This window comes from Prionailurus viverrinus, chromosome A3, assembly GCF_022837055.1.
Source record: "Prionailurus viverrinus isolate Anna chromosome A3, UM_Priviv_1.0, whole genome shotgun sequence".
In the NCBI taxonomy this organism is placed as follows: Eukaryota; Metazoa; Chordata; class Mammalia; order Carnivora; family Felidae; genus Prionailurus; species Prionailurus viverrinus.
In genome coordinates this window covers 12,041,786-12,151,519 of record NC_062563.1, presented here as the reverse complement: position 1 = coordinate 12,151,519, position 109,734 = coordinate 12,041,786, and the positions used below count along the sequence as shown (strand labels likewise).

General features: G+C 45.8%; 1 protein-coding gene across 3 annotated transcripts; it reads right to left on the bottom strand.

The window, feature by feature from the left end:
- Positions 1 to 15,016: 15,016 nt before the first annotated feature.
- On the bottom strand, positions 15,017 to 88,110 carry B4GALT5 (beta-1,4-galactosyltransferase 5). 3 transcript variants are annotated; one of them, XM_047853316.1, is made up of 9 exons: positions 87,857 to 88,110; positions 32,104 to 32,238; positions 22,375 to 22,488; positions 21,633 to 21,757; positions 20,527 to 20,643; positions 19,749 to 19,936; positions 18,913 to 19,035; positions 16,599 to 16,700; positions 15,017 to 15,647 (listed from the first exon to the last, which is right to left on the bottom strand). In XM_047853316.1, exons 1-9 carry the CDS (start codon positions 87,969 to 87,971, stop codon positions 15,500 to 15,502), a joined length of 1,167 nt encoding a protein of 388 aa, XP_047709272.1. In that variant the 5' UTR covers positions 87,972 to 88,110; the 3' UTR covers positions 15,017 to 15,499. The 3 variants fall into 3 exon arrangements, with proteins under 3 accessions (XP_047709272.1, XP_047709271.1, XP_047709273.1); XM_047853315.1 differs by lacking the exon at positions 15,017 to 15,647 and having other exon boundaries at positions 15,654 to 16,700; XM_047853317.1 differs by lacking the exons at positions 15,017 to 15,647; positions 87,857 to 88,110 and adding an exon at positions 54,028 to 54,109 and having other exon boundaries at positions 15,654 to 16,700.
- Positions 88,111 to 109,734: the final 21,624 nt, after the last annotated feature.

Sequence of the window (109,734 nt, the reverse complement as noted above, 5' to 3'; positions counted from 1 at the left end):
TTTTTGCTACAGTGACTCACTGCCGTGTCTCCAGTGCCAGGACTGTGCCTGGCACACAACAGGGCCTTCATTTGGTTGGGTGAATAAATTCCCTTCTTCCCTTTTGGCCCCATCTAGTCCGTTATCAACAAGGCAGCTTAAGGGAGGCTGTGGAAACCCACCGCAGATCATGTTCCGTGGAACTCTTCTCAGAGTAAAAGGCAATGTTCTCCCTATGGCCTGTAAAGCCCAGCATGATCTGCCCTCCCTCCCCCACCAATCTTATCTTCCTGACTTCATCTCCCACCATCCTTCGCTCAGTCTCTCTGTGCCAGACACGCTGGCCTCCTTGCTGTACCTCACACACATTGGCATAGTCCTGCCTCAGGACCTTTGCACTTGCTGTTCCCTCTGTCTGGAAATCTCTTTCTGCCAGATATTGGCATGGCTCCTCCCTTCCATCCAGGTCTCTGCTCAAATGTCACTGCCTCAGAGAGACCCCCAGCCCAGGCACTGGTTATTTTTACAACACGTATCACTAGCAGAAAGGATTTTATTGGGATATTAACTTCTTTATTGTCAGTTTTCACCCCACAAAAGACAAACACCTTCCCTCTTGGAGCTCATATTATAGTGAGCCAGATGGTCAGGAAGGGCCTCTTTGAAATGGTGACGTTTGAATTGTGACTTGAAGAATGAGAAGGGACTGGTCATGGGAGACTGAGGAAAGTCTCTTGGAAGGAGGAATGGCAAGAGCAAAAACCCTGGGGCTGCTCAACCCTCAGAGCCTGCCTCAGAGCAGGCTCTATCTAGGCGGGCCCTGCTCTTTTGGGTGGTGGTTTCCCAGGCCAGGCCCACTTTCTGGCTTGAAAGCCCTTAAGTCATCAGGAAGCCGTATGCCGTGGACAGGGGCTGGGCCAGACCTGCCCGCACAGAGGCTTATGGACAGCCAGACAGGAAGGGCCCGAGGTGGCCCGAGCGGTGGCTCCTTCTTGCCAGCTCCCAGGATGCTCTGGCTGGAACAACGGAAAGCCTGGAGCTTCTCGGTAGATTTGTGTTTCCCAGAGTAAGGGAGAGAAACACAGGTGGCCTGGTCCCTTGGACACACAGGGCAGGTGTGCAAGGGCTCTGAGTTCCCACGGCACCGTTCTAGGTCCAGCCCTGCCCTTCGCTAGCTGGGTGACCTTGGCCACGCCCTCTCACTCTCTGGGCTTCAGTTCCCCCCTCCCCAAAATGGGGTGATAAACAGGCCCGGCACTACCAGGATGGTGGAGGTCGCATGGGGGAGCAGCAGGAACCAGACATGAGCCGGGAGGTGCTTGACAGCAGGGGGTCCGCTGCGGTGGCCCTTGTGGGGTAGGCTCCCGTGGTTCTAAGCATTAAGACCAGAGGGGAGCAGGACTCGGGTTTCTGGTTTGGACCAACCTGGGTCTGGCTCAGGTTTCCTGCTTTCTGGCTGAAGGCAGGTATGATCTCCCCGGCCATGCCTCAGTTTCCCCATCTGTAAGGCAGGGATAACAAGAGCCTTACACGGGACAATGACTAAGGCAGCCAGACTGAAGGCCCCCTCTGGTGACAGAGAACAGAGAAAGCATCAGGGCCCACCGGAGACGGGAGGAGAGCGCCGATGTGCGCAGGGCCTGGAGGCAGGTGGGCGACCCCTGCACATGCATGTGAACAGATGTACAAGCTCGACCGCAGGTCAGGGTGGTTGAGCACGTCTCAGGCTCGGGGAGCCGCAAGAGCTGAGACCCTGGGAACAGAAAGCCACACGGCAGCGGCCGAGGCCACGGGCACCTTGAGAAGTCCTGCTAGAAAAGTCGGCAGGCCCCAGAAAGGGGAGCGCAGACACCCCGAAATCAGGAGTGTGGCCATGGGGAGCTGTGGGAGGTTGGGGAACTGAGAGCCAGACCGTTGTGCCCTTGAGAGCTGGCACGGAGAGGAGGGAGACCACACTTCACAGCTTCGTCTCCAGCGCCCAGCTAGGGGCCTGAGGGACAGCTGGTGCCCGGGGAGATGGTTTGGGATGAATACGAGAGTTAATGGGGGAGGGGGAAAGCTGAGCCTTCCCTGGCCCTTCTCCACCCGCATCGCCCGGGGTTCCTTGAAGGACTTAGCGGTAGTTTTTCAAAAGCTATAGTAGCTGCTGTTTGTAGAGCTTGGTTTACTGTGTATCTCCTATGTGCTAGGTACTGGCGAGAGCCAAGAACTAAGCAGACCTAGTCCCAGCACTGGTGGAGCTCACGGTTCAGTGACAGGTAAACCGACCAGTAGGATGCCTTCAGGTAGAGTGCTCAGTGCTTGGGAAGAAGCAGGGTGGGCGTGTGAGGGAGCGAGGAGAGAGTTGAGGACACAGCCGCAGGAATAGCTGAGGGAAAGGCATCTCAGGCAGAGGGACCGGCACAGGCAAATGTCCTGAGGTGGGAATGGGCTCAGTCAGTGAGACGGAGGAGCAGCGAGGAGGCCAGGGAGGCTCGGCAGAGAAAACCAGAGGAGAGGAGCCTCGTAGGGTGACGAGATAGGAGGGCACCTCTGCAAGGTTTTGCACAGGGGAGTGAATGGCTTGATCTTATCTGCACTTTAAATCCTCCTTTCTAAGGGTTCCCCATTTTACAGATGAGAAAACTGAGGCTCCAGAGTTTTCCTGATTTACCTAAGGTCCCACAGCTACTAAGAGGCAGAGCCAGGGTGCAACCCCAGCCTATTTGTGTCTGGGGTCTGCAGGGATGAAAGGAATTAAAAGATGCCTGCTGTGCCCACAGGGCTCCTGAGTCATGGGTCTGGGCCTGGGGCTCGCCTCTAGCAGCCAGGAACTGCCCCGGGAGGTGTCCCTCACAACGCGCCAGGGATCTGTCAGGTGCTTCCACACCCTTTCTACTCTCCGGGCAGTTCCTGTCGCTGACACCAGGGCTGAATGCCTTGAAGGAGACTGAGTGACGAGCCGCTACCCCATCTGCCCCCCCCCCGGCTTTTGCCATGTGGCCTTGAGCGAGCACCCCACCCTCTCTGGGCCTGCCCTGTGCCTGCTGCCTGGCCCCACCCCAGTGCACCATGCCCCTCCCTTTGCACCTCGAGTCCCGGCCGATTGCTGATACTGGGTCCAGGCTGAGGGCAGAAGGGCGGGGCAGATAAATGCAGGCAGTGGAAGGCGCCCCGGCCCCACAAGCCCAGATGCCTCTGAGAGCGGCCGAGGCTCAGGCCCCCCCCCCCCCCCCCCCCCGATGACAAGACCCAGGAAGCGAGAGACTCCTGGCCGCCCCGTTCCTCCATTCGGTCCCACGTCAGGTTTCTGACCCACTTCTCACTCTACCACCCTCCTCAGCGTCCTCCAACCAGGTTTCCACCCTCTGTGCCACCAAATGGCTCTTGATGTCACAATTCTTGCTGCCAGGTCCAAACGTGGCACCCTGTGCTCAAGACATTCTTGCTCTGCTCTGTCTTTGGACCTCCTCCCATGTCCTTGGTGACCTCCCCCATTCCGCTGCTCTAAGTAAACGTGCGTGCGTGCGAGAGATGACTCTAAGATTCCCATCAGCATCCCGATCTCTCTCCTGGATTCTGGACTTGAAACATCCTAAAAAGACATCTTAATTTCCCCCCATCCCACCCTGAGCCTCCAGTCTTTGTTTTTCTTTTGCTTCTGTCCAGCTCTGTTGCCACCACCCTGGCCCAAGCCACCACCATGCTTGCCTACGGCCCCCTTGCTGGGTTCTCTGCCGCCGGATTTGCTCCCCACAGCAGCCAAGACATGCCATTCCCCCACTGAAACTTTGCAGTGGCCTCTGGCTGCTCTCCCCAAAGCTCCAAAGTTCCGCCTTTTCCTCCTCCCCTCTCTTTCAGCCATACTGGCTTCCTGGCTTCCTTTCATTTTCTCCAACAAGCCAGATTCTTTCCTGCCTCAGGGCCTTTGCATTTACCCTTCCTCATCCTGTAACTCTCTTCACTTTTCTTGCCATAACCGCCTCATTTCTTTTATAAACCTCAGCTGAATCATTAGCTCCCCAGAGGTGTCCTCCCTGACCATCTAACCAAAGGAGCCTTACCCTGTTCCTGGTCACTGTCAATGCCATCACCCTGTTCATTTCCTTCATAGCTTTTAGCGTGTCTGGAACCCGCTTATATACTTCTATATTGTCTATCTACCCCTCCTCCCCAGACTGTTTGAACTGTCTTGTTCACTGCCAGAGGTGGAAACCAGGAGTACAGCACAGTATCTGGCACATAGTACATGCTCATTAAATATCTGTTGGATGTAGGGGCACCTGGGTGGCGCAGTCGGTTAAGTGTCCGACTTCAGCCAGGTCATGATCTCGCGGTCTGTGAGTTCGAGCCCTGCGTCAGGCTCTGGGCTGATGGCTCAGAGCCTGGAGCCTGTTTCCGATTCTGTGTCTCCCTCTCTGCCCCTCCCCCGTTCATGCTCTGTCTCTCTCTGTCCCCAAAAAAATAAATAAACGTTGAAAAAAAAATTTTTTTTTAATTAAAAAAATAAATAAATATCTGTTGGATGCAAGGATGGCTACATGGATGGATATATATGCAACCAAGTAAGTGAACCTCAACTACACCTTTATTCATGCCACTCTCCCACTCAAGAACATTCTTTGGCTCCTTACTGTCTATAGAATGAACAACAGATTCTTTGTGCATTCAACACTTTCTGAATTGTTTCCAGATAGGATGGTTACTGCACCCTCAGAAGATAAATGATCCATTCATACTTAACCATTAGGAAGTGGATCAGTTAGCTCAGAAGATAAACGATTCATCCATACTAAGCCCTTAGGGAGTGGATCACTTAGCTCAGAAGGTAAACTATTCATTTATACTAAGCCCTTAGGGAGTGGATCACTTAGTTCAGAAGATAAACAATTCATGCATACTAAGCCATTAGGGAGTGGATCACTTAGCTCAGAAGGTAAACTATTCATCTATACTAAGCCCTTAGGAAGTGGATCACTTAGCTCAGAAGATAAACAATTCATCCATACTAAGCCCTTAGGGAGTGGATCAGTTAGCTCAGAAGATAAACAATTCATTCATACTAGGCCCTTAGGAAGTGGATCAGTTAGCTCAGAAGATAAATGATTCATCCATACTAAGCCCTTAGGAAGTGGATCACTTAGCTCAGAAGATAAATGATTCACCCATACTAAGCCCTTAGGGAGTTGATCAGTTAGCTCAGAAGATAAACGATTCATTTATACTAGGCCATTAGGGAGTGGATCAGTTAGCTCAGAAGATAAACGATTCATTCATACTAAGCCCTTAGGCAGTGGATCAGTTAGCTCAGAAGATAAACGATTCATCCATACTAAGCCCTTAGGAAGTGGATCACTTAGCTCAGAAGATAAACGATTCATTTATACTAAGCCCTTAGGGAGTGGATCAGTTAGCCCAGAAGATAAACAATTCATGCATACTAAGCCATTAGGGAGTGGATCTGCCTTCCCCACCTGGCCAGGAGCCATTTGAGAGCAGGGTCTTAGTACTCTGCATCTCCGTATCTCAGCATGTAGCCCCTGGCCAGCAACATCAGAAGTCTGACGAATAAACACAAGAATCAGTGAGTGAGTGAGTGAGTGAGTGAGTGAGTGAGTGAGTGAGTGAAAGAACCCATAGTGACCCTAGAAGCCAGCAAGTAGGAAGGCTCAGAAACAGAAGCTTCAGACCCAGACAGATGACCTTTTCAAATTTAGAATATGGGAGTAGTTTCGCCGTTTCAGGTGACTGCTCCTGGTCAGGGTTTCAAAGTGTATAAAGCTGGAAAGTGTGGTGACAGGGAAACTTTGAAGCCTGCCAGAAATGAGGCAGGCAGTGTCTCCTCACTCTCTCGGGAGGGGATGATTTGACTAACAACTCCAATTATAAGACCCCGGTGGCGCTGGTTCAGAAAAACACACTGCAGCACCGGGAGCAGAGGTTCTTGAGGCTTCTGGAAGGTCTTGTGGACTCGCTTTCTGTCTTTGCATGCCTCTAAGCCTTTCAGACTCAATTCTTTGGTCCCCGGGTGGGGCGGGAGCAGCGCTGTGATGGGGGGCAGGCAGCTGGGTGACCGCGGGTGCGGCCTGGCCTCCTCTGAGTCACCAGCTCTGGAGAATGGACCTGCCCCACAGGGCGGCTTTGTCCTTTTTTATTGCTCTTTGGCTCAGTCCCTATCTTTGGCTGGGTTCACTGGAAGGCAGACTCAGAGACAGGTTTGCACGCAGGCCTTGTTTGTCAGGCCCTTTGCACCTGCTGTTCCCTCTGCCTGACACTCCTTCAGATCTCCCATGGCTGATTCCACACCCTTCAATCTGCCATGTCCCCTCCCTACAGCCCTGAGCTGCCCCGGACGTCACCGCTGACCACCAGGAGAAGGAGGACCCCATCCCCCAGACCTGCTTTGAGGCTCCTGGTGTGGGACAGACACAAAGGCTCCCCATAACCTGGCACCCATAATACCGCAGCCATACATAGTCTGTTCCCCTAATGACCGTGATCGCTGAGTAATGATTCATATTTACCATCATGTGCGAATTTGCTGTGAGGACAAACTCTTAAGGTCAGTTTATGCCACGTATGCAATGAATTCTGCTTGTTGCAGGCAGAAAATTGCCGGGGAGGGTATGAACCGTGCGGCTCCCTTATGAGCACAGCCTTCCGCCCTTTTCTCTCACCCCTAAAGGCGGGCCTTTCCTCTCTGCCACCTGGCCCTGCCCCTCCACTCCCCACTACTGCTGGCCAGGCACCGACAGAAGCGGTGTGCTTTATTTCCAGAACACTGGTGGGTGGCTTAGGGAAGTAGCCAAATAGGAAAGAGGTCCCTGCTTTGCGGAGAGCCTAGAGGTAGGAGGAGGGGAGGTCGGGGAGTAAATCTCTTGCTCTTAATTCTAGAAAGAGCAGGGATGTGGAAAGATGTTTGATAGCCAGGGGCGCCTGGGTGGCTCAGTCAGTTAAGCATCCGACTTCAGCTCAGGTCACGATCTCACGGTTCACGAGTTTGAGCCCCGTATTGGGCTCTATGTGGACAGCTCAGAGCCTGGAACCTGCTTCCGATTCTGTGTCTCCCTCTCTCTGCCCCTCCCCCACTCACACTTTGCCTCTGTCTCTCTCTCTCTTAAAAATAAACAAACATTAACAACAACAACAAAAACATGGCCGATAGCCAGATTCTACCTTCTACAACCAGAGCTCCACAGCCTGGAGAAGTTCCTTCACTTCTCCGTTTCCTTCGCTGTTAGAGAAAGAGAAATTAGACAAAACCAGGGGTGGCCCATAGCTTTCGTAAGAAGGACAAATTGAAAAGTCTAGGAATCTGGGTAGATGGCCATGCCATCCCATCCCCCCCCTCCTACACATACCTCCTGTCTCTCTTTCGGTTTCTCTCTCATTCAACACATTTTTTTAGAGTTTATTTATTTAATTCGAGAGAGTGTGTGTGTGCAAGCGTGAGCAGGGGAGGGGCAGAGAGAGAGGGAGAGAGAGGATCTCAAGCAGGCTCCAGCACGCAGCCCGATGTGGGGCTTGAGCCCACGAACCGAGAGGTCATGCATGACCTGAGCCGAGATCAAGAGTCTGAGGCCTAACCGACTGAGCCATGCAGGCGCCCCATTCTACAGATATTTTCACCCCATGTACTGGCACACGGAGCTGTGGGTGGCGGGGAGTGCAGCTTCTCTGTCGTCCAGAAGTTTACAGCGTCGAGGGGGAAGGCAGCTAATAAACCAGTGAACAACCAAATGAACAAGGAACTTCTTCTAATGATGTGGTGTGAAGAAAAACTAGCCAGGACTGGGACGGTCAGCTGTTTCAGACTGGGTGTTCCGGGAAGACATCTATCATTTCTGAAATCAAAGAAGTGCTCCCAGCAGAGGGAGAAGCACGGGGGAACCCCCTGGAGGCTCCTGTCCCAGCGTCAGCTCTAAATGCATTCCAATTCTTTCCTCTTTCCCTGCCACCCTGCACACGAAGCGTCGGGCTCACGTACAAAATTTAATACTTTGTACAGGAAATGAATCAGTTAGGCAAGGAACTGGCACAAGAAACTGTCAAGGGCCAGAGGGTAAACATTTTATGTTTAAACGTTTGTTTATTTTTGCAGAGGGAAAAAGTGGGAGAGGAGCAAAGAGAGAGAGAAGGGGACAGAGGATCTGAAGTGGGCTCCGTGCTGACAGCAGGGAGCCCGATGCAGGGCTTGAACCCACGAACAGCAAGATCGCGACCTGAGTGAAGTCAGACACTTAACCGATAGAGCCACCCAGGCGCCCCAATAGTGACTATTTTAGGTATGGGGGCCATACGTAGTCTGTCACAACTGCTCTGTTCTGCCGCCCTCCCTTGAGGTAGCCACGGACAACTCGTAAACAGACGGGCACGGCTGTGTTTCAGTCAAAAGTTTATTCACAAAGACAGGCAGCCGGCTGGCCATAGTTTGCTAACCCCTGAGTTAGGCTAAAAATATACAGAAAAGTGAGCGGCGAAGGAGGGATCACAGAACAAGGAAGGAGTCCAGGGAAAATAAACCCAACGATGTGCACTGGCTGGTTCATCACCGCGTAACACGCAATAGCGGTACCGTGGAAGGAAACTGAACCACCTGGCAAGAGAAGAAAGACAATTGAGGCTCGGGCAACGCAAGGGAAAAGGGAGTGGCAGAGAAGAGTGACAGGTTACACAGAAACACGGAAAATCCAGGCTGACGGGGGAAGAAAGGTCACACCACAGGAAGGACGTGCCCATTAGAACATCGAACTGTAGCTTCTTTGATCCTGGCACGTGGCTGAAGAGAGAGCTACTGGAGATTTAGGGCAATGAGAGACATGACTTCTGTGGTGTCTGCCCGAACCAATGACCAAAACCAGCGTTGAGGCAAAATAGATTTTTTAAAAATGTACCACTTAAGGGGCGCCTGGCTGGCTCAGTCGGTTAAGCATCCGACTTCGGCCCATGTCATGATGTCACAGTTCGTGGGTTAGAGCCCCGCATCGGGCTCTGTACTGATGGCTCAGAGCCTGCAGCCTGCTTCGGATTCTGTGTCTGCCTCTCTCTCTGCCCCTCCCCTGCTTGCACTCTATTTCTCTCTCCCTCTCAAAATAAACATAAAAAAAAAAAAAATGGAGGGCGCCTGGGTGGCTCAGTCGGTTGAGCGTCCAACTTCGGTTCAGATCACGATCTCACGGTTGGTGAGTTCAAGCCCCGCACCGGGCTCTGGGCTGATGGCTCCAAGCCTGGAGCCTGCTTCGGATTCTGTGTCTCCCTCTCTCTCTGCCCCTCCCCCACTTGCGCTCTGTTTAAAAAATAAACATTAAAAAAATAGTAGGAGGATAAAAAAACAAAAGTTATTACAAGACAATTTATGTTGTTTTTCTAAGCATACATGTCTTTACCTCCCCATACATACGTGTAGGCAGACAGGCATCAATATAGACACCAGCCAAACTGCTACCATTCAAGGGGGAGAGATTTAATACTTTTTCAGTGAGCACATACTCATGTATTACTTTTATTAATAAAAATATTTAGGGGCGCCTGGGTGGCTCAGTCGGCTAAGCGTCGGACTTTAGCTCAGGTCATGATCTCACGGTTCATGGGTTCAAGCCCCACATCGGGCTCTGTGCTGACAGCTCGGAGCCTGGAGCCTGGAGCCTGGAGCCTGCCTCTGATTCTGTGTCTCCCTCTCTCTCTGCCTCTTCCCTGCTTGCACTCTCTCTCTCTCAAAAATAAATTTAAAAACATTAAAAAATTAAAAAAATATATATACGAACCGTGTCTTAAACAAAAGCTATTAAGAGCACATATACAAAAAAGAAGTCGGACCAGAAGTAGCATAGGGGTTCAGAGCATTTACCTTGGGGCAAAAATGACCCCGTGTTCAAATCCCGGCTGTCTTCGGGTGCTAGTTTTGGGACCTCAAGTGAGCAGTGGCTTTGGTTCTTCTGTTCCCCAGCACTAGGACAGCCAAGGGATTTTGCTCTCCCCAGGGTCATTTGGCAATGTCTGGTGACAATTTTGGTTGTCACAACTGGGGAGGACGGGGTGCTGCTACTGGCCGGTAGAGGGTAGAGGCCAAGGGTGCAGCTAAATTCTCTGCAGTGCACAGAGCACAGCCACGGCCACCCCCCACACCGTTCCCTGTACAAAGAAGGATCCCGCCCCAAATGTTAAGAGCCGGGGGTTGAGAAACCTTGCTCTAGAAAGAGGGACAGTCTCCCCTACAGGGCTGAGGACTAATTGTGTACAATGTGCTGCATTAGCACAGCCCCTGGCACAGGACAAGCATCAATAAATGGGAACTACCATTTTTAGGACTGTACTTCCCCCAAATTAAAAAAAAATCACGAGTGGGGAGGAAGTGTAGTCACCAGGAATCAACTCTGCCTAATTCCAATTCTGGTGACTCACTGAAAAGGAACCTTTTTTTTTTGAACAGCTGTAAGGATCTTCACAGGGTGTTGGTGTCTGCCACGTAGAAAAGACTAGGAAGGGGTCCTAATTCCTCTTGGGTTTTGTTGAGTCTCCCCCCTCCCCCCCCCAGCAGCCCAGGTACATTCCTGCTAAATTAGCCCTTGTGCCTCGGATACTCAGCTCTCTTTCTCCGGTCGGCGTCTCCCTGCGGTTCGAAAACATACTCAGGTTTCTCTTGTTGGAAAACCAAAATAAAACCCTCCTCGAGCGTCACACGCTTCCCTCAGCTACCAGCCTTCTCTTTTCACCCCTTCACATGGGATCCGAGAGACGCCTGCACCCACTGCCGCCTCGCCTTTCTCGGCCCACCCGCTGCGGGACGGCCATCGCCGGCCTCCTCCTTGCTCCCCATGAGTTTCAGGCCTCATCGTGCATCAGGTCTCTGTTGACCACTCGCCCTCATACATCTCTTGCCTTGACCTTCCCATCCAGCCCGCTGCTGGCTCCTCCAACCAGCCTGTCTGCCCCGCTCGCTCACCTTCTTCTTCTCAACCGGTATAAATGGAGCTCTTCGACGCTTGGGCCCGCTCCTGCTCGACTCAGCACCGAACCAGCGGGCTCCACTCCTAGACCCGCACTCAACTCCCACACGGGAGACTCCTGATCCATCCTGGTCCCCACTGCGCTTTGCAGTCCCCAGGCTGGAACACATACAACTGCTTGTTGGCCATTTCGGCCTGGGGGGTCTCAAAACCCCCCCGAACTCAACATGCTCACAACTGATCTTGTGGTCTTTCCCGTGAACCTGGTCCAGTTCCAGTGCCCTCGCCCCAGGGAATGGCCTTGCCGTCTACCCAAGTGGGGACGCCGGAGGCCAGGTCACGTTGCCCCAGCTGCCCCCCAGCCCCTCTCCTCCATACTGTCCCCGCGTGACTGTGTGCACTTACCCGAACCCCCTCCTTCTCCTTTGCTTCTCTACAGCACCCATTTTCCCTGCAGCCAGAACCATCTAACACAATTACTACTGAGGGATGCCTGGGCAGCTCAGTTAAGCATCTGGCTTCAGCCCAGGGCATGATCTCATGGTTCTTGAGGTCCAGCCCGGCCTCGAGCTCCACACTGGCAGCACGGAGCCCGCTGGAGATTCTCACTCTTTCCTCTCTCCCTGCCCCTCCCCCGCTCATGCTTTCTCTCGCTCTCAAACTTTAAAGAAACAAGATAAAATAAAACTAATGACATCACACACAGCTCTATCTGCTGGGAACCCTTGAGGCCATTGCTCTAAGGATAAAACCCAATCTCCTTACCTCGAGGCCCCGAAAGGCATTCTGGCTTCATCCACCTTCCAGCCTAGCAGTCCCCAGGGCAGCCCTTTACCGTCTGCACCAGCCTGATGCTTTTCTGTTCCTGCAGTTTACTGGGTGACCCCACTTGTCTCCTCTCAGCTCATCAACATCCCCTCGGGAACGCCTTCCACACCTGTGCTCACGTCCTTTGTAACACTCGTGTGGTTTTTAATTTCACTCATTTCAATCATACCCTCCATGGGGGGGGTGGGGGGGGCGTGTGAGGCAAGAGGACAGTAAGCTTTAGGAGGCCACTGACCCTGTCCTTTTTGCTAATCATTGTATTCCTAGCACCTGGGCACGGAACTTTATACTCCATAAAGATCAGTGAGTGGTAAACACTCAACAAATAGAAGCTATGATTACAATCTCCAAGCGGAACCAGGCAGGACTGGCCCCAGAGGACCTTCGATTTGGACTCCATCAACTTTCATCCTCTCCGTGCCCAGGTGTCTTGCTCGACTCGATGGGCATCACCTGGGCCAATTCTGGAAAGACATTGTGGGAGGATGCCTGGGCAGCACAGTGGGGTTCGGTGCTTTTGCTCCAACGGCTGAGTTTCTCACTCACTGGTCTGGTCTCGGGGGTCGGGCGGGCAGGTTTTCTCTCGGGAGTACCCAGAGGTCGGCGGGGCAGCGTGTGGAAGTCAAGCTGCTTGAAGGAGCACACAGGAGCTGAGCTCCCATGAGGAAAGGAGACGAAAGGCCCCCGAGGAGCCAAACGGTTCTAGGTAAAGACAGATGACCACCAAGGTTTGGTTCTTGAATATGTATTTTTTACTGAAAAAATCATTCATAAATTAACATACAAAAATGTACAAACACATGAGTAAATAATGTAATGACAAAGGACTATTTTTGTGAAAAGTGTTTTTAAAACATCTTTAGATTTCAGTGCAAAAATGTACCCCTGGCACCTCTTAAAACATAAGAGCAAGCTCAAAAAAAAAAAAAAATGTAGTGATGGAAGGATGCTAGCTAGCTACGTTCAATGCCATCGTCAATGGTGAGTGGACACAATCAGTACATGTGGCTGTTGCTCAGCTATTAATGTCTGTGGTAAAGGAGCTGCAACAAAACAGTCCCTGTAATGTCAAAAGAAATATTTTTGCAATAACTCCTCCCCCCCAGAAAAACCGCGTGAAACGAGAAACCTTTCCCTGCACGCAGCAATCAAAGACGAGACTGATTTAAGGGGTCGCCCATCAGTAGCCTTAAAGAATTTCAGCTGCCAAAATACCCACAAGGTCACATTTGGTTCTTATTGTTCTTTTTTTTTTTTTTTCTTTTTTTTAACATGAGACTCTTACACCATTAACAGCTCACGGGCCTGGTCGTATATTTTGCCTTTTATATTCCCGCACGACACTCCCAACTTGGTGGGTAAATGACTCAGCAGCACGCGGTAAAGCGATTTCACGCGATTTCACACTAAGAGAACAAACTCACATGTGATCGCAAAGATAGTTTCAGTGACCTTACTTCAAGCAGTGAAAAGAGACCTTTCCTCTTGTCCTCAAATCAGCATTTTCTTTTTAAAATCAGGTGTTTCACCTCTTGCCAACATTTTGTTCTCGGTGGCAAAGATGTTCATGAAAAGCTTCGACCGAGACCATTTTACGACACTGCTGGGTACACGCACATCATCCTTAACCAAGGATCGGTGTATCCCAGCAAATTCTTCCAAATGACATCATATAGTTGTGTCCCACTGAAAGCGGCTCACGGCCTTCAGTGACGAAGGAGGACAGGAGAAGGACCAGAAGCGTCAAGGCCAGCACACAGGCCTGGGGGGAGGGGAGGGCGGAGAAATCTTTATTGCTCTATGCACCAGACTTCAAAAAGGAAAACCAAGTGAGCTCCTGGGTGTAATGTTCCCCCGTGAAGGTCTTTCAAAGCATGAGATGCTCAACATTCTTTTAAAACCTAGGCTACAACTTACCAGCATTTTCAAGGGCAACAACCTGCCTTCTCATATGAGCTGATAAGAGCTTTGTAATGCTATTTTCTATATATACCATTCTATTCTTCAAAAGAACAAAAAAGCAAGAACAAAGAACAAGGCCCGGCCAATCACTCCCACAGCTTGTGGGGGTCATAAGTCCATGGAACCAACACATGCAACGGAGAAAACCCCCAACCCGCACGCGAATACACAAATATACCCCCTACACACACATTCATGTAAACCATGAAAATTAAGGAAGTTGAAGGCAAACAAGGCAATTAAAAAAAATATGAAGTACTTTTCAGGAAGTACTCCTAATCACGATATATAAATATGTTTTATGGAAAAGGAGAGGAAAAAGACTGGCATTTGTCGGCGTCCTGCAGAAGCCAACAGGAACTATAACTTGAGGGATTTGGCTCAGGGAAAAACAGAGAGGCACAACTTCGAGGGCAATTTGGAATCTAACTTCAAGAAGTGCATGGGGTGTGAACACAGCGCATGGGCTTGGGTCCTTGCATCCTGGAGCTTTATTAGTCTGCTTTGCAAAGCTCTGATCGGGGCTAACCAGGACCCTAGCTAACCCACGGCACACAAGTGTCACCTGCTCCCCAGCTGAATTCTTCATTCCATCGCTCATTATTTCTATGTACTAGGTTCATAATGTTGACAAACAATCTTTCCAGAAACCCAAACAGGGAAATATTCAGAGGAATCACTGAAGCTAGTTAGTAATTTAGGCACAGATTTCAGGAATTGTGGCCAAGTTCCACAAGAGCAAAAACAAAAAAACAAAAACAAAGAAAAAAAAAAAGAGGAGAAAAGAGGCAGAAAACCCCTCCACCCCACCCCACCCCCACCTCTCTCAGTGATGAAAGGATAAACACTAGAGTCCAGAAATCCAGGGGCGTGTGCACAGGGAGGCCCCCGAGGGCTCCTGTCTAGCAGGTGGCTGGATGAGGGCGTGCGTGCCCAACTCGGGAGAGCGCGTCCACAGCAAAAGTCAAGAGCAAAGACTTTCGGAAGAGGAGGATGGGAGGGGGCAGGAGTTAGCGACCAGTGACAGACTGGACCGGCTCGTTCTGTAGGTGACATGCCCTGCATCCTCTCCCTTCCAAAGTGACAGCAATTTGGGAGGGGACATTCTTCCACTTCCCCTGCGTTTTTAACGGAGTTCCTGCATTTGCCAACCAAATAAGTGAGCTAATGTAGAAATCCTCGGTTCGAATTGGAGCCAGCTATAAAATTAAATTTAAAAAAGGCATTTTACATGGCTTATTTACAATTATACTTCTTCAAGAAGTGATTGTTATATGTCTATTTATCTTCCCCAATCCCTGCCCCCCACCCTCAATCCCCACCCAAAGCAGGTAATTTATTTATCTATTTTTTTCCTTTAAAAAAATGAAACCGAAGAGAACACCAGAGATGGAGAAGAATGGTGGGTGGAGTTTCATTTGCGCTGCCCTGGGGGTGGGGCTGCCTCTTTGCTCCAAAGGCCATTCGGAGGAACGGGCTCGGCGGTGGGACCGTGGTGGATCTCGGTTCCGGGTGTAGAGATCCTGGCTGAGACTGGACGCTGGGGCAGGAGACCGGGGGAGCAGAGCAGCAGGACAGACGTCGTCTTGTGAAAATAGAAAGCCAGTCCTCATGAAGGGAGTTCCCAAGCCACAGTGAAGGCGTTTTGTGCGTGGACACTGTTCACATTTTTCTTCCCCCCTCGAACCCTGTGATCCTTCATCAGACACTGTATTTCTACTCTCTTCCTGTGTGGAGCCCCCAGACATCACACCAGGCTGCCTTCTGGGTGGCGGCGGGTAAAGCACATGCATCCTCTCCGCCTCTCAGTACTCGCTCACCTGAGCCAGCTCGGGTGTCAGGTTGACAGTAATGTTTTTATACAAGGCGTCGTATGTGATGTTTGCAAAGTAGTTCAAGTTGTTGAGGCCGTCCAGCCCTTGCCGTTCTTTGGACTTCCTCAGCAGAGCATACCTGTTGAAGCAGAGAACAGAGGGGTGGCTCCGAGTGAGGGGCTCACGTCCTCCTGGCAGGGGATGGGGCGGGGCAGACACGGGAGGGGACACAACTCAGGGCAGCAACGCTGCGTCCCCTGGCGGGTGACTGGCCCACCCGTGCAGCCGCTCCAGGCCAGATGTTATCATGGGAAACACCTCCTACTTCACGCCAGGTGCTTTCCTTATGACATCATTTCAGTTAACGTACCTGCCCCGTAGCAAATGAAGAAGCCAGGGCTCATGATGTTAAGTGACTTGCCGAAGGTAAGGGCAGGGGGCAGGGGAGTGGCAGGTAAGATACTAAAAATCCATCAGATGAGAAGGTCAGGGTCGGCATTCGGTGCCTTCCTACTCCCATGACAACAGAATGCATGCAGTCAGAACTGATGGTCTGGAGAACAGGCCTCCTCCCAGTTAACGAGACAAAAAGCTACTCCTGGGAAGGCAGAGATGTCCCTCCATCTATATGCCCCAATCGGTCCAGTATGGAAGCTCCTTATCAGAAGCAAAGGTGGTAAGAAAGCAAGTACAAACGGAATTTCAGGGGCCACCCTTCCGGAACCAGAGCTCGCAGGACGGGCGCCAGTCTGCTTTGTGGTGTGGGTGTAGGTTACACAGAGACCTTCAACAGGAGTGGATTTTTCTCCAACTCCCTGAAGACTACAGAAGAGACCATGAAGCTTAAGCCGCCAAGTGACCGATTTCCTTAAAAGATCTATGATCAAGTTTTGCACCGATAATCTGATTTCACACAAGCGCCTGCCTCACGGGTAAATGAACATCTCTCCAGGAACTATTCAACAGCCACCAGAACCGGACCTTAGAGAGGAGGTGGGGAGGAAGACAAGGGGTTGCCACATGCTCTGGGACATCTGCAAATGCAAAGTACAGAGGGTATTTGTGAGAAGGATAAACACATTGCACCAACCTTCCAAGAAACTGGACTTCTCCTCGATGGTGATGAGGAATAGATTTGTATTTCCCGGTGTCGCCTTCTGGCCGGCTCACGGAGTAGCCTGCGTTCTGTACTCTGTCCGAGACAAAGAGAATGGGCTTTTAGACCAAACGATCTAGCAGTGCAGGTGTCCACATCTATGCCGAGGCTGAGAAATCCCAAGGCGAACAACAGAACTTCTGCACCTAAATATTCAATTGCTTACCCTCTGGGCAAGTGCATGGTTGCAGACAAGAGATCTACAATACAAAAAAAGTTCTGAGAAAGAAAAGAAACAAAACTCTCGAGAGTGAGGTGTGCCGCCAGGTCCCCAGGGACAGGTACATCGGTGAGCGTCCCCCAGGGGGTGAGTGCACACGCCCTCTCGGCCGACTTATTCGGATCCTATCAAAAATATTTTTCTCACTGGTGGACAAAACACTTTTCCTTTCCACCACCTGCTATAACACAAGTCAGGAAAGTCAGAGTTGCACTGTGCTTTCCTGGTTGTGAACTTAATTACTCTGCCCAACTCCCCCATCACCACGGAGGTGAACTCATTTGTAGGACATCCTCTGATCTAGATGTAAAACTTCACAACACTATGGGGACAGCAGCATTTAAGGAGGTATTCGGTTATTTATCCTTAGTATGAAAAAGATAGGATTTTGCAAGCTGGGTTTACTGGAAACTTGATGGGACTGTAAGAAACTATGAACACACGGAGGCAGACTTTGGAGAGCTATGTAAAATTTACGGTTGTCTTCATATGTCAACACTGCGGGAGAATATTATTTCAACATCCTCCTCTTGACTCCAAATTACACTCTCCTTTTGATACAGGAAAGTGTGTTCTTACTCTGAGTTGATAAATACATATAGGATGCCTACTGTGTGCCTGGAATTGGGCAGCACACTGGGGGGAAACCAGACCCAGATCCTGCACCCAAGGGGGTTCCTGCTGACCTGGGGACAGTGCCAGCGGAGAATTGACAGATGTCCTGATTTGGAGTTTGACTGGACTCAAGGACCAGTCAAACAGTAGGTTTGTGGCAAAGCCGTTCATCCTCACCGGGTTCCTAAGAAACCCAAATTAATTAAAAGGATGAGATGCCATTTTTATCTCTCAGACTGAGAAAGAATTGTCTGGAGCTCCCCTATCCGGTATAGCAGCCCCGGGCCACACGCGGCTGCTGAAGGGCCGAAATGTAGCAAAATGTAAAAGGTTGTTTATAGCCAATGTTGGCCGTGATGGAACGGTGATGCACCATGGCTTGGACTCTTTCTGCAATCTCTTCTGGAAGAAAATCCTGGCGATTACTATCCAAATTCAAAAGAGCAACTTACTTGACTCTGCCGTTCCACAAGAAGGAATTTAAGCTACAGAAATATCTGCACACGTGAACAAGGATATTCAAAACTGCGAACAACAATGTTCATCGACAGGAGAGGATTAAAATAAATTCTCGTGTATCCACGTAAAGGAATACCATGCCGTTGTTAAAATTAAGGAAGTGGCTCTCTCTGTATTAGCGTGGTTGGAGAAGGGATGGGCCTGGGTTATTTACGTAGGAACAGAAAAAAGTGGGGTCAGAAACAGCCTGTTCGAAATCGCTACTTCCTAGGAATGAAATAGGATAGCGGTGGGGGATTAAGAATTACGCTCTGGTTTATGCACCTTTGTATTATGTGAATTTTTTGCCGGCAAGTATTACTCTGTAATTAAAAAGCAACACGTAGCTTTCTTTTTTAAAGCCAATTTAGAAAGTAAACAGATACAAGGTAGAAATTCTTTTGCTTATTTGTTCCTTACTAGGTTACTATTCACTCACTCTGTAAAAAGACTGGTTGACGCTACTCAAATACAGCATCGTTCACCCAAACTTGTACAACACAAGCCTTATCTGATGGTACGGATAAATGCGTGTACACATCACTAATACGTGACCTCTGGTTTGGGGAGGTTTCAGTGAAATGTGCTAGGAGTGTAAAATAAATACCAGATTTCAAAGATAGAAGGGGAAAAAAAGATGAATGTGGAGGATCTTGTCAACATTTTATACTGACTGTGTGTTGGACGGATATCATTTTTGATATATTACGATAAATACACTGTTAACATGTTTTATTAATAAAATACGGTGAAATTAATTTCCCGTCTTTTTCTTTTTTAGCCTTTTTACACGTGGCTGCTAGAACACTTCACATTACCTCCGTGGCTTGCACCCTAACCCTCCTGCGTGGCGCCTGACTGGGGGAGCCTAAGGCAGTGTTTCTAGAAGGCACCGGAAACTGGAAAAGGGGGTACCTGTTCCACAAGTCATCATCTTCTCCGCCCCAACCCCAGAAAGCGTTTGGGAAGCCATTGATCTTCCGGAACTGCTCCACCGTTAAGCCGCTCACTCCACCAAAGAACTCGGTGTAAGGAAGCCTGGAAGGGGACGTACAGCTTCAGTCATCTGTGCGTCCAGGGGTGGTTTGTCCCCAGGACTGGCTGCCATCTCACCGGAGAACCGCACAACGTGAAACAGCGCTCCCCGCACTGCTGTCCTGACCCATCTGCAACCGTTTCCCTGTGCTGAGGCACGTCGCCCTCCGTAGCTAACTGCATCCTTCTCTAATTGTCTTTTTCGTAACAGCTTTATTGACACATAACTGGCGTTCCATACAATTCACGCATTTAAAGTACACAACTTCGTCGTTTTTGGGATATTCACGGAGTCGTGCCACCACGGCCCCAATCCATTCTAACACCTTTCATCGCCCCAAAAAAGAAGCCTTGTACCCATCAGTGGCCACTCTCCGTTCCCCCTCCTCCCCTCCACCCTAACCATCACTGTCCTTTCTGTGTCTGCGGCTTTGCCGAATTCTGGGCAAGTCACGGAAATGCGATCAGGCCGACACCTGGCCTCTGGTGAGTAGCTCCTGCCTCGCACCAATGCTTTCAGGGTTCACCCACCGGCCAGCGTGTCAGGACTCCCTTCCTGTTTGCTGCCTAACAGCGTACCGTGCTGTGGCCGTGCTCCATTTTGTTCACCCCTTCGCCAGCCGATGCGCGCTGGGTGGAGCTAACTGGCTTTGGCCACCTTTGCATCTCTCGGCATCCTTTCAGATTGGACCTCTTCCCGGGGACGTGATACTCACAGGTACATATACTTGTCCAGCTTGGTTGCGAAGTGTCTCGGCATCTGCCCGCATCCATAGTAGTTCCGATCGCTTTCTGGAATGTGATCCACATCATGAAAAATAAGACAGTCCCAGTCCAGATCCTTCATTGCTTCTTGAAAGCCGACGTTGAAAAGCATGGCTCGATTAAAAGGCTGGGTGCCGACCTAAAAGAAGCAGAACTTTATTTTTCTTTTGCTCCCGGAGCGAACTCTTTGCTGTCCCAGCCCTGCCTAAAGGAGCGCTGACTGAACCCGACGGGGAGGGACCCCTGGGGGCCGGGCCAGCACGCTCATCACTGCCTCACAAGCCACTTGACATCTCACCCCGATCTCCTTAGAAATAAGAGGGGTGGTGACTCTCTCCCAAGACTGTCCTAAAGGCAGGCATTCGACCCTTAACAGCATTTGGAAGCCCCATAAAGGGAGGAAAGAACAATACAGCCACTTCTACTCACGGCTCCTTATCCTTATCTTAAGGGGAGTTTCCTGGGTCTGGAGACTGAAGACACCACCCAAGGCAGCTCTGACTCAACCCCCAACAAGGAGCCTTTGTCGAAGGGCACACACAGGTCCACCCTGGACTCGGGTCTGCCCGTCTCGGGTAACACCTCAAACCCAAACTGCTCTCTCTGCCCTCCCTTTCACCTCTGGGTGGCTCGATCGTCAGATTTCCGTTTCCCTGGCTCTGCACTCCAAAGGTGGACTCTGAACTGCTGCCTCGGAACAGAGAGAAGAGGGAAGGAAGGGCCACTCGCCTGTTCAACCACATAAAACGCAAACCACAGGCGCTGGCGCTGGAGCATGGGAATCAGGTGTCTGAGCAGGACTGGGAGGTGCTCGTGGCGGTTCCGGAAAGGGATGAGGATCGCCACCTGGAGAGGGTCACACGAGAGAAGCCGCCCCGTGAGTCCCCCCGACTTCTGCTCTGTGGCACGAGGCTGCTGCAGAATCGGGGGACCGGCTCTTGGGCTATTCTGGAAGGCTGCCTTGTCCGCAGCCTCTGCTGAAGGAGCGGCTATGTTGGCAGGTGGACCCTCGGAAGTGAGGGGACTCTGTCCTCACACACACCATGCTGTGTACATAGTGCACCTGCTGAGTGAGTTCTTTCTAGGCCACAACCCAGAGGAAGACGTTCATCCTCCACCAAGACCCGTCCCACAAACACGTCCATGGATACAGAGGCATACAACTAAAACACGCTCCACAAAACAGTACTTCCTCTTAGAGCGTGCAGCGCACTCTGAGATAGATAGATATACATCTATCTCATCTCTTAATGCTGGTCATACGCCCAGTGATGGGCTGGAAATGCCCATCTATTCCAGATCTGCCTTGTTCCTTGCAGGACCGGCACAGAAACAGCACTTGAACAAATACTTGTTGAAACACTGGACTTAGGCCGGTGTCATGAGCCAGATCCACACACGGATGCCTCCTAACTACAGTCATGCAGAGAAACAACCAGAAATTCTCAGTGTCAGGCTGCAGAACTCCGCTCTTGGTCGCACTAAGCTCAGAGTAACGATGCCAAATGAGGCACATGCAGCCCCGGATTTGTGAAGATGGCTTTTGCTAACATGGCGCAAGAGACCTACCAACCCTCCTCCTTGCTTAGCCAAGACGCCTATAAAGAAGACCAAAGGGTCCCGCTCAGCCATGCGGACGACACACACTTCCGGGGCTGTAGCCTGTCCTTAGGGAAACCCACGCCTCCAAAGCGTTTCCATGAACTGCAGATACTTTGCATCGGGCAGTAGGGTGCAAAGCACAGATTATCACGGTCCGTGAATCCCACGGCAACCTGGGATGATGGCCAAGTCCAGGTGGGCCTCCTAGTACCTGGTCTGACTTCACAGCCTACCTTCCATCGAGGCATGCAATCCGAAGGCTTCCAGTGACCTCCGAGCTTGATGGCTGGGTCTTTGGAGAAGATTTCATGGATGTCGTCCATTGCGATTTCACTCATGTTTATGTCTATTGGGCCCTCTGGACAGAGAAAGGGGTGGGGGGGAAGAAAAAGAATTAAGAGGCCAGAAAATGACAGAAGTCTCCCCCCATGTCCAGGGTTTCACTCTCTAGGGAGGTTCAATGCTTTTTCAGCTGACTGCCGTCTTTCACAGTGCTGGGAGGCCCTTCCTCTGCTTTGCAACCCCCTGTATTTCACTTCATCACTATTACTGGGCAAAGCAGTAAGTCAAGAAGTTAAGACTTTAGAGCTTTGGCTCTGCCAATGGAGTGGAAAGAAATTGAGACTGAGTGAATGGCAGCTGAACGTCTCAAAGAGGAAGGAGGAAAGTGGCTGTGCTTGAAGTCTCTCTGAGGGCTCCCGAGGCGAGCACCCACGCACGGCCCCACCACCGATCGGTGACCCCAAGTGATCATGCCCAAACTCAAAACGTCCATCTTCTGCTCAGGTCATGATCTCTCGGTTCGTGAGTTCACGCCCCACATCGTCCAATCCTCTGCAGCCCCCTCTCTCTGCCCCTCCCCCACTTGCACTCTCTCAAAAATAAAACATTAGGGGGAAAAAAAAAACCTCTCATTCTTATTTTAATCAGATAAAAAGACCCGTCAGTCTGCAAAGCCAGGGTGGCTCTACTCACTCATGGAAGGGAGCCTCTCAGGGCAGGTATGGTTTGCAAAGTAGGTGAAGTCTTCGGGAAGAAATGTTGTGGTTTGTAGGAAGGTTTCGCTGTGGTTCAAGTCAAGAGGATAATCTAGAGAGGTAAGAAAAAAAGGCACATGTCCTCAATTCTGCAATTCTCAGAGGCCTACCAGAGAAGTATTTTTCTTAGACAGCATTTTCTTGTTTTGCAGAATTGGGACTCTGGGCTAGCTGTTTACCGCAGCTAAAAATGTGAACACGTCAATAAACAGGTTAACAGACGATCTTCTGCCAACCGGTGTTTCTATTCTTATTGTCACTACAGTTTTATGTGCACCTCAGTGTCCAAAGAATTCTAGAACATAATTTAAAAACAAACAAACAAACAAAAAGAAATGAAACAGTGTCCCCCTCCCATGTCTTATTCTCTACAGGAACTATTTTCACTTCTTTCAGACAACTACTGTGGTATTCACTTCCACTGACAGCTGTTCCAGGAGCTTCTGTTTTAGGTCTCTGGGTTTTGCTCTCTTCCCTCCCTGCCCCCACGACACACACACTCTTTCACCCTCCCATCGCCCAACATATATGATCACTGTGGTTCACAAAATCCTTAGTATTTACACGGAAGGATTTATTCCTCAGATACTATTTGTAGCTGAGAAATGTGGAAGGTTAGGATTCCTTTTCTTTTCCTGCATAATTTTTTCCTGGACTGTTTCTGTTTGCTTAGTTGTTTTTTTTTTTTTTTTAAGTTTATTTATTTCGAGAGAGGGACAGAGAGAGCAAGTGAGTGGGGGAGGGGCAGAAAGAGAGAGAGAGAGAGAGAGAGAGAGAATCCCAAGCAGGCTCCGCACTGTCAGCACAGAGCTGGACTTGGGGCTCGCACTCACAAAGGCACTGTCAGCACGGAGGCCAGTGTGGGGCTCGAACTCATGAACCGTGAGATCATGACCTGAGCCAGAGTCGGACACCCAACCAACCGAGCCGCCAGGTGCCCGTCTGCTTAGTTTCATGTGGTGTCGAGACTAAGCCGACACCGTGCCCTTTGCCACCACATTCCGGCTTAAGACATTCACAAGCCTCACGTCCTCCCTCAACTCTGTCATCCCAAAGAGGTCCTGCGCCTTCCGGCCAGTCTGGACTGGCTCCCCGCTGTGCCCGCTGTGCAGATGCCGCCTGGGGTCTCCCCTCCCCTCTCAGCAGGTGTGAAACCTCACTTTTCCTCGGCTCGATTTCTCCCTCTTTCTCGCTGGAACACATCTCCGTCTGGCTTCCTAAGCAGGGGAATGGAAGTACATCTGTTTCTCGTATCTCTCCCTTGATCCATAGGCGGGCCGGGCTTACAGAATTCCGGGCTGGACACAATCCTCCCAGACAACTGGGCAGGTGCTCGACTCCACGCCTCCTGCTGAACCTGGAGCCGTTCCAATTCCGGGTCCCTGGAAAGGTGACCGGGAATTGCTTTCCCAGAGTGTGATGAACTTCCTCTGGGGTCAGGAAATGTTACATTTCTATTTTGGGGTCTATTCTCACCCGCTGTGTTGACCATTTGGTGGACCTTTACCGTGTAGAAATTCATGTCCTCCTGTTCTAGAATTTGGGGGCAGGAATAGTAGTATTTTTTTTTTTTTAACGTTTATTTATTTTTGAGAGAGAGAGAGACAGAGCATGAACGGGGGAGGGGCAGAGAGAGGGAGAGACACAGAATCGGAAACAGGCTCCAGGCTCCGAGCCGTCAGCCCAGAGCCCGACGCGGGGCTGGAACTCGCGGACCGCGAGATCGTGACCTGAGCTGAAGTCGGACGCTTAACCGACTGCGCCACCCAGGCGCACCCCCCCGCCCCGCCCCCCCTTTAATGTTTATTTATTTACTTAAAGAGCACGTGTGAGTGGGGGAGGGACAGAGAGAAGGAGAGAGAGAATTCCAAGCAGGCTCTGCCCTGTCAGATCAGAGCCTGATGCAGGGCTTGAACCCATGACCTGTGACATCAAGACCTGAGCTGAAATCAGGAGTTGGACGCTTAACCGACTGAGCCCCCCGGGTGTCACCATCTTGCCACTTTTCTGCCGCCTAAAAGGTTTCCTCGTTTTACCCAACCCTTCTTTTTAATTATCATTCCTGCTAGTTTTTATTTTAACAGTCCTTTTTACTTCTGAATGTCCGTTTCTTACAATATACTTCTTTTCATGTTTGCAATCCCTTTCCCCACACCCTGGAGAACGTATGTGATGGGTGTTCTGAGTTTTCTTCTCCCACCATGGCCTGTTTTCTCCTGATTTGCTGCTGCTTGTCCGTTTTGATTCCTAACACAGTCTCCCTTGGTTATCCGCTAGTATTTCAGAGGGCACCAACCAGCTACCTGGCAGGGCTTGGACTGAGCTTCTGAGTTGCAGAATGTTCTGGCAAGAAGTCTGGTTTGGAAGCCTCCAGCGTCAGTTCCTTAGGGGCTTTCTTCTTGGTCCAGATTCCCCAGAGAACTCTATTCTTTTATAAAGATTTTTTTTAAAGCAACCTCTGTATCCAACATGGGGCTCGAACTCACAACCCTGAGATCAAGCGTTGCACGCACTTACCAACTGAGCCAGCCAGGTGTCCCTAGAGCACTCTGCTAACCTCCTGGCAGAATGGCGCAGTCCCTGCCACAGGCACACTGGGACTGAGGAGGAGAATAGGGCACCTAAGCCAAGCCAGGTGCCCTCAAGTTGGGGGCCCTCTGTCTTACCACCTCTGAGGGTTATCAAGTCTCTAGTTCTTTGCCAGGATAGGGGAGAATCTGGGTTTCTGACTGCTTTTTAAATAGCTTTCAATCTATCTTTACCTAGGCTGCCACTTTTAGTCTTATCTGCAAAAGTACTTAATATTGCTAATTCCTGAGCTTCTGGGGGATTCTGGGGTCGTTATCGGCTTTCCCTGCAGCCGCATTATCAGTCAGTTTTCTTGGGTCTTTTGAGCCCTTTATCACTGGTCTGTCTGCTTTCCAACCTCCAAAATTTTTTGCTGTGGTCTCCCTTCTTATTCTCCTCATTCTTCAGGGTTTATGCCATTCAACACACACACACACACACACACACACACACACACACACACACACGCACTCTTTACTGTCATTTTAGTGAGGCTTTAGGAGTGTGGAGTTGATGCCTCTTTCCTGGGGATCTGTATGAAGGGGGCCCTCCAACTTCTTCTTATTTTTTTTTACAGAAAAAGAAACCGTGTCTACACAACTGGTACAAGGAGACCTGGCCAGTGCATGGCTAACTCTGGCTTAGTGATCTTTCCATTACACTGTACTATTTTTTCAGAGTATTAAAATCTCTCTTACCGATCCTCGGGGATTCATGCAGCTTCTACGAAATTAAAACTTCCTACTCAAACTCACTTTTGTACCCGAGAATTATACAATCTTCAACTCATATGTTTTTTAAAAACACTGTGAGATGGTTTCCAAGAATCAAACAGTGAGTAAGTACAGGGAATCCTTTTATACAGGCACAGGGCTATGTACTCCATAAGCGCTCACAGGACACAACTCAGTGAGCGGTGACTTGAAGAGAATTAAATTTCTTAATAGGGGAGGAAAGGAACAAAATGCTTTCTGTCCTTTTCACTAGCAGCTTTCCTGAAAAACACCAAGCCTGCATCACATCGCCAAGAACAAAGCCAGCACGAACCCTAAAGGCAAAATCACATTTACAACAGAAATGAGTTCAAAAGTCCTCAGCTCATACATGTACACCTGTCCTAAACTGATCCTTTTTGAAAGTATTAACATTTCAAAAAGCTCTGTCAAGCACCTCCAATACTAATCATTACTCTGGATAATCCTGAGTTTACTTCTTAATCATGTATATATATGTAGATATATACATGTGTGTGTGTGTGTGTTTAAATCTATAAACGATTCTCTTTAAGAAAAGTTTTCACGTGTACTAGGAAATGTGTATTTTGTGATATGTACATGTGCAGAGGGAGAAGCTTCTTCGAAACAGCATCACAGTAATTACATTTGCCTCTCTGAAGGAGAAGAAATTCCCAGGGGCAACATAATAGCATTTTCATAAGCAAATAATAGTAATAAAACACACACACAGAAGAGAATAATAATTCTGGGCAATGACAGAACCAAGCTTTAGAACTACAGCCTAAACAGGAAAGAAGAAGGAAAAAGATAAAACTTCCCATGACGTAGGAGAAGAGACAAGACACTTTCTAACCCTAATGATGCTACAAAGCCCCTTCTACTCTCTTCAAACACTAATGGACCCAGGAGCAACGAGCATGAAACGAACAAGACCAAACCAACATCACTCGTTTCTTCCCTTCTGATTACTGTATTAGTAAACTATTTTTTTTAACCCCCACAAATAAACAACTCCTAAGTAGAAGTAACCTTGCCCTACACCGTGAGGAGAAAAAAGGCCCACAAAAACCTTCATTTCCTCATTTCTAACTTTAAATTTTTTACATAAACATTTAAGTAAAATTTGCTTTCTCACCGGTAGAAACCTTTCAAAGAAGTGGAAGAGGCTGAGGAAATTAGCTGCTCGTGACCTGGTGAAACTATGTAGTTACTGTGGGTGCCCAGTCCTCCTCTCCAGCTGCCCAGAAACGGGTGCTTCCAAATGACAGCTTCTTCCTCTTTCTCTCTTTTTTTGAAGACTTTATTTTTAAGTGACCTCTACACCCAACGTGGGGCTGGAACTCACAACCCCGAGATGAAGGGTCGCGCGGTGCTGACTGGGCCAGCCAGAGCCCCTTCCTCTTCCTCTTCCTCTCTGCTGAATGAGGGAGGGAGCAGCTGGGCGGGAAAGCAAGCCGGCTGACTTTCTCTGGCCGAGGCTTTGTGTTTTAAGTCGAATCTGTTTTAAATCGGGACATATTCTTCCAGCAAAGGAGATAGAAAGGCAAAGAAGGTACTGTTTTTGCATTTATAAGACGGGAAAACAGCAGATAGCCCTCGTACCTACAAATTCAGACGGCCTGCTTACTCAACTTTGCTTTCCACCAGGGCTTCGGCAGCCACGCCTGCACATTAGAATCATCTACGAAGCTTGTAAAAACCCTAATAACACACAGGCTATTTCCCAGACTGATGAAGTAAGAACCTCTGGGGGAGGGGTGCAGGCACTGGTCACCCCTGGGAGTTTCCAGTGTGCACTCAGGTCGGCATGGCTACCCCAGTGTTTAGGAGGGGCAAACATCTGCCTTCTCCCTTATCTTGCCAAATCCAGTTGAGCTGGGACTGGGAAACGCTGACCAAGAGATTCCAGGAAGAACCACCACTTTCCCCTTCCATTTGAGAAAAGACCAAACACTTCCCTCTCTGCTTGAAAAATGTGGAAATGTGTATATACTAGAAAGATGTCATCAGAACAAATATCTGTAAAATACAAAGAATTAGCATTTTTCACGAGTTAACAGGCCTAAGGATGACCTTGCACCTGCTGGGTGAGTAGACACAAGGAAGACCATGGACTGAGCACCCAAAAACCAGACAGAAAGAGGGGCGCCTGGGTGGCTTAGTCGGTTAAGCGTCTGACTCTTGATTTCAGCTCAGGTCATTATCTCGTGGTTCATGAGTTCGAGCCCTGCATCAGGCTCCATGCTGACAGTGTGGAGCCTGCTTGCGATTCTCTCTCTCGTTCTCTCTCTGCCCCTCCCCTGCTCGCATGAGCGCGTGCACTCTCTCTCTCAAAATAAACAAACTTAAAAAAATTTTCTTTTCATAAAAATTAAAGAAAAACAACCACCAGAGATAAAGAGGTTAAGAATATCTAGCTCACTGAATCTATTACACAGTGCCCTGGCAATGACTTTATTCACTTTATTTGCCTATGGCAACAGACCTGTTTCCAAGGATGTGGACAAGAGAACATTTTTCTGAGCACATGACTATGAAGGGGTTGGGGCTGTAAGTGTGGGAAGGTTTGTGTGCATGTGCGGACACACGTGTGTACAGAGGCAAGAAATCTCCCTCTGGGTGAAAGTTACTAAGTAGAATGGCACCTGCAAACTCATATTTAAGGATGACAAAGGCCCGGTCCCCCAACCACTCGCCTCATTTATAAAACTAAGTGGGTGGGGACGCCCTGGCTGACTCAGTCAGAGGAGTGTGTGACTCTTGATCTCAGAGTCATGGGTTTAAGCCCCCATATCGGGCATAGAGATCACTAAAAAAGTAATAAATAAACTTAAAAAAAATCTTAAGTGGCTAGAAGAGATGAACCCAGATGACTCATTCGGATGTCAATGTTCTTTGAGCATCTCCCCTACTGCTCACAGTAAATTCTGCAGGATTCCTGAGGTCACACACACACATGGCACCGAGAAGCCTCCTCTCCAGGTTATTATTTTTTTTTTTTTTTGTAACTTTTTTTTTTTTTTTTTTTTTTTTTGAGACAGAGAGAGACAGAGCATGAACAGGGGAGGGTCAGCGAGAGGGAGACACAGAATCTGAAACAGGCTCCAGGCTCTGAGCTGTCAGCACAGAGCGCGACGCGGGGCTCGAACTCACGGACCGCGAGATCATGACCTGAGCCGAAGTCGGCCGCTTAACCGACTGAGCCACCCAGGCGCCCCTGACAAGTGCATTCTTATTGGACAATCACCACTTTGGCTTTCAAGGATAAAGCCAGCATTATTTAAATGCCACACTAAGCCTTTTAGCTACACTTGGCCTAATGAAAGTCTTTGAAGATGGGCATGGGCCCCAGCACTGTGTCCAGGGTGGGGCAGTGGAGCTCGTGGGCCACCTCCGTTCTGCTACCCTTGTCAAGCCCGTGGTGGGAGTGGTCGGGTCAGAAATGACAGTCACCCACTATCTCAGCAGGATCAGGTCGAGAGTGCCCTCTCTGCCTGGCACTGCTTTGAAATGAATAAAAATGGTGGGTTTTCACTGGATACCTTTCCAATGAAATGATATTTCCTCCTTAATACTCACTCCCCAAGGATGTGCCAGGAACATGGAAGCCAATTAAGATGGTAATCTCAGAATTAGGTTACAACACTTAAAATGTTTTCTTGTTAAATCTATTCACTCACACACTCAAAAACCACTTCCCGAGGGCCTTCTGTGTGCTAGGCGGTGTGCAACGTGCTGGGGCTACCAGACCAGAGAGGCCGCGAAGGCTGCCGGCATCCGGAGGTCAGCAAGCCCTACCCCACAGCCACACCGAGCCCTGTATTTTACATTCTCATCCCTAAAGTGGGAACACGGCAGTCGCCTTACTGAGTTCCTATGACGAGTCCATGAGGCAGTGCAAGTGAAGTGTCGAGCGCATAGTAACACAGCCCCTGACAGCTAAAGACTTCCAATCTTTAAGGGAAACAGACACCATGGACACAAAATGGGTGATTATTCCCACCAGAGGGATGCTGGGAAGAATTATTTTGGTCTATGACAATTTGAAAATAAACACACACAAAGTCAAATCACAATGGGTCCCTGGATTCGTCTTCCAAGGGCACAACTTGGTTTTCAAGGACAATCACCCCTAGGGTGATTAGTGAGATCCTGTGCTTGTAGGGAGGGCAGCTGCCTGTGGCCCTCTATCTTCTGAGAGAGAACAGACTAACTCACCAAATGCCCGGATGGACGTCCCGGTATCATCTAACTTTGGAGAGGCATGGAGGGAGACTTGGACTGGATAAATGTCATGACAGCACAAATGTTCCTTTTTTCCTGACTGATTCATCAGGGGGAAGGCTGATGAGTAGTCAAAGGACTCCCTAGTTTCATCACACAACGAAAAGCAGGTTTGGGGCAGGGTTCGGGCAAAGTCACCTGAACAAGTCACTCCAACGCTTCCAAGATTATTTGTGCTACCTGTGCAAAATGGAAGTAACATAAAATCCTGTCCACCTGACAGGACCATGCTTGAGTCAAGGGTGATGATGTGTGAGCAGATTATTTGCAAAATCTAATGTCATACACGATGAATTAGGAAAGTGTGCTCAGCCTTCTCTCATGCCTTTAGAAACTGTACGGATTCCTCTTCCAGATCTGGTTCAGGGCTCAGGCCAATTGTTTAATGAAACCGCAATTTGGCCGAAAAGCTCTGAAAAGCCAATCACTTGCTCTTTGCAAACAAGAAGAAAGGAAGTATTAAAGCTTTGGTTTGCTAACTGTAGTCCTTTGTTGCTAAGTTGGCCAGCAGGCCAGACTGATGATAAACAAGGATGTGGTCAATTCTTTTAAGGATTTCACTTCCCTTTGAGAGGCAATGCTTTCTCCCGAGATCCCAAGCACCACAGAATTTTCATTTGCAGTGTTTGCAAAGCAACTTCACATTCTACAGTGAGCTCTGGACAATCTCAGAACTTAGAGAAGGCTGATTTGGAGGCAAGAATATTTCTTCAACTATACTCATTTTATGATACTGCACTAGGCTTGAGTGAAATTGGTAACAAAGCCACAGGAAAGCACACTGGGTCTCAGTTAAAGAAATACAAAGGCAAATCATAAATGCTTAGCAAAATAAAATCTCGGGGGTGTCTATTTTTTAAATAAAATATATCCCTGGCCAGACAAGAGACGCCTCACGACCGTCCCATTTAACCATCTGGAAATACTTTCTATGTTCAATTTTTGGAGGAGTTAAAAAGAGAGACCAAAAAGACAGCTTTCAAAGGTGAAGAACTTGCTGTGTATAGCCTTTATAAAAATAGTTAGAGTCAAAACCATGATTCAGGAACAAGCTCTTTTCATATAATGTTAGGCAAGCCATCTGACCTCTGTGTTCTTTTTTCCTCTTTATATAATTAGTGCTTGTAAGATAACAAAAGCCACAGGTAAAAGTTCCAAAAGATTGAGAAGGCAGAAATGTTCACTCTTACGTCCATCACTGCTATCTTTAGCTGAATAGTCTCAAAAGCTTTCTGCAAAGCTGAAGGATTCTGACTACCAAACTCAGCCACGTAGCTGGAATTAAACCACAGGATGAAAACCACACCTGACTAGGGAAGATAAACCAGGCAAACTATTGAACATTTCTTCCAGCAGTGGCTGTTAATTTGCGGAGGCTGTCCCAGATGACGTGATTATTATGAAATGGAAATCTGTTAAGTCTCAATTAAAGCACTCATAACCAACAAGGTAAGCAAGTCCTATGGGGCTGGCGAAATTCAAGCGCAGTCCAACAGGAAGAACAGAGTTGGAGCAACTCTTCCTGTTGGGCAACCACGGCCAGATTTACTTTGAAAATACCGTGGACCACCACTACGTGCAACTAACGAGACAAAACCAACCCACCAACCAACCAACCAGCCAACCAACCAACCAACCCCACAACGTTGAGCCATAAAATAAGCAAGTGTAAGGAAGTCCAACCAAGTTCTGTTTTTCCTCGTTGGCTGTTTGGAACATTTTTTGAAATCAAATTCTTTCCAGAAACAACTGTTTTGCTGGTGTCCTAAACATAAGCTTAATTTTAGTCCCCTCTTAGAGGCTGAAAAAAGGGGTCTTAAAAGATATTCTTTACCCCCCCAACCCTGAAAAGTATCAGGAGCAAAACTGGAGTCATCCAGTCACCTTGAGTATAGTGTTGGCAACACGAACAAGGATTCATTTTGCAAGAACCTCTTTTTTAGGAAGAAGGGAAGGCTCAGCCAAACCTTCTCTCTTTTACAATGCACTTTTTCTCATCAAAAATAATTATTCGAACCAAATTTACCTCTCTGGGGAGGAGACATTCTAATCAGACCATCTCTTGACTAAAAATATACCTGAGTCATTCACGCTGCTGTTCCTCTTGGCATAAGCACTCCGAACCACCTGCTCATAAACCTGAGCTCCGATGGTTCTCATGTTGTCCCGGATCAGAATGCCTTGAGCCTGCATCATGAAGAGGTAGGTGTTCACTGCAGAAAACAGAAGAGAAGGGGAAAAGAGGTGAATTCAAAAGCCATCACGAAAACAAAACAAAATAAACACACATACTTTGGCTCACTTGCTTTCCTTTTTCAAGAAAGTTTTTTCAGGGGCGCCTGGGTGGCTCAGTTGGTTAAGCATCCAACTCTTGCTTTCAGCTCAGGTCATGATCTCATGGTTCATGGGTTTGGGCCCCACATCGGGCTCTGTGCTGACAGCACGGAGCCTGCTTGGGATTCTGTCTCCCTCTCTCTCTGTCCCTCCCCTGCTCGCTCTCTATCTCTCTCTCAAAAAAAAAAAAAAAAAAAAAAAAAACACAAATAAACATTAAAAAACAAAACAAAACACTTTTTTCAGCTCTGAAACCCCCAAATGCCTTAACTCTATTTTTCATCCTGGGCTCTATGTTCCTAAGACACCAACATTCCTTGGGTGGCTGAGTAGGACTAAGGGGGCATTTCTGTCAATACTCAGCAGCTTGAGGAAAAAAACCCAAACACATAAATTACAAAAATTATATTCCACCAGGTCTTCAAACAGCCAATCGGTATTCTAGCGCTGTGATGATCACAAAACCTTTAATTTAAAGAAGATCTCATCTCGCTTTAAGTTCACCTTCTCAACACTCACTGGCTATGAAAGGAAACCACTGACCGCTCTGCCTACTGCAAACACTTAGGTCCAGGTCTGGTCTTGGCAACCTTCTGAAAGTGGTGTACTAAGGTCCAGCTACTTTTCTCTGGGGGGATTTGGAGAGAAGCAGAAGACAGTGAAAGACTGCCAGCAGCCTGACTACCCACCCACCCCAGCCCCGACGTCCAAAGCAAATGGGAAACGAGCAGGCTGCTTCGTCCGCGTGCAACGGAAACGCACTCCCTTCGTACTATACACGAGTAGTGAGCTACGGTGCGGCACGCCCGAGACACGTATGTCAATGACCCTCAATAAGACCAAACCAAAGCAGAAAACATAATCGTGACACACGATCATTCGCACTGACTGTCCAATCATCGTCATCTCTGGGGAGTGAGCTCCACTTGTGTTTTCTGCAAGTGTCTCTGAGATGTCAAACTGGGGAGTCACAATTATGCGCGAGCACAGCGCTGGCATTCCCTATGCAATCTCAACTACCAAGTCATCTGTTTCCAAGAAATGGTAAGGTTTCAAGACACACATTTGCAAATCTGAACTCCGGCCCGCGCTGGAGACCCTCTGAACACGTGGCTGCCCTCCCACCAAGCCCCAGGCAGGTCCGCCACGTCTGGGCCACTTGGCCAGCCTCGATGCACGTGGCCTCGGGCTGTCCTGGCCAGCCTCGATGCAAGTGGCCTCGGGCTGTCCTGGCTCTCGCACGAGACGTGTTTTGTTGACACTGCTTCACCATTATCATCTCGGTGCCCTGCGCACAATGGGCAGTAAATAAGGGCTAAATGGATGAAGCGGAGAAGTCAATTTATTGTATTTCAGGCTACTGTGTTCGCTGCTTGCACTGGTGACAGGGGTGGGGATGGGGACGGACCATCGGGCACAGCTCTCCATGAAAAACCCCAGGTGGCCCGTGTTAAACAGGGACATAAAACACTGCAAAAGATTTCAATGATCCCGAAGGTATATCCGGAGCCAGAAAATAATAAACAAATTAAAAATAAAGTCGATGTTCAGAATGCTTTTTGGGAGAAATTAGGTAGTTTGAATGTAGGCCTTGCACTGACAGGAAGACAACCACACGTTAACTTCTGGCGTCAGCAGAGAGGAGATCAGAGTGTTTATTCTCTACAGTCAGAGGAGTTACGGCAAAAGATGCCTTCAAATCCTTTAAAAAGTGTGATTCCGTGAAGCCTCTGAAAGCAAGAGTCACATCCCACTTTCTTTTTACAGCAGGTAGACAGCACAATGCCCAGTCACAGGAGGTAGGCAGTCCAGAAATATCCCTAAACAGAAGATGTAAAGTCCATCCAGTAATAAATTTCTAATGTAGTTTCATGGTATCTTTTATTATTATAATATGTACATTATACATATTATATATAACTGCCCTGAAGTCTTCCTTCCATCCCCAACATACTACTAAACCAGCTGTCCTCAATAACATAGAAACAAATATTAATTAAACTTTGTGTGTAAAGCTGTTAGTTCGTGGGCACTGCAAAAAAATCACTGCTTTCCTCTCCCTAAATTTCAATCTTCTCGGTGCCTGTTATCTCCTACACTGCAAAGGACACTGTTCTTGGCCCCTCTTTTAAATTCTCTCCCTTTCTTTGTTCTGGAATCCCAAGGGCAGGATTCCTCTGGGGCAGTTCTCAAACTTTTCCCTGCCCACTACCTTGCAGAGCTACTTGGAGCCTGAGTGGGGCCTATGAATTTGCACTTGTAGCAACCTCACAGGCGATACCAGTGTGGGGGTCTGAGGACATTTCCAGAACCAGGGCTCTAGAGAAGTGCAGCTACATAATAAATAGTTAAGTTGCATTCACTGAGCACTTCATTACATAATTCTTTATCTCATTTAATCCTCATAATTATCCTAAGAGGCAAGTAAGAACTATTCAACTTACAGTCAGTTTCTAGACTTCAGGTTCTCTATGCAGCTTCACCAAGGTCAGCTGAGCCACGGACCCGCACAGGTGCACCCATGCTCAGAGGACTGAGCTTTAGGACTTTGCTCTAGCCAACACCTCTCCCTCAAAGATTTCAGGTACCCACGTGGCTTACACAATTCCTGTTAAGGAGCTAGCTTTCCAGTCTTTATCTCCTACACAAAGCTGCCAGATGGATCTTTCTTAATTACAGATTTATCCACACTGCTCCTGCTCAAAAGCCTTCCATCCGGGGGCTTCGACGCTCCTGTCTACCATGCAAATCTCATTAATCCTTCAATTCCCAGTTACACACTTCTTTAGTCCTCCTCGAATTTCTGTGGTACTGTTACAGATTATCAAAAATCTGCCCTTTGTTTATATTTTGTCTTAGTTTCCTAACAACTGTCTCATGTGTTGGTCTTCCCATTCAAATAACAAATTTACTCAAACCACCTATTAAGGCTTTTTCTAATTATCTACAGGAATTAGCACAATGCTGGGGGGCGGGGGGGAACAAGACTGAGGAGATATATTTTGCCAAACAAAAGAAAATAACATGAATTCACAGACTCAAGATTGGATGAGATTTTGAAAAACACTCCTCAATCAATGAAACCAGAAGCTGGTTCTTTGAAAGAATTAACAAAACTGATAAACCCCTAGCCAGTTTGATCAAAAAGAAAAAGGAAAGGACCCAAATAAATAAAATCAAGAATGAAAGAGGAGAGATCACAACCAACAGAGCAGAAATAAAAACAATAATAAGAGAATATTATGAGCAATTATATGCCAATAAAATGGGCAATCTGGAAGAAATGGACAAATTCCTAGAAACATATACACTACCAAAACTGAAACAGGAAGAAATAGAAAATTTGAACAGACCCATAACCAGTAAAGAAATCGAATCAGTAATCAAAAATCTCCCAAAAAACAAGAGTCCAGGGCCAGAGGTTTTCCAAGGGAATTCTACCAAACATTTAAGGAAGAGCTAACACCTATTCTCTTGAAACTGTTCCAAAAAAATAGAAATGGAAGGAAAACTTCCAAACTCTTTCTATGAAGCCAGCATTACCTTGATTCCAAAACCAGACAAGAGACCCCACTAAAAAGGAGAACTATAGACCAATTTCCCTAATGAACATGGATGCAGTAATCCTCAACAAGATAATAGCCAACCGGATCCAACAATACATTAAAAAAATTATTCACCACGACCAAGTGGGATTTATAACTGGGATGAAAAGCTGGTTCAATCCACAAAACAATTAACGTGATTCATCACATCAATAAAAGAAAGGACAAGAACCATACGATCCTCTCAATAGATGCAAAGAAAGCATTTGACAAAATACAGCATCCTTTCTTGATAAAAACCCTCAAGAAAGTAAGGATAGAAGGAGCATACCTTGAGATCATAAAAGCCATATACGAAAGACCCAACACTAATATCATCCTCAATGGGGAAAAACTGAGAGCTTTCCCCCTAAGGCCAGGAACAAGACAGGGATGTCCACTCTCACCACTGTTATTCAACATAGTATTGGAAGTCTTAGCCTCAGCAATCAGACAACGCAAAGAAATAAAAGGCATCCAAATCGGCCAGAAGGAGGTCAAACTTTCACTCTTCACAGATGACATAATACTCTATATGGAAAACCCAAAAATTCCACCAAAAAATTGCTAGAACTGATTTATGAATTCAGCAAAGTGGCAGTATATAAGATCAGTGCATAGAAATCGGTTGCATTCCTATACACCAACAATGAAACAACAGAAAGAGAAATCAAGGAATCGATCCCATTTATCATTGCACCAAAAACCATAAAATACCTAGGAATAAATCTAACCAAAGAGGTGAAAAATCTATACACTGAGAACTATAGAAAGCTTATGAAAGAAATTGAAGAAGACACAAAAAATGGAAAAAGATTCCATTCTCCTGGAGAGGAAGAACAAACATTGTTAAAATGTCTATGCTACCCAAGCAATCTACATATTCAATGCAATCCCTATCAAAGTAACACCAGCATTCCTCACAAAGCTAGAACAAATAATCCTAAAATTTGTATGGAACCAGAAAAGACCCCTAATAGCCAAAGCAATCTTGAAAAAGAAAACCAAAGCAGAAGGCATCACAATCCCAGACTTCAAGCTATACTACAAAGCTGTAATCATCAAGACAGTATGCTACTGGCATAAGAACAGACTCTCAGATCAATGGAACCGAACAGAGAACCCAGAAATGGACCCACAAACGTACGGCCAACTAATCTTTGACAAAGCAGGAAAGAGTATCCAACGGAATAAAGACAGTCTCTTCAGCAAGTGGTGCTGGAAAAACTGGACAGCGACATGCAGAAGAATGAACCTGGACCCCATTCTTACCCCAGACACACACAAAAAAGTCAAAATGGATGAAAGACCTCAATGTAAGACAGGAAGCCATCAAAATCCTTGAGGAGAAAGCAGGCAAAAACCTCTTTGATCTTGCCCACAGCAACTTCTTAACTCAACACATCTCTGGAGGCAAGGGAAACAAAAGCCAAAATGAACTATTTCTGCACAGTGAAGGAAACCATCAGCAAAACTAAAAGACAATCGACAGAATGGGAGAAGATATTTGCAAACGACATATCAGATAAAGGGTTAGTATCCAAAATCTATAAAGAACTTATCAAACTCAACACCCAAAAAACAAATCATCTAGTGAAGAAATGGGCAAAAGACATGAATAGAAGCTTCTCCAAAGACATCCAGATGGTCAACTGACACATGAAAAAATGCTCAACATCACTCATCATCAGGGAAATACAAATCAAAACCACAATGAGATCCCACCTGACACCTGTCAGAATGGGTAACATGAACAACTCAGGCAACAACAGATGTTGGTGAGGATGCAGAGAAAGAGGATCTCTTTTGCACTGCTGGTGGGAATGCAAACTGGTGCAGCCACTCTGAAAAACAGTATGGAGGTTCCGCAAAAAATTGAAAATGGAACTACCTACGACTCAGCAATTGCACTACTAGGTATTTATCCAAGGGATACAGGTGTGCTGTTTTGAAGGGGCACGTGCACCCCCATGTTTACAGCAGCACTATCAACAATAGCCAAAGTATGGAAAGAGCCCAAATGTCCATCAATGGATGAATGTATAAAGAAGATGTCGTATATTTATACAATGGAATATTACTTGGCAATCAAAAAGACTGAAATCTTGCCATTTGCAACTACATGGATGGAACTAGAGGGTATTATGCAAAATTAGTCAGAGAAAGACAAATATCATAGGACTTCACTCATTTGAGGACTTTAAGAGACAAAACAGATGAACACAAGGGAAGGGAAGCAAAAATAATATAAAAACAGGGAGGGGGACAAAAACATAGGAGACTCTTAAATATGGAGAGCAAAGAGAGGGTTACTGGAGGGGTTGTGGGAGGAAGGATGGGCTAATTGGGTAGGGGGCATTAGGGTATCTACTCCTGAAATCATTGTTGCACTATATGCTAACTAATTTGGAGGTAAATTTAAAAAATAAAATTATAAAAAAAAAAAGAAAAGAAAAACACTCTTCAAGACCACTTAATACTTCCACACCAACCCAAAAGCTGTGCCTTCCAAGAAGATTAAATCAGTATGTAAAACAGAGCCATCTTCAAAGAAAATCCTGCTTTGAGTTGGGTCCAAAATGTTTCCGAATCACTTTTACCCACTGGTAAAATTCACATCTTCGTGAAGTAGATATCATCCTGATTTTTTATTTTAGATAAGGAAGTCAAGTCCTCCAGAAGTCATTTACCCAAGGTCATACAATCAGTGAAGTAAAAAACAGAGGCAGGTGAGGTTAGGTATTCTGTAACATTTTGATAAGCTTTTGGGAAAACAGTCCTTCCCAATAATATGGTCTTGATCAACAGTGGCTGAATCACAACAAAAAACAAAACGAAACAAACAAACAAAAAACAAATGAATTTATTTATTAGTATTGTTTTTTTAACCTGATTTAAACTGGCACTCTGTTGTTGAGTCCTCCATTGTGTTAACAAGTATCTACTGAGCGCCTGCTTTCCTGGGTGCTTTTGACAGGCGGTACTAGGTCACTGGGGGCCAAGCATGAGTAAGACAACACAGAGTAAGGTACAGACACAATTAAACAATTATAATGCAGTGTGATAAATGTCAAAATAACATTTACTACAAAGTCAGGCATACTGTTAACTTTTTTACACTTTCACAAGAAACCCTAATTATCATCCAGCCCCAGTATCTAGGTTAAGGGATCTCTTATGACCATAAAGCAGTTGAGAAAAATGAGCCCCATTCGGGAGCACACAACTGGAAATTTCCATCCCCATGCCAGTGTAAGCAGCCTTGGGCCATGGCTTTAACTAGAGCTTTTCCGGAAGCAAAGCACTGGGTCTCCTAAACCGGAAGACATACTCTCTCCTCTCCATTAGAATTCCGATCAGCCTCCACATCCTTATGAATCAGGTAAATGATTTTCACTTGAACACACACATTAATAAGTGACTGTGACTCATAAAAATTCCTTACAAGATCTGAAATTCCAGATTAGGAGCAAAATAATTTAAGGAAAAGACAAAATAACAGAATTCTACACATTTAGAGAGTTCATAATTTTTTTAGGCTAAACATGTGTGTCCTTAATGTTGGTTACATCTGGCTTGGTAAGCGAGAAGTAGAAAAAGCAAGCCATTCTTTTCCTGACCGCTCTTGGAGACCTGTGTCTTACCCCCAATACCCAAACACCCCAACACACACACACACACACACACACACACACACACACACACGCACACCCACAGCCCAATCTGCCTTCCCAGCTTTATTTTCCTAGTTGACACACTACACATTTTCTTCTTTGTCTTGTCTAGGCTACTTCCCTCACTAGAACGTGAGCTCCCTGAGGGCAGGGAGCTATGCCCCTGGTTAGCTAGAACAACGTGTCTCGAACAAGGAAGGTGCACAACAAATAATGTAAATAAGTGAATAAATGAGGACAACAAACAGAGGACTCTTCTGAATGAGGCTGTGCCCAAGGAGGTACAGATACGGGATTCTCAGCCCTTCTCTTATATTAGCCCTTACTCCTTTATGAGAGAAACCCAAAATGTTCCCCAGACTAACCTATTCCTAGGAAAAGTTCCGCAATTCCTTTTCACCAACTGAGCAGAGCTGCCAAATTGATTAGTTCTTCCCCCCAAAAATGTTCCCTGGGACTCTCCTTCCTCATGAAGTTGGGTTTTTTTTTTTTCGTGCTCCTAATATAACGCACGAGTTAATCAAAACCTTATACATTATTTGTAACAGAAAAACATTGGGAAGAACCTAAATGTGCATCCAAAAAAGACTGGTTGAATACATGACCATACACCTACGTGGATGGAGTGCTAGGAGGCCGTAAAGAAGAGGGAGGAACCATTAAAAATAGCCCCAAACTGGAAAGAACCCACAGGTCTGTCTGCAGTAGAACGGATTAAAAATCTGCAGCTCATCTGAATCAGAATCTATACAGCAACCAGAATGAACTACAATTACGTGCGACCACACAGATGGGTCGCTCATACGTCACGTGGAGCAGAGAAACCAAAGAGCGTACATATCATTCCATGCACGTGAAGTACAAAGTCAAAAACAGGCACAACTAGTCTACTGAGTAAGAAGTCAGGAGAACAGGTATCCTTGGAGTGGGCAGTGTGGTTGGAAGGGGGCTTCTGGTAACTTTTTAATTTCTTGACCTGGGTACTATTTACATACTGTGTTCATTTTGTGAAACTTTATCAAGCTGTTCACTTATATTGCTTCACTTATTTGTGGATTTCATTAAATGTACCCCCCCCCAAAAAAAAAGAATGAAGACAATCTGTGAACTGAATTTCAGGATATCCTGTTTAATAAATAAAAAAAAAAAAAAGCAAAGAGAAGTAACAGCATACACGTGCACATGTGTGATTGTTTCTGATTGTTTAAGTAACAAGGTGAAACTCATACACTTACATTTTTATAGAAAGAAACACATGAAAGGGAAGCCATTATATACCTATCATGTGCCAAGAACTGCCCTCCACTCTGCAGATAAACAGATCACCATAAATAAGATACAGTCCTTGTCACTGTCTGCAATGCAGGACCCAGGCAAGGAAACCTGTAACTAGTCCCGTTTCCAAGGGACAGGAGAGCAGCCACTAAATCCCTCTGTGAGGGCAGGGTCAGGAAAACAGTCTCAAGAAGAGGAGAGTCTGGAAGAGCACTGCATAGGTCTAGGCCAGGAAGAGGGCCCATGAGGACGAACGGGCACCAGGGGAGAAATATGTTTGAGGATCAAAGAGCAGCTCAGTATGGCTGGAATGAAGGGTGTGTATGGCAAAACGTGCGAGGAGGCCAGAAAAACAAAGGGGGTGAGATCACAAAGGGCTTTATGTGCTATATTTAGGGGCTTGACATTGAAGAAATGGTCTAGGGTCAGATTTCGGGTGGGCCAACTGGCAGGTATAAATCCAAACATGAAAAAGGACTTGTATTTTTACTATCTACAACCTAAGTTCCTTAATCAAAGGAAGGAAATTCTTTGGATGAACTGACTAGGGCTCTGTGTGCAGAATCCCACTTGGTTATTAAAAGCTGGGTGTCCAGGAGCACCTGGGTGACTCAGTCAGTTAAGCGTCTGACTTTGGCTCCGGTCATGATCTCACGGTTCGTGGGTTTGAGCCCCACGTCGGGCTCTGTGCTGATAGCTCAGAGCTTGGAGCCTGGAGCCTGTTTCGGATTCTGTGTCTCCCTCTCTCTCTGACCCTCCTTTGCGCGCACGCTCTCTCTCTCTCTCTCTCTCTCTCTCTCTCTCTCAAAAATAAACATTGAAAAAAAAAAGTGGGGTGTCTAAATCTTACCAAAGGCCATATTTTTGCTCTACGTGAAGCAGCGGGGGGAATGTCCTGTCTGCCAAAATCTGGGAAGCCAGCAGATGGAGTGAAGATGTCAGGATGGAAAGCTGGGGACTGCTAACACTAACCACAGCCGGGGAGAGCTGGCGCGGGGGGCGGGCACCTGACAGGCAAAGGTGCCACTTCCCACCGGAGCAGGCTGTCGGACCACGTGTTCTTTCCCTGGATTTACTCACACTGGGCATCTCTGCTCTGACCACCCTACAGACCACACAAATGTGTGACTTATAACAGTGTCAAGGACATTCCAGGAAAACACGGTGACAAATCTATGAACAGATTATACCCTACTAACCCCAATAGGGTTATACCCCATTCAGATGCCCACGCTCTCAATATAAAACGAAGGCCGGGGAAAGGGAACAGAAGCAGAAAAGGAATTAAAGACAGGAAAACAGGAAGGTTGCTCACTTCCTTTCCCTTCCCCCGTATGTAAGCAACACACACAAGATAACAGTGAAAATTAAGGGGAAACAAAGAACAGAGGGGTGTCATAGGAAGTTTGGACTTTGAGTTTTGCCAGAGTATCCGCAAAACCTGCGCCACCTTTTTGGACCAATATTTTCTGAGAAAAACCAGAACCTGAAAAATAACTGATCTCTACCACCAAAAACAGAGATTACCAGGGTTCACGGCTCCGCACAGAGGAGTTCTGTAAAAGAATGCATTCATTTATTCTCCTTTTTTAAAAATGTTTTTAATGTTTACTTATTTTTGAGAGAGAGCGCGAGTGGGGGAGGGCAGAGAGAGAGGGAGACAGAATCCAAGGCAGGCTCCAGGCTCCAAGCTGTCAGCACAGAGCCTGAGGTGGGGCTTGAACTCACGAACTGTGAGATCGTGACCTGAGCCGAAGTCAGACACTTAACCAACTGAGCCACCCAGGCGCCCCCGCTTATTCTGGTTATAATATCCATATAATACACACACACACACACACACAAGCCCTTGCAAAGAGATGGATTCCTAGAAAAAGTCAAGCATTTGTTGAGCCCGCGTGCCAGCACTTTCCTGGATACCTGTGTCTGTCACCTCATTTCCACCTCACACTAAACCAAGGTCGGTTACTACCCTCGTTTTATAGACTGAGGGGACTCAGGCTGGGAAAAGTAACTCAACTGTGTGCAGCCAAGATTTCTCTGTCGCCAGAGTCCAAGTTTTTAACAAATACTATGTTCCATTTTCTCCAGTTCTCAAATGCCTAGAAATCTCTTGAATGCACACTTACTGTTCCCACGCTTTGCTTACAGATTCCTTTCATCTGGATCCGCAGGGTCAGTATCTTACACCTGATTGGCTCCCAATATTACACTTCAGTAGTGGGTGTCCGTGCTCATGATATGGTGTGGCACGTCCCTAAAATTGCATTAAGTTTTATAAGAATGTACTAAGTTTGAGGCTCTAATGTGAATCTTGAATCTTTGCGTTTCAGATCTATTTAAATACTGGAGGCTTATAGTAGACATTGAGAGATAGAAAGATCCAAGGTGGCTAAGTATACTGTGGCACATATCTAAGAAAGAAAATATAAACTTTTTTTTAAGATGCAAGGAATTTCTTGAAAATAAATTTAGTCTTTGGCACATCTGTTCTACTGCTCCAGAGCAACTGTGTGGCAATTTTCACACAAAAAGTATTTAAAGAAAACTGGGTGTTATGGGAGGGGAGCATTAAGAGAGTTAGGAATCCCCAAAACTATGGAGGAAAAATTTCAGTCCACAAATCTTTTGCTTTCCTAGTTCTTCCCATGTGAGGCAGAAAAACCACCAAGTCAATCATAAGTTCCATTTTTCACCCTCCCTGGTTATTATTCCCAGCAATTAAAAAAAAGAGCAAAAAAAACCCAAGTGGTAAAAATTAACAACTATGAAATACTCTGTTAACGTTTCCACTGACCTGCTAGTGTATTAGCTGTTAAATTATTAAACTGTACATGAGATTAGAAATGAAAATGCTGCCTAAACAGATATTAACTAGCCAAGCTGCCTAAGGCAATCACTTAAGCTTCAGCTTTGTTCCCCCCAAATTCCTAAATAGCACGATTACCAACCACAGAAGTACAGACCCACAAGAGGGGCTCAGCAAACACGGAAGCCCCAGTCCTGCACTGTGTAACCTGCACAGAACCCTGGGTCAGAGAAAACTATAAATTACCTATCTGGCACTGTTCCCATCGAATGCCTGCATCTACCCTGGCTCTGCCTTGGGAGTTAAGTTGCAGAGAAGGTGGAGATGTCACTGGGCGGGGGGACCGACAGAGCAACACCGCTGTCAGCAGCTGACTCCAGCCAGACAAAGGCTCCGCCCACCTCTTGGGCCTAACCTCCCGTATGATCAGGCAGAACTCCACCTCCTGCTGAGGCTGCCACCTCTCCTGTCTGAATGTGCTCTGGTGACACTAAGCTTTAATGACCCTTTTCACAGTGTTTCCTGATATCATTCCACCCCCAGGATTAGAATGGTCTTGGCTCTTTCCCAAGTGATACATAACCTCTTATCCATGACCCCATACCTGTGAGCATGGCTCTTCCAGCAGGCTGTGGGTATGTGTTACTCTTCCCACCCCCTCCCATCTATAATGTCTGACAAACAGTAGACACTTCACTATTTATTAAATTGATGAATTACAGCTTGGCACAGAGCATGCTGTTATGGCCATTTGGTGGAGGTGACCTGTTTTCTAAAGCTAGATGTATGCTGTTTTTTTTGCAGCCACACTAGAAAGATTCGGCCAGAAAAGGGCACAGTGAAACTTATCCTTGACTAACTTTGCTGGTTTAAGTGTAAATTGGTATAACCCTTTGGAAAAACTATTTGCAGACTCAACGAAGAGCCATAAAAATGCTCCCATCCTCTGGTCTAGCAATTTCAAGCAAACTATTCCAAACCTGAGGGCATTCTACACGCAGAGTCTTTTATTGAATTATTTCTCCAAGCAAAACTTAGAGAACAACTCAAAAGCAACAATAAAATAAGATACGTTAATTGTGATACGTACTCTTGGCAGAACCTATAACTTTACAAGTACGAACTATGAAACCTTATACGCAGAACAAATGTAGAACACCTAACATAGACTATCACCCTCAACATGAAACAAAGTTCTGTTATATTAGGTAATTACTGCTGAGGAAAGAGCACATGCATGAGGCAAAAGAAGATTAAAAGCAAGTTTACTAACAGGCTTAGGTGTAAACAGTATGTGATTTGATTTTTTTCCTTCTATTTTTACAACTTTTCTCTACAACGTGTGTGTGTGTGTGTGTGTGTGTGTGTGTGTGTGTAATATGGGGGGGAAAAATCAAGGATTCCTCCAGCCAGAGTGAATTTATCTGACAAGAGACATTAATAAACAAAATATACACAATTTCATTCTTTAGTTGTCAGGCTGGCGGGAGCGGTGGGGGGGGGGGGGGGGGGGCGGGTGGAGAAGCAAGCATACAAAGTATGTAGCTGTCATATTTGAATTACCCCCATATCAACATTCTGTTCTAGAAAGGTTGTTAATCATGGCTGCTCAAGTGCTCCCTACCTTGAAGCCCATCAGAACTTCTTAGAACCAGAAATGTCTGCAGAAACCAAGAATTCACATACTGACAAGGAGTTCTACCTTTCTGTCTTTGGGGAGTAGAGCATATGTGTACCACGCAAATAACAGATATGATGGGAAAGGTTAGAAACCCCTCATAAATATCTTCCTTCTAACGGAAAAGCTGGAGGGGAAGTTCCTGAACTGGGGGGTCCTGGTTTGAGTCCTGTCCCTGGTGGCTCTGTGCTTTCTGGACCTTGGCTGTCCCATCTGTATCATGTTCATATTGAACTGTATGAGGTTTTCTCCATCTCTTTCCAACCAGGCCACGACCCCCATCACTGATACACAGGAGAAATGCAGATACAATTATACTAAATGCATTCAAAATACAGAATTATGTAATACTGAAAAATTCTGATTCTTCTCCCTTCCCTTGGGACCTTGAGAATCATCGAACTGCTAAGTCTCCTTACCCTTCAAATCTCACGATGCTTAAGTGTGTTGTTTTCTTTCTTCACTTCGGAAAAACTGGCCCACATACACCTCAGATTTACATTTTCTGCCTTCTCTCCTCTTCCTTCCCAGAGCTGGTTAAGGTTTGACTGTCCTACACTGTTGGCCTTCATTTCCAGAACATTGTGCTTCAGCCCCCTTCATGGTAAAGCTGGAGAGGGTGCTCGACTGGATGGGAAAGCACATTCCCAGGGCCACCTCCTTCCCCATACACACGGGTCAGGAAATTATAGTGGAGCTATCTACAATGAACAAGGGTCATAAAAGGGCTTCTAATTCTCTCTCTCTCTCTCTCTTCTCCCTCTCTCACCACGCTGAAAAATTATATTTTAGTTGTGATTTATAAGAACGCAATTCTAGAGCAAAGAGTTGAATTTCTTCACCTCTGAAATGCTATCGCCTACACCTAAGTTTCCTCTATCCTTTTGCAAATAAGAAACCGGACAAATAGGTGTGTTCAAGGATGTTTATCTCAGTATTATCTATAAAAACAAACCCACAAACCTACCTAAATGGGCAACAAAAGGGACTGGGGACAAAAATTATGGCCAAGTCAACGCCATGGAAAACTGAGCCATCATTATTTCACCTGAACAATCATACCGTGGGACAGTGTATGCAGGATACCACATTTGTATTAAAGAAAAAGAAACACAGGAAAATACATGCATAAAACAGTGTTACAATTTGCGCATCAAACGTTCACAGTGTCATCTCTGCTCAGTAGAATTATGGGTCATCAGCACTTTCCTTTCTCTGTCACCATGCACCATTCCCATGGCTGTCAGAAAAACCCTCATATAACAAAGAAGTTCTCTGCTCCAACAGGGAAAGTTCTTGCAGCCACCAAATCTGTTTGACCGCAAATTTCAAGTTTTCCAGAGTTACTGCTACAGCAAATACTCAGCACCCAGGAAGAGACAATGGGGAATCAGAAAAGACGGTTTATTTCACACCTGTGCCAGCCGAGTGGTGTCACCTCCAAAGGCTGAGCCCGAACCTCGGCACTGGCCTTCTCCTATGGCTGGGATGGTAGGGGGCTGAGAGACAAAAGAATAAGGGGAGGGGGCACTTATCAGTGGTGCTATGCAGGTGGGTGGTACAGGCAGGAGGCAAGCAAGATTACAGAAGCCAAAAGCATGCAAGGGAGTTTCCGCCGTGGACATCTGGCTGGCCCCTTTTACCTTGTTTTTACTAGCTTTTCTTCTCATTAGGAAGAATGTCTTTTTCACATAGCACCTATTGAATATCTATGAACACACTAGGAATGCTGCCTTTGAACGTGGTTTCTTTCTGTCTTTCTTTCTTTCTTTCTTTCTTTCTTTCTTTCTTTCTTTCTTTCTTTCTTTCTAATCTATTGATTTTGAGAGAGAGAGAGAGAGAGAGAGAGAGAGAGAGAGAATGAACCCCAAGCAGGCTCTGTGCTGTCAGCAAAGAGCCCGATGAGGGGCTTGAACCCACCAACCGTTGAGATCACGACCTGAGCTGAAACCAAGAGTCAAACACTTAACCAACTGAGCCACAAGCACCTAGGTGATTGTTTTTTTAAAACAATCATGCATTTTAATATGGGGAAAAGGGGACACAAAAACACAGCTGAGCTTTTGCTCCCCCCTCTTTACTGCTCCAGACCCAAATGATTTCTCCAACCCCAAACCATTATTCCACCTTCACCTACACCCATGTGATTCCTAATTATCCTAAAATTTCTGATCCTTCTAGTTATAACTTCACCAAGCAAGCTTCTTCTACCCAGTCTACAATCCCAAAGTATTCTTCACATACTCTTCTTTGGTCTCTCTCCTGATCCTCTTTTGGAAAGGAGATTATTCTCCATGTCCTATGGGGATAATATATTATAATCATATTACTGTTAGCCTGGAAGATTATAACAGACTAATAGGGTTACCCACTCTTTAGGAATTTAAGTGTTTCCAAAAGGCATCATTCTAGCTGACATTAACACTCACATTGTCAGACACATGAAATCAGAGCCATGATTTCCATAGAGAGGCAAAAATTACCATAGAAAGCACTTGAAAATGTCTGGACTCTAGGCATAAACACTTAGCAAAGAAAGATCTTCCCTTAACACCCTGTGGGTATGATACCTTCCTCCAGACCAGATGGCTGTCTTTAGCAGACAACAAATTGTAGTCCTAGAAAGGGGTCCTCTGAGCCATGCAGAATGCTGGGCTCAGGTCTCTCATCTATTATATTGTTTTATCTTTCACTTGACCCAGAATGATCAGACATTAGCACTTCTTTCTGTAAGTGATGCTCACGTGCTTAAGCAATGCAAGACCTACCAAGTCCAAAGAAATGGAAGGGCCAACCAAGAATACTCTGGAAAGAGGAATGCATGGTCAAAACTTGTAAGACTACTCCGGAACATTAAAAAATTCTTCCCACAGATTACCTGATTACAAAGGGCAAAAGGTACATCTACAATGGAGAGTTCAGACAGGGACCACCTGACCAAGGGATCGAAATGGGCATTACTAACATTGGAACAAGCCAACATTACCTTCAGAATATTCTTGGCAGAAACTCATAACCTAAAACTAATCAAGCTTTCAGAACTATCTTCCAACTTACAAAAATCAGGGGGTTAAAAAACACATCAAACGGACACCAAGCAACTCCAGAATGTAGAACATTCTATAAACCAGTGGCCTGGACTCTTCGAAGTTACTATAATAAGGGATATGGAGAGGGGTGGGACGGCTACAGACTGAGACCAAAGAGACATAATCAAATATAGTATGCAATTTGAAGAAGGGTGGCTATAAATTGAGCACCACTAGGGAAATCTGGATATGGTCTGGATATCAAAACATATTATCAAAGTACTGTTAATTTTCTTAATTGCAATAAAAGTATACAGGAAAATAATAGTATATAGGAACATATTTAAAAAAATACTTTTATTTTTGAGAGAGACAGAGACAGAGACAGAGACAGAGACAGAGCATGAGTGGGGGAAAGGCAGAGACAGAGGGAGACACAGAATCTGAAACAGGCTCCAGGCTCCGAGCTGTGATGCAAGGCTCCAACTTGCAAACTGCGAAATCATGACCTGAGCTGAATTTGGAAGCTCAACCGACTGAGCCACCCAGGCACCCTGAAAATATCATTTTTTTAAAGATTCGATGTTTAAACAATCTCTACACCCAACGTGGGGCTTGAACCTACAGCCCCAAGATCGAGTCACATGCTCCACCCACTGAGCCAGCTAGGCACCCCTATCCTTATCATTTTTAAGAGATCCATGCTGATGCATTTAGAGGTTAAATGTCTTGATGTAGCTACAGTTTAATTTCACAGGGCTCAGGGAAAAAGAAAAAAGCCAGAGTTAAAATAAATAAAACAAAAGGTAATAACTGTTGACCCCAGATGAAGGGTAATGTATACATTGTATTATTCTTTAAAAAAAAAATTTTTTTTTTTAATGTTTATTTATTTTTGAAAGAGACAGAAAGAGACAGGGCGTGAGCAGAGGAGGGGCAGAGAGAGAGGGAGAATCAGAATCCAAAGCAGGCTCCAGGCTCTGAGCGGTCAGCACAGAGCCCGACACAGGGCTCAAACTCACGAACCGTGAGATCAGGACCTGAGCCAAAGCTGGACACTTAACCAACCGAGCCACCCAGTCACCCCTCACTGTATTATTCTTTTAATTTTTCTGTAGGTATTAATTTTTTCAGAATAAAAAGCTGGGGGGGGGGGTGTTTGATTCTGGACATATCTAAATTGCCAACAAGATCTAAATTAAAGTATGTTAATACTATATGAAGAATCCTGTAAATGGATAAAAAATTATAATACAGGGGGTAAACACCTAAGTAACGCTCATGTAAGAAGTGAAAACATTCAGCATCTATTCTATACAAAAAAAATATTCTTTATTTTGTCTTTGAAACCAATAATTGCATTTACTCTTTACCTATAACTTCATAGGAGAGCTGAGGAGAAATTACAAATACATTTTCCTGTTGCTTCCTCTATTTATATTTGAGTGGCTTTCCACTGCCTCCAAGGTCAAGTTCAGATTCCTCATGCATTGCATGACTTAGGAGAATCCATGAAACTTGGCCTCTGTCTGTGCAATTTCAGACCTTGCCACTCCCCAATCCCACCCTTGATGGACATCAGCAACTCTCTGGAACCAACCAAGATCTCAGACAATGCCGCTCCCTCCTTTTGCCCAGAACTCAGAGACACAAAACCCAAGATGAAGACAAAGCAAAAATTCCCAGGACAAACCAACCATCACAACAAAAGCAAGTGCTCAGAAGAAGGGAAGGGGAATGGAGAGTCCAGTGAACACCAAACCCAGATGTGCTTCGCTCACTCTTTGCAAGTAGTATTCCCCAGTTGGCTTGTTTGTAGCCCCTTTTCAAAATTACATTTGCAGGTTTACAGAAAGAAAAGTGACTAATTCCTGAGGTTGGCCTAACTCTCAGGCAAAAATTCCTAGGGCTACACACCCTACAATCAAAAAAGAAAAAAAAAAAATTTTAAGCCTGGGTGGCTCAGTTGATTAAGCATCTGACTCTTGATTTCAGCTTATGTCATGTCATGATCTCACGGTTCGTGAGTTTGAGCCTCACATCGGGCTCTAAGCTGGCAGCAGGATTCTATCTCTCCCTTTCTCTCTGCTCTTCCCCCGCTGTGTCTCCCTCTTTCAAAATAAATAAACTTAAAAAAAAAAAAAACCACTTTATCGGTTAAGAATTAAAACTCAGTATGCCCAAAGACTTTATAAAAACGACTCTCTGCTAACAACCACAGAGCACTGAAATGCCAGAAAAATTAAATTACAGGGCTTTGTAATAGATTCAGCACTTTATTTTTAAATATTAACAAGACTGCCGGAGGGAGTAAGTTTATCAAGGGATAAGAATCCTAGCAGAACTCCTAGTTCACTCAGAGGCCAATTAACATTTCCCACCACGCCCAACACTTAGGCGTTCAAAGCGGCTTTAGGGCCCTGTGGGTTTTTCTGCAGAGGCCTCTGACCAATAACCTACTGCAATCGATGCTCTAGGGGCTCAACGAACAGGAAGCCCAAACCTGAACTATCACAACCTTGTGAGCCGATTTCGTGTGCCTGTACTCTGTTTTGCTTCTTTTGCTGTCTGGAGACCCCAAAACCCAATAATGTGGCTAGCTGACTTTTAGTCTCTCTTCTCACCTTGCGTTTTTCTTTCCCACAGTTATTTTGAAAATCATCAAATGCCTAACATTCATAAGTTGTCAGTAGTCATCTGTGCTTTTCACAATTAGAGCACTGTTAAAAAAGAACAAAATTTTCAGTCCAGACTTTACTTCAACAATCTGGCAAATCATTAAGGGGTAAGTGAATGATTCCACCTTTAGAGTGGGGTCACTGTACTATGAGGCCACCCTAAAAAAACCCAATTCTTAAACAACTGCAGGTCCTGAGTCTTCTGGTTAGAGAAGGCTCCCCCAACCCCAAATTCAGCTCCCCAAACAAAGCTTCATACTTTCTGGATCCCTGCTCATAAAAAGACCAGTCCACTGATGGGGTAACTGCAAAATTTTTGAGGGGTTAAAAATAATACCAGGTGATGGGGCGCCTGGGTGGCTCAGTCGGTTAAGCGTCCGACTTCGGCTCAGGTCATGATCTCGCGGTCCGTGAGTTCGAGCCCCGCGTCGGGCTCTGTGCTGGCAGCTCAGAGCCTGGATCCTGTTTCCGATTCTGTGTCTCCCTCTCTCTCTGACCCTCCCCTGTTCGTGCTCTGTCTCTCTCTGTCTCAAAAATAAATAAACGTTAAAAAAAATTTTTTTAAATAAATAAATAAAATAAAAATAAAAATAAAAATAATACCAGGTGAAAAGCAAAACTAAAAAGCAAAAACAAGAACAAGAAGTTCTAAGAAAGCTGTGAACTAAAGAATAGACGGAAAATTCACCTAGCAGGATACAAAAATGATCAAGTAACCCCAACTACAACCTTCTACCAAATGACTCCTCTCAATGGATCCACAAAAAGGTTCTCTTGAAGTGTCTTTTGCTAATTCGTGGTGAGAGCACAACAAACTCAAGAAAATGATGCTCACAGCAGGCCACTAATACCAAGTAATTTTATGAGATTATATCTGTGTCTGTGCAAATAACTTATTCTGGGAGCAGTATTAAGCAGAGATCAAGTCCAGCTATCGACTGAAGATACTAACCTTGTCAGACAGAGAGAGACAGAGACAGAGAGGGAGAGAGGAGGAGGAAAGGAGCACCTTAAGACCCAGCATGATGTCGCTGCCAAATGATCAACTCCCTCTGAGGTCCCGTAGCTCTTACAGGCAACACGGTTTGCACCTGGCAGACAGATGTGCCTTGACTGTGAGGTCTTCGGAGGTCCTGCGGTAGGAGGCATTTAACAAAACCGCTAAGAGTCTGGCTGAAGGGAGGAGAGGCACGACTGGATAGAAGACAGTGAACAGCTGTCCTGGCCCGTTTTGCGGGAGGAAAAGGAAAACCCTGCCCAGCAAGTGTCTCACTCTTCAGAAGAACAAGGTTAAACGGCATTCATACTCCATGTTTACGATGACTAGACCTGCTGCCTTCTGGTGAGCAATGTGGTGAATAATGAAGGGGAGTCATTCTGAGGAGCAGAGAATTACTTCTGTGTTCCTCCACCTACAGAAAGGCATTACCATCCCCAAATTATGGGACTGGGGCATTTGAATACACCCCCTCCCCAGAAGTGTGTGTGCCTTTCTTTTAAGAGGTGCCATAGTTGTGCTGACTTCTTTGCTCCCTGGGGTCTTTGTGCAGCCTTTTCAGAAGCAACTTAGAGTGCTGGCCAGAGGGCACTGCAACCTTCTGATGTTACGTGGGGAGCATGGGCTAGAAAGCCACAGGGCTTCAAAGATGATCAGAACCACACCAGCTGTCATGGGAAGACGACCCACACTCAAGCCAAGTGCTAGCTCTGCCTGAGTACGAGAAGTCTTAAAGTGACCTCCCTCCCCAAAGTCTGGCCCCAAGATAACACCACAGACGCACAGTCTGGTAAAGTGCGCGCCACCTCCTTCCACCCGTCCCCCCCCTCCCCCCGGCACTGCACCTCACTCCTGTTTTCCAAAGCAGCACTTCCGGGACAGCATCGCCCTTTAAGACACTGCAACTTCAACCGTGGCTGACGTGTACTATTATTTCTACTTTCTAATCCCCTTTCACACCAGTTACACTGTGAACACTGATCACTGATCCCAAATGCTATAGCTCCATACACTTATTGGCATTCTGTTAAAGTGAGGCTTCTTTGATCCTATCTTTTTCTCACTTCTAAAGTGGAAAGGTCTGCGTAGGGAAAGAGGGGAGAGTGCTGTTTTATTATGCAGCTGAACGGATGAAACAAAGCTTGAATATAAGCAGAACGCAATACAGAGTAAGAGTTACGCCCTCCAAAATTACATACAGATTTGGTTAATGTGATAAGTGAAGTATCTTCTAAGTCATATGTTAGCATGTGCTCTAAAAGATATTTTCTATCACAGGGAGCCTGGCTGGCTCAGCTGAAGGAGCATGCAACTCTTAATCTCAGGGTCGTGAGTTCAAGTCCCACAGTGGATGTAGTAGACATTACTTAAAAATAAATGAATAAACATCTGGGGCGCCTGGGCAGCTCAGTCAGTTAAGCATCTGACTTCGGCTCAGGTCATGATCTCGCGGTTTGTGAGTTCGAGCCCCGCATCGGGCTCAGTGCTGACAGCTCAGAGCCTGGAGCCTGCTTCGGATTCTGTGCCTCCCTCTCTGTCTGTTCCTCCCCTGCTCACGTTCTGTCTCTTGCTCTCAAAAATAAATAAACATTAAAACAAATAAATAAATAAACAAATGTTTTTAAAGCTATTTTTCCACCTTATGGCAGAGTCAACAAATTTTATTTCTTTAGAGCAAAGGAAAATGGCAAGGTAGAGAATCAGATGACATTGGAAGTGAGCCTAGATCTCACCCCTCCTGAAACGCCAATCAGATACAGCCTAGGGCTCCTGAGCTAAATTAAAAGATGAAGGTCAACTTGGTTACTAATTTCCCAGAAACAGCCCAAGGGAACCAAGAGAGAAAACCAGAAGCAACCCTGAACTCAAACAGAATTAAATGCATGTCAAAGCATTATTTATAGTCCAGAATAAGAGTTTAGGCCTTTTCCTGAGTTGACTCACCTACTGTTCAAAGAATGTAGGTGCCTTCCTATTGTAGCCACAAGCTGGGCACCAGCCGTGAGTCCTTAAGCAGACACACTCAGTGGTGTGGACACTGGCTCTGAAAGGCAAGACTTATTATCAGCTGGTCATGAGGTTTTGAAAAAGTCTAGCAATGCATGCTTGATAAGATACATGATCACTGAGCCCTGGAAGCCATCCAGGGGCACACCAGGGCTCTGGGAGGACAAAGTGAGGCAGACAGGTAACAAGGACACGTTCTTTTCAAACTTCTCCTTGCTCAAGCCTTAATCAAGAAGCAAATTAAGAGTTAAGGGGTTTCATTTCATTTCAATGAAGTATTATGATTTCCTAATTTTATAGGAAAACAGCTGAGAGTCAATGATTGCTTTGATGCGGCCTAAAAGCTCCCACTAAGTTTGCTCTAAGACCATGGCGATCCTTGGCCTTCGGAAGTACTTCAACACAGATTGTCACTGCTATTACAGCTAACGGGCAAAAATGAAAAGTTCTCACGGTTCATGGCGCCCAAAGCAAAGTCCCCTCCAATCTCCCAGATATATTCATTTCATTCCTTGCCTGCTAGATGATTCCATAAAAAAAAAAGAAAAGAAAAATTGTAAAACCTAGGGGCAGCCCGAAGACTAACAACAATTCAAAAGGAGAGAACAACGACTACTTTGATCTTCCTTTTCAACTCCTTGCGGTGGACTGTTTTCAGCACTGCTGGCATGACTCGATGAGCTTTGGGAAATGACCTGAAAGCTGTACCGGAAACAACTAAACCAGGACTGTGTCCTCAAAACAACCGCTTGCCTCTAATTTTCTTCTCATTTTTTTTTTTTTTTACACAAAGATTTTTTTTTTTTTTTTTGCAATTGCCAGGCTGCAAGTGAAGCTAGAAATTAATTTTCACTCCCCACCCCCCCCCCCCATCATTCTTTGCCACCACAGGGAAGAACATTACCGAGCCTTGTCTAGGAGACTGAATGTTGGTCAAACAAACAACGCCTTGTTCAACACGTCAACTGAGCTTTCAGTGGACTTAACTCCTGAACCCCAAAGGAGGGCCAGGTTCTCCCTCAATGCACTCCCTGCCATGAATACCGCTGTTATCTAGCACAGAGCCAAGAGGTTATTTAGGATATGGCAAACATTACAGGACTTGCCCCCAATCTTAGCAATTTGTTAAATGAGCAAGTTGTAAAGTTATGCTCTCCAAAATACTTCTCATCCCAGTTCCAGAAGGATCTATTCTGCCATGATTGCTATCTTTAAGCTGTCACTTTTTGAGGTTTTCTATTTCAAATGAGACAAGCTTATCCTTTGATTAAAAATGACACATAAGGGGCACCTGAGTGGCTCAGTCGGTTAAGCATCTGACTTCAGCTCAGGTCATGATCTCGCAATCTGTGAGTTCAAGCCCTGCGTCGGGCTCTGTGCTGACAACTCAGAGCCTGGAGCCTGCTTCGGATTCTGTGTCTCCTTCTCTGTCTGCCCCTCCTCTGCTCATGCTCTGTCTCTCTCTGTCTCTCAAAAATAAATAAACACAAAACAACTTTTAAAATAAAAATGAAGTAAAAATAAAAATGCCACATAATATCAAAAAATTCATCAAGTCAAGTTAGAGGATAAATCATCCAGCTACTTGATATCACTGTCACTATCTTACTAGCTGCACCAATAAGAATGAGGTTGCATGGGCCGATGGGGCACTTCTTCAAGTTCTCACAGCTTTCCAGACCCACAGACCCGGAGTGCTCTGGAACACAAGGCTGAGTCATTGAGACCTCTCAAACCCCTTTTCGAAATAGGACTCAAACAAAAAGTTTATGTTAATTATTCAAAAGAGTTAAAAAAAAAGAATGAAGGCCCTGATAGGCTACAACATAGATGAACCTTGAGGACCTTTTAACCTAAGTGAAATAAGCCAGATATAAATGCAAATATTGTAGGATTCCACTCATATGAGGGACCTAGAACAGGCAAATTCGTTGAGACAGAAAGAAGAAATGGGATTACCAAGGGCCAGAAGAAAGGAGGAGCAGGGAACTGTTGAACAGGTGCAGAGTTTTTGTTCGGGATGAGAAAAAAGTTCCGGGAACGGACAATGGTGACGGCTGCACGACATTCTCAGTGAATTTAATGCCACTTGACTCTGCGCTTACCATGTGTACAACGGTGAATTGTACGCTGTGTATATTTCATGACAATTTCTAAAAAAGCTCTATGTGAGAACTAGAGTTAGTGAGATTAGAGGTGGCAGATAGTATGTCTACCCCAAGGGACACGGAGGTTCTATCCTTAAAATCCATTTCAGGATGAAAAGAACCACCACTCCAAGTGTAGTGACGCAGTCCAGACAGAGCTACAGTGGCTCCTACTTTCTCCATCCCGTCAAATGACCCTGGATGCCATTCGCACACTGAAGGCTCCCAGACTGAGATCAGCCGTGACCTCTCCTGGGCACCGACCGGTCTTGTAGGCCAACTGCACCCTTGACAGCCCCACCTGGATGCCTAGCAGTCTTCCCAAGCTTGTCCAAAACCAACTCACCGTCCTCACCTACCACCTGCTCTGCCTACTCCCGCCTTCCTGTCCTGGTTTAAGGGTAACCGCACCGTCACCTCACCCCTAACAGCCATTCTCAACCAGGCGCCCCGCGGCATCCTTTAAGACACAAGTCAACTGATCTCAACCCTCTCCATTCGAAAACCTCCAATGAATCCTCATTTTCTCTGGGAGTAAAGTCCAACTCTGGGCCACAGCCGGCCTCCTAAATCAAGAGTCGGCAAACTTGGGGGCCCAAATCCTGCCCCCCACCTGTTTTTGTAACATGCTATTATCGGAACACCGCCACGCCCGTGCGTTCTGCGTTGTCCAGGGCTGCGTCCGCCACCAAGCTACAAGGTAAAGTAGCCGCCAGCACGGACTGCACAGCCTGGAACAGTCGAGTCTGCCCAGCCCGGCTCCACAAATGTGTGCCTCTGCCTCCCCTCTGAGGGCAGCTCCGTTTCCCCTCCAACTCACTCTGGCCACAATGGCCATGTTGCTGCTCCCAGACACCGTGTGCAAGGGCCCACCTCAAGGCCACTGCCCAAGGGGCTCCCCGCCCCCCACAACCACCCACCCTCCAGGCGCAACTTTTCACTTCTAAAAGTATTCAGTCGTCACCTCAGGGAGACCCTCCCAGGCCACACAATGTTTAAAATTGCAACCCTCGGGGAACCTGGGTGGCACCTCAGTTTTGAGCCTCTGACTCGATTTTGGCTCAGGTCATGATCTCTCGGTTCGAGAGGTCGAGCCCCGTGTTGGGCTGCTCGCGGACAGTGCAGAACCGCTTGGGCCTCTCTCTTGTCCCCCTCTCTCTCTGCCCCTCCCCTGCTCATGCGCAAGTGCTCGCTCTGTCCCTCTCCCAAAATAAATAAACTTAAAAAAAAAAATTTGCAACCCTTGCCCCACAAAAAACACCTATCTGCACTTTCCCTTTTCTGCTTATCCTTCTCCACAGCGCTAATCACTAAATATGATACATAATTTTCTTTTTTGCCTGACTTGACCCCTACACGCTAGAATATTAGCTCCACGAGGCCAGGGGCTTTTGTGATTTCTATTCGCTTATCCCAGTGCCTAACATACAGTAGCAACCCAAAAAATAAATAAACACTTACAGTTGAAAGAGCGTGTGGTATAGTTAGCAAGCCTAAGGCAAAAATTCACGATTTCTATCTAATGGGGGGGAGGGGTCAAATGATTAACAGAAGAGGGGAAAAATTAGGATTCGTACTTAAAAAGAAATCTGAAGACACGATTTTGGCTTATGCTACATTCCAAATATAGACAAATACCTCTAAAGTTAAAGATAAACTTCTCAAAAAAAAAAAAAAAAACAAACAAACACCAGTCTAGAGTTGCAATTAAGTAATAAATACCATATGTGCTCATAATCTGAAACCTGTTTCAAGCTCTAGCTCTCCAATTTACTCATTTCCTACTGAGCTGTATTTTTAATCTTCAAAGTCCACACCTTCATTGATACATATCCTATCCTTCTATTCCGATGTCCTGTTAACACTGCGTTGCCTTTCACCTTCTGAGCCGAAATGACCAGAACTAGGGGGCGGTGGGAAATCCTGTTTGGATGAAGGAGGTTAAAGACGAGGGGTGTTAGCAAATTACGCAAACCAACCCGGTGCTGAGAAAACTGACAACTCTAGTTTTTATGAGCAATATTTAAAAGAAGAAAAATGGATCATGCAAAAAAAGTGAAAGACGGAAAATGGCAGTAAATTCTTTGCCCCACAATCAACAACATCAATGAAATCTGTTAAGAAATTGGCCTTATGGACAGATAGCTTAATAAATACCATGTTGATATTTACAGCAAGAATAGTACACCTGAAATGAACTCAAAAACTAGTAATACGTTAGCTTATGTTCAGAGAAAAGCTTAGAAGAATGTGCACCAGGCTGCTTAACGGCACTTACTTGGAGGAGTAGGTGGGATTGTGAAGGGCTTTTGATTTTCCAAGATTATGCATCTCTGTAATGTTTTAATTTTCTATACCTTCATATGCTTTTGTAAGAGAAAAATAAAGATAGAAATAATACAGAAGACTGAAAGAAGCTTGTATACAGCAGATAAAAATTCCCAGCTAGCAATGATTAATGAAGCAGTTATGTTACAAATAAACTGTTTTGATCTCACAAATAGTTAATGTTCAGATGAGAAGCTACATAGTAGCCGCACACAAAGGTGTTCTGTTCAGCCTATTAGGTGTCTTCCGGTTTCCTTTCATCTTTAAACTGTGACTTAGCTGCCAGATAAATAGTTTGGTGGTTCAAAGTATTAACTTTGGGGGCACCTGGATGGCTCAGTGGGTTGAGTGTCCCAACTTTTGATTTCAGCTCAGGGCATGGTCCCAGGGTCGTGGTGGGATCAAGCTCCACAAGAATCCTGTTTGGGATTCTCTCTCTCTCTCCCTCTGCCCCTCTCCCCTACTCGCTCACTCTAACATAACATAACATAACATAACATAACATAACATAACATAACATACATAACAGTATCAACTTTATATGTAAACTACCTGTGGTTAAATCCTAGTTGGCCAAAGGACCCTGGGCAAATTACTTAACCATTCCGTGCCTCAGTTTCTTTACCCATAAAAATAGGGGTAACAATATTTGTACCTCATTTAGGATAAAATGAGGTAATATTTGTAAAACACTAAGAAGAAAGCCTAGAACATAATAAGGACTACATTTATTTCAATGTTCGCTGTTATTATTATTTATCTAGAAAGCCAGATTTCTAGAGTCTCTTGAAATATTGGAAGATCTGGCAAAAACAAGCATGTAATTCCCACCTTGCCTCCCTGATGCAATCAATCATCAGGTGCTGAGGAGCCCAGTGGCTGTCTCCTTTTAACAGAATACAATCTTTTTAGTTGGCCCTAATCCCCCATTTATGCCCTCTGATCTAGACTGAAAAAGGAAAATACTTTATAAAATCAGAATTTCATGGCTTCTACCCTCCAAGGAGTTACTTTTGTTTTTTTTTTAATTTTTTTTTTTGTTTTACATTTATTTACTTTTGAGAAACAGAGTGAGACAAAGCATGAGCGGGCGGGGCGGGGGGGGGGGGGGCAGAGAGAGAGGAGACATAGAATCCGAAGCAGGCTCCAGGCTCTGAGCAAGCACCTGACGCAGGGCTTGAACCCACAAACTGTGAGATCATGACCTGAGCCGAAGTCGGACACTCAACCGACTGAGATACCCAGGCGCCCCAAGGAGTTACTTTCATAGTAATTTCTTAACGTAAGTGTAGAGGCCGCTTTTAGGCAACAGGCTTGAGCAATGGAAACTTGATCGGGGCAAAAGGGCCCACGGTTGACTCCTGACTGAATACAAACTGGTCGATCAGGTGAGCCACCCCAAAACACCCATAGGCCCTCACTGACCAGTGGACACATCCAGGCACAGCTCCCAAAAGGGGAAATTCCGTATGCCCTCATACCTGCTCCCCTTCCCGCTTGAAATACAGCCCCCGGCCACTGCCTCCTTACAGTCTTTGCTGAGCGGTACTGCCCGTGGCTTCCTTGCAGTGTGTTCAATAAACTCCTCTCGCCTTTGTTCGGCCTCAGGTGAAACACTGCCATCACCACTGGCTTCCCCCCCCCCGACCGGGTCACCCCGCATCGGACACCACAGTAACCATCCTTCAACATGGACGTGTCTACGATGAGGCAATGGAGGATCCAACGGCAGTAAAACAGGAGCACGGCTCAGTGGGTAAGAACTAGCCTCCCAAATAAACTATGTGGGCTCGAGTGCAAGCTGCGTCACATATTAACTGTGTAAACCTGGTGGTCAAGTTACTTAGAGTCTCTGTCCCTCAATTTCCTCACCTAAAAAACAAAGCGAATAATAACACCTATCTCACTGGGCTAGGAAGACATACAAAGCGCCAAGACAGGGCCTTGGATATGATTAACACTCGTGTTAGTTCAAGATGGACTGAAAGGAAAGAAATCGCTAAATTACACACCTGAAACTAGTATTATGCTGCCTGTTACCTAACTGGAATTTAAAGGTAAAAGCTTTTTAAAAATCAAGAAGGAAAAAAAAAAAAGAAAGAAAAGAAAGAACAAGCCAGTCCCTGAACTGACGGAGGCCACGTAGGAAGAACAGAAGTGTAACCATCAGTATGTGCCATGCACTGTTATCGGTGCCACAACAGAAATCGAGGCATATGTACAGGCCTGAGCGCCACGCTCAAGAGCCACCTGTTCAAACAATTACACCCCAGGAGAGACAGGAAGCTAAATGGGGTGTGATTAGTCTTTCCCTCAGCTCAGAGGAAGGTCTGAGTCAGGACCCCGTGGTCCTGAACTTCTTACAGTCTCGTGAGGTTAGAAATAACAGATGTCAGACCCCTAAGTTAGTGATTAGAATAGAGTAGACCTTCAGGAAGTCACAGTTATTATTCTTTTCATATGCCTTCTACTTTAGAGTTAACTTTAGATTTGCAGAAATAGAGGATTACATTACAACACGTTCTCAATGATTACTTCTATCCACATTGTTATTCTGATCATAGAGACAGAAATCATCTCTATGCTACTTTTAAAACCCATGACAGCAATGAAGACTGACACTCTGGGAAAATTCTGATTTAAGCACTTTAAATAAATACACCAGACCACATCAGCGGACTGATTTAACAAGTATGTTTAGATGTGTCATAAGATGTGTTTCAAGGCAGATGTGAGTAAGAGGCTACGATGCTCATCACAGATCTAGCAACACCTTACCCAGGCTACCAACTCCCACAGGAGCTTCGCAGGTATGGAGGGGTGGGTATCTCAGCTAACGCCACAAACCCAGTGGCTTCAAAAGCTCCTCATACGCCCCGCGGGGCCCATCACAACACAGTATTTCCTAACCAACCAGAAAAGGAAAAACTCTATGGCCCAGACAGGCCTGTATTTGAAAGCGGCAGGGATAACAGTGACTGGGCTCCCAAAGGTCAGACCATCCAGAGTGCTGCGGGCTGGCAAAGGTAGGGGAGAAAAATGTTGGATCTGAGCCTGGATCCAAGCGTTCACTGAACAATTAATTACCAGGTCCTTTCCTTCATATTTGTTTGACTCCTAGCAGATGCCTATCATAAAGGTAATGTGAAAATATCATTTTACATTTTACAAAATAGAAATTACAGACTCGGGAGAGACGTATCAAGACAGTAGCTAGAAAAGTGGGAAAATAGCAGCTATTGTCCCAGAAATCGAATACAATTCGCGCTAACATTCAGACCAACTTTTTTTCTTCTTTTTTTAGACTCACTTTGAAGAGCTCTCTAAAGCTTCCTGTCATAGACCTCTCTGGATAGTTTTTAAAGCCTTGTTCTTTAAGAGTAAGAAGAAAGCATCCTCTGAACTGAAGCGTTAAAGCAATTCGTGTGAAATGCTTGCTACAAGATGTAGGGGCAAGGAAAATGGCAGCGTTTGAGCACTGCAGAGGGCTTTTTCTCCTCTTCACCGACGCTGGGGTGAACCCTCTCTGACTCAGCACCTAAAAAGCACCATGGGAAGGGAGCACCACAAATAGCCGTGCATTATTAATTCGAGCCTCGGCATTAAAGCAGAGTGATTTGGAAAACAGGAAAATGTCTGCAGCGTAACAGAAAGAGTAGCCAGCAGTTCAAGTCGCTTTTGGTAGTGTCATACCATTCAGAAACGTCCACTCCAAGTCGTTTCTCTTCTTAAGCAGGCTTTTTCTCTTGTAACCCTTCGTTGGAGCCCTAATTTGGATCCCTTTATGTCCTTCCTACCTTGAACTCCAAACGGTTATTTATATTCTCTGGGCAGATTTCTCGGTGTTAATTTGCTCCTGTCGGCTACGTCAGATCACCGTGAGAAGAGACTGCAACCTTCTGCTCTGCAGAAGCCCGAGGAGATGCCACACATAGGCTGGGACGGTCCCCACCACCTAGAAATCGAGAATCTGTCCTCTCAACTCTAGGACAGGTGCACCAGTGACCTAAACTCTCCATTCACAGCAGGGAAGCGAGTGGTGAACAAACCCACGTACTCTTAGTGCCATTTGAAGAGCCCAGGATCTACCATCAAATGACCAGGCAAGAGCGAGGCTGGAAAGCCGTCCGATGATGAAAGACAGTGACCTGAGTAACTCAGAGTTCACTTCTCTGGCACTATACACAATTAGGAAAACGACTCCCTCCTCTTAGGTCAGTGCTTTTCAACCAGGGGTGATTCTGATCCCCAGGGGACATGTTGCAGTACTTGGAGACATTTTCGGTGGTCACAGCTCAGGGACCAGTGGGTAAAAAGCCAGGGACGCTGCTAGACGATCTGCGGGGGGGGGGGGGCAGGAAAACCCCCAACAGCAAAGGATTGATTATCCAGCCCAAAGCACCAGAAGTGCCTGCAGGGCTACTCCCTGAGAGTATAGGCAAACCAGAGGTAAATTGAGCCTTCCCAAAGCCACACCCTGCCTTTGATGGCTCACTCCCTCAGAGGAGAGATGGGATCAGACCCCACACTATTTGCCTGGCAAATGGAGTGAGCCCACTCTAGAGGATGATGAAACCACACAGGACCACTGTAATTTTTTATATACAACATCCAGTTTTCAATCAAAATTACCAAGCATGCCAAAAGACAGGATCAAATGACTGAATAACAGAAGAAGAACCAGACAACAGGAAAAGATCCACAGGCGATACAAATATTGGAGTTAATTACTCTTGGGCTTTAACAATAACTACATCTGGGGTGCCTCGTGGCTCAGTCAGTCAAGTGTCTGACTCTTGGGTTTCGGCTCAGGTCACGATCTCACAGGTTCGTGTGATCAAGCCCCATGTCCAGCTCGGTGCTGACAGCATGGATCCTGCTTGGGATTCTCTCTCCCCCCTTTCTCTGTCCCTCCTGCACACACGCGTATGTGTGCATGCTCTCTCTCAAAATAAATAAACTTAAAAAAAAAAAACAAAAACTACATTCAAGAAAACAGAAAAAATAGAGAATAAAGATGTGAAGAAAATGGAGAATTTCATCATAAAATTGGAATCTATAAAAAAAAGTATCAAGTAAACATTCTAGAACTAAGAAATAGAGCAACTGAAATTAAGAAGTTAATAGATGGGTTTAACATTGGATTCGATGCAGCGAAACAGGAAAATTAGTGAACTAGAAGTCAGGGCATAAAAAATATCCAAACTAAAGTCTGGAGAATAGGAGAGAAGAGAAACATACAGATTTGTACTGAGCGTTAGCCTTAGAAAGCATCTTGGCAAAACACACGTATCCGTTGGATGTGGTATGTAGAAATGAACACAGATGCTAACTGTGATGATTATACAGGGCTTATATTACTTGGGTCATTTCTAGAACAGTAAAATAACCAAAACAGTAATCTTTGTACTCAACGAAGAAAGACACTGAGAGACCCCTAACATAGTAAAGATGAAGAATTCAACGATTCTTACTTCGCTATCAATCTCAAAGTGAAAAACATCAAGGCAGTGGTCAGATTCAAACGGCTCCATTTCTGCCCCATGGTGACCAGAATCTTACACATCTTTAAAACCAACATTTTATTATGAAAAATTTCAAACATACAGCAAAATTGAAAGAATTTTATATGTAAACCCATTTCTCATCATCCTGATTCTATTACCTGTCTTACCAAATATATCCATCTAGCCATCCATCAATTCATCTTATTTTTTCCATGTATTTCCCAGTAAATCGCAGAGATCAGCAAACTGCTCTCTAAATACTTGAGTGTGTCATTAGTAAGAGTTCAATATTTGCATAATTTTTCCCCTTTGGATATAAAGTTTCATGAAATGAGTGTCAATTTGCTGAGTTTTTATGAATGCACACCTGTGTAATCCAAATCCCCATCAAGATAGGAAACATACCATCATCTCTCAAAGTTTCCTAGTTCCTTTCTGGTCAATCCCAATGTCCATTTCCCCCTTCTGGAACAAGTGTTATTTCTAACCCATCCTTTTTCAGAAATGTATTTTGAACAATCTTCAAGTCTATGGGGTGAGGAATCAATCTTAGAAAAGCAATGTTTAAAAACGCCATTTTAATGATAAAATATTAGATGAAAGCACATTCCTGAAGTAAATTTATATGCTTATATATGTAAAGTTAGGAAAAAGTAACCTCTCTAAATTCCTGTAATTCCTTTACATTTAAATACCTTTAGGGGCGCCTGGGTGGCGCAGTCGGTTAAACGTCCGACTTCAGCCAGGTCACGATCTCGCGGTCCGTGAGTTCGAGCCCCGCGTCAGGCTCTGGGCTGATGGCTCGGAGCCTGGAGCCTGTTTCTGATTCTGTGTCTCCCTCTCTCTCTGACCCTCCCCCGTTCATGCTCTGTCTCTCTCTGTCCCAAAAATAAATTAAAAAACGTTGAAAAAAAAAATTTTTTTAAATAAAATAAAATAAATACCTTTAAATTCCATGTTAAGTGATATTAATCTAACAGCCAAATTGCTGCCAGTATCTTTCAATGTAATAATATTTAGCTCCCAAGAAGGCACACTGATTGGTATGCCAACATATGTAGCCTTTATTTAACAACTATTCTTGTTTGCTGAAATTCTATTTTTATTAATTCATGGAAGCACAAAATAGTCTAGGGAAGAATCCTCAGCCACGGGTTTCAATTTTATCCATAATTTACATTCCTTGAATACTTGGATTTCCTCTCTGCATATGACCAAAACAAATCTTGCTTGGCAAGAATGGATTGTTCTCTCTGCTGTGAACTATAGTTACCTGGCCTTATCCAGCAACCAGTTAATTTAACATACATTTGCAGACTGCTTGTGCAGATCCTAGAATATTATTTAACGGCAGGTAAGAGCTATAACTGATCAAAACAGGGCTTGCTGAGTCAGGCAAAACTTCTTTGAGGATTAATTTATTATTTCAACTTCTGAGACTATTTACAGATGAGGAAATATGAGCCATTCTGATAAAACCAAGGTGTAGCTTCAGACATTACTACTATATAAAAACATACCAAAAATGTCCTTCTATGGCATATGACAAAGTCCACATTTTTCATACGGGACTGAAAACCTGACACTCTGCCTCCAGATTATACTTTAACATTTTAAGTTAATATATAAAATCATACATACAATATGAGCTCAATTATGTTTCTGAACAATTACACACATACCAAAAAAAAAAAAAAAAAAAAAAAAGAGAGATAAGACAAGCCCCAAAATGTGAATAGTAAATTAACTTTGGGTTATGAGATTTTGTGCTTTCTTTTCTTTATGCTTGGCTGTATTTTCCAAATTTTATACTTTCAGTGCATTACTTTTAAAATCCAAAGTAAATAAAAACTACTGGGGAAAAACCCCAAAACCCTAGCAGTAACTAACCTGTAACGATCCCCATCCTATTCTGATTATGGAGCTTCGATGCCCTTTGTACCTGTTTTATCTCTGCTGCTCCCCCCAAAGATGCACATAACTGGTTTTCGTAACAGCAAAACACCCTGACATCCCACATACCCCATGTCCGTAAGGACGGCACATGGTACTTGAACTGTTTTAAACCTATGCCCCTACAATCATGCTTTCTCACTATCTTCGGTGTATTCCCATCTGCCAAGTTTTGTTGTTTTTTTTTAACTTATTCACTGTAGTCTGCACTATAAAAACAATAGGTGTGTTGAGTGTGCTTTTTCTATTTATACACAAGCCTCTCTCAGCCTCGCCCCCACCAAAAAAAAAAAAAAAAAAAATCCTGCTATTGTCATATCATCATCATCCAATGCCACCTTTATGAAAATCCTTGGCTTAATAACTGGACAAGAAATGAGTTCTAGTCTTGGTATTGCCTGGGAGACTGCATAAATCCTTCACCATCTCTAAAATTCCATTTCCCCACCTGTAATATACAGAGGTCATTCCAGTAATCTTGAATATCCTCTCTCACTCTTTTATGTTGTAATTCTTCCATCCTGTTATGTTCCGTATATGTAGCCTGGTCCGAAAAACACATCTAAGATCAGAATCTCCCAAAATGCAGACTACCAATCACAGTTGTCGCCAACATTCACTGGGTACACCACTGGCAGGAACCTTGCTAAGGACTTCACTATGAGGTAGGAACTATTACCATCCCGTGAGAATGCTGACGCACACGCGAACAGAATAGTGAATAGTTCGGGAATTTGCCCCAAGTCACAACTCCAGCAAATTGCAGAGTTGGGACATGAGCTCAGAAGGTGTGGCTCTGGAGCTCCACACAGTTTTTATCTCCTACGTGCAGGCAAATTCCCTCCGTCCTGAACAAAGCAGACACAGTACGTGGGTAACTTGGGTGTCTCTGAAGGTCTGCAAGCCAGATGATTGGGAGACCGACAAACAGATACATAGGGAGAGGAGAGAGAGAGAGAGAGAGAGAGAAAGCTAGCTAGCTAGCTTTCTACATCTCTGTTTCAAGGAGTCTAGGAAGTGAGTATAAATATCCTTACTATTCTCATGGTTACACGTCATTAAAAAACAAGCTTACTTTCCTCACCACTTTCAAAAAGCCTGGCTGACAGTATGTTTATTCTCAGATACGATTAGCTCAGCTCCACGGTTAGAGAGCAGTGCAAATGAGGTTACGGTGCCAATTCGACTCCAGGGCAGGCCTGCAGCTTTTCATAAAGAACAACTCTTTGCATAAGGAGTAGCCTGGGGGAAGCTCCCGGTCCCCAAACAGCTACCTCACAAAGGCCTGACACCAGTCACAAGGGAGAGCTGTCACGATGGGGGACAAAGGCACAAAACAATTCATCCCTGCACCTAGAAAATAATTCAAAACCACATGATGGACACCCACTTTCAACTGTTATTAACGATGAGACACATCACTCCACTCACAGAATAATAACAAGACTGAGATGGGCTGATAAACTGAGTAACCTCTAAGCTGCTCTTCCTTAAAAGCATCAGGTCTTTGTAAAGGACCTTAATATTCACATTCGTTTCCAAAGAGAAGTTAGAAAAGCTGTGATCCTCATTCTTCGAAGTGCCCCTCAGTACGAAGAGCGCGGAGTTGTGGCCAGATCAGAGAAGAAGCAGGCTTATCGGGGGTTCACACCCACCACTCCTCTGGGCCCATTCCAGGAATGCCAGCATTTAAGTGGCACTGTTTCCAGGCAGCTAATGGTGTCTATTTTTCTTCTTCCAACTATAACTTTCAAGAGCTTATGCTTCCTCTTCCTAAATCAAAAGGAATCAAAAACAGGGATTGAAAAATTCAGCCTCCTCAAATTTATCCTAATCCTACAGAGGCAGCATCACACGGTCACGAGGACAGGCTCTAGGAAAAAAGCAGGCTTGGATTCAAATTATACCGCTAACCTCTTACAAGTTATGTGACCTTGAACAAATTATTTAACCCCTCCCAGCCTTGGTTTCCTCACCTGTAAAACCCGTACATCTCACAGAGGTAGGGTGTTTTAATAGGGTAACACATGCAAAACACCTACAGAGAGGGCTCAGCCAAAGGGGACAGCACCTGCTGCCACTGTCATGGTGGGAGAGGGGAGGATGGGCCACTGAGCTAGAAGGGGAGACACAGAAATGCAAACTACGGACCAAGACCGTCACTTCTGCAAAAGCAGGCTTTCTCAAACACCACAGTCCCCATCTATATCACGGGGAAGTCTGAAGAGGGGAGGAAAAAAAAAAAAGACTCATCAGAATTACGTGGGCTACAGACTTCACCCTCTGGTTAGTTAAAAACGGGCAGCCCGTAGGAAGAAATCAAGAATGATCCTGTGCACCGAGAGACACAGAAAATAATCTAGGTGACATGGCCCCGGGTGAACAATTTTCCCCCCAAAATGTGAATTTACTTAGCAAAAAGTTTTATATAGACCCCTTCTGAAACAATTCAATCCTTTTCTTCCAAAACACTTCAGTCCTAAAGCCGTTAGGTGGGTCTGAGCTAGGAAGGGGTCCGTGCTGAGGTGTCTGGGGGTGGGGGGAACACAACGGGCCACGGATGGAGGCCTCAGCACTGCGGGACGAGGGCTGTCCTGAATGCAGTGTCAGAACCAGGAAGGGTGAAGAGGGCACTCAGCAGAAAGAGGGGGATGCCAGAGTTGGGGTGCCACAGCCCAAGCAGGGCTGAGAGGAGTGTCTGCCCAGGGAGGAGCAAGCAGTCTAGTCCACGGTGTCAGAACCCACGTGGGGCAAAGAGGGCACCCACGCTGGCGGAGAGGCTGGTGCAGAGCATGAGAGCTTAAGTGGGATAAGGACGGAGGAGGAAAGCCCGGCAAAGAGAACTGAACTCTTTGGGGTAAGAAGGATGTCCAAACAGGGACTGGGGATAAAGCAGCAAGGTACATACAAAGAATTGATCAATTAAGTAAATACATTAAGAAAAACGGGAGCTGGGATTCTCACTGCCAAAGGAAGGAACTACAAATATGGAGAGGGAGAAAACTCTCCATGAACCCTGAGGTGTTAGCTTTCAATGGCAGGTAGTGATGTGAAGTCACAACTTTCCATTTACACGCATGTAGAAATATAGATGTCAACGTGGGTATGTGTCCACATACATATATTCCATAGATTTATGCACTGAGGCAAGAAGCCTGGACACTCCAATAGCAGCGAGGGCACGAAGGACCCGGATCTTCGCTTCTACATATCCATCCTCCACCAAAAAGAATCAGGATTCTTTGGGGAAAGAGCTGATTCCAGATCTGGGATAAGGAAGGCACAAATGTGCCTAGAACATGTTGTCATGCCAGAAAGTAAAAGCAGTGATTCTGAGCTGAACTATTTTTTTTTTTAATTTTTTATGTTTATTTATTTTTGAGAGAGAGAGTGACAGAGAGAGGACAGAGTGTGAGCAGGGGAGGGGCAGAGAGAGAAGGAGACACAGAATCCGAAGCAGGCTCCAGGCTCCGAGCTGTCAGCACAGAGCCCGACGTGGGGCTTGAACTCACAAACCGCGAGATCATGGCCTGAGCCGAAGTCGAACACGTAATCGACTGAGCCACCCAGGCACCCCATGAACTGAACTGTTAATTATTTTGATATAAAAGACATTATTGGGGCAACTGGCAACACTCTGATGGGGACTGAAGGATTAGATGGCCATGAAGTATCAATGTCAATTTTTTTTTTAATGCTTACTTACTTTTGAGAGAGAGACAGACACACCGCAAGCGGGGAAGGGGCAGAGAGAGAAGGAGACAGAATCCCAAGCAGGCTCCCAGGCTCTGAGCTGTCAGCACAGAGCACGACGCGGGGCTCGAACCCACAAACCGTGAGATCATGACCCAAGCCGAAGTCAGACGCTTAACTGAATGAGCCACCCAGGCGCCCCCAACAGTTTTTGATTGTTGTGTACCTAACTTCATTTTTTCCCCATAAGTTCTATGGCTTTTATTCAACAGTTTTGTGTAGCATTGTGTTTTTTAGGAACGCTTAAGTCATGTTATAGCAGAACTAACTGTATTTAATATAACCACCTTAACGAAGAATAAATTGCATGACATCAATGGTATCCCTATTCTGTACCTATAGACGTTAAAAAGAAAAAAAGCGGACAGAAAAAGAAAACATCACATTTAGTTGCAACCTAAATTTCCAACAACTCGGAAGCAAAGGAATATCCTGAGTTTTCATTCTGTCTAATGGTTCCACAAGGGATCTTCCAACAGGCTAGGGAAGCCCGGTCAGCCTAGAGAAGGCCACACAAATTAACTTTAACTACATATCTAATTTAGAGGGCACGCTGTGTCACAAAACTACATTTGAAAAAACAAAGGAAATAACGCCAGTAAAGTATGTGAATGTTTAATGTGGTCGCAGCAACCCACCCTACCCCCTTCGTTTTAAGCTGCTCTGACCTACCTTGGAGTGCCTTCTCAATCATTTCAAGTTTAGTTACTCCTGACAAGCTGGAGAAAACAATACCAGGCTGGAGAAAAATAATCACTACGTACAACAGCTTTCTGAGAAAGCCTTTTTTTCTGCTTTGTAGAATCCCATCAAAGTAGGAGCCAGATTGAATAGTACACTTCCACATTAAATTAGCCACACTGGTATATGAGTTAATGAAATATAAAATTCTTCCGCTTAATTTTTATTCGTAATATTTAGGAATGAGATTAAATCAACCTGACACCAAAGGGGCTACAATTTCCTATCTGGTTTTCCATATATCAGTAAACACAGCAAGTATATTTTCTTTATAGCTCTCCTTTTAAGAACTCCTTGCCAGAAAAAGATCTTTTTTTTTTTTTTTAATGCTTATTTATTTTTGAGAGAGAAAGAGAGAGCACAAGTGGGGGAGGGGCAGAAACAGAATCCCAAGCAGGCTCCAGGCTCGGAGCTGTCAGCACAGAGCCTGATGTGGGGCTTGAACTCATGACTGCGTTCGGCTCAGGTCGTGATCTCAAAGTCGGGCGCTTAACCGATGCTTAACCAACTGAGCCACCCAGGCACCCCCAGAAATAATCTTATAGCGAGACGTTACGTTTAGTTAGAGTGAGGGAGACACAGAACTAACCAGGAAAAGATGTTACAGCAAAGAAACTGCAAAAGGGTAATCCAGCACAAAATAGCATTTACTGAATTGCTACCCTTCTCTACAATCAATTCTCTCAGACTAACAACTCCTAAGGTGCAAAATTTCCAAATATCTGTGTGTATAAAGATGAGAAGGAAAACCAAGAGGCGAAAACATTTGGGGGGAAAAGATTATGAATAAATTATTGTAATTTCCTTCCTGCATTGTTCAAGTGGGTTTAATAGTTTAAAAGTGTTGTTCAACAGCACAAGGGTGGTAACATTTGTGAGACCCTAATTAAGTATGATTCATTCTGGAATGGTTCCGGTGACACAAACTTACGTAAATAATCTACTGGTACGTTTATGCAGATACCACAATGAAAAGAGTCTGTTTTTCACACATACAAAACAACCCCAAACTGTAGCTTCCATCTATGCACACTGTTTTACTATTTTATTTATAGAACAATTAAATTAATAAAATAATATTAAAATTAAGTTGGTGGCAGTGATGTTTAATTTGTGGATACTGGGGAATGTTACTGAACGCAAACCACAAAACCTATGCCAAAACAAGTCCTAAAAGAGGTGTTTTTCCCACTTTCCCTTGTAAGCTTGGTACCTTCGCTTTGGTCAAAGCTGACATAAATAGCTACAGAAATCAGCAATACAGTCTCAGAAAATAAGGCCACGGAACCAAGAGAACACAGGTGGAAGACAGGCTAGCAGTTAATGGTGTGCTCCCAGGGGACCCTAGGGGCCTTCATCGTCCTCAGCCACAGCACCTGCTTCTCAAGCTCGGCAGAACCTTCCAGACAACATCACAGGATGAAAAGATTTATCCTTTGCAAACGTACTGACCCTTGTCCTTCTAGCTTTAAATTCTGAGGGTTCAAGTAAGAGCTGGGTAACAGAAAAAATGAGACCCTCCGGAAACTTTGCTGCAACCAACTGCTTCAGCCCTGGTCTACTACGTACCCCTTCACGGGAATTGGTAACCCTAGCAGGAAGTTCCCCACTTTCCCTTCCCCTCTCTACTCCAATAGAGCCCTGTGATCAAGGGGCTGGGGAAGAGGTGGGGACAGTGATTTGTTGAACACCTAACTGGTACCAAGACTTGCAAACATGTGATGATACCCCTCCTTTATCGTCACAATAATCCTGCATTTATGTACCGCTCATCTCCCGTTTTTACATATTAAGAAACACTCATTTGGGCACCTGGATCAGCAAGACATCTAAACAAAAATGAAATCGAATTATCCAAAAGCTTTAAAAATCAGCCTGTCCTTATGTTTTGTTTTGGTTTTGGTTGTTTGTTTTTGTTCTTTGGAGTCTTTGGGCCCTTTTACCTTTATAGTTTTCAGAAATACAAAGGTCACATCAAAAAATTACCTTTGTTCATGGCGGTCCGGTATACTAGTCACACTGCTTTTGTATAGGTTTGAAATTTTCTTCAATCAAATAATTAAGGGGAAAAAATGATCTCAAACATAAAGCAGACCAAAAAAGTAGCTTCTTACCTACAGTTAACTGCCAAATGAAGTTTGAATAAATGCCAATCTTCTAACCCACACAAATCTTAAGATTTCTCAATACTTAAAACCAGAATGAAGATAAGCCAAGTCAACAATAAAAAAGAAAATCAGGCCAACACCAAAACAAAACATCTCACTTGCCCTGTGCCACATACATTCTCTCTCTCTCTCTCTCTGACACACACACACACACACACACACACACACACACAGAAGAATGAAGGATTCCAGGGGCGCCTGGGTGGCTCAGTCACTTGGGCATCCGACTTTGGCTCAGGTCACGATCTCACAGTCCATGAGTTCGAGCCCCGCATCCGGCTCTGTGCCGACAGCTCCGAGCCTGGAGCCTGTTTCAGATTCTGTGTCTCCCTCTCTCTCTGCTCCTCCCCTGCTCACGCTCTGTCTCTTTCCTTCAAAAATAAATAAACATTAAAGAAAAAATTTTTTAAAAAAGAAAAAAAGAATGAAGGATTCCAGTTGCCCCTTCCAGACAAAGCAAAGGATGGGTGCCAGCCTAGCACAATCAGCTCAAGTTTTTATCGAAAGCATAATCTTAGCAACAGAGGCAAGGTTATTCCCGCTTTCCATGCACAGAGCACAAGAGACTAGCTACTTCTCAATCACAGACTTGTGCTTCATGCCGTCCGTATGGTCCAGTCTCAGAAGACGCTTCGTCCTCATCTCTCCTTGGATCAAGTAAAATACAAAACAGTTTCTCATTTCCTACGCAAAAACTACCTCTCAAAATGAAAGATTGGCAAGCAGAGCCAACACATAAAGGCATAACTTTTATAAGTTTAAAAACACCAAAGTCATTAACCTAGATACTTTTCTAATTAAAAAATTAGAAATGGGGCGCCTGGGTGGTTCTGTCAGTTGAGCATCCAACTCTTGATTTCGGCTCAAGTCACGATCTCACGGTTCATGACATCAAGCCTTACATCAGGCTCTGCGCTGACAGCACAGAGCCTAAATGGAATTCTCTCTCTCCCCCTCTCTCTCTCTTCATCTCTCTCTCTCTCTCCCTCCCTCTCTCTGCCCCTCCCCCACTCTTGTTCTTGCACTCTCTCAAAATGAATAAACTTAAAAAAAAATTAGAAACAATGTTCCTAGCAATATATGAGAATCATCGTAGCTGCCCCATCCTAAATCAATCAGGACTGTTTTTCATCGACATGTCAAGTTTACGCACAAGACAAACCATTAATAAATTCATCTGCGACTTCCAATTTCAAAGCATTATCACACACAGACTAGGTAAGACACAAAATGCTTACAAGGGTTAAAATCCGTATTGAATACAAAACAGGCAAAACCTAAAACTACCACTTGTCAGCTGCCCACACACCAGGCCCACATAAAACCAAACGTCTAACTTTTCTGGGCATGATTAATATAAAACCGTGCTCTGTGTCATAGTTCAATTATAATGAACATTTTAACAAATCCATCATGTTTTTATTTGATTCTTGGTTAAAACGTGATGTTTTCCTCACCCTGAAGTTTTCTTGGTTAGCACAGCAACCTTTAACATTCCCATGTGAGCAGGGAACTAGCTAGTTGTACTTTTCAGCACCTCAGATCTGTCCACCTCTGCTTTACTTCCCTAACTGAACAAATAAATAGTGGGGTGCCTGGGTGGCTGGGTGAAGCCTCCGACTTCAGCTCAGGTCATGATCTCGCAGTTCGTGAGTTCGAGCTCCATGTCAGGCTCTAAGCTGTCAGCACAGAGCCTATTTCGGATTCTGTGTTTCCCTCTCTCTCTGTTCCTCCCCTGCTCATTCTCCCTCTATCTCTCTCTCTGTCTCTCTCAAAAAAATAAACATTAAAAAAACACAAATACATATTGACTGCACACCTTCTGTGTGACAAGACAGTGTTGTAGGCAGGAATACAACAATGAACAAGAAAGGTAAGTCCCATCCATTTAACACTGAATGAGAGAGAGGTCTGAAGATGGGCAGGAGCACAGAAGTCAGCCAGTGAAAAGGAAAAGGAAAGAGTCTAGTCTATGTTGGAGGGACAGGAGAAGAGTGGCATAAATGAGGCTGGAAAGGGAGGTAGAATCAGCTAAGATAGAGGGCCTTACAAGTTACGATAGGGAGTCTGAACTTTATTCCAAGAGTAATCAAAGTCACCGAAGGGTAGGAGACAAATTCATTACGTCGGACAAATGCCTCCTGAGCACCTACTCGGTGCCAGACTTGTATTCTAAAACCGACACTCTTCCAGGTGGAAGAGAAGAGGCCTCGGCATGTAAATGTGTCCCTCCTCCACTGGTCCAGAGAGCACTGTTCTTATTAAGAAACATCAGGTCATTGCTTACCACCATCACCATGACTCCATTCAGGAGACACACAGCAGCCACATTCCCTGTAAATGTGACCACCAACCAAAACCAGGCACAACCAATGAGCCCAGTGGGGTAGGAAATCAAATGTGTTTTCAAGAATTTAACTTTTCTGCTGCCTTAAATACCACGGTCTTAAATGTCTTAAATTATATGCACTATTATTTCTGGCAATTAAGGAATGTTAACACCAACTGAACAGCAGTTGAAACTGATCTTCAATTAAACACATCCATCCAGGAGTATCAAATCACTCAAAACTGAAATTTTTTACTACAGGGGAGCTGTACTCCCTAGCCAGATACTTAAAAAGTAACAGAGCTATGGTGCCTGCCTCATTCATTACCGAACCCCAAAGCCCAGCACACTGCAAGGGTGCAACACAGAGATTAAATTAATGAAGTTATAGCTCTAGTAGCCAAAGTAGGCAAATGAAAAGCCAAGTTTATGTGCTTTTTCCTTCATCACAGAAAAAAAATTTTCTAGGGACCCACCTGTCTTTAATCACCACCATTATCACTCATGTTTAGATAAATACATCTGCAGCTGGCACCGGGCACAAAACAATAAAATTGCCAAATTTCACCTTGTCAGAGGTGCAGGAGTTCAGCAGGTTTTACATATTAGGTTTTCCTTTTTGCTCATTCTTTAGACTCTGTTCATATTCTGATAATGTTACGAAGGAAACAGGATGAAAAATAAAAAAATCCTGTGTTCACACCACACCCCTCCTCATCATGCAGGGACCATCCTGGCAGCGTGTACCTCACCTCCACCTGCCGGCCTGGCCTGCGCCGTTGACCGGGAGGCATGGGGAAACAGAACGCTCTGGTGAATAAGGAATTACCAATTTTCAACGAATCAGAAGACAAAACAAAACCAAACAAAAAGACCCCACATTTCATACCAAACTCAAAACCACGCCTCCATTGTCTTCATTCTAACCACCAGCACCTATTATTAAATAACCAAATGTAGGGGCCTCTGGGTGGTGGCTCAGTCGGTTGACTTCGGCTCAGGTCATGATTTCCCGCTTGGTGGGTTTGAGCCCCGCATCAGGCTCCGTGCTGACAGCTCAGAGCCTGGATCCTGCTTTGGATTCTGTGTCTCCCTCTCTCTCGCACTCCGCTCTCTCAATCTCTCTCAAAAATAAATGAGCATTAAAAAAATAATAACAAAATGTATAAGGTGCTGGTTAATGGAGATTTGGGGTCAACCAAATGCCAAGTAAAATTTACTTTTCCCTATCGTAGAAGTCATCAGCCCCTTTCATTTCTGTATGGAAAAGAATGAGCCCAGTGTTTCACTAACTGTGTTCACCAATCTATAATATCTTCCAAATTTCTCTTCTGTAGCAGATGTTCAATCAGTAAACTGTATTGTCCCCACCACCAAAAATGTGGTATCTCAACATCTGGCCTTGCCTTTACACGGACTTTCAGAGAACCGCGACTCGAAGCAGAAAACGTTTAAGTTATATTTCAGTCCCGCCGGACAAAATAACCAATAAACAAAAAAACACCAAAGAAGACGTGGATAGTCCCCCTTCCATCAGAAAAAGTCACAGGACTCTTCTAACACTTGAAATACTTGACACAATCCGCACAGCGTGTCAAGTTTAGCAAAAAGAGTAACTATTTTAAAGACAGAGTCAGAAATCAAGCAAGCAGCACCACATTTAAAGAGGTTAAGAGCAAAATAAACCAAAAACCTGTGACTCCTCCTTTCTCAGTAACCAGACCAGTAGTAGCTTGTGCAGGAAATGCACGAAATGCCTTCTGGTAACTTAAGCATTACAAACGCCTATCAGACCTTCACAGGCAGAAAAAGGAATGGGCACGCTGAAGAGAGCAAAAGTTAGCAGTACGTTTTTTTAAAGTGCAAACAAAAGAAAAAAAAGAGACAAATGGAACCTCATTAAAATTAAAAACTTTTGCACACCAAAGGTTGCTATCAAGAGTGAAAAGCAGCCCACAGAATGGGAGAAGATCTCTGCAAACCACAGATCTGATAACAGCTTAATATTCAGAAAATAGAGTTTCTCACAACTCAACAGACAATCCAATTAAAAAATGGGCAAAGGACCAGAACAGACATTTCTCCAAACAAGATACACAAACGGCCAATAAACCCATGAAAAGATGCTCATTATTCGTCATTAAGGAAATACAAAGCAAAACCACAATGAGCCATCATTTCACACCTAAGATGTTTATACTCAAAAAAAAACAAGAAACAAAAAAAAACAAAAAACCACCCAAAAATGGAGAATAAGAAGGGCCGCCAGGATGTGGCAAGCTGGAACCCTCATACACCGCTGGTAGGAACGTAAAATGCTGCACCCACCGTGGAAAAGTCTGGCCGTTCCTCAAAAAATTAACTAGAATGACGACATCACTCAGCAATTCCAATCCTAAACATGTACCTCAAAGAATTAAAAACAGAGACTCAAGCAGGTATTTGTACACTAAAGTTCACAGTGGCCTTGTTCACATGCCCAAAAGGTGGAAATAATTCAAGTGCTTGTCAAAGATGAAAAAACAAAATGTGGTGAATACATACAGTGGAATATTCTTCAGTCATCAAAGGAACAAACTTCTGATCATGCCATCACATGGATGAGCCTTGAAAACACTACATGAGCTGAAACAAACCAGGTACAAAAAGACAGTATTCTAGGATTCCACTTATGTGAAGCATCTAGAAAAGGCAAATTCATAGAGACAGAGAGATTAGATGGTACCTGGGGCTGAGGAAAGAGGAGAATGAGGAATTACTGTTTACTGGGAACAGAGTTTCTGCTTGAGGTGATGACATTTTTGGAAACGGTGATGGGTGCAAAACTTGTGAAGGTAACGAAAGCCACAGAATTACACATTTAAATTACTAAAATACAAGGCAAACTTTATGATATGTATTTTTCTACCCCAAAGAAAACAAGTACAAAGTAGTTTGGGGCAAAATGAATGCAAAGCCACTTCAAAACCAGGATTAACAGAAGCAGTCCTTCCCCAGAGTGAATGCAATCCCACAATGAAAGGCTGATTTACCCGGACGACAGTTTCTTCATTCATGCCGTCAAATGCTGAAGTGCATACAACGTGCCAGGCACTATCCTCGACCCCCCAAAAAATCACAATCCAGAAAACCTCCCGATCAGGACTCTACAGATTATGACGATATGGATAAAGTGAGTTTTTCTTAACAAGTTAAAAGATTAAATGCTTTTATTTAAAATACACAGTTTCATAATAAGTACATCAAAACTCCTAAAACCAGTCTGTTACCATCTTTGGCCCACGTGGTTTAATTGAAGTTGGCAATTTGTCACTTTCTAAACTGGAATAAAGGACCTTTCTTTCTTTCTTTCCTTTCTTTCTTTTAACAACCCAAACATGATCACAGCGCAGCATTTAAGAAAATACTATTTTCTGACCTTCACAAGCCAATGGGCTACCAGTCGGAAAATATATATATACATCACAATCCTGAGTATAATTTAGGCGTGGTGCCTAAAAGCAGAACTCCTCAAGATGGGATCATTAGCAGTTCTATGAGGGGAAACAAACAAACAAACAAACAAAAAAAAAAACTCTTGTTTTCCCATCTTTCCAAGCGCATGGTTGTTCAGCAATGAGAACTAAGCAAAAGGTTTAAATGACTATGAATCATAGTTTTGGGACCACCTGGAGGGTAAAGAAAACAGTTTCCCCTTTATGATATTTAAATGTTTTACAGCTCTTTAATAAAAAATAATACACAGTCGTGCTCACTAGCATAGCCTAGATTAATTTAAGTTTTAAAGCACAACACTGAGCTGTCCTACGACCCACGCCTGCTGGTACCTGACGCTCCACAGCATTTTCATCACCATAATTAGGCCACTAATCGCCTCAGAGAACTGTTCATAATTGATGACGGTAACTAAGGTAACTCAGAAACAACGACCAGGTTGCCTTCTAGTCGCTGCAAAGTACCTGGGTATCTGTAACCTGGGAAGGAGCAGGAACAATGCCTACCGTCTAATAATTGCTTACTCAAACCAGCAAAGGGAGGGGAGGGAGGGACACTGGAGAAGAGACAGCACTTTAAATGATTCAGGGTGACTCCCGTGCCTGGGAAAACACTGAATTCAGGGGATTGGCAGGAGGTATGAATGTTCTTCAGGATAAAGCCACAACATAAAAAAGAATTTACTGGGTCAAAATGTAATATTCATTTTCATTTAGCATCCAATTACCTAGAGGACGGAGGACCGAGCAGGAGCTAATGAGTCCGGGGCTATCTCACGCTTGAAAGCAAAAGTGTGATACTAGGCAAAAGGACTGATTTAGCAGATTAAAACTTAAAAGGATTTCCCCAAGGACAAAAAAAAAAAAAAAAAAAAAAAAAAAAAGAGCGGGGGGGGGGGGGGGGGCGGGGAGGTTTTAACATCCCCAAGATATTCCCCATAAAATTCTTTTTAGTTTTTTCCCTTGCCCAAGACAACACACAAATTTTTTTTTCTTTTCCTTGTCATAGTAATTTCAAAGATACAGACTTCAGTGCAAAAATTCTTCTTTTTAGGGCAAAAACTGTCCCAAGACAACAGCACTGCACACAGTGAACTTCTCCATCACCCCAAAGGGGGAACCTGCGCAAACACTTTGCCACCCCAGCAGTGCCACAGAAGCCACGGCTCAGCACCTCACCGAGGGTTAAGCAAGCGGGAAACCCAAATTTTAAAAGATGGGTGCCTTTACGCAACACAAGCCATTATTCCTTCTTCCACATCAGGGTGCCATCCACACTCGCCCAGAATCCTGTAACCTCAGATCTGACAGCATCCCTAGAATCTGTACCACCATCCGTGCCCTCAGTTTACAGATGTGAAGACTGAATAATAACGCTTCCTGTCTGGTCACCGGTGATGCCCGACTAGAGCCGCGGTCCTTCCAGCTCCGTGTGGTGCTAGCATCAGACCCTGGAGGACGTCTCCCACTTGCAAATAATCGTTACAAACCTAGGGAGCTTGGTGTCAAGCTCTGTGCTAAGCCCTTTTACATACATGCTCTACTTAATTCCCACCACAACCATGAGAAAGATAGTATCTTCCACTTGGTAGATAAGAAAATTGAAAATAATTTGCCCGGGGGACCTGGCTGGCTCATTGGATAGAGCTTGTGACTCTTGATCTCAGGACTGTGAGTTAGAGCCCCGCTCTGAGCAAGGAGGAAAAGGAGGGAAGGGAGGGAGGGGAGAGGAGGGGAGGAGAGGGAGGGAGGGAAGAAACAATGTGCACATTCAGTGTGTTGATTCAAAGCCTAGGTCTGGCTGACTTCTAAGCTAATGTTCAGTCCTATTCTCCAGTCCTTACCATGGCTACAGGGTCCTACACAGCCTGACCCCTCCTACATTTCTGAATTCATCTCCTACCACTCTCCCATCACTTAAAAAAATCCAGTCGGGCCCCCCGGGTGGCTCAGTCAGTTGGGCATCCAACTTCGGCTCAGGTCATGATCTCGCGGTCCGTGAGTTCGAGCCCCACGTTGGGCTCTGTGCGGACAGCTCGGAGCCTGGAGCCTGCTTCGGATTCTGTGTCTCCCTCTCTCTCTGCCCCTCCCCCGCTCATGCTCTGTCTCTCTCTGTCAAAAATAAAATTTTTTTTTAAATCCAGTCAACCTTCACTCAAACTCATCCCTGCCTCAAGGCTTTTATACGTGCTGGGTGCCCCCATCCCTACCCCGACCACCACCCCCAAACCTGTCAACGATTCATTCTACCCCCTCCAAGACAAGTATCACCTCTTCAACAAGGCTTTCCCTAACCACTCAATGTAAAATAGACACTCAGGGGGCACCTGGGTGGCTCAGTCAGTTAAGTGCCTCTTGATCTTGGCTCAGGTCATGATCTCAGGCTGGCAGGATGGAGTCCCACGTTGGGCTCTGTTGGGCTCTGCACTGATAGTGTGGGGACTGCTTGGGATTCGCTCTCTCCCTTCTCTCTGCCCCTCCCCCCACGCGTGGGTGTTCGCTCTTTCAAAATAGCTAAACTTAAAAAAATAAACAAATAAAATATAACAGATACTCCGTCACTCCTACAGCCATCTGAAATCTTCTTGTACGTTGGTTGTCTCCTTATTAGGATGAAAGCACCACAAGGGCAAAGACCTCTCACTGAAATAAAAGCGCCAAGATGGCAAAACGTTCTGCCTTATTCATTTCTAGACTACCCAATACCCAAAAGAGCATCAGACCAGAGGAGGCTCTCAAAGGAACCACTAGTTGCATAAAGGAATGAACACCTTTATTCTACTTTTCCCTAGTTGTTTCTCGTGATTAATCTTATCTTTTCGACCATACTGCATGTGCCTCAGGGATATCTTATAATTCTCACTTTGGGCAAGTTAATGACTCAACTTGGGCTTATACAATCATCTAGAAACTGAAAGAAGCAGTCGGTCTGGAATTCAGGGGTGCCTGGGTGGCTCAGCTGGAGGAGCATCTGACTCTTGATTTCGGCTCAGGTCATGATCCCAGGGTCGTGGGATCAAGCCTTGTGTGGATCCACCACACTCAGCGTGGAGGCTGCTGGGGACTCTCTCTCTCCCTCCCTCTGTCCCTCTATCCCTCTCAAACGTGCGCACACTCTCTCTAAAATAAAACATCTTTTGTATTTAAAAATGTTTAAAAAGAGGGGCGCCTGGGTGGCGCAGTCGGTTAAGCGTCCGACTTCAGCCAGGTCACGATCTCGCGGTCCGTGGGTTCGAGCCCCGCGTCGGGCTCTGGGCTGATGGCTCAGAGCCTGGAGCCTGCTTCGGATTCTGTGTCTCCCTCTCTCTCTGCCCCTCCCCCGTTCATGCTCTGTCTCTCTCTGTCCCAAAAATAAATAAATGTTGAAAAAAAAAATTTTTTTTTAAATAAATAAATAAAAATAAAAATGTTTAAAAAGAAGCTTAGAATTCAAATATCTCCCACAGCCGGTAACATCACAAGGTAGATACTGAAATACTCATTATTGACCCATGGATCTTAAATCCCTTTCATTTTCTCACATATTTCTACAAAAATACACCTACTGTGCAAAGGCAAGCACGCTTACTTAGCTGGCATTAGAAACTAAGGAATAACTGGGGCGCCTGGGGGGCTCAGTCAGTTAAGCGGCGACTTCGGCTCAGGTTACGATCTCACGGTCCCTGAGTGCGAGCCCCGCGTCGGGCTCTGTGCCGACAGCGCGGAGCCTCCTTGGGATTCTTTGTCTCCCTCTCTCTGCCCCTCCCCCATTCATGCTCCCTCTCAAAAATAAACACTAAAAAAAAAAAAGAAGAAAGAAAGAAACTAAGGAGCAACTACCCTTACACTAGTAGCATACGAAGGCCCGCCTCTTCTCGAGGGCTCCATTCGCCTCTTCCAAGCCACACCCAACCTGTCTGCTTCTGATTATCCTTTATCTTGACCAGTGTTAAGCTCCAGTTTTCTCTACTTCTTTGACAGGCCTCAGCAGCATCACATTCTTTTACTTCTTGCCTGCTAAAGTTTTGTTTGCTTTAGATGGTTGGATGTGTCCAACAGATCTCCTATGATCAAAAAAGCTCCAAAATTAGAGCAGTCAGTTGCATTTTGGCTTCTATGGTTTGGAATTTCTACTCTCCTGAAGAGTTCCAAAGAGTCTTAGCAACACAGAGACCCTCCTTCCTGGTAATGTATTATATGCTGCTCCCACTGGCCTGTCAAGCTTGGGGTGGGGGGGTGGGATGTCAGGATTGGGGCGGGACCATCTACTGGCTACAGTATCAAAGGCCTGGAACCGTATCTGATACTGTGTGAACGGCTGCTTCTAAAGATTGTCCAAGATGAGCATATTTTCACTGTTAAAGACGTTTCATCTCCAAACCCAGACCTTGTTTCCAACACAGCAAAATGCTGCAGGGGAGACATGAAACATCGCCAAAGTCCTGGTCAAAAATGTGCTGTTCAGTTTTATAACTTCAACCTGTTCCCTAAAGATGGTTTCCTTCTAAGACAACTGACCGGACTCAAAATATTTGAGTGAGGTGAGTGTGAAAATGAGCATGAGGGGGTGGCGATCTTTAACAGGATGAAGTTTTTTTACTTTAAAAAAAAAAAATAACCCACATTCCACCATATGTATATCACTCCACAAAAGCTCAAGCACTCCATGCACTGTGGCATTTAGGGGGCATTTTCACATAGGGTACAAAAAAAAAAAACCCACAAAAAAACAAAAAAACGAGGCTGTTTTCACACCAACCTGGGGATTCTGAAATTTTCCTATGGTTATTAGAAAAAGTTGCACTTGACTACATAAAACATGTATCTTATCTAAAATCTTAGGCCCAATATTTGTACAGAATATGAGTGAATTATCAACTTTCTGTATGTGAAAAGATCTCATTAAAAGTTGGTTAAGATGGGGGCACCTGGGTGGCGCAGTCGGTTAAGCGTCCGACTTCGGCTCAGGTCATGATCTCACGGTCCGTGAGTTCGAGCCCCGCGTCGGGCTCTGTGCTGCTGACAGCTCAGAGCCTGGAGCCTGTTTCAGATTCTGTGTCTCCCTCTCTCTCTGCCCCTCCCCTGTTCATGCTCTGTCTCTCTCTGTCTCAAAAATAAATAAACGTTAAAAAAAAAATAAAAAATAAAAAAGTTGGTTAAGATGAAGTTCTGGTTTTTCAAACAGCTTTGGGGTTTTGTCAAGTATAAGATCAGAGAGAATCAAGTGACTTGCTCAAGGTCATTTGGTCAAATCAGGTGGGATTAGCATTACTGATTCCTGCCTTCCAAAAGCCAACCAAAAATCAAACTTTTCTTGGAACTAAGCAAGCCAAAAGGGAAAAAAATCATTCCCCATTTCCTCTCCTCGGTAATCCAAGGACAAAAGAAAAATTAGTTTCAATGGCAGAACTTCAATTAATAAAGTTTCGTCAATACATAGATTATTACCTCCAACCATGCACGGCACCTCTCTCAAAATTAGTAACTATTTTACCAATTTGCAAAGGTCAGTAACCTCTATACAACCTTCCCATCTAACAGCCCCATAAACTTACTAGGATGCTTTTAAATCAGCCTATGTACATCTATAAATAGTTCACTTCTCTTATCTTCTATAAGATCTGGTCAGACTGCAATATATAGATGTACTCTGAGCTGTTAGATTTTTTTTTTCTTGAAGTTAAAGGATCATAAATAAGTTCAAAGTTTTCTTCAGAACTCTGAAAGGAATAGGGATATTTCACCAGGACGGGTGAAGCAGCGATTAAATACACGGGAATCGGTCAGGCTGGGGCTGGGGCAGGGCTAGAGAGGCTCCTGCACATTTTTATCACCAGATCAGCTGCTGCTTCAGACATTTCAAACCCACCACCTTCATCACATTTTCTGCCCCATCCTTTTCATTTCTACTTTCAACCTGCTGATATAAAACACTACCTTTGAATTAATAACAGAAACGCCATATGCAGTGAAGCCATATTTTGAAATCACTAACTGGACTGGGATAGGGGTATTAAAGCAGCTGGGAACTCTTTGCACTTATTACAAGCACAGTGTACTCATATCTACAAGCAACAGTCCTCACATCCAATTCTCCGAGTCGAATGGTGCCATTACCCCTATTTCAGATGACCCTCAAGTCCAGGATATTGCCCTTTGCTCTCGGACGATAGGTCACCAATATTAAAAGCTGGCATGAGAACTCAAAAATACTAAGTTAGTGGGCAGGCTAAAATTGTGGCTGGATTCTATCATATATGAACAACTTTAAAATATTTATAACTGACACTAATTTTCTCTTACCTCGATTTCAATTCAAGTCTACTTATTTCTGAATATAGTTGTAACACACTTTTTGGACTGATGATTTCTCTGTAGGCCTTTGAGCAAAACGTGATCGCTGGGTATACAAAGCAAATCAAAAGCAGGACTGGAAAAAATTAAACCCGGAAGGAAATGTAAGTCACTAACACTTTCCATTATGCCAGAAGTGAGAAATGTCATTATTTGGAAATGAATCAGGTTAAGCTATTATCACACCGCCAACATACAACTGTTTTTGACCTGCAAAAACAGAAATTTCATATGGTTCAACCTAATGTTATTTTCTAAGCTCATTTTGATAACTGTCTCAAATTAAGGTGTTGACAACCCAAGGTACAGAAAACCTTCTATTTCTCTGGATTGCCTTAACCTTTGGAAAGATTTGCCACCCCACTGTCCAAAGCTGGCCATTTGAGAAATTAAGTGTATTAACAGGAAAGCCAAGATTTAAAAAACAAAACAAAACAAAAACAAAAACGAGACCAAAAATCCCACCAAACAGCTGAGTATAACTGTGCCTACAAGAACCCTAAAGCCATTCCACATCTTTTGTGCAGTTCACATTCTCCACTAACAGAAGTTGAATCCTGAGAAGGTCGGCCCTTTAGAAGACTTCCATTTAAGGAAAAACTAGTGAAAATGTAAGTGCACCGCATCTTTTTCAGCTTTCAATGATACGGGAATCTAAGCATGGTAAATGTTCATCATTTTACACTGGGGTTCCACTGACCTAAAAATTTATTGTTGAGGAATTCTAACTGAGTTGGTGAGTTCTGCTGGAGAATGTGCCTTCTAACCTTTCTAATCTCAAGGGTGATCACCATCCCAGTGGGATTATTCTGCTATTTGGATATGGTTGATTTATGTACAAACAACAGAAATAACCTGTCACGGAAAGCGGTTATGGCTGCAAGAATACATCTAGGTCTAAATCTAACATCTCACACCCATTGTTAGTAAGTCTAGTAACTAATATGCTAATGACCTCTTTTCTCAATTAATTCCACTAATTACTCACCTGTTCTCATTCTGCCAAAATTCCTCTCTCCTAATCTGATCCATCAGACCACATACTATACTCTCCCAGAGGGATGTTTTTTCCCTAAGATACTTCATAAACTGTTAGGACAATCAGATGGTGCCTGTTCTATCTTTCCAGGTTTCATTTATAGTATACAGCATCAATATTAACCAGCAAGTGAGATACGCTCTTAAAAAAAAAAAAAAAATCAGGAGGGAATCTCCTGCTCTATCTGGAAATTTCTCTATTCAGCTAGTTCAGTGTTGACAGGTCAACAGAGAATGGCACTAGGCATTACTACAGTCCTAAAGGGCATGCCCCTATAGTGAACCCATCAACCCTTTCCTAACATCCAAATGGCCCAGACTTTTTATAGCAGAATCTACTCTCCTTGCCCCAGCCCCAACAGCGTCTTCTGATCATTTTTCCCCCTGAACTAAAGTTTTCTCTGGAGCGTGTGGTGACACCCTGTCAGTCAAATACATTCTTTAAACCTTCCATCTACTCCCTTCTTTCTCCAAAGTTGCATGTAACTGTTTTTTAAAAAAACACCCTGTGCATCGTAAGTGCTTTAAAAAAGAATGTATCTACTTCCATCCTTAAAACCCTATGAGGCTAGGTTTAGTACTCCCATTTTACAGAGGAGAAAAGCTGAGGCTCAGTAACTTGCCCAAGGTCATAAAGGGCAGGGATTTGAATTCCAGTCCGACCTCAGTGTCCTCTGACCTTAACCCTCATGCTGTATTTCCTTCCAATCTCCTTCTTCATGTCCTTTATGTCTGTCTGCTCTGTGGTCTTACAAAGTCTATGCTTGGGCAGTGTTCAGTTTCTCCTGGGGCTGCCTTGCCTTTAAAGGACATGCCTTCCAGAAGAATGAGTACCCATTCCATTTTTTCTCCATGCTCCTCCTTCCCACCTGGCACCATTTCCCCCAAGGCTCTTATCACATCTCCTCCTCTAGGGCCAATTTACGTGTCCTCTCGGTCCCTGAGCAGGCACCACAGGACACTGAAGGGCCACCTTCTACCCTCAAGGCTACGAGAGAGAAGTAAAAGGGCGGAAGGGTCCAGACAGCCCCTCTGCCTAAGTCTTCATTGAGGAAGAAACTGCGGCCGAGGACCGGAGGGGGGGGGGGGGGTGGAGAATTTGGGGAAGGAAAAGAGATACGGGGCGGAGTAACAAGGGTGTGCCCTTGGGGGTGGGGGGTGGGGAGATGGAGACGGGGAGGAGGCGTGGGACGCTCAGGGTTTAACAGATTGAATGGGAGGGGGGGTGGACCGCCATAAGGTGGGGGGGGGGGGTGCCACCCGGAAAGGAAAGGGGCCACTTGGAGGAGGAGAATGTGTGCGCTGGGGAGGAGAACCTGGAGGTGGATATAACAGGAAAGTGGAGGGAAGAAAGGGTAGGGAGGAGGAGCAGGAAACGGTGGACTCACCCGGGAGGAGAGAGGGGAAGGATGGATGGGAACCGGGAAGGTGGGGCGCCTCGAGACCCCACCACCGAGGCTCGGCGAGGAGGGGCGGGCGGGCCGAAAGGGTTCGGGGTCCGCGGAATGCCGGGAACCGGGGCCTCGGGAGACCCCGGGGGAGGAGGAGCGGGAATTCTCGAGCCGAGCGGCGGGAAGGGGGGGGGGCTCGAGGGAGGCAAGGGCGGGAAAGGGGGCGTCCCGGCCCGGGGGCCGGGGGCGAAGGTATCGTCGGGCTCGCCAGGGGATGGAGTAAGGAGGGCCGGGGGTGCGCGGGAGGCAGGCGGGGGCAGTGGGTTCCGGGGCCCGTCGGGGTGCAGAGGGCGGGAACGTCCTGGCGTCCCCCGAAGGCCGGGCGTGGGGTCTCCCGAGGGTCGGGCCGGGGTCCCCGCAATCTTCCGCGGCCAGGCTCCGGGCGGCCTCCGGCCGGGGTCTTCCAAGGGTCGGCGCGCCGTCAGGGTGGGGCGAGGGGTTCCCGAGGTTTTCCCCCGCTCCCCGAGGCCGGAGCGGCGCCTCCCCCCTCCCCCCCCCCCCAGGACCCCAGGCTTCCTTCCTACCTATGCCGGGCGCCACATAGACGAAGTAGAGCAGGGAGGACGACAGCGAGAAGAAGAAGAGTGCGGCGAGCAGCGAGCGGCGCGGCAGCCGCAGCAGCCCCCGGCGGACGCGCATTCTGCAGCCGAGCCTGCTCCCGCCGCTCCCCGTCCGCCGCCTCCTGGGCTGCCGCCGCCGCCTGGGCCTCGGCCACCACCTCCCGGGCCTCGCGGGCCGCCGCTCGCCGCCGCCGCCTCGCCGCTCCCAGCCGCCGGCCGCCGCGGGCCGGGCCACATAGAGCGGGCGGGGGCCTGAGCGGCCCGGAGCGAGCGCAGCGGCGGAGACGGGGCGGGGCGGGCCGCGGGGGGCGGGCCGGGGGCGGGGCCAGCGCCGCCGGGCACCGTCGCAAAAGACCGGCGCGCGCTCCCTCGCCGCCCGACCCCCCGGTTCGGCTCCCGCGGCGGAGCGGCGGCCCGCAGGGAACGTCGCTAAATGGCGACAGCCCCTCTCCTGGCGCGGCCACCGCCCAGGCTTTCGGGGAGCGTCGCTCAAGTGCCGGTGGGCTCCGCGCAAGGGCGCCCCTAGCCCGGGAGCCAAGGGGCCGTCTGCAATGTCTGACGCTGCTGGTCGCCTACTGCGACAGTGGAGCGGGGATTATAGGCATAAGGGCTCGGCATACACCTTCACTCATTCATTCATTAACTCACCTCACCATTTATTAAAAGCCAGACATAGGCCATAGGCGAGACACTGTTGTTGGTGTTGGGCATGCTACAGAGAACAAAACAGACAAAATCTGTCTTGTGAACTCACGCTCGAAAGCGAGGAGAAAAGGAGACAAATCAGTTCGTAGTATCGGGTACTGATAAATGATATGAACAGAATAAAACACGAGAACGTATTGGAGGCAGGCTAGTGTGGTTAAGGAAGGCCTCATTGACCAGGTGACCTGGGATGAGACATAAAAGGGTGAACAGCAGGCACAAAGGCCCTGAGGTCAGGAAGCCTCCTCTGTCCCCAGGTTATCCAAACCCAGGATAAAGGTTAGATCTCCAGGCAGGGTCCACATCCCACAGAATCATAAGGAGTGTCATGATAACAATTATCAACGTGAGGACTTGGGTTGAGAGACGCTGGGCTTTACTTATCTCGTTAAACTGCCCCAGCAGCCCTGCAGTCTGTGCTCTTACTACTGCTGTTACACAAATGAGGAAACTGAGGCTCCTAGGGGAAGCAATTCCCCCAAGCCTTGCAGTAAGGGCTCAAATCAAAACTGACCTGTCTCCCAAGGCAGACCTGTGACCACTAGGTGGTAACTTACCTCAACATTACATCTGGCTACTAATTCGCACCCTGCAAGTTGGTATCCTACTCCGTAGGATAGTGTGTGTGACCATAACCAAAAGAATGCTTTAAGATCAGCCCCAGGTCGCAAGAACCAGCCCAGCTTCCAGAGCCTTCCAGCTGAATTGGAGAGGAAAGCGTTCCTGGTGTAGACACATCTCCCAGGAACTGTGAGGCTGTCTTGGAATGCCGGAAGCAATCAGGAGGGATTCTTTGAGAGTCAACAATAATCCCACTTTCTATTCCTAAGGTAATTTATACTTTTTGCAGTGTCTGAGCCTGTAAGTGAGGGCTCTAGAGCCAGACCGTCTAGGTTCCATGGCTCCTATCTCTTCCATTCTTAGCTGAGTGACTTCAGGCAAGTTGCTTAACCTCTCTGTGCCTCTCAGTAAAATGGCGGATATTATTAGTAACAATTGCATCCAGTTGTTGCGAGGATTTGAGTAATCCATGCCAAACCAGGCACGTGGTAAATGCACACAGCTCCCACCTAACCAACACCCCTGGAAAATGGGCTGGGGCAGAAGAAGCTTAAACCACAAAATGTCTCTGCTTTTCTCGGCAGGGAATTTGGACTCGGATTTGGGTTCAAATCTTGGCTTGGTCTCAGCTAGCTGTGTGACCATAAACAAGTCATTTACCCCTCAGATTCTATTCATTGCCTACAAAATGGACCCGGTGTTGCCCACCTCTACAGGGATGTGATTCAGAGTAAGTGAGAGCTGAGCTGAGGCCCTAGACCAGAAATCTCAAACTGGCTGGAATAATCTGACCCGTAACTCCTTTTTGTTTGGCCCACACCACGGCCCCTGCCCCACCATGATCTCGCAGTTTGTGAGTTCGAGCCCCACATAGGGCTCTGGGCTGACAGCTCAGAGCTTGGAACCTACTTCGGATTCTGTGTCTCCCTCCTCTCTCTCTCTCTCTCTCTCTCTCTCTGTCCCTTCCCCACTCTCTGTCTCTCTCTCAAAAATAAATAAACATAAAAAAAATGAACAATCGGGGCACCTGGGTGGCTCAGTCGGTTGGGCATCTGCCTTCGGCTCAGGTGGTGACCTCACGCTTCAAGGGTTGGAGCCTGCATCGGGCTCTGCTCTGTCAGCGCAGAGCCTCCTTGGGATTCTCTCTCTCCGTCTCTCTCTCTGCCCCTACCCTGCTTGTGCTCTCTCTCTCTCTTTCTCTCTCTCTCTCTCTCAAAATAAATAAATAAACTTTAAAATTTTTTAAAAGTGAACAATCATACTGTAATATGCTGTAATAGCCAGTACATTCCCAAATTTCCCAAATTTCCCCAATTGTTTAAGGAATGTCTTTTATAGCTGTTATTTTTTTTCAACAGCATCAAATCAAGACTTACAGATCGCATTTGGAATTATTTCCATAGTATGTACTTACTTACCTACAACCGTCCCTGTACCTTTTTTCATCATTTCTCCCAATATTTTATTTAAAACATTTTTAAACCTATAGGGAAGTTGAGCAAATGATACAGGAAACACCCAGATATTACCATGCAACGTTTTGTTTAACCGAACCAGTGCTGGATCCGTTGGATTTCCACGGGGGGGGGGGGAAGACTCTTCACTCCTACTTCACACTATCCACAAAATCAATTCAAGATGGATTGTAAATCTAAATGTGAACGATCACAAAAAAGCTTTTAGATGAAAACAAAGACTATCTTCATGTCCTTGACGTGGGCAGAAATGTGTCAGAGGACACAAACACCAACCAGGAGGGAAAATTGTGATAAATGAGGCTGCATTAAAATAAAAAATTCTCTTCATCAAAAGACACCAGTAAGAGAAATGATAGGCAGTACAGTAAAAGAAACAGAAATACGTAGCTTATAAAGAACTCATATACAGAATTAAAAAAGATTTTTTTTAATGTTTATTTTTTCAGACACACACACGCACGCACGCACGCACGCGCAGGGGTGAGTGGGGGAGAGATGGAGACACAGAATCTGAAGCGGGCTCCAGGCTCTGAGCTGTCAGCACAGAGCCGGACGCGGGGCTCGAACTCACAAACCACGAGATCATGACCTGAGCCGAAGTCGGACGGTTAACCGACTGAGCCACCCAGGCGCCCCCAGAATTTTTAAAAAACCCACAGACGTATAGAAACAAGACTGACAACCAAATAAGGGGTGGGCAGGGGAAGACTTGAACAGGCATTTCATAAAGGAAGGTATCTAAATGGCTAATAAGCATATGAAAAGGTGCTTAAAGCTCTGAAAAAAGCAGAGGAAATCCACACCTCCATAGCGTGTGTGGGCCGCTGGTTCTGAGCAAGGGAGGGACAGCTTACAGCCAAGGCTTGAGGGCACTTCAAAGGGCAGAGTAGTAGGAAAGTGAGGCTGTCAAGCTGACAGAGAAGGAGGAGCAAAGCCGGGAGGCTGAGCGCTCGGTGCCTCTGTCCCTGTGAGTAGGCCGACTTGTGCACTTCTGACCACGCTGCGGCAGGGAGAAAGAGGGTCCAGCCCCCTTGGATGACACAAAATGGGCTTCAATTAGGAAAAGGCTGGTGGAGACCCAGCCCGCTTGAACCAAATGTCTCTACAATTGGATTCCCTTACCATCCACCCCGACCCTCGCCTGGGTGGGCAAGGAGTTCAGCTGTTCCACTGTGAAAGAGACAGGAAAGCCTCCCTACCCCTGGCCTAGGTTCTGATGACCAATCTCTACCCCTACTACTCCATCTGAAATAACAAAATCTTGAAAAAGATTGGGTTTTTTTTTTCAACTTCTTTCTTTGATATTTTTGGAGCTTGACACTTTTTTAAGTTTATTTCTTTATTTTGAGAGAGAGAAAGGGAGAGCACAGGGGAGGGGCAGAGAGAGAGGGAGACAGAGAATCCCAAGCAGGCTTCGCGCCATCAGCGCTGAGCCAGACGCGGGGCTCGATCTCACAAACCGTGAGATCATGGCCTGAACCAAAATCAAGAAATCAGGATTCTAAAACTTAACAGACTGAGCCACCCAGGCGCCCGCGGGGTATTTGTGTGTGCATGTACGTGTGTGTGTGTGTGTGTGTGTGTGTTTCAACCTTCTCATTTCTGAGTTAGGCTTCCAAGTCACTCAAATACGCATTCATTCATTCATTCATTCATTATTAATTTCCTATTCAGCCGCTCAAACAAGCTCACTGCATTCTGGTCTCTGCTCAAATGTCACCTCTTCTAAGAGACCTTCCCTCTAAAATATCTTCTTCCCCACCCCAGGACTCTCTCTCCCCTTACCCAGCTCTATTTCTCTTCATAGTACTTTTCATTCCCGACATTACATTATACACGTGTGTGTTTGTTCGTTCATTTTCTGCCTCCCCTATCAGAACATAAGCTCTGTGATCTCAGAGATTCTGTTTCATTCTCTGCTACATCCTTGCATCTAGCACGATGCCCCGCATCCAGCAGGTGCTCAATAATTGTTGGAGGAAAGGTGAAGGAATAGCAGGTGTGCACTAAGCATGATGGGCAGGTATCCAGGGTTTTTGCAGCCCAGGGGCAGCACTGACAGGAAACTGGGTAACTGGTATGAGGTGTAAGGATAGGACCCTTGGGCTAGCAGTCAGGGGAGCTGTTCTGTGAGATTCTAGATGGTCTTTTTTTTTTTTTTAACATTTTATTTATTTTTGAGAGACAGAGCATGAGCAGGGGAGGGGCAGAGAGAGAGGGAGACACAGAATCCCAAGCAGGCTCCAGGCTCCGAGCTGTCATCACAGAGCCCAATGTGGGGCTCGAACTCACGGGCCATGAGATCATGACCCGAGCCGAAGTCGGTCACTCAGCCCACTGAGCCATCCAGGCCCCCCTCTAGATGGCCTTTGAAAGGGAGTTGAGACAGGTTTGCTGCCTGCCTGATTGGAACAGCCGCTCAGTCCAAGGACAAGGAAAAGACGAGGGGTGAGGCTGGAGGTGGCTTGACCCCATGGCTCAGCAGGGGCCCCTGAATTGAATCGAAAAGACCTGGAGGCCAGCCAGGCCTGCCTCTTCCTTGTTCTCTCCCTGTGATCTGGGCAAGTCTTTTCACCTCTCTGAACCTCCATTTCCACATCTGGTTCCTTCTTCCAGGGTTTCTGGGAGGATTTGAGATAGTACCTATAAAGTGTCTGGATGTAGCAATACTCAATCACTGTTGGTATTCTCACACTTTTTCCTGTGGGCCATAGGGAGCCCTTGAAGGTTTTGGAGGAGGGGAGTGACCTAAAGAAAGGAAGGCCCCTGGAGAAATCCCAGAAAGCACAAGTTGGCCCTCATGTCTGCTCGTCAACACCTAATTAACAAGCTTGCCCAAAGCAAACACATAAAGAAGAGGCTCCACAGCCTAAAGTGGAGTCCCTCCTACCCCCTCATACTTTACTGGGAAAGGTTCCAGGAACCCGCCCTGAGGAAGACATTGCATAATCCGTGGACAATAATCACCAGTAGTGCGATAACATCATACACTTCAAACTATCTCAGGTCAAACTCCCAGAGGCGTGAGCAGATAAATATCATTGACTTGTGCATAACTGCTCTCTATGTCCAAGGAGCCCTGGCATTGAGTCCTTCCGACGCCAGGGATGCCTGTTGGCCGAGCATCGACTAGGTGGCTCACCCTGGTAAGCTTTAGCCAGGCAGTAGTTAATCAGCCCCTTTCAGAGAAACTGAGGCTCAGAGCAGAAGTGACTATCACTTCCTGCCAGCAGCTCACGGAGCCAGCGCCCTTTGCCACTCTTTTCCCTCTGCTGTAATAATGAACAATGTTCTGCAGAGCTGAGGCCCCACCAGCTGACTTCCAGAGTGAGGAGGAAACTCCCCTCACCCCATCATGATCAAGAAATAAGGGGCGCCTGGGGGGCTCAGTCGGTTAAGCATCTGGCTTCAGTTCAGGTCACAATCTTGCGATTCCTGAGTTCGAGCCCCGCGTCGGGCTCTGTGCTCTGGAGCCTGGAGCCTGGAGCCTGCTTTGGATTCTGTGTCGCCCTCTCTCTCTGCCCCTCCCCTGCTCGCATACACTTCTCTGCAACATGCTTTCTCTCAACATTATTTTTATAAGACATGTCCACAGTGAAGCATGTAGCTTGAGTTTATTCATTTTCACGGCTGTGTAGCATTTCACCATATATTGAGGCCTGTTTTTAAGTCCTTTTTCCTGATGATGTCTATTTAGGTCGTTTCCTCTTTTTTGCTACTGCTGGTCCATAGATTCTTAGCTAAAGTTCAAAATCCAAGAAACCTAAAACTTAAAAGCTTTTTCATAGTTTATTTCGCAGCAAGACCTGACCTGACCTGAACATCTTTAGTGGCAAAACTTGACCTCAGTAGACAGAAAGCTGTCTATAATCTTTATCTCACTGTGAATATCTGCATGTTCCCCTGAGGAAACATGTAGATCTTCCTTTACAGAGTAACCCCCATCCCTCTCAAGAGGTGTTCTGTAAATATTCAGTGTATGTCTCATATTATCGTTTTTATTTTCATATTATCTTTCAAAATTCTGTGATTTTCAAAATTTCAAAACACATCTGGCCCCAAGGGATTTGGGAAGGGGATGTGGACCCAATTCACACAGTGTTGCAAGGAACAGCTGCGGCAGAATGCATTTTCCAAAGACGGTCTCAAAAATATTTTCCATCCTCCTGCTCTTCTAGAACTTTCTTCATTCCTCCCTTCTTTGCAGCTGGGTGGGGTTGTGAGTCATTTATAGCCAATAAAAATGCGTGGAAAGTGACACTATGCAGCTTCTGACTTGTTGGTGGGGACACACATCTCTGGAACCTCTGGCCACCATGCGTGAGGAAGCCACACGGAGGGGCCACCTATGGGTGCTCTGGTCAACAGCCCCAGTGGGGATCCCAGCCCACGGCGGGCATCAATCACCAGACGTGAGAGAGAACAAACCTTTAATTTTTTTTTTTAACATTTATTTATTTTTGAGACAGAGAGAGAGAGCATGAACAGGGGAGGGTCAGAGGAAGAGGGAGACACAGAATCTGAAACAGGCTCCAGGCTCCGAGCTGTCAGCACAGAGCCCGACACAGAGCTCAAACTCACAGACCGCGAGATCATGACCTGAGCCGAAGTCGGACGCTTAACCGACTGAGCCACCCGGACGCCCCGAGAACAAACCTTTAGATATTCCAGCCCCCATCTGTGACCTTCCGGCCTTCTCAGCTGAAGCCCCCCGACATGCTGTCCCCACTGTGCCCTTCCCAAATCCATGAGCATAATAAAATAGTTACCGTTTACACACAAGTCTGGTTTGCTACACAGCAGCAGTAACCCTAACGCCACCCTTCTGTGCAATCCTGTGCATATGGGCAAGAGTTTCTCCAGAGCACGTACATGCAAGAGTGGATTTGCACATCTGCTTACCTATTTCTGAATTGCTTTTCAAAATGGGTGTACCCGTTTAAACCCCCGGCTGCAGTGAATGAGGGTTCCCGTGACTTCCTGCCTCACCCACAATTGCTATAATCAGACTTTTCCAAGGTTCTGTCCCTCGCCCATGAAACGCCTCTGTAGAGACAAAGATATGAGGAACATCCCTTTTAAAAATTCTGCCACTGTCTTTCTATCCTGGACAGGTAGGCCAAAGGCATAACAGGGTTGTGGCCGGGGAGTATTAGCTGATAGAAGTAATTTTCTCATTCAACAAATATTTATCAAGTACCAAACTATGTGCCAGGCATTTTTATAAACGCTAACTGGAAAAGATGATGATGATGATGTCGTCCTGGTACCAGGCATTTATTGACCTTTTATGGTCACTTAACATTCATTCACCTTCTGCAACAGCTCCGATTGCCTTCACCTCTTGCTTTCATTCTGGGTGGTGCTTTGGGGTTGCTGACTCCATTTCTACCTTCAGACTTGTTATGTGAACCAGCCTGGTCAGTCATAACATTGTATTCCTCTGGTAATAGCGACTGGTTTGGAGTTGGGCAGACTGGTCAGAACCAATGAGACTCAACTCCCAGAAATTTAAATTTGTGCCTTTGGAGAAGCCAACCATGTCTTTCACACTGGACTTTAATATGAAGCATTGTAAGCCTGGAGCAACGGCAGCCGTTTTGTCAGCATGTGAAACCTGGGAATGAAGCTGGTATATGCAGAGACTGATGTAAGCAACAAGGAGAAATTGAGGCCTGATGATATAATTTGAGTCCTGAATCCACTTAGCCCTGGTGGCCATCATTTTCCCCCACTTTGTACCTGCTAAGGTTTTCCTGTTTTGTTTTAACTGAAGTATAACATACAGAAACATACGCGTATCACAGACATATAGCTCTCCTACATAGGGTGACCGTAGACCCCTCTAGTAGAGCACTAGTCACGGTGCTTCATATGTGCATATGTGCACAAGGATGTAAGTTCAAGTGTATGTACATATTTAAAGAAGCACTTAAATAGTACTTACTCGGTGTCAGGCACTGTTCTAAGCACTTTATACACAGTTACCTTACAAAAACATCTTGAGGGAGGTACAATCATCCTCATTAGCAGAGAAACCGAAACTAGAAAGATTAAGGAACGTGACCAAAGTCACAGAGCTGGTTTCTTTCTTTCCTTTTTTTTTTTTTAAAGAGGTGGGTTTTTGGGGTTCCTGGGTGGCTCAGTGGGTTAAGCATCTGACTTCAGCTCAGGTCATGATCTCACGATTTGAGGGTTTGAGCCCCGTGTCGGGTTCTGTGCTGACAGCTCAGGGCCTGGAGCCTGCTTCGGATTCTGTGTCTCCCTTTCTGTCTGCCCTTCCCCCGCTCACACTCTGTCTCTCTCTCTTTCAAAAATACACAAACATTAAAAAAAAATTTTTTTTAATCAATAAAGAGGTGGGTTTTTTGTTTTGTTTTATTTTGTTTTGTTTTAGAGACAGAGCTCAAGAGCATGAGCAGAAAGAGGGGCAAAAGCAGGGAGAGAGGGAGAGAGACAGAGAGAGAGAGAGAGAGAGAGAGAGAGAGAATCTCAAGCAGGCTCCACACTGATCACGGAGTCTGACGCAGGGTTCAATCCCACAACCCTGGGATCATGGCCTGAGACAAAATCAAGAGTAGGACACTCAACCTACTGATCCACCCATGTGCCCCTCACACAGCCAGTTTCTTATAAATCATATGACAGTTATGGCTAAGTAACACATTTCCTTGAGGGCAAGAGCTGTCTCTTTTCCATCTTTGCACCCCCAGTACCTAAATCAGGGCCTGGCATAATGTAGATCTTTGGCAAATATTGGTTGAATGAATGAATGATGAATGAATGAAAGAAAGAAACTTTATGAATTCAACTGAGTCTGCTGTGAGAAAACTTTAAAATACCCCCAAAAATCCAAATATTTAAAAAAGACTCCAGGGTGTTTCTTCTCCCACTAGAGCACAGATAAGCAAACTTCTTTAGTAAAGAGCCAGATAGTAAATGTTTTTGTTTTTGCAGGCCTTACATTCTCTGTCACAACCACTTAATTCTGCTATTGTACAACAGCTAATGTGGCTGTGTTCCAATTGAATTTTACTTTCAAAGACAGGCAGTGGGCCAGATTTGGCCCTTGGGTTGTAGTTTGCTAACTCCTGCTCTAGAGAATGAGTCTTTATTTTATCAAAGTATTCGCTGTCGATTATTGCAGTTAGTAAAATCAATCAGTACCTTGATTTTTGCTTTGCTTTAAAAAATTATTTTTAGGCCACTGCCTTCCGGTTGATCCCATTTACTTCCTTCACTATATTAAGCTTCCTAGAACATACTTTCCATCATGCCACTGTATTAATCAAAAAACTTTAGTGGCTCCCTATAGCTTATAGAAAATGGCTACTCTTCCTTTGACTTTTAAGACCCCTCCACGATCTGGTCGTGACCCTTTGCAACTCTTATTTCTCTCCAACAGGTAAGTGGGGGTGTAAACATCTCAAGTTTTATAGTGGGGAGTGTGGCTAGTAACGTTCTATGACTGTAGACCATAGGGCACTCAGTCAACATTCCAGGATTCTACACAGAAGAAGGGGGTTCAGCTAACATTCCTTAAGTGTGTACAGATAAGGAAGCTCTATAGACATTCCAGAATGATTGGCAAAGAGGCTCTGCAAACACTTGATGATTTTGTAGAGACAGGCATCCTATAAGTAATATAAGATTCAAGCCACAACAAGTGCCTTTGCAAGCATTCCATGATTCTGTGGACCTGAGGGTGTTCCTCAAAGACAGTTCGTAATTTTATAAACAGGAAGGAAAAGATGTTCAAACACCCTCAAATTCCATATACAGGGAGTGTTCTGTAAGCATTTTATGATTTTCTACCCAGGAGGAGACTACAAATATTACTTAATTCCATAGATAGAATAAGGCTCTGTAGATCTTCCTTGATTTTCCAATGTGCTTTGCAGATAGTTAGCGATCCTTGAGAGGGCTCTGCAGACGATAATTCTACATGGAGGAGAGTGTTTATTCCCTGAACAGGCTTTCTAGGTAGATGCGTATGGTCGATAAAGATTCCATGGTCCTAAACAATAGGAAACTCTGCCTGCGGTTAGTGATGGTACAGATAGGACAGCATTCTGTGAATATTTCTTCTTTTAATTTTTTTTAAATTTATTTATTTTGAGGGGCGCCTGGGTGGCGCAGTCGGTTAAGCGTCCGACTTCAGCCAGGTCATGATCTCGCGGTCCGTGAGTTCGAGCCCCGCGTCGGGCTCTGGGCTGATGGCTCGGAGCCTGGAGCCTGTTTCCGATTCTGTGTCTCCCTCTCTCTCTGCCCCTCCCCCGTTCATGCTCTGTCTCTCTCTGTCCCCAAAATAAATAAAAACGTGGGAAAAAAATTTAAATTTATTTATTTTGAGAGAGAGACAGAGAGAGAGAACAAGAGGGGGAGGGCCAGAGAGAAAAGGAGGGAGAGAATCTCAAGCGGTCTTGATGCTTTCAGCGCAGATCCCCACGCGGGGCTCGAACCCACAAACTGTGAGGTCGTGACCTGAGCCAAAATCAGGAGTCGGACACTTCACCGACTGAGCCACCCAGGCGCCCCTGTGTAAAGAGTTCTTGTTTTCACACAGAGGAGGGGCAGGGAATATAGGCCACGACTAAACAAAATGGTATTCTGCAAATAACTCTTATGATTCTATACATAGGAAAGAGCTCAACACAGTCCCAGATCTTACACAGGTGAAGGGGGACCAGCAAGTACTCCTTGAGGAGTATTTGGTCCTCTACCAAGAGGACCAAGAATCTCTGCAAATATCCCTTGGTGTTACCTATAAGATGATTTGGAAGCAGGTCATGATTTAATACACAGGAGGGTGCTTGGCAAAATCTCGGGGATTTTGTGGGCTCTAGTGGGCTTGGCACATCTGGTCTTATGAAGGAAAGCTGGGGGCTGGGCAGTTTTACCAAAGGACACGAGAGGCCAGAGGCCACAGGCCAGAGTCTCCAATTGTTTCAAGTGCACATAAAAATGTGTTAGACCTAAAAAACAATATTGACTCCAGAATATAAAAAGGAAGCTCCAAAAGTTGAAATTAATTGACGTTTAATTAAAATGTCTACAAAATAGTAAATCAACTAATCAACGGCCTCTGAATTCACGTGATTACATCTCATGTATCTAGTGGGCCATTGGGGTACATTTTCTTATGCTTAATAGGACATGGGTGGGCCTTAAAAACTCAAGACAGAAGCCCAGGAAGATCCTAAAATGGCCCTAGACTTGGAAGGGGCTGGAAAGTTCATGTGGGAAGGTCAGAGGACTCTCCAAGCCACCTGCTGCCCCTGTCCGGCCTCGTTCCTGAACAGGACACTGACATTCCAAGGCTGGGACTCTCCCAAGAGATGGACCGGGCCCCAAATATCACCGCTGATTAGGGGAAAGGCCGCCCATGTCAGCAACAGGGAAGGCCAATTAGCCAAGGACATTATGTTGTGGCAGGTGTCTGGAAGAATCAGACATTGTCATGGTCTCGGGAAGGAAAAGCAGCTGTTTCTGTTTCTCCTCCATCATCCCGAGTCCCAGGAGAGGGCTTTGAGCTAGCAGCATTACTTGGAGCAGGGTAATGGGGGCCAGAGCAAGGATCTGTGGCCACAGGTAAGCCCTAGAGTCACAGGCAGAAATGAAGAGTGTTGATCAAAGCCAGTGAGGGAAAATCTGAGTCTAGGGTCTTAACATCCCAGAGCCCAGCCATAATCAATCAACCCACATGACAGCAAATGTAACGTTGCCCTGAGCTAGAGGCCACAGGATGGCAGAGGTTATAGCTTTGTTTCTCAGTTTTCTTAACCCATACCCCATTTCAATGAACATAAAAGCATCTCAATCTCCTTTGACATCATTTTAGATTATAAAAAAAATGTTTTTTTCTTCGAAAACTCCAAAATGATTAAAGGAACACATAGAAGAATATCTTTATGACTTCGGAGAGAAAGGGATTCCCTAAAATGGCACAAAATGCACAAACTATAAAGGAAAAGATTAATATACTGGAGTACATCAAAATTGAATATTTCCTCTATGGCAAAAGACCTCGCAAAGGGGAAAAACAAGTGACGAGCCAGGAGAAGATACAACCAATGTAACAAAGGAATTAAATCCAGAGTCTATAAGGAACTCTTGTAGATTAATAAGAAAGAAAAGATAGTCATCCCAATGAAAAAAAAACTAAAGGATTTGAAAAGGCATTTCTGCGAGAATAGAAAGCCCAAAGGGCCATAAACATATGAAAAGAGGCTCCATCTCAAGATTAATCAGGGAAATGCAAATTAAAACCAGAGTCAGACACTGCTTTACATCCAGAGATTGACAGAAATTCTACTTCTAGGTATGTGCTCCAAAGAAATTCTGGCATACAGGGTGTTCGTTGCAGCATTGAGTACAAAATTTGCAGACAAACTGAATTTCATTATTAGGGGAACAGGCTAATAAAATACGGTTTCACAAGGGCGCCTGGGAGGCTCAGTCGGTTAAGCATCCGATTTCATCAACTCGGCTCAGGTGACGATCTCACGGTTTATGAGTTCAAGCCCCGCGTCGGGCTCTATGCTGGCAGCTTGGAGCCTGCTTGGAATTCTCTCTCTCTCCCTCTCTCTCTCTCTCTGCCCCTCCCACCACTCGCGTGCTCTCTCTCTCTCAAAATTAATAAATAAATTTTAAAAATATAATGCTTTTACTAGTGACGTGATGGCATGCTATGCAGCAGTTAAAACGAATAAACTAGAGCTTCTCTGTGTATCAATGTGAGAAAGCAGCAAGCTACAGAACGAGACACATGGTTGGATAACAGTGGACTGAACTGTAAAACATATAAACAACGAAACCATGGATATTATGAGAAAATATGAAAGAGGGCTTTCTAACCAGGATTTAAAGTCCAGAAGCCATAAAGGAAAAGATTAATACATTTGACTACATTAAAAGAAAAAGCCTTATGGCAAAAACAAAGTAATAAAGAGAGAAAAGAAACAACCCATCCTATACAAAGTCAAAACACACATGACAAACAGCGGAAAAATTCTTGCAGCTCATATCACAAAGAGTTACTTTCCCTCATGTCTGAAGAGCTCTTAGAGGCAGATAAGAAAAATGGACAACAGCCCAATAGAAAAATGAACAAAGGGTGTAAACAGACAGTTTATAAAGAAGGAAACTCAAGTGGCCATTAAACATGAAAAATGGCTCCATTGCCACTATGCTCCATCTGTCACACTGGGAAAGTTCCAGAAGCTTGATAAGACTTCGAGGCCGTAGAGCACCTCCATGATTCCCCGTGGGGCATAAACTGGCCCATCCTTTCTGAAGGGCAGTTCAGCAAAGTTTATCAAAATTAAAAATGCGTACACCTCTTTGATCCAACAATTCTATTTCCGGGAGTTTGTCCGACAAATAATCCCATGTATGTGTGAGATGACATTTGTATGGAATTACTTATGGAAAGCGTGGGTTATAACAGAAAAAAAAAAAGGAAAACCATTGTCTGTTATGAGGAGACTGGTAGCATAAATTGTGATCCACCAAATCATAGAATATTATGCAATAATAGGAAAAAGAATAATGATGTTCTCTACACCTTGATACGGAAAAGTGTTTAAGATAACACTGATTGGTGTGTGGAAAAGCTAGTGTGACAGTATCTACCTTGCATAAAAACAGTAGGAAAACAAACACGTGTGTGTTTGTATTTGTTTATGCATGCAAAAAGAAACTCCAGGGGTGCTTGGGTGGCTCAAACAGTTAAGGGTCTGCTTTCAGCTCAGGTCACGATCTCATGGTTCGTGGGTTCAAGCCCCGTGTCAGGCTCTGTGCTGACAACTCAGAGCCTGGAGCCTGCTTAGGATTCTGTGTTTGCCTCTCTCTCTGCCCCTCCCCTCTGCTCTGTCTCTCTCTCTCTCTCTCTCTGTCTCTTTTTCAAAAATAAACATTAAAAAAAAGCAACTCCAAATGAACACATAAGAAATTAAAACACTAGTTACCTGTTGCAGGGTGAGGGGGACATATGACTTATCATCCACTTAGGGATTAAACGTAAAAACAATGAAAATACACATTACACACACACACACACACACACACACACACACACACACCTAAATCAGTTTATGTTTCTTCTCCACTTAAAAGGCTCCCAGAGCTGTCCCCTGACATCACAATAAAATCCAACACCTGACTGTGAGGCCTCCCAGCCTTCCACGATCAAGTACCAGCCTTTCCCTCCCAGCCCATCTGTTCACCTTTCCTCACCTCCTTCTATCTAAATGCTCATACAGTTGTGTGTCTCAAAAAACCAGCAGGTATGAAAAGGCATCCCCAAATCGGAACACTTACATGCAGCTGGTGGGAATGTAAAATGGTGCTGCCGCCTTGGAAAACATTGTGCAGTTACTCAAGATGGTGAAACATAGTTACCATATGACCCAGCAATTTCACCCGGAGGTATACATACAAAAGAATGGAAAACACACATCCAGGAATGCCTAGGTGGCTCAGCCGGTTAAGCATCTGCCACTTGATACTGGCTCAGGTCTTGATTTCAGGGTCATGAGTTCAAGCCCCGCATTGGGGTCCTTGCTGGGTGTGGTGCCCACTTAAAAAAACAAAAACAAAAATGTGTCCACACAAAAACTTTGTACACAAATGTTCATAGCGGCATTAGTCATACGGCTCCAGAGTGGAAACCTTCGGTGCAAATCACTAAGTGAAAAAGCCAATCGGAAAAGGCTGTATACTGTATGATTCCAATTATATGACGTTCCAGGAAAGGCAAGACTATGGAGACAATATAAAGACGAGTGGTTGCCAGGGGTGAGGAGAGGAGGAGATGAAGAGAGCACAGAGAATTTTTAGGGCAGTGAGAATACTCTGTATGTTAACGATGGATATACACCATTTCACATTTGTCCAAACCCATAGAATGTATAACACCCAGAGTGAATGTTTCACTGTAAGGTAAACCGGGGACTGTGAATGACTATGATGGGTCAGTATAGATTCATCCTAACAGCAGAGGCTGTGCATGAGACGGGGCAGGGGGTATATGGGAAGTCTCTGTACCTCCCTTTCAATTTTGTTGTATAACTGAAACTGCTCTTAAGAGAACTCGATCTTAGAGCACCTGGCTGCCTCAGTGGGTGCAACATGCAACTCTTGATCTCAGGGTTGTGAGTTTCAGCCTCATGTTGGGTGTAGAGATCACTTAAAAATAAAATTAAAAAAACAAGATCTTAAGAGTGCGCGCACACACACACACTTACCCCAAGACAGAAAAAGACATGTATATTTTTAACGTTTATTCATTTTTGAGAGAGAGAGAGAGAGAGCATGAGCAGGGGAGGGGCAGAGAGAGAGAGGGAGACACAGAATCTGAAGAAGGCTCCAGGCTCTGAGCTGTCAGCAAAAAGCCTGACGCGGGGCTCGAACTCACAAACCGCGAGATCATGACATGAGCCACCCAGGCGCCCTGAAAAAGACATAATTAAACAAAAAATTATTGAATGGAAGTGAAACTGAAGGCCACCTGTAGCCAAACCAGATGGCAAGCCAGGAGGAGCAAAGTGCCAGTCCGAAAGACTGAGTGAGCTAGGGAAAGGCAAATCCCAGTGTGCCTTCCCTTCTCCACCGCCCCCCACCCCACTTCCCTGCCCTCCACCTCTCCTGCCCACATACACACCTTTTCTCTGAAACCCTTCTCACCCTCCTAGGCTCACATACACCTACACCTACACACCTGCCAGCCTCAACTCAGACTTCACCTCCACCAGGAAGCTTCTGTGATAGAGGTTACAGCTCACACTAGAGCCCAGGGGAGGGACCAAGGTGGTGAGTCGGGGCAGCAGGGAGGAGGTCAGTGTGGCTGGAGTGGAGCTGGGGGGAGCTGGAGGAAAGAGATCAGAGGTAATCTGATCAGGGAGGGTGATCACAGAAGGCCTTATTGAGCATAGTAAGGCTTTTACTCGAACGAGGTGGGAGCCACGGGTATTTTGAGGGACACCGCTGGCTTAGGATTCCTTTGCTTCTGGAGAGCAGTTGGTGACAGCGGAAGCAAGAAGCGACACCCTCAATCAGAATTGGGGCGCCTGGGTGGCTCAGTCGGTTAAGCAGCCTACTTTGGCTCAAGTCATGATCTCGCAGTCCGCGAGTTCGAGCCCCGCGTCGGGCTCTGGGCTGATGGCTCAGAGCCTGGAGCCTGCTTCCGATTCTGTGTCTCCCTCTCTCTCTGACCCTCCCCCGTCCATGCTCTGTCTCTCTCTGTCTCAAAAATAAACATTAAAAAAAAATTAGGGGCGCCTGGGTGGCGCAGTCGGTTAAGCGTCCGACTTCAGCCAGGTCACGATCTCGTGGTCTGTGAGTTCGAGCCCCGCGTCGGGCTCTGGGCTGATGGCTCGGAGCCTGGAGCCTGCTTCCGATTCTGTGTCTCTCTCCCTCTCTGCCCCTCCCCCGTTCATGCTCTGTCTCTCTCTGTCCCAAAAATAAATAAACGTTGAAAAAAAAAATTTAAAAAAATTAAAAAAAAAAAAAAAGAATTAATTGGCGATGTATCCAGACCACATGCGTGAGCTCCTTCGACCAAGCAAAAGCCTTTATTTCTTCTGTTTTATGTTCCAGTTGACTATAAGCAGGTGTGAAGCATGGTGGTTAAGACCAAGGGCTCTGGAGGCTGGCCTCTGGATTGAAGCCCAGTCTCCCCCATCAAAAAGTCCAGTGTTGTTTCGTTCGTTGGAACTTTGGGTTTTTCATCTGTAAAATGGGGTTGATAAATTGTATTGACCCCACAGACTTTTGAGGATTAAATGAGTAAATCTACATTAAAGGATGCCAAGAGCATAGTGAGTGCCCAGTAAATATTAGCTATTATTAAAAAGCGACTGTCTGCATGACTGTAACCAGAATTTCTCAGGAACTCTGTATTGATTTAAACAGGTACACTGAGGCAGCCCTCGGGGGAAGCTGGATGGAGAGTCAATTCTCTACTCACAGCAGAAGGTCTCCCTACCTCCCTCCTTTACCTCCCTCTCTCCCTCCTCCCCCTCTGACCCTTCCTCCCCCTTCTCCCCCTGGGTTTGTTCTGATTCTTGTACCAGGTTCCTGCAGACTCTTTACCTGTTAACACTTCCAAATAACTCCATCCAGCAATCCACGCGTCTCTGGACAGGTGGAGAGAGTGATGGAGGCATTCAGTCACACGGTGGAGGGGCTGGCAGGGCCTCAGAGCCCTTGCCTCATGTGCATTAAGGTAAAGAAATGGAGGAACAGAATGGTTAAGCCGCCACTTCCTGCACGAGTTAGGAACAGAACCAGGGCAGAAATACAAGTTTCCTCTCTCCAGGAATGAGGTACTTTTGTTTCCTTTTATAAATTTCTCATTACACAAGTAAAGCAGTCTCCTCATTAATAAAAAAAAAAAAAAAATGCAGGTGAGGGGCACCTGGGTGGCTCAGTGGTTAAGCATCCGACTTCTGCTCAGGTCAAGATCTCACGGTCCGTGAGTTCGAGCCCCGCGTCGGCCTCTGTGCTGACAGCTCGGAGCCTGGAGCCTGCTTCCGATTCTATGTCTCCCTCTCTCTCTGCCCTTCCCCCATTTGCAATCCTTGTGTGTATCTCTCTGTCTCTCAAAACTAAACAAACATTAAAAAAGAAAAATAGAAAAATGCAGGTAAGTGTAAAAAGTGTCGTTAATGATCACCCTGTGCCATCTGCTAGCATTCTTTATCCAAAGCACCCATTTCCACGACCTACCACCTGCTGGAACAAAACCCCCAAGAGGGCAGGGAGTTGGGTCCATTGTATCCACAGTTGAGGTCCCAGTGTAAGGATAGTGCTTGGCACAGAGTAAGTGCTCAATAAACACCTGCTCAAAGAATAAACGATATTCTGCAATCCTTCCTGTCTCCACGCCAGGGTAATTGCTATTATCAATTTGACTTCTTTTTTTTTTATTCCAAGTTAGTTATTGCATGCAGAGTTTCCCTCAGTTTGGCTTTTTTTTTTTTAACCCGTCCAGACCAGCACCATCCGATAGAATGTACTGAAATGATGGAGATATTCTATACCTGCACCGTCCAATATGCTAGCCGCCAGCCACTGGCCGCATGAAGCTACCGAGCCCTTGAAGGGTGGCTGATACCACTGAGGGGATGAATTTTAAATTTTAGTTAATTTTAATGACTTTTCATTTAAATGCAAATAGCTGCCCGTGGCTAGTGACAGCTGTAGCAGACTGCTGCTCTTCAAGACGGTTTTCCTGTGCATTTGCATATGTACGTTACTGATAGACGGCTTTGCATTTTTGTGTTTTGCGCAAGTTTTCAGGCTTTTTGTATCCTTCTGCTTCTTGGGTTTTGTTTTTTGTGTTTTTTTGGCTGCACACTAGATTTTAGAAGTTTTTCGTATCAGGCCACACAGCTCTCTCTCCTTCCCCAAGCACTCTCTTTGAACTGCTGCACAGGATTCTATAGTGTGGATGTGCCATGATTGGTTCAGCCCTTTCCTACTGAGAGATATTTAGCTGGTTTTCAATCTGTCACTATTAAAAGTCACGCTGGGGCGCCTGGGTGGCGCAGTCGGTTAAGCGTCCAACTTCAGCCAGGTCACGATCTCGCGGTCCGTGAGTTCGAGCCCCGCGTCAGGCTCTGGGCTGATGGCTCGGAGCCTGGAGCCTGTTTCCGATTCTGTGTCTCCCTCTCTCTCTGCCCCTCCCCCATTCATGCTCTGTCTCTCTCTGTCCCAAAAATAAATAAAAAAAAATAAAAGTTAAAAAAAAAAATAAAAGTCACGCTGCAATGAATATTACTATTCATATCTTCCTGGGCATAAAAATGACCTTTCTCTTTTGAAAATTAGCAATAATAGTTATTGTTATAATAATAACCGCTTGCACTTATTCAGCCTGTATTATATGCCAGGCATTGTACTGAACCTTTTCCTTGTATTAAATGATTCAAATTCTATTTCAGTCTGATAAGGGAGGTTTTTGTTATTCTCTCCGCAGTACAGATGCAGAAACTGGGCACAGAGAGGTTCAGTAATTTCCCCAAAGTCACACAGCCAGTAAATGGCAGAGCCAGGATGTGAGCTCAAGGAGTTGCCTCCAGAGTGCACATCCAGTCTCAGTTTTCCTAGCCCCTGCAAACTACTCTGCAGAGGGTAGAGAGGCTGTGCCAGTGTCCACACAGCCACGGGTCCTTCCCACAAGGGTGAAATGTCACCCTAGGGATCTCTTTTCTGGCATGAGACCCTGGGATCCTCATTCTAGGGTCAGTCACACATCCCTGGAAACTGGAAACCTGGCGGGGCCACGCTGCTGTTTGGGTCTGTCTGGGCAGCAGCAAACTCCTGCTGATATGCCCTGTGTCTTCCTCCCAGGCTGGTGTGAGCTCCGAGACAACAGCAAGAGAGAGACAGTGCTGGCAGCCGGCAGACTTATGCGATCCGGCGATACAGGCCGACTGGCTGATTGGAAACAAACAGGAAAGGAGTCAGGCAGAGCTTCCCGGAATCCAGGTCTAGGAGCTGCCGAAAGCAGGCCTCTTCTCTTAGGAACAATTGAATGTCACCGGGGTAACTGAACTCTGCTGGCAACAGAGGCCTCCTGCCCACGGCCTCACAGAGCGGCCTGTGTGAGCCAGGCCGGGCTCCAGAGGAAAAAAGGGCCTGGCAAAGTGCCCTGTGAGGCCATCTGAGGAGACACTGCAGTCTCTCACGCTGGACCGGCCTCTGCTGTAGCCAGGCTGACGGGCCACAGGCGTGGGGATTCCCAGGGCGAGTCTCAGGCACAGAGACAGCTCGCCGGGAGGGCCCTAGCCCAGTGGTCAGGCCCTGAGCTCAGGAGGCAGGATGCCTGAAAAGCAGAGACAGTAGGTATCGGCTCTACCACCCAGCTGGCTTTATGTGAGAACCGCTGTTATGCCAAACACAAGGGCAGGAAGTGCAGTGGCTTCAGACATTTCTGGAACCGGCGTCCGAAAAGTCACCTGGAATTGTGGCGTCTGTATTCTGTGTTCCTTTACCACTCTGCCCACAGATTCCTTCATCTCTGCTCTCTGCTTCTCCTCTCTCTCTCTCTCCTTCCCCAAGCCCATGACCAAATATGGCCGCCTCACAGCACCTGAGGGTGCACCCATCCCGTAAGCAACAGCTCACGAAAATCACTAGATCATAACCCCAAAATCTCAGGAGAGAGGATCCAGTTGGCTCAGTTAATCAGGTCCCCGTCTTTATCCAGTCAACTCCGGCTGGAGGGTAGGGTTGTGCAGTTGTAAGCATGACTCCCTGGGGCGTCCACACCTGTTCCAAAGAGAGGGGTCACCATGGACTGGCCCAACCCCACGTAATGTGTCCACGATGCTCTGTACCTGAAGGAGACAATCCACAGAGAGATGGGAGCCAAGTTGCAGAAGCTGTGCCAGCAGCCAGGAATTTGTTTCCTCGGGACGAGACCGAGTCCTGCCTCCGGGGAAGGGCTGAGGCTGCTTGCCTGAGCACAGGACCCAGCTGTTGGGTGGGGCTCTGCAGGGCCCGGAGGAGCATCCTACCAGAGCCTCATTCCAGCAGGAAGCCACGAGAACTTCTGCAGGAAACCGAAATCATGACAATATAAAATAGTGCTATGAGTCATCCTTAGTCAGTGGTACTGCAGGCTTCGGGTAGGTATTGTACACACTTCACATTTTTAATCCTCACGAGGATACAATAGAGTAGGTCTCGTGCTTATTTACAGAACACTTGTCGAATGACTTAGCACTAACTGATTACTCGTCTCCTTTGTCCATTTAGTCCTTCACTCACTCCGTGAATGGATATTTAACAGAAGTCAACTCTATGCCAGACATACGTGTGTTGCTGGCTGTTGGGGCCACAGTGGGGAGCAAAAGTGATCCTGCCCTCACAAAGGCTGGAGCCCCTGAAGGACCGATAGCCACTAAGTAGCCATAGAGGGAAGGGAACAGCATCCTAGCACAGGGAAGAACATGTGCTAAGGCCCCGTAGGGGGAGGGAGGGTGTGAGGCAGCAGGAATGCTGTTAGACTAATGTAAACCAGGTAGACAGAGAAACAAGCAATTTACGACAGCTAACTCTCTGAGCCCTTACGGTCCCGTGAGATTGTTT

Bases quoted from the DNA above. Each gene is read 5' to 3' on its own strand.
- B4GALT5 (XM_047853315.1), bottom strand. From the start codon at position 87,971: ATGCGCGTCCGCCGGGGGCTGCTGCGGCTGCCGCGCCGCTCGCTGCTC. The intron at 32,239-87,856 runs GTAGGAAGGAAG...TGTTTTCTGCAG, and splicing joins CTATGTGGCGCCCGGCATAG to TGAACACCTACCTCTTCATG. The intron at 22,489-32,103 runs GTATATTTTTAG...TTACCTCTCTAG, and splicing joins CAGCAGCGTGAATGACTCAG to ATTATCCTCTTGACTTGAAC.